Source organism: Trematomus bernacchii, unplaced genomic scaffold (assembly GCF_902827165.1).
Source record: "Trematomus bernacchii unplaced genomic scaffold, fTreBer1.1, whole genome shotgun sequence".
Lineage (NCBI taxonomy): Eukaryota > Metazoa > Chordata > Actinopteri > Perciformes > Nototheniidae > Trematomus > Trematomus bernacchii.
The window spans coordinates 4,371,578-4,515,756 of record NW_022987616.1 but is presented as its reverse complement, the minus strand read 5'-3'; the positions used below and the strand labels follow the sequence as shown (position 1 = coordinate 4,515,756).

Here is a 144,179-nt window from a genome sequence, read left to right as displayed (position 1 = left end):
CTGTCTCCTTTTCCTTTATCCTCTCCTCCTAGCCATCATGTGTTTTTAGCCACCGAGGCGGAGGAGGAGAGGAGAAAGGGAGAACGGCTTGCGCAAATCCTTGATTGGCGAAAATCTATCCTCCATCTAGGATTACGAATAGAAATGGAACATTTGAGGACAAAATAAGGAGGGGTGAGATGGGAAGAGACCGAAAAGAAGAAAGAGAGATTGAGAGTGAGAGTGAGAGATGTGAGTTGCAGAGTTATGGGCACACAGAGAGAGAGAGAAGGTGGCTAATATAATTGAATTAAAAAGATGGAGCGGGGCCATTTCTAAGCAGGTGGGAGTGTGGAGTGAGAAAGAGCAGGCGAGATATTAACTTCTAATAAAAGAGAGATTAGAAAGTGGCTAGGAGGACTGCTCTGTCTTTACCTGTGGGAGTGGCGGCCCCCACATAACCTTTCACAGCAATATGCACACTGATATTGGGCGCAATATTCCGAGCATACCACACACAGACAGACAAAAGCATATACACAACTTCCATGGTGTCTGCATCCGCACCTAAGAGTATATATAGACATATATAGGTGACGGTGACATTCTCACACACACACACACACACACACACACACACACACACACACACACACACACACACACACACACACACACACACACACACACACACACACACACACACACACACACACACACACACACACACACACACACCACACACACACACACACACACACACACACACACACACACACACCACACACACACACACACACACACACACACACACACACACACACACACACACACACACACACACACACACACACACCACACACACACACACACACACACACACACACACACACACACACCGTGTGACAGCAATGCATTATCAGCTCTCATTCAATGATCCAACAGGCGCCTGGCATCAGATAATGAAGACGCAGCTCTTTTGGAAGCCTCTGCTATACAGACAATTAATTAACTAATTGGTCTAACGAGCTCGTTAAGGGCGTGCTTTTTTGGCAGCCGGTGTGAATACATTAACGAGGCTAATTCAATGAAACAGGTGCAGATTTCACAGCTGCCTCTCTCAGGCGCACACACACACACACACACAAATCCTACAGGTGTTGTGTACATGCACGCTCCATTTGACTCTGATGTCTTTCTCAGCGAAACTTTGGCATTCGATCAAAAGCGTAATGATATGCATATCATGCGGCCGTGTGTACTTGTGTGTGTTTCACTCGGTGCTTGTGCCTCAATGGGCCGCTGTGCCTTTGAATCCAAAGTACAGCTCAATAAGCTTGAGCTGCTTTGGTAATCTGTATAATTGAAAGGGCATAAAACAAGTGGGTGGAAAACGTATTGAAGCGCTATGATAGGATACTTAAAACAGAATCCCAGGGGTCAACCAGTAATGTTAGCCAAAGCTACACACGCAATACAATTCTTAATTTGTTCCAAAGCTTTTTGAAAATATACAGTGTGGGTGTTTTCACAATATATTATTGGGTAGGTAGAAATAATGATTTTGCCAGTCAGGATAGATGTATTAACATGTGGAAAAGAACCCTGTCTTTTAGCTAAATATAAAAACACAAGTAGTTTGGGTACACTTCTTAGCTTTAGTCTTGCTGTATTCAGCTCTTCAGTTAGGTGGTTATTTCTTTCCTCTTTCTCCTCCATCCTTCTCTCAAATAAAGTGCCGAGCCCCCCCCCTTAAAGACTCCATTTTGGCCTCGGCCTGTAACACAGTCATGGGTTAATATTCATTCACCGTCATCAACTGTAGACAAAGCAATGACATGTGTATTGTAGTCACTCAAGCTCCTTGGGAAAAATGACAATGAATCAAATTCTGATTGACAATGCGTGGAATTATCCTCATAAGAAGACAAAATTGCAATAAAATGGCAAGAAATTAGACACTGATTGTCTAGAATGCTGCCATGACTTGAAATTCTACACACACACACACACAATATAGACAATACAGGTATTACCTGTACATATATAGTGTGGGTGGGCACACATAGATCACACACAATCATAGAGTGGGACTTCTGATGTCACAGGGCGTGATGTTTATGTGTGTTTGTAAATGTATATGCATGGCAATTTGGTGTTTGGTTTGTTATGGCAGCAGCTCCATTAGAAGCTCCCCCATTGGCTGACTAAAGCGCTGAGGTCGCTGGTTAGCTAAACTCCCATGGAGATGATACCACTGATTAATTTCCTCCTTCTTCACCCCCCTCCCCCATCTCCATCCATAAGTCCACCTTCCTTCCCTTCCCCCAGCCCCTTCAGCCACTGCTGAATATTAAATCAGTCCCTTTTTTAATTTCCAGATAACCACGGTTCATTTTTCTCCGAGTGTCATATAGCCATGACATGGTGTAGCAGCCTATATATTAGGGATGGCTGATGTGATTTATTGTTATTGTTATCTTTCTTCCATTTACTGCCGGTGTGTCCTACTGTACGCTATGCATGGCTAAATCATTACATCCACGTGTGGTACAAATATCGAATAACCACATTAGTAATTTGCAGTGTAATTTCCTATCTCCACAGTGCTATGTTGCCGCCTTCAGAGCCTACAAGTCTTTGTTTCACCAGAACATGAATATTGCCCTGTGGTGTTTTGTATGGCGTTTGTTTCCTGCTGGTTTATAATTAAGTCTGTGTTTGACAGTACATATGTTTGTGTGTACACGTTGGTCAGGGAGAAGGAGAAGAGAGGTAAATCTATACTCCTGTAGTGTGTTTTATAGCGATTTTGATTTTTGCCACTAACACTTAGAGGCTAATGTTAAAGAGGGAACTGACACACACATAACAAATACACAAGCAATCCTGACAGCAGTCCTGCAGCTTGAACTATATATATTTTAGGGCTATCCATTCGCAATATGGCATACTGCAATTCTCAAAACGCAGGAGGTGTAATCGTTTTAAAATGCGTAATGTGTGTCCAAACACTAACTTTAACCTTGACCATCAGAGTAATGAAGTAAAAAACATAACTGCATCTCAGAGAAAATAAATGTTTTTTTTTTACAATTTGTTCAACTCTTGTATATATATATAAATATATTTATATACGTACATGTGTGTGTTTTAGTATTCTATACACATATGCACACACAGACAGACACACACCACAGACGTCATCACTCAATGTCCCAGCAGCAAATTCAATCTAACAATCTGAGTGGCCCCCTCTGAAAAATCTCTATGCCTCCTGCAACCCCCCCCCCCCCCCCTTCTAATTCTGGGTCTTCACTAAATCACATGATGTTTTTATTTACCAACCTGCACACCTGCCTTTACTTCATCCTAATTCAAAACACTTGCTGACTAGACGCAACCACAAACAACCTGTGTGTGCTCATTTGTGTTATTGTCAGTGTGATCAAATATTTATTTACCCCTATATTTGCGCACAAGTTAACACTTCGCTATCCTATCATTATGCTTTGTCCTACATCCAGACTTTTAACAACAACAGCTGCTCTCAGGTTTTTTTCTTCCCTTGCATTGTTGTGCCTTCCCATCATCATATTACTCCACATCACCTGCTTGCATAGCCTGGAACCTCGCCCAGGAAACTGGGGAAGTGGGAAGTGATTTGGAAAAATGAGGGCAATAAAAAAAACACAGGGATGAATGGAGAGATGTGATATAGGGTAATATGCTAACCCAATCAGCGGGCTGCTGTTGCCGACAGTATAATCAACATATCGGCCTAATGTCATTACAGCTATATGAGAAATAATATTGCGTGAAATGATATTGCCCGGCGCGTGCACGGCCATGTGGTGCACACATGGACGAGCTCACACGTCCAGATGTATGCATCACCTACCACTTCCTGGCTGAGTCCTGCACACACACACATGGGGACACAAAGACATACAATTCTGCATGCACCCACTGCAGACAAAACGACTACCTATTTCTGTGTAACAACCATCAGTTGTGATTTTCTCATAATTTTAAAGAAGGAGAGAAATTGCCATTGAAATGAAAAGATTCCACTTGTTCAAGACAATTAATTACTTTATGATTGAAATTGATTAGATACATTTAAAAAGGTGGTATTATTTGACCACACTGACAATTTCTTCCATGTATTTTAGGATACGACTTTAAAGACTACAACTAGGGTTATGGGCACACAACTAGGGTTTTTCACTACGCGCGCACACCTACATCTGCATTTTTCTTGCATACACAGACTGCCCGATAGCTCTGACACAAGAGGATAATAGTTAGTGTGTGGCTTCCATATCCTGAATGCATGAGGCCGCTGATGGCCTCTATTGATGGACACTGGCGTGAAGCCATCACTCAAGTTATGGAGCTTTAATTGGAGACAGCATAAAAACGATAAACCAAGAAACATGCATGGCTGAACAGCCCAATGTAAACCATTAATCATAGCGCAGGCAAAGACAAGTGGCCGCCACATACACACACACACACACACACACACACACACACACACACACACACACACACACACACACACACACAGGCAGGAGGGTACACACAGGCAGGAGGGTGCACACAGCTGCAGAGGCACACACCAGCTGCCCTGCACCACACACCTTTCATTTGTGTGCATATTTGCGCTCACACACACACACACACACACACACTCAGATCGTGGCAGAGACAAGTGTCCCAGTCACATATTCTCATGATAGATGACCCATTTAACTTTGATTTCTGAGAGGAATGAGCTCGCCAGCGATACTGGGTTACCACACACACATACTTACTCATTCATAATACCCAAACATAGATACTATACATTGGGTACATACTGTATATGAACTCACAGTTTTTCATTTATTTTATATGTAAATAACAGCTTGCATTATTTTGTTTACACATGTATTCATCGTCTCTCTCTCTCTCTCTCTCTCTCTATGCCGTGCTCGGGCACATACGCAGTGCCTACTTATTTGCATGAGAAGGGTTATAATATGGGGATGATTTGTGATGCGAGCAATCAGAAGTGAAGTAATTCATCAGCGGTGGTGTCTAACACACATCTCCACAGGTCATAAATACAAATCTACACACACCTGCTTGTAAAATCTGCACAATCCCACAGAGGAGAGAATAAATCAGTAAAAAGTTGGCATGAAGACCGTTAATAACACAGAACGACACAAATGTGCTCTCACACACATCACACGCTCCACAAATACTTGGATTAAAAAAAACCTGACACATGTTTGGATTTCATGTAGGCCTCATTACATCTGTAAAGTCTGGGATAAAGGCACATGTGTTTGCAATATGAGTTTGTTTTAAAATGTTTGTTATGTGCAAAGCTGCTTATGTGCCTAAAATAAATGAAAAATGGTTTTACAGTGTGTTGACATGTCATTGTTTAATATCATATCATGACTAGGTGAGCTGATACTAGAAAGGGGAGACAAATCATCATCTGAGGATCCTGGGGTACTATCCTCAGCGGAAATGGAAATAGATATGGGATGGCTAACGTGCTAAAGTCTCTCAGGAAATGGGACGGAAAAGGGTTAACGTAGGCAGCACGTGACCTAATGTGAGTATAGAGGTTATTCGTCCAATGGAAAGCGAGTAAAAGCACTGAAGTAATTCAAGGTCTCAAGGCCGATGGGTTAAACAACTCAGGCTGACGTGAAACCTGAGCAAGGGGACACACAAATTAAAAGCATTCTCTGTCTGTACCTCAGCCTTATGTTATTGTACAGAAGTGTGGCTGCTGTCAAAATATAAAATCATTGTTCCAGCTTGAGTCCCAGGAGCAATTCATTTTGCAAACTGATATTGCTGTAATCCAGTTCTTTTCTTATTTGGGTCTTGATTGCAAATGTTCACACCCCAAAACAAATTGCACCCCCACCGAAGCCACTGTCCAGTGACATATTAGACAGTGTTGATATTTAGACAGATGGATGGTGCATTAGAAGGATTCCAAATACACACAAACAGGAACAACACACGCACACACACACACACACACACACACGTTCCATACAGCGGTTGCAGCCCCTCAGCGCTCCTCTGTCCTCACATGCTTGGTTTCCCCATCTAATTGCTGCCATTCGTCAGTGTGTGTGTGTGTGTGTGTGTGTGTGTGTGTGTGTGTGTGTGTGTGTGTGTGTGTGTGTGACTGACGCCAAGTCCTCATGTACTTTGTGTTATTGTGCTTCTTTTGTGATTCTGTCACTGTGCATTTACAAACAACTGTGGTGAAAAGAGAGAAAGTAACAGGGAAGGAAGAGAAAGAAGATAGAAAGACAGAAATATGTGGAGACTGAGAAACACACAAACAGACACACACAAACAGACACACACACACTCACACACAGAGCTGTCACAGTGCCATAGGGCATACTAAACCTGTCAGCATTTAAACCTGCTGGCTTGTTCTGTGGTTTGCCAAGCGGAATTAGTCTCACATAATATGCCAGCCTCTTTATCGAAATCCAGAAACACCTACCTAAGTTATACGATATCAATATATTCACACAAACAGAATCACACACAGTAATTAATTTGTTTGTGTTGTTCTGTCTGAAGAGTTTTAACCACTCTACTCTAGAAAAGCAGTTAAATATCAGGTAAGTAATAAAAACGTCCACATACTTATCAAGGTACAAAATCCTCAGTATTGTTTGATCTTACTTAATTTAACTTTTTATATAATTATATTTATTACATATTTTTGTTTTATTATTGGACATTTTACTTTATTTTTTTATGTTTATTTGAATATCTTTATCGCACATTCTTACTTTAACTTTGTATGTTAATTAAAATATTATTATTATTATATTTATTTTTCTTTTATTATACATTTGACTTCTTATGTTTAAGAAATATTTATATAATTTTTTATTATCTTTCATTGGACATTTTACTTATAATTCTTATGTTTTTATAAATATATTTATTTCTTTTATCTCTTAATTGGATATTATTACTTTAACTTCTTATGTTGTTTAAAATATATGGTTTTCTTTTATCTTCATTCATTCATGCAACACAACTCAATTTCCCTGGGGATGAATAAAGTATTTTGATTATGATCCTGATTATGAAGCAAATCAAAACTCTAAGTGCGTTAAACAAGTTAATTGCAACTTAACTTGACCTATATACTCATACTCATACATATTCTCATACTGACATGTAAACAAATCAGACTGACTCATTGCAATCATGAAGATATGACTGTGCTGATGAATAACCCCGCCTATGTTCTGTATGGCCAGAGTGTGTGTGTGATATGACGGTGTTTGGGTGGGTTTAATAAGGAGGTCCACGTTATTACGTTTTTTTTCGCATGTGCTTGTGTGTCTATGTGTGCATGTGTGTGTGTGTGTGTTCAACATGATAATTTGTCAGTTTATGTTGTGAGGGGGCTAAACAGATAAGCAATCCACGGCTCAATCCTTCATCCTGCTCTGATTATAAATCAGCTGGAGCTCTCAGAAGCAATCAGCAAGAGCAATCTGCAGCCTGCACAGACACCTTATCAATCAGAGGGGACCATCACACTGTCACACACACACATGCACATAAACTGGAGAAATACACACTCCCATATTGGTACCTTCCCGCATGCACACAGCCGTAGACACAAAGGCAGGTACGCTGCGATTGTAATTCTACATCCCCAGCCTGCAGCGTCTTTCCTCCTTTTAAAAACTTCCGTCTCTTTTTTTTTTGTTTTGTGAAAGGGGATCACAGAGTCGCAGCGAGAGTTTCATCCAGCGCGCTGCCTGGCGGCCACGAAACGGCACGGAGCGAGACACATCACTCCTAATTACAGTCTGATATTAATAACAGAGAAATATATTAATCTTGGAGGTAAACACTAAGCCGCTTAAAGGAAAATTGCAAATAAATCAGATTATCTTATAGGAATATCCTCCGAATGGGCCGGGGGGGTAATGAGAAACCAGGGCCCAGCTTCTCCCTCTCCTTCTCCCTCCTCTCATTCCCCACTCTCCTGCAGGATTGAAAAAGGTGTGTGTGTACGTTTGTGAGCACATCTGTGTATTTATAAATCTGTAGTACGACCCCCCCCCCCCCTTCCTCCTCCTTCACCACCACCAGCATCCCCTCCCTCTCTCTGCTGCTGTATTCATTTTTCACCTCCAATTTTATTTTTTCATCAGTCGGGGGGGGGCGCCGCCGAGCAGATTCAATTAGGTTCAGTGATTGGGCCGCTGGCATTCAGCGGGGTCATGAAAAGGTTAAAGAATTCAGTGGCACAAACATGATTATGGCTCTGTAGCATTTGATCAAAAGTAAGGTTTGTCATGGCAAAGTGGAGCCCCTCTGTTTCTCGGACCGGGACCACCGGTTTGTCCAGAGTGTGAGAGCTGCTCCACGTGTTGGTACAGATGATTCATACACTGCATGGCAATTATGTGCTGAAGATGCAGACCGGGAGAGATACACAGACATATGCACAAGCGCATATAAAGGTGTGGCATGAAAAAAACACACACACAGAAACGTTCATTCCCTCTCTGACACACACACACACACACACACACACACACACACACACACACACACACACACACACACACACACACACACACACACACACACACACACACACAACACACCACACAACACACACACACACACACACACCACACACACACACACACACCACACACACACACACACACACACACCACACACACACACACACACACACACACACAACACACACACACACACACACACACACACCACACACACACACACACACACACCACACACACACACACACACACACACACACACACACAACACACACACACCCACACCATCACACACACACACACACACACACACACACACACCACACACACACACACACACACACACACACACACACACACACTACACACACACACACACAACACACACACACACACACACACACACACAACACACACACACACACACACACTTCCGGAGAGTAGCAGAGTAATAAAGTCCACCCTTGCAGTGAAATTAAAGCTAGTCAATGACACTGCGTGCTGAGTACACACTAAATCATTTTTATATCCAGATGAAACAGCCAACATAATACTACCTCTGCACATGTAGCCAATATCACCTGGAGACTGTAAAAAAAACAACAACAAAGAAACAACTAATCAAATATCATATTGGATGTGTCAGATCCGTGTCAGAACAAGAGATTGATACTAAGTATAGGAAATATGGTACAATAACAGTGTGAGATCTTTTTATATTCAAAATGACCAAGCAGAGAGCACATTATGAGATATTGGATTGATAAACAGGCCGGGGTGCTGTTGTTCGGAGAGTATAATAGAACAATAACGTTGCTCCTGGGTTAGCAAAGATTGCATTATGATTTTAATGTGTTTTACAGACACAAGCCCTTCACTGAGAGGAAATTACGTCGATAAATAAGCAGCCTCGCATTTTAAAACAAAGGGAATCGGAGTCAATGAAAAAAATATGGGGTTTGGTTAGTTTTAAATATCCTACACACATGCACACACATTCATACCATCATGTGGAGTCAGAAATATACGATTCTGCATGACTTATTTAAACTTTATGGACAAATTCAGAATCTGTAATCTTGATGTATGCTTGTGTTTTTATAGGTTAATCTCAGAAAGGTTAATACTGAAACCTGGATCAATACTACAAAAGTTTAGAGTAAATTACATTTTAAGCATTTGATATGTGTAATCTTTGATGGTCAACATCTAGCAAGGACTAGGCATATATCGAGATATATCACATTGAGAATTCTGATAGAAAATCAAGATAAATGTTGATATATTAACTAAGCGGGTAAAGGTCAATTAAGGAAAAACTAAGAGAGTCTGGTGAATTTTGAAATTAACCACAATAATGTAATGCAACCTTTAAAACCAAGACAAAACGATATTTATGGCATTTAAAATCTAGGACAATAACTAGTCTCATATCACAATATTGATATAGTATCAATACATAGCCCTGCCTTACTCAGAGCTACACACTACTATAATGTCCCGATACCCATGCGTATTTACACACACTCACACACTTTTCTTTCCACTCACACCTGAAGTTGCCCATAAGTAGATTCATAGTGACAGTGCACGTCAATCATCTCATTTTGGGAGTGCCTGTCAATCATCTTCCCTCAAATCACCAGAAGTAGCAGCCATAAGGGAGCCTTCCCGCCTCCCACTCGCTGCCACTTCAGGTGTGGAACGGCAGACGCTGCCTGTCAATAGAGCTGTTTGGTCCTCCGGTCCCTCGCTGCGGCCCTAATTGCCGGTGCCACACTCAAATGTGTCCTACACTTCCCAATTCTTGTGAACCCCCAGCTCCCGCTAAGCAATCCCCCATTCCATACTCAGGATGGGTATTTACATGCCCCACACCGCGGAGAGCAAACAAGCTCATTTAAAAGTTCACATGCTAATGTGTGACATTTAATCCAAACTTTACACGGGGAAAAGGACACGCAACAATAGATTTTGATTCCTTTCTTGTCCGTGAATCTCATCATCTTTTGCCTTCCATATTTATGAGGAGGAAAAAGGCGGGACACTTACGAGGGGAGTGAGGGGAAGGGACAGGGAGTTTGAAAATTGGACTTGACAGAGATATATTGTTATAATGTATTATTTATATTATAACATTCACTGACAAATTACTCATTGTCTAAGTTGACATGCACAAAATATAGTTATTTTCCCTCATTCCAAAAAAAGACAAAAGTCATACTAAGCTGTTACTGTAATGAAAAGGAATATTCCACTAATACTCCTGTTTGCAGCGTTGTAAGGAGTTTTGTGTTTACAAGACCCATCAAATTCAGAATAGTCATATTTTGAATAAATGTATTTTTTGTATAGCCAGGAGGCAAAAACTCATAAAAAACCTACTCCAAACGTTTGTGGTATGAAATAATACCACAAATAATAAGAAAAGTTCATCGATTTATTGTCAACTTTAAATGGCTTCAGGCTGATTTGTCTTATTAATGCAGATGATTCCATGAGTTAAAACACAATGAAACTCTTTGCTGTTTCCTTGTAAGTATATTCTAAAAGGCAGTATTTGAACGCTGGGCAAATGACAATTGAATTTCCCAGACATACACCACTCTGTATCATTTGCTATTTCAGAAGAGTGGAAAGAATGAAAAGTGGAAAAAGTCAGCCAGAGTTGTTGGGAGGGTTAGTTGGTGTGTGTTTGCATATCATTTTTGGTTTCACTGCCGCACGACATCTTATATTCCCATGCAAATGTATGTTCAATCTAGACTTGAATGGGGTAATGTGGGTAATTTTTCTTTCAATCCATGATCACTAGGTATTTCGGTTGTGTTTGTTTAGTAATTTATTCTCCCCTTGGATGTGTTCTAAGCAAAAAAGATAAGATCAAACTACACTGATCCCCCTGGGGAAACTGAGCCTTTTGAGGCCAGATGATGAATTTTCATTGCATTTATAATTCCTTTCAGGCGGAGGAGTCAAGCTAAGGGTGAGAGGGGAAACCACAGCTAAATGAGGATGACAGGGACACACATGAATGCAAGGAATGTTTTTTTGTTGTGTTTTCCATACCTTAGAGAGAAGCGCCTCCTCCTTCTGACGGGACCCTGACAGCTCCTTCTGCTGCCGCTCCACCTGCTTCCTGCTGACCGCCGACTACACAGACAAGGGTGGGAAATGGCTCAATAAGAATAATGATAAGAATAACTCTGCTACACCAATGTGGAACACATACAAGTTAATAACTGAACAGCAATGGGGCATATCAAAAGGGAAAGAAATAAAGACACAGGTGGACTTATGCTGTGTTTTTTTTGTAAGTACCAAAGAAAAAGGATTCTTTCTTCCTGTCTGTCTCTCTCTCTCTTTCACACACACACACACACACTCCCCACGCAGATCGACCAGGACAGGCCAGGGATGAGCACACCCCATCTGATCTGTGGCCCGTTCATTCATTAGACCCGTGCTCTCCCCTATTGATTTCAGCTTAAATAATGAGAAAGCTTATCCAAAAATCTTTAGCATTTGGGCTCCAACTTAAGGGAATCGATGGGGCCATTTCCCATTCTGAACAGCACATACGCAGGGGTTTTATGTACGGTGAACGGGACAAATCCAGATGCTGATAAATCAATAGGCCTTTTTGTCGATGGACAGGCATGCTTGCACACACACATACATGCAAACATGGACACACATGGCTGATAAATGGTATTTTTGAGGCAATTAAAGTGAGCTGTAAACATATGAAGGCCAATCAATTGGCCAGTGAGGTCTATTATCAAGGCTTTAACACTGATTTAGAAGGGGCTTAAAGGAGCCAGCAGCTTTAAGTGTGCCACAGTCACTTATGCAGATCGGCAGCAGCTAGAGACCCGAACAGATCAGTGCTGCACTCCACTAAGCTGCTCACACAACAACAGGGTCACACTACACAAACTCAAAACTGCTGCACACAGGGAAAGGTGAGTGAATGAAAATGTGCTTCTACCTTAAAAAGCACATTTTTGTTTATTTGCTTATGTGAACTTCTATTATTTAACCCACCCTGATATAGAAAAAAAACCCACCTTTAACCAATATTGTAGCAAAACATTTATAAATGCTGCTTATGAAATCTTGGCAAACAAACAACGTGGTCAGACAATATTAACTTCCTCTTAGCCATAGGCATTGTCGAAGAATTGTATCATTTATTCTCTCCATAATTCATTTTCTTTATACGCAGTTTGCATCTAGGTGAAATAAGGAGAGGGGAGGGGTGGACAATTCTATTTTAGAAGGGGTAGACAAGCTTGTTAGGAGGAAAACGAATACATCAGCGCTGTCCAGCCTCCAGGCCCCCCCCCCCCCCCACTGCTTCCACTTTGCTAAAGGTGAGACACGTGTGTTAGCCAAGCTAACCTACAGACAACATTTCCCTGAGGTAATTGGTTCCGCATTAATATTCATTTGATTCTGTATTCAGCTGCTATGACAAGCCTCCCTGCTTTGATGCTCTGTGCCTATGTCCACCACACAAGGTTTAACTATGAGTTTAGATACTCACATATTTAGGGCTATTTTTTCTGAAGAGAGATATAAGTGAAGCTTTCTCCCCTCTGAGTGTTACATTTGTCTCTGGTTTCTCTCATGTTGTCTTGTTTCAGTCTGGTTGATCTGGTGTGTGTGCATGTGTGTTTCTGAGACATGACATTTCAATTGTGCGTCCAATCAAATGAGAGGACAGGCAGCGAGGAAGGTTGGGGAGTGACGAGGGGTGCGGGGAAGTTCGACCGACCGTTACCATGGTGAACCACTTCTGTCAAAACCACCAAGGTCACAACTGCTGACCTGCAGTGTTGTGGGACTTCTGAATAGAAAACTGTACATGGACATGAGGATTTATCTTTCTTTCTTTACAAACCTTTTCTTTCTCTTTGTAGGTCATCGTTCTTTCTTTCTATCTAGTGTGTTCATCTCCTTCTCTTTTCTGTCAATGTTTTGGTGCATTTCCATCTTTTATATTTATCATATTTAGTTTTAAGACGGAATGATTGAACCATTGTGAGGCTCATGGTGCCAGGAGACCAAACCGTCATTTTCTTCTTTTGCAATAACAATCATTATGTTGTACTATTAAGGTGAATAAGGTCAACGATTGCACTAAAACGTATCCAAATAGAACAAAATGAATAAAAACGTTGGCAGGTTTCAAGCTTGTGAGTTAATTACGAGGATTTGTCTTCCTTTTACGTCTTCTCTTCACAATATTTTAAAAACTATCCCCTTTTCTTCTGTGTTTCTTTCATCTTCTTTGTTTATCCCCCTCTTCTTCTTATGTCTATGTATCTCCACATTTCCTCCATTTGGCCTTTCTTTCTTATTTAAGATTGACTAATTGAACCATTATGAAGCCTGTGGTGTTGCTGAATACATTATGTATGGCCTGTGCTGGTAGTGAGTCTGTACACGGCCTGTTTTCAGTCATTATAATTCCGTTTTCCAACACACAGCCATTGTGCTAGTCTGGGGTTAGGGGAGATGGTATGATAAAATATTGAGGGCGAGCAAGGCAGCTGCAGATGCTAGCTGTCATGTGTGAGCGAATGAATGTTATGACAAGCATGTTTAAACATTCATGCGGGGAGGAGAGTTTAGGAGGGCTTTTCATTAACACCAATATGTCTTCGTCTCCCTGGTGCAGACACTGCTGGTGTTAGCATGACAACAACGGGGAGGAGAGGAATTAACATCTTGAGAGGAGACTGTCACAGACACACGCATAAAGAGAGGTGGAAGCAAACAGTCTTGAGCATGAGCACACAGGAACGTACACATTTTTACAGTGGCTGAGTACTTCCTTACATCCAACATGAAAAGTCTCAAGTAAAATTGGCACTCCGCTTTCAAACTCTATAAGACAGCGAGACAACGTCCTCTTGTTTACCACAACTATCTAAAAGTGTAACGCCGCGTTCTGAGCTGATCAAATGGCTCAAAGTAGAACGGAGCAACACATTCAAACAGAAAGAAACAGGAGTGCACAACAATGACATAATAGAAAATTATTTCTCAAAGGAAGAATAAAGATGTGGGAGGTTTCTAGGCCAAACTTACATCACCCAGCACGCTGTTAGGCTGTCAGGAGATTTGACCCAGTAGCATTCTCTTGACAGTTTCTGGAGACTAGAGAGAAGAAAAGCTATTTGTGGCGTTTGTTGGGAGCAGAGCAACGGCCAATCTGTTTGCATAACCTTGACAAAGCTTGATGAAGGTGGGGGCTGAAGTAACAGCACTGTGCTAAATGGATGAACACTGTGTCCATGTACTGTACCAAACAAACATTTTCTTTTAATCTTTTACCTAAACTCCATTTACATATCTGTGATGAAAAGCACATGCACACACAGTAGTGCAACAGAGCTCAACATCATTATACTGTTACTGCATGTTATTATAGGTAATACACCTTTTGGCTTATAAAACTCCACCAAATGGAGTGCAAAATCAATACCTATGCTGATGATCTCGTGAAGTCAAATCAAGGCAGAGGAGAAAAAAAAGGACCGTCACGTATTCTCAGCATAAGTGGCTTTGACTTGAAAAATGTGTTTGCATAACATGAGCTTTAGATAATGTCATAAATGGCTTTAAATGCTGCAAGGTGCATTAAAAATATGCACAGTCATCGCTTTTCCCCGCACCTTGATGCAAACGTTTTGAATTAATCTAGTTTTCACTGGTCAAGCAATTCCATTTTGATATTTAAATGTGGTGTGTGTGTGTGTGTGTATGCGTGCACGCTCTTGCAAGACTAATCTAATCAGTCTTAAATCAGTTAATAAGCCAAGGACACAGAGAAGATGACTCAGCTAATGTGAGCACGAGCTAATATTAGCATCTCACCCCTGTTGGAGACCTGCGCTGCATCCAGTGTTTGGTCTTCCCATTACAAAAGTGCAGGCTTTGGACGGTAAGCCTCACAGTTTAGCTCACTACTGTGAATTCCATTAGCACATTAGCCAAGGTGCCATGACCTCATGCTAATGTCGGGAGAGCATTTAATACCTCAGTCGTTTTTTAAAACACCATAAGGCAATTTTGAAGGTAGCCATTAAACCAGTGATACCTAATTTACGACCCATCGGCCAAATTTGGTCGGAGGGTGGCATTTTTTAATTTCCAATGTGAATTTATTTGTGTGCTTTTAATGTGAATGAGGTGCTACATTGCAAATACAAATGTCCAAACAGAATAATAGAGCTATGATTAGAAAAAGTGCCAGGTGTTGATTAGTCAATTTAGTTCATATATTAGGTTTAATTAGAAAATTAGGAATTTCCCCCAAAAAAGTGTTTATCTTAAAAAGTATTATAAATATTTGTTTATTAAATGGCCTGTGGCTTCCTGTCATTTTGCAAAAGTGGCCCCGGGTCATAGTCATTTCAGTGTTTCTGCCTTAAACTGTTTAAAATAATTAAAATAATAATAAAAAAAAGGTAATCCAAAAGTATGTATGTATAGGTGACTGTAAGACTTGTTCGACACAGCTTGTTATCTTATTATCATGTCAAAACATTCTGAGGTTATGTTTTAATTGAAGAATATGCAAACACTGCTGCACCTATGCAAACACAGGTGCAGAGAACCATGCCAGAGAGCCAAACAGATACACCCATGAACATGAATACCCAGTAAATACAAGTGTGTACGCATGAACTTAGGCTGACTGTTGATTAAAAGCCAGAGCATGGAGTTGACTCGGGTAGGCGGTTGTGCGACACCACAAATCTGGGAGACTTCCTGTAAGACATAAATCTGTTGTGTTCTCTCTCTCTCTCTCTGTACATCTATCTGTGTCTGACTCTCTCTCTCGCACAGGCACAACAAAGACAGTCTTGTCTGGGTGTCTCCCTCCCTTAGCTTCCCAGCATTCATTAGAAGCACAAGAAGCTGTGGTCAGGTTCAAAGAAAATCTACATTCTTTCTCTTTCAGTCACTCATTCATTCCCTCTATCTTTGGGCTTTGAGCTGGCGTTTTCTCATTTTCCCCCTCCCTCTCTCTCTCCCCCTCTCCTCTCTAAACACTGTCTCTTCCACATGGCCCGGATAATGAGTGGTGAAGCTAAACGAGAGGAAACACAGCTCACTATTAGGATGGGAACGCTGACTGAAGGTTTTAAATAAACGGAGAGAACTTGAGGCCAAATTGTATTTCCAAGGACATAAACTAATGGAACAGGCAGACATTCCCTGAAAAAATACACACTCTGTTTAAACTACCATAATAATTGTAAAAATATACATGTCCATGTGGATCTAACTGGCAGAAGGCAAACAGAAATGTGTATAAAGGCATTTATCCTCTCATATGTGGAAAACACCGTTAACATGAATTAAATCCCATGTATTCCTTTGGTGTGGAAAGCCTATTATCTGGCATTCAAAAGTAAAACAATAAAGTCATGGAAAAAAACATAAATGCTTGATTATGACATTGAGAATTAATTAGGCAAATGTGTTTTCTTAAGTGTCTCTGATATGCTCTCAGGCAGAGAAATCCACACCCACACATAAACACACACTCTATGAGGTTAATTGGGTTATCTAGGCTGATTAGCATAACTAATTAGGCTGCTTGTTAACGGATACAAATTATTTATTCAATTAGCGCTCAGTGTGTATGGATGAAGCTGTGCCTGTGTATAGATCATCATTGGCACAAGTTCAAAATGAAAATGAAGCGAGGCTAAGTAGGCATGAAGAGAGACCTGTGGGTGTGTGTGTGTGTGTGTGCGCTTCATTTATTTATTCTACCCACAGATGCTCACCATCAGGTGCCAGACACCCCACCCTTTCACACGCAACATGCCATGCCGTGGCTCTTAAACCCCTTAATCATCATCATTAGCGCGTGTTTAGCATAATTAGCATTGTTAAACAGAGCCAGTCTGTGCCAGTCACAGCGACAGACATATGTCACCCTCCTGGCACCTTTCCAGGCTGCTGAAGAGCCTCTTGTCCCCATCAGGAGGGGTTTATACAACATTTGCATGCTCTCACTGATTGCCGATGGATACCGTAGCAGCCGATGTTCGCAGGGCATTCTGACGCAACGTGTGCAGAGATGTCCAAAGGGTTGGTTTCTTCTTCTGATGGCAAACAGCTTGTAACAGTTATATGAGTTAATGGAACAATGCTGCGCTCATTCCACCAATTTATTCATTCACAAATGCAGATGCCGCCTTTTGTTTGTGATGCTTAACATGCACTTCGAGCCGACAGTAAACACGAAAGGAGCAAATCAACAACACTCCTCTAGTGTTCGGCTCGCGAGTGAAAACTCACAAACACACTCCAACACTCACAAATAACCAGAGAGGGAAAATGAAAGAGAGAGGGAGCGCTACATTTACTGAAATTAAACATTTTCTCATCAGCCTGAGGGTGCAGCAGACCCACTAATGTATTATTCATCCCCACTTCACAAAGGAACATTAATCAATTATGAAGATATGAGGATCTTAAAGTATAGAGGAGAGACGAAGAGCGGCCCGTTCGTATTAATATGCGGCCGCAATCGTGCACCCCCACCACCCCCACCCCCTTGCTCCTCAAATCAATATTTTGCAGATTAATTTGGAGCGGTTGTGGCGAGATGGCAGGATGGAAGGAAGGAGGGGGGTGGAGGGGAGGAGAGTGTCTGAGGTCTGAATTAAGGTGAAGTGTTTTGCTGCGTAAGTGCGTGTACATGCGTGCGTGTAAATATGCTGTCTTGTGTCGAGCTGGAAGTAAACAAACTGCTCAATTAGGAAAACTGTATCGTAAAAAAATAAGACTTAAAGTTGTCTGTGTAAGTCAGAGCCTCGAGAATAAAAAGTAAAAAATTAAAATATTCTGAGTTCAAACAAGGAGAAACTTTTCTAAACATTAACTCAATTAAAATTGCAATTTAATGATTCTAGTCATCTTTTAATTGTGGATGAAGGGGGGATATGTTGAGTTCACGGGGGAAAGAGAATAATTTCATACACAACAATTCAAACAAAAGAAGCAAGTAAATAATATCACATGCAGCCAAGTGTACTCATGACCCATTGTGGAGTTTGGTTAAAACAATAGATCACATGTCAACTCACCTCAGATTTCAGGACATCTGCTTTTTTGGCCCACTGCCCAACAGCCTGAGCATGGGTCTTCCTTTCTTCATCCCCCTTCCTCACCCTCTCCTGTTGCTCCCGCCTCCCCCTCTCCTCTGCTTCTTCATGCTCCTTTTCATATTTCAGCTTCTGCTCGTTTTCTCTTTGCCTCCATTCCTCCTCTTTCCTCCTAAGTTCCTCCTGAAGCTCCCTCGCTCTTTCATTCAGCTTGGAGAGCTAGTCAGAAAAAAGGTGAAGGCAGTCACATGTTGTATTATGTAAAAACAAATGAGGTACAAGTCACTTCATCTCAAATGAAGACATCAAGAGGCCCATTGCTAGGCAACATCCCTTGAAAAACGCTCAAAGTATTTATATTGCATGCTGCTTTAGATTGCTAATACAACACATGTTAGATTTACAAATTAGCTTATTTGCAGTTCATGATTGTTCAAAAAAAAAAATGTCATAAAATATAATAAAATACAGTCATTAAGGGTACATTTGACTCCTGAGGGGCTCTGTGAGGAAGTCTGAAGGAAGGGGCAGATTTTTTCCGGATGTGTACTTTCAAATTCGAGCTGGTTTCTCCATTCTTACCTACCCTACTTTTAATACAATTCTAATGCAGTATTTTTCTGTTAGTGTTATTAATTGCTTTGTTTCGGGTCAAGATTTTTCATATACTGTATCTATATATAATGAATATAATATAATAAAATATTAGTCAGGGTACATTTTGTTCCCCAATAGGTCCTTTTAACTTCTGTTGTCGTTTTAAATTAATTTAGCTTAAGTGATCTTGCTTGAGAGCAGTGAGAGGCTGGCGCATCTGATAACAATTCAGTGTTCAAAGACAACACTTCCAATGGAGTGTAAAAGTAAAAGATCTGAATCATTGTTCCACACTGTGCCCACCTGAGTGCGTGTGTCGTTGCCCTCTTGTCGTCGCAGCAGCTCAGAGGCCGCCTGCAGTTTGGTGATGCAGACGCCTCTCTCTGTGATCTCCTTCATGTTGTCTTTGTGGATCCTCTGCAGACATGAGAGCTCGCTCTGCAGGAGCTCCAGCCTCTCACGGCTCTCCAGTGTCTGGGCTGCAGTCTGGGCCCGGAGGGAGTTCAACAGTTAAACATTATCTCAGAGGAAGACACTTACTTACAGTAAATGTGTCTCACTATCTATCTATATTCAGTAATCATTTATTCAACTCATTTATTAAACAACTTTTACTAGTTATTGTAGATTGTCATATAGCATGACATAAATGTTTATAGCTAGTCCGGCTAAAGTAAAACAGCATTCTTTACTTGAATTCTACAGTTGTTGTTATTTACGAGACAGGTCAGGGTCAGACTGTAAAGAGGAGCCACCGGGTCACAGAGAGGATAATGGCATGGGTTATGTAAAGGAAACACTTTAACCATGTTAGTCATTCCCATATCATTAAAGATGAAAACCTTCTACACTGACAGACTCAAAGGGATAACATTGTATACATGCCTTTATTTCCATTGCTACGGATATCATTTGTTTTAATTGGGCCTCATAGATGTCACATTCTGGGAATGTTTTGCGTTATACACAAACTGGCTTACTGCTAACGAGCAGAGATGAGATTCTGTGGCAATCATCTTTATTAAGTGTGTGTGTACACGAGTCTGTGCCAAAAGATCTATCCGTGCATCTGCATTGCAGATGTACCAGTTAAACAGAAACACAGGCAGAATGAAAAGATATATCAACATTTGTTGAAAATATAATTAACAGAACAAGCTCCAGTTACTCCGCTTGTTTCTCTTAGGCTGTGTAATCACACAAACCACTAATTAGCTGCAGTGCAAATGAGACAACTCACAAGCAGCATAAACACACAGTAACCATCCAACACACACATAAACAACCAACAAGCCGGGTTCACCACAAGCACAAATGCATGCGTGCGCATGTGTGTGTGCATTTCTGCAAGCCTGTGTGTATTTACGCGCTTCTTAACCGTAAGCCACAGAAGACAGTAAAACAGCGGTGGGTATAATTTAGTGACACCCTGTAAGGAGGTGTGGGAAGGCCGTAAAAAAACTCTCCCTTTTAATCCCGGCCGGCGACGCCATGTTTGTTACCCCCGGCTCTGAGATATGCCGGTAATTCATCACACACGCCTCGGCTTCCTGTTAAACCTGGCTGCACATGGAGCGCTTCCAGCACAGCTGCCAAACCAATATCGTAAAAAGAAAAAAAAACTCCACTCCTCAGACAGCCTTCTAAACAATAACAAGCACTCTGCAGAGAAATCACCTTAACAAGTCATTTAATTGTGTGGGCAGTCTTAAAACTGCTATGAAAAGAATAGGCTAAAATGATAGGAATTAGTTTCTTTGTTCATGTCTGTCTTATGTACGGAAAAACACTTGATTGAACCAAATAGCATGTAGGTGTATGCAATGAACTGTATTCAATTACATTTGAGAAATAGGAAATATTAAGAAAGCTAAATGATCTTAAGAATAAGGCAGATGTCAAAAGATTGGGCAATATCTTGATGACATTTTGTGTGGCGAGTGATCCTGTAGTTTGAAATACCTTTGGTTGATTACCTTTTGCTTCTGCTGGGAATTCTCTCTGAGCGTCCTCTCCAGATCACAGATGACCATGTCCTTGGTTTGCAACTGGATTTTCAAGTCTTCTAACTCCGATGTGATCTGAACCAAGGAGACAGAGCTGGAGCAGAACAACAGAGAGAAAAAGAAAAGAGACGAAAATAAATGACAAATAACAGGAAAAAACGGTGAATTCAAAACAGGTTGTACTGGTGGGTCACTTCCTGTAATTATATGCAATGTAAGCTGCCAGTATATTCCCTGGTACCATTTCCAGTATGTGTATTGAATATGTTAAATATCTTTATATGATCTCAATACAGTAATTATTTTCAAGGCCACTCTTGATACTGGTTTACTGCATTTCAAATGACACAAAACTAAGTCAACCTTGACAGTTACTGTAATTAAGATGCTTTATTAATTCATGTAATGCTCTCTGACCTAAAGTAATATATAAATAAGCAATCCGCTATATGAACAGCATGCCGTGTGTACAAAATGTAATATGTGCTTTATGAGAAAAATCTAATTCAAGAGAAGCAAAGAGATGCTGAGCCTGGTGAAATTTGTGCTAGGTGACAGCAACTGGAGCGCGTGTGTGTGTGTGTGTGTGTGTGTGTGTGTGTGTGTGTGTGTGTGTGTGTGTGTGTGTGTGTGTGTGTGTGTGTGTGTGTATTCCGGCAGTGAAAATATGTTAACTCTGCCCAGACACCTTTCTGAGTCACCAGTGACAGCTGTCACACACCCAAGATGGAAGGAGAAAGAAAAAAAGGAAACAGATCACACAATTCTGCAGTACTCTTCACACACACACACACACACACAGACACACACACACACATTCATATTTACCAGCCTCCTGAGATGAGTTATTCTGATGAAACTTTGCGCAGATTAAAAATGTTAAACTCACATTTGATCAAGCGTGTCTACACGTTCGCAGCAAGCAGGGAAGGAAAGGCAAGATTTGACAAAAGTGACATGTGAGTGGATAGAGAGCGCTGAGAGTTAAATCTTTCACTTCAGGAAAAAAACAACTTTTCAGTCAAATGGAGTAAAAGCCACAGAGGAGAGTGTGAACAAACTGACTTTAGATTACAGTCTGTTTCTGTGTCTAGAAGGGAATGGAGTGTGTGCTGCCGCGCTATCTATTCCCCTTTTTTTTTTATTCCACTCTAACTACAGTGTTCCTTTGTTATGAATTATCACTTTGCCGAGCATTTCACTAAGAAAATCTGTTTAAAAAAAGAATGTTAAAAACTGAGTGTACTCCTAAGCATGCAGAGAAGCCTTTATTATGTATATAAATGTGTGGACAAAGACAATCTTTCCCCAAAGATATGCACAAATAGCAATCCTTAACTTTTACACAGGATAAAACCTTCTACAGTTGCATCAAAACATGATTATTTTAGGGCCTTTTTAAGGGAGGGAAAAGCTTGGTCGATTCATTAGCATTTGCAAAACTTATTTTCCTGTCAGTTCTTTGAAAAAATACTTAAATCAGCCCAAATTTAGTCGAGATTATTAAATGACGAATGGTTTGAAATGGGAACTAGTTGTAAATGGAAAGAGGGTTTTTGAATGAAAAGTAACTGCAGCCAATTTCATCCTTATTTTCACCTTCACAGCGGGATGGTTAGAGTGCTGTGTGTACGACGGAAAACACTCACTGGCTGAGATAAGGAACATCACTTTGTCTTGGCCCAGTATTCTTATTAAACACACATATGCACACACACCCAGCTTTGTAGTCAACAAAGATTGAAAAATCGAAGAAAATAAGCACAGTTTGTATTACTTAATGGTACGTAAGGTTCTATTTTCTGCACCATTAATGGAAGAAACTGAATTTAATATGGCAGGTAGAGGCTGTATTATATATTTTTTCCACTAGTTTTTTGGGAAATTAATACAAAAAAAATGTGACCTGCAACAAGTCACAATGCAAATGTATTCATGTGATTTAATGTGTGAATATGCGTGCATGTGTGGGTGCATATCAGGTCATGATTATGCATGTAACAAATGAGGTTATATGATTTACCATATTGTTATATACAATAAAGCAGTTGTGCTAAACAAATGACACAATGTCAAACCAACAGATGAACAGGGAATTCCGATTTAGAGCCCTAAGTGTTGTTATGATTACTGTGCGGACAGAGAGCAGGGTGTGTGTCTGTATGTGTGTGTGTGTCACCGTGAGTGTGTGTGATATTAAAGTCGACTCTCGATATCTCAAGCTGTCACTCAGGCCTATTAGGCAAGGCTAACAAAATTAGTCATGAATATGCAGTAATAACATGCAAATTGCCACCCCTTCCCCCTGCCGTGTGTGTGTGTGTGTGTGTGTGTGTGTGTGTATGCATGTATGTGTTTGCCCTCAGGGCTATAGACATTGGCTGTGTAAACCCAATTCTTTCTACATCATTACAGCAACAAGACATAATTCATAAGAATAATATAAACATGCATGTACTGTAGCCTGGCTTACTTGCACAACAAGCGCACACACACTTACACACACATGCATGCATGCACACCACACAGGACACAGGTGGGTCCCCTCCGCTGCCCTCTTCATATGCCACGGCTAATTTACTGCAGGCTGCTGTTTAACACTTTTACGTAGAGAAAAGCGCTTTTAGATTCCCAGTGCCGCGTTTAATGCTTAAACACACACTCATTTGTGCGTGTGCGTACACAAACATGTAGATCGTCTGTTGCCTCCGTGTCCCCAGGGTGATGTTTGACACAGCCTGGGTGCTGCCACAGCAATTAACCCCCCTGTTAATGAGAAGAGCTCTGTCAAGCAGCCAGATGGCACCGCCTGGCACGCTGCCATTTACACACACACATGTGCATGGGCACACACACACCATCCTGTCTCCCCCTGCTGTACACCTAACTGTTGCTGGTTGACAGTGCCCTGCACCCCTCCCTCTTCTTCCCTTCTCTCCTGCATTGTCTTCCACGGCACTCCCCCCCCCTCCCCCCCTCCATCTCTGGCAGCTGCTTATCCATGCAGCACTGCAGATGTCACAACTCACCAGCTGAGAAAACAGCAGGGGAGGAGAGGAGAGGAGTTGCATCTTCACATTTGACAGGGAAGCAACCAAGTGCATGACGATTTATAGTTTTATACATGATTGATTGATTGATTGATTCTGGCATTAGTTGTGTTCAGATGTGTGAGTTTTTTTATTACAGATTGTAGAAATGTAAGAGTTGCATTTCACTTTCTGTTCATTTTGATTCTATGTATATAGTTGCTTATTCCTGCATTTAACTTGCACCATTGTTCGACTTGCACTTCTTATGTCTTAAGTATAATGTGTGTTGCACTGTTGGAGGAGTCTTAATATTTTTGTTTGCCTAACTATTGTGCATATGACAAAAACAACCTTTGAATCTTGAATTGTTTCTAGAATCAGCTGTATTATTATAAATTGTATAAATAAATCCATTTATGAGAGAGTGTGATTGGTATGTATACCGTATATTTCCTGCTGTGTGTGTGTTAATGAGCGTGGCACTTGGCCGGGGCACGGCCCGCTGTGTCTGCCTGTCTGCATGTCCACACAGCAGCCCACCAGGCCGGCGTATTGATCAGTTAGCTTGGCCTAATAGGAGAAGAGGAGCCTGACCTGGGAAAGTCAATATGGAGAAAAAGAGACATATCCTCCTCCCGTCCTGAGAGAGAAGTGGGAGAGAGGGAGAGAAAGAGAGGGGAGAAATAGAGTCAGAGATAGAAAGTAATGTGCATCTACTGGAGACCTTGAACGATACAAAATAAATGGGGAGAGAAGAATCGGGAGACTGTCGGATAAACAGCTGGACAATAGAAAAACAAGCAGGAAAATTATAATGTAGCAATAATGAAGCACCAGTCTCCTAAGCCTAAATATCTTATCACTTCAGAACAAAGAAAAGTTTTCAGTTGAATTAGAACAGTTACACTGAGGGATACTGCCGGAGTGGAAATAAAGTAAGTTCCCACCGTTCCCAAATGAGAATCAGGATATTCTGTCAAAGCTTTTTCTTTTTACCTAACTAACTTTCAGCATTTGACTGCTTTTGGCAAAGGAAAACAGCACTAACTCAAGTGTGAAAAACTCTGCAGGATATCATACTAGGGGAAATAATTAAACAATGGGAAGGAAGTGGGAAAATAAAATACTGACACCCACTCACACATCAATACATCGATAGATCAATCTGTGTGTGAGAGTGTGTTCTGCACAGCTTTAATATATAAATAAATCTGTAGATAAACAAAAAACCAGAGGAAAAAGAAAAGTAGATAAAAGACTTAGGTTTCACCATGCTCACATTTACACACACACACACACACACCTGGCTGAGTGATGCTACCCTGGAGGGTGGCTTCAATCTGATGTGTTTAATGTTGACGCTGGTGGCAAGAAACACACACACTCACCCACTGTTTCAACCTGCCTGTCATGAGTCCTGATTTACTCATTTCATTTTTTTTATTATTATAATATGTGCAGCCATTTAAAACGCTCAAGGTGTGATGCAAATCCCCGCGCCTCTGACAGCCGGCACGCTGACGGAGGATCCATCACGCCCTTCGGTGCCTTTCGCAGGAACGGCAAAGAAACCGCAGCCGCAAACTCAATTGTGCCAAATTGTGCCAGACCACCAATTCCTGCTCAAGTTTAATTGGCAGCACTGCAAGCTGTCAAACTACTGACTGGTTACGTCTAACCGTATTCGCCTGTGTTCCTATTTTTCATATTACAGCTTCTGAATAAAACAATATTGAATGGAATTTTATGTTTGCAAGGCATTTGATTTATTTCATGTAATCACACTAAACATTACAATGCCAACTTCTAGAATGTAGTCTAGGACAGAAATGTATTATTATCCATGTTGTTACTTACTGATGCACAGTAACAAAGTATATTTACTCAAATACTTTGGTGAGGTACTTCATCAAAGTATTTCCATTTACTACAAATATTGTTTTTACCCCACTACATTTACCGTATTCAGGTTTATAATACAATATATTATCAATGCTGTCAGTGCAAGACATCAATGGCAATGTGTTAATGTGTATGGTTGCAAAATAAGGTAAATTGAATTCAATATTTTTTCTGCAGGATACTTTTAATGACAAAATCAGAGTTTGCTCGGCTGCTAAAGGCAGTTACTTTCCAGCCAAAGCTCAACATATATAAAAGTTGACTCAGTTGGTGAGTCCAGGCGTCTAGCTAAGGATGTAAACATCTGGAATAGGCACATATGTATGAGGATGACCATTTAGATTCAGAAAATGCTTCTTTCATTGTCAAAATGTGCCAAACCTAGAATGAAAATCTGCCTTTCCAGAAAGTAGAAACATAACAAGTCTTCAGGGGCCTTGGAGCTCTGCATGGTGGGAAATATCATATAGGGATTTGCATATTGCCAAGGGGGGACAGTGATGTTCCAGCGACTCCCCGAGGAGCTCAACCCCCCCCGAGGAGAGGCAGAGTCCCCGAGGCCGACGCTGTTACCTCTATCTACACTGGGACCTGCATGTGTGTGTGGGCGATTCATAAAGTTATTCTTAAGAAGTTATAAGTCATTTTAGTCAAGGGTAAACTTTTACCTGGGGAAAAAAGCCTTGTTGATGAGGGGGAATCTGAGTGTGGCTATAACTACACATACCTGTGTGGGATGTTAGCCGCAGGTCCAACAAGCTCATCCAGAAACAAAGTCCTCAGATCAGCCTCAGACACCTGGGGGAGATATGAAATTACATCCACATTATTGAGTCACATGGGGCATGTACAGCAATTATTATTCATTAGTCACAGACATGAGGAGATTATGAAATGTTCAACTTGAAGCATCTTAAAGACCATGGCAGCAAAAGACAAGGTCTTCATTTCAGTTTGAGAATGTAAAAACTATTAATTCAAGGGAAAAGTCTGCTTTCCTCTTTTTCAAAACGGAACACAAATCACAAAAATCTAATTAAAAAAAGATGACAAAATCAAATAAAGAGGACAATAATCTCAAATCTAATTTAAATTATGATTACTCTAATGACTTAATATAGCTGTCCTGTTTGGGGATAAAAGCATTTGACGCAATAGTGGCACAGGAAGTCACTCGCTCTGAAAGAAGGCCATTGAATTGAAGAGAAAGTTGAGTTAATAGATAAAAGAGTACATGAGCATACTTAAACACACAGAGACTACTGTTCATTTTGTGATACTGAATAACTCTGTGTTTCTTTGTGACTGAACGTTGGTTAGTGGAGGAGATGTGAAAAATATAGGTCACCATTTTTGTTTTGTAAGGTCAATTCATACTGTTACTGTACAAAAGATAATGTTACAAAATGAATTAAGCCTTACAATTACAGTCCCCCAGCTTTTTGAATACTATCAGGACTATTATTGGAGAACACATTAGGAGATGTGAGGAGGGAGTTAGTGGGAAGTACAGAGTCAGACATACAGAAAGAAAGAGGGGGGGCTTGAGAAAGAGACCCAGCAGTTCTGGTGAAATATCGGCCACTCTATTGCTGTGGTGACAGGGGTCACTCTGGGAAAAGGAAATCAATGCCGAGAGCAATGACTCACAGGTCAACACAGTCCTGTGTGTGTGTGCTTTAAATATAAGCGTGTGTTTCAATTATGCATACGCTAGTGTTAAGTAATGGTATGTGTGCAAATTCGAGTTTACGTGAATGCAGAATATGGGGTAGTGGACCACTAACCGAAATACAACCACAAAGAGGTGCATCTAAAGGGAGCTGGTGCAGATGGAAAGTTGAAATTCATCTTATGTATGTTGTGCGAAGTTAACATGTAATGCATGCTGAAGAAAGACAGACTACCTTTATATCTGCTGTGTGAATAACTTGCTATTTTTAGGCACTTGTTATATGTTAAGCAAAGATAACATATTTTAGATGACGCTAATTAATGCTTTCTGACAACACCAGCACTGTACTCTCCAATTATCGCTCACGTTACCCATCGTTTTCAAGCAACAAAACCCAAATTAAGCGCATCAACCTAACAAAAGATTTTATCCGGGAAAAAAATGTTTAAGCACTAAAATCGTGTTTCTTTTTAAAGGATTTTATGGTGTACCGTTGCTTATTAAAATAAGGTGGGCATAAATACATGTGTACTAAACAACATACAAAAAAAAATGTCAAACAAACACACAAAAGACACACCAGATTTTCTCCTCCAATCAGAAAACATTCATATTCTAATGCAGCTGCAATGTGACAGCGAGAAGACCTGGCATAAGCAGAGGTCAGCGGCTAATTCAGGTAGGCTGTTTGGGTGTGCAAATGTGTGTGTGTGTGTGTGTGTGTGTGTGTGTATGTGTGCCTTATATACCCTTGGGTTAGCAGGAGTTACGACCTGCTTACATTATTAAGGTGAGTAGTAGGCTGTGTTGTGTATGCCTAAACAGCCAGTCCATTCATTACAGATGCAATCCCCTAAGTACATGAATAAGCACACGGCCTACGCTGCCTCTCTGAACTGTAAAGGAGACAAAATATTGGTGTGATGCAGAGCGCTTTAGATAAATCAGAAACAGGAGCAAATTAATAATAAAGGAATAAAAAAACATTAGCTGATTAAGTATGTATGGCAGAGTGGCGGCTGTAATTTACAGGCAGCTGGGTGGGGTGTCCGGAATAAGGTCTCATTACGGATCACTGTGTGTGTGTGTGTGTGTGTGTGTGTGTGTGTGTGTGTGTGTGTGTGTGTGTGTGTGTATATATGTATGTGTGTATGACCATCCCGCTAGTAATCAGTCACCAGTGGTCTCCGCTTTATGAAAAGGCCTGCAATCTATGATAATGAGCTCTGTGAAGGTTATGACCACGGTAAACTCATTTGTTAGAGGGAGGGCTTATGGGGGTGTGTGTGTGTGTGTGTGTGTGTGTGTGTGTGTGTGTGTGTGTGTGTGTGTGTGTGTGTGTGTGTGTGTGTGTGTGTGTGTGTGTGTGTGTGTGTGTGTTGTGCAATGCAACTATCCCATTTAACAGTGGTGAGGAAATATACTATTAAAAGCTTAATCTGTCATTTTCCACAAGGGGTGTCTCAATCAAAACGACAAAAGCTTTTTACAGGAAGCCAAATTATCCACAGAGGTCTCCTCCTATCTATAGAAAACAGACGTGGTGACTTAAACCAGTACAAAACTATAAGTAAAGCAGTATCACCAGAAAAATCTGTGTTTCTCCAATGGAATTCAACTCCTGCTTTAGTTTACTCAGCTTGTGTTCTGATAACTTGACATCTGATCACTATAACCCTTCATCCAATTAAAATCGACAAATATCTACGTAAAAATATGACTTAAAATTGTGTAAAAACCTATTTCTGACATAAAACCACAACTCTTACACATCACAAAGACTAAATATGTCCATCAAAGGATGCATTGCATATACAAAATTGTGGGGGGATTTCTCTATGTTTAAAAATGTTTTGAAACACTTGGGATAAAATATGTGCATAACTTTATACACATCTCGTTGTTTTTAGAAATGTTACTACATATGTTATGCTTAAAGTAATGGTCAAATCAGAGAAAAACAGAGAACATTACATGGATGTTGCATCACATCACTTAGCTTTCTCACTCAGTTTTAAGACAAACAGAGCAGGCGTATGCAATTCATTCTTATTAAAGGAACTATAACACGTCCGAATCATATGTTAATCTTAAGGGTAAGGATGTGGAATAAAGTCAAACAAATCCTCTCACTATGGATCCGTTTCAGAAAATGAAGGAAAGACAGCAGAAGTGGCAGAGCAATACGAGAAAGAGTACTTGAAGACTGGTAATATTAAAAGTAGAAATGCAAGCAGTGCTTCTACTGTATGAAAGAAAAAGGGAAACAAATTCATTACAGCAATATCCTTCACAGAATCGCTGTGAATTACTTTTGTTTGCCTTTTGTTTCCAGCCTCCAACCTCGTCAAATTCTCTTGTCTCCTCCTGTCTCATCGACTTGCCCCTCACCCACGCCTCTTCTTTTCCCTGCTCTTTTTTCCCCCCCTTCCCCACCTCACTTTTGCATTTCTTGTTTCTTTTCTATCTGAAAATAGCCCTCCATTTACGCAATCATTCCATTTCTCTGCTCCCCTCCATTCCTTTTGTCTGGAGCTAGGTCAACTGAAAGCAACAGAGGAGAAAAAACAAAAGCAGGAACATGTGTGCGTGAGTCACCAGATCACAACAGAAAAGCGAGGAATATAAAGAAAAAAAAGATAATGCGACTCGTGGTGATGGTGACTAGAAGCCAGCGTCTTGTTCTACTATGTCAAGAGATGCATGTTTATAGTGAGTGTGTACTAAAAATGTGGACTTTCATTTTGTCCAGAGTGAGCTTGATGCAAGTGTAAAGTGATGCAACTATGATGATAGCCTACAGGAAAAACATACTCACATCTAATGCCTTATATACAGCATTTGTTTCATATTGAAAATATACTGTAAAGGCACGGAACATATACAGCAATGTACAATCCATACACAGACCATTTTATTCAGTTTTGAATTCTACATTCTCGTTTCTTGTGAAATCTTCGTAAAAAATACAATGTCCTATCTTGAAATATGCTTGAGTGTAATAGTGTTTACAACAGCAATGCAAGACTTGATTGTAAAAGGGTTCAAGGAGACACAAAGTCCATATAATACACCTTTCTTATAACCTAATGAGGGAATATACCTAAGCCACTATGGCAGATGTCTGCCTTGTGTAGAGAATATGCAAAACATTTGCATGATAACCTTTTTTTATGAACTTAACCTCTGTCTATTGGAAGAAGCTAATGGTTTGCAAGTTAATTCTGCAAGATATCGCCCCAAATGCTAAGAATTAGCATGGACTGTAGCGAGCGGCAAATAATGATTATTTTTATCAGCACAAAATGCTAAGCGTTAGCATAACCTGTATCAGTGGGGGCAAATAACTATTATTTTTATTAGCAAAGATTAATGTTGAGAGCCGAGCAGAGGCAATCCTGGCCAAGACTCTGAATCATCATCCGAGTCATCAATCGTATATAAATATTTTATTAAGATATCAAATCATGGGAATTTATACTATTTTCTGGCAAAAGCAAATCGTTACCACCAAACACAGTAGGTGCGTTTGATTTTTGTGTCCAACTATAAAAGTTCTGTCTATTAAACTTTGGTCTCAAAATGAAAGTGAATTAGCATGCCGGTTAGGGAGTCGCAGTCATCCGGGTGTATCAGATGGACTAGTTACAGTCCCATCCTGTGGCTGATATATTAACAAAGGTTTACAAGGGCAGAGCACTACATATGTAAGTTTGGCCTTATGGCTGACCTTACAATGCACTTAGTATCCTGTACAGGGAGTAATGCTGCAGCCACTCCTACAAGCCATTTATTCCAGCTAACGACCGTCAAGCACTCATAAATCAGCATTAGGAACCTCTCTCCCTCTCTCTCTCTCTCTCTCGTTTAGTTCCCCCTCTCTGTGGCTCCCTCCTTTCCTCGGATATTTTCTGTCTCTTTCTTTCATGCTTTCTTGTCTTCGCCCTTGTCTACTAATTTGTACATTTAACCATCATAGAAATTGCAACTCCATCATCCCATTTACGCCTTCTTTGTGTTTGTACCCACCTCACATTTTCTTTTTTATCTCATTCTATTTCCTAATAACATGTTCTTCTTTTTCAGTGTGTCCTTTCTTGTGCCCCTCTATTCCCCTTTCCCACTGGACAAAAAAACATTAGCACTAAAATCTGTCTTTTGTCTTCAGTGGGACAGGTTTCAATCCACATTAATGTCCGGGTCAAATGAGTCTGCAGCAGTTACAGGTATTTATAGCTCCAGCTCATTATCAAAGCTCATCATTAAAAGGGATTTGGACCATTACTATAATTTATTAACTTTCAATTAAAATAATCTTCTAAAAGCCACAAGACAAGTTATTTTAAAACTCATCCACACCATCAACTCTGCTTTCTGATATTTACTAACCCTGGGTTCCTACGCGTTTACGATACACCAGAAAAAAAACGGAATGTCAAAATGGTTTACTGGCAAAAAAAAGGGTCTGTGTTTGAAAAACCTGCATTTTTGCTTAAAAATGTGTATTAGTCTCACTTTTCTCCCTTCAGCTCCTCGCCTTCTTTTCCCACCATTCCTGATGTGTATGTATTGCTCCTTTTACTTCCTGACATCCATCCTTCCTCACCCACTCCTTCAGAAATTCCTCCCCTTGCAGATAGAGACGGCATCCCTGAGATGTCTAACCCGGTATTGGCACCTCTATTGATTTTAATTAAGCTAATTAGTTCATTATTTGAAGGATCAAACGGGGGCATCCATTACTGCATGGGGAGAGACTGGGGAATGGGGGGTTCTGGGAAGGGTGGGGGCAGAGAAGTTAATATGGTAATGAAGGCGATCAATTATCACTCACAGCAAAGTCATTAACAACAGCATTAGCATAGTCAACCATCGCAACCCCCTGACCTCCCCCACTCTCTCATTCTCACCCTCACACCAGCTCTGCCCCAAGCAATGCTATATATGTGTGCATGCGTTTTTCAGTGTGTGAGGAAGGGGGGGGGAAGAGACCGGTTAAGGTCACAGAGTTCAGGGACTGTTTTTAATGCAGACTTGAATTGAGTTTCCACCTTCTCTCATTGACTTGATCCGGGCCCTCACGTCTACACAGGGTCAGCCACGTTTGGAGCAACTGCCTTTTTGCATTACGCCCAAAACATGAAGAGCTTACAAGGTAGCCAGCTTTATTCTAATATAAATCACTTGTAGCTAATCAAATATACCAATAATGCCATTAGAACTTAAAGGTCCCATGTCATGGCCATTTCTACTGATCATATTTCCATAGTTGAGGTCTACTAGAATAGAGTTAAATTGTGCAATTTTCCAAAATCACATTGGTTTCTCATACAGCATCTCTGTATAGTATGTGTATTCACCAGGTATTCACTCTCTGTCCTAAACGGCTTGTTGGAGCTCCTGTCCCCCCCCCCCCTCCCTGTGAGCCCAGTGTGCTCTGATTGGTCGGGACGTTGCGAGGCTCGTTGCTGCTGCGAGGAGCGGACAGGTTTCCGGGTTGGCGATACAGCGAGAACAAGCGAAACTCATCCTGAGCACACACAAACACTCACAGGCGAAGTAAAAACAATAAGTGTGGCTTGATATCGAGTAAGAAAAAGGTTTGTAACGCTGTGAGAATGGGTCTGCGGAGAGCATTTCTCCGCCATCCCAACTCGTCTATTACCAGCGTTCAGGGAGCTCTATGCAAGTCAATGGGGACTCCCTGTTAGTTAGCCAAGGGATCCTGGTGTGTGAGGTGCTCCGCGGATTGGTCCATTTGGGCCAATCCGGTCATTTGTTGTTGATTTGGGTGTTCACACGTCACAGAACCCAGGAAGCAAACAATGGAAAATGAGAATTCTCCGACGAGGCGTTCTGGGGCAGCATAGACAGGTCTTTTCTGTGTTAGAGTTTTACTCGCTACAGGGTGTACTTTGAGGGTTTGTGACATGCAGACCGTTTACATGCCGAAAAACCTTCATAACACACAAGGGGAACCCAAAAAGCATGACATTTAACTTGCTGATAAAATGCTACATATTTTCCTCCGCTTCAAGACACTTGTACTGGCCTGCGAGGCTGTGAAGGAATCAGGCCTTTCCTACTCCCAGAAAATAACTAAACCATACACTCCAGCATGTGCACCAATCGGCTCCCAAATACCTCTCTGCGAGTGAGACTATAGTTCCCCTAAACAAAATCACGACTTTTAACTATGCTAAAACCCATCTGGATCCACCGCACCTTGGTAAACAAAAAGGATCTCTTTTGTACTTAGCATTTAGAAAGGTGTGGCTTATTTTGAAGCCGATGCAGTAGCACCTACAAAGGTTCATCTCTCTGTACCTGCAAGATTCTCTTCATGGTTAAACGCACTTATTCCAAGTTGCTGAATGAAATGTAGTTATTCTCAATGCATCCGGATGATGTGTGGTTGAGAACTGTATCAATTCTAAAAGCTGTGGTCATCCTTAGAAGAAGGCTGTTTTTGTTATTTCCATTAAAGTTTTCCTCCAAAAGCCACAAGTTACTTATTTTGTTATGTACTGCGTAGTTGAAAATGGCTCTTTAGAGAGCTTCAATGGAGGGTTTCTCCCCATGACAGGAAAAATGATGTCCTCATTAGCATGGATTAAGTCATGAGGCCAATTTTCTCATTTGGTTCCAGAGCATTTTTATAGCCCCTGTTCTGTGGTTTATAGGCAATGTCATAAATAGTCACTTTGTGAATCGCACCAAAAATTGGAGACTCTCATCACAGCTGGAGACTTTCCCGACTTTCAGTTGGCAAATTTATTGTCGACACTTGTTATAAGCCATTTGCTTCTCCTCGGATACAAATAAGACAAAATAAATTAGGTTTAAGTTGTTAGCCCTGTTTTTTATAAAGAAGAAGAGCTAACAAGCATAGAAAATGGGACGCTTTCAATGTAATTTGCAAGAAGCACACGTCTCCAGTCTGAAAAATGTGTTTACTAACATGTTTGTATATTTCTGGTATGGTAATCATTTGAGAATTGTGTGGGAATGGTGAGATGACAGGATGAGTGGATCAAAGACAAGGCCAGTGATCCCAAATGATCCCTACTGATCTGTTCTGATCTACACTGATCCCCCTCAGGCCTCCACAGTCCCCCACACTGCCCCGCAGGCCAGAGGCTAAACTCTGGGAATTAAGAAATCTACCCAATAGACACACAGACTGCACATAATGTGCACACACACAAACAAAATGTGAAAAAAAGCCAGGATACTATAACGGATGTAAAAAACATACCTTATCAAAGACTTAAAAGGACCAAATGATAACAGAAAGCTCTGGACTAAAGAGTTAAACCTACAACTACCGACTGAGCCATGTTATTAACATTTCCCTATTTTATATGTCTCAAAACGAGGGTGCTTTATTCATCTTCCCACTCATTGAAACCCACAATCTGGCCAACAAAAGTGTCCTCAAGCACGATACTGAATCCTTGCCACTAAGTTGTTCTGTAGCTGCTTTTGTGACTTTGACCTCTCTGGAAGAACGCAAGTGGAAAAAACATCACTATAGAGTTCAATGGAAGTGCCAATTTTATTGTATTATATTATTACTAATCCTTAAGATGCCAAAATGACCAACAAGAGTATAAACCAGAGGACTAAAGGACATTTCTTTGAAGAACTCCTCAGCACTCATAATAATGCTTTTTATTGTAACCGAATGAGACAAAGAAAGTTTTTCCATCATTTTTCATTGGCTGGAAAATCTGCCAGCTATGGAAAGTGATACTGGAAAGAGCACCGCAAGGACTGGGAGTCTACTTCCTAACACGAGTACAGATACTCTGAGTGCTGTTTTAGAGTCTATCTGCAACTGGAACAACTTTCTATGATTTTTAATAATCCTTAAATACCTGCGTCAATGAAACATGACAGGATGAATTGAAGTTCACTGCAATGACTGTGGCATAGAATGACTAAAGAAAGTTTAGACCAGGGAGAAGCTGGTGGGGTTCATCAGGTAAGGACAGTCGAGTCAAAACTTTTGTTCTTATGACTTCAATATTGAACTGAACTTATGCGTACTGAAAGCATTTCCTGTAACCACAGGTTAACATAGACATTCGGTATAATTCTCAAAGTACTATTTAATTCAGGGTTATAAAGTATGCAGGGAACATGATGATGCTACATCTGTCCTTGGATGGATGACATATAGTCAACAGGCTAATTGCAGCAGTCTAGAACAGAGAACACAAGCCTTGGATTTCATGATATTATGACCACAAAACAAACTCTGTTTAGTGTCCATTACAGTTCAAGCCTATTGTGCATCAACAAGACCATACACTACGATTCAATCAGACGTTAGCAAAGCTCCTATTACAGAGCTCATTGCATCGTTTACATGGTGGAACGGTCCATAAGTAGCTCTAAATGCTCTTCATTTGATTGGATTTCACATTATGGACATCAGAGCAGAAACACACTGTTGTCCCCTGGCTATCCTAATAGACTGTTGAGTGAAGGAGTCCATTTATTTGTATTTGTTTACCAATCTAGACCCTGAAAACATACAAAGTAACCGAAACAGACAGTGAGAGCATCGTTTAAGACGGGTGAAAATGGAGATTCAAAAGCCGAACCAGGGTCGATAGCACGGCAACACTTCCCTCACACTGTGTCTTTTGGCGGCTAAACGAACTTGTGCAACTGAATGAACAAAAGGAGTCAGCTGAGAGAATTTCATTTTATCACTTTCCACATTTTTCTCACCCATTACTCTTTAGCTGCATGTTCTTCTGCCAAAGAGCTAAATAAATAAAAGTGCCTACAATTCAATTACAGTGAACACATGTGAAAACTCTTAAAGGTCTTGGTTATTCTTACCATTCGTTACGCATGTATTGTGATATAGTTTGCAAGAAAATATTGTACACACTATTAAGTAAAGGCATCTAAGAAAACACTATGGAAGAGAAACCAAGGATTTATTTTCTGTTTTGATTAAGCAATTTGTCATTGAGGAAAATACAATTTCAGAACGCTAAAAAGGACAGCTTTGAGTTGAGAAGTGCAAAGCATTATATTACCTGAGCCTTTGAGACCGGCGCAGAGAGCACACAAAGCAAGCCCTCTGACCTTCTCCATAAAAGCAGATAAGTACTTTGATGGATAAAAGACCATAATTATTTTTCTGTGTGCAAAATTCACTCCGAAGGGGGAATCTTGAATGAAGCCTGGGCCTAACTATAACAATACCTTACGGCCACTACATCAAGTGGTGATGTCCATACATTCCTACCTTGTGTTGATGCAATCTTGGACAAAAGAATACATTTGGTAAAGCATTTCTGCACTCAGCTTCCCACCTCCACTCTTCTTAGAATGACTAATAATGTATGTTTTCCTCCAGAAAATGGCCACAAACTTAAGAAATAATAAGAGAGGACTTTTTTCAGCTTACATGCAGTCATATACCACAACTGCACGAGGCATTAAAAACAGAAACTGTTGCGCGGCTCCAGGCTCGTCCATAATGCTTTTCTGCAATGCCAATATTCTGCACACTGATATTGTTCTGTGTAAACAGTGAGGGATTCTCATGGTCTTAACTGTTAACCACAGTCAGGGTCTGATCTCCGCTGATTGAATTCTCTAAAGTCAAAGATGCCTTGGCCTCGAGAAGTGCACACAAAGAAATGTTCTTGGAGGCAGATACGGCAGCATAGCAAAGAAAGCCGTGAGCTGTTATTCCGTTTTAAACTTGCTTTGTTATTTTCTCTCTTTTGTGTTAATTCTGCCGTGCTTATGCATTTTGGTATTTGTATTTAGATGGCGTTTACGATTAGGAATGTCCTCCTTTTGACATACGCTGCTTCACTTATTACCAAATACCTGACCTTTATTTGTATAAAATCCCAAGGATAAAAGTTGGGTTTGCAAATGAATTCCTTTGTGTGCTCTTTATTCATAATGGCACACTCAAGGAGTCTCAGTATTATCAGGGTGTAGAGATTGGATTAGATTTAACATTTTTAAGGTTGTAGTCTTTTTATGGTTATATTTCATTGATGAATATTTGTCTTCAGGAGATATATTTGGTCCCAATACATGAAGATGTTACTATATTGCACTCTGAATCTCGTTATACTCTGTGTATAATGACAATAAAAGGCTTTAACTTAACTTAACTTATATTCTTAGAGAAACGCATACCCAAAAAGTAAAAGAATGGTAATATGTACAGTATACTTTGAAGCACTTTTTACCCAAGTTACCCTGCGTGTAATTCATTCAGATAGATCTCTTAAAGACAAAGGAAATGAATAGCATAAAAAGACTGTAAAACAGAAATATCAAAGAAAATAAAAATACTCTTTCTTGGTGAACTACTTAATTGAACCAAATTGCTATAAAAACATTTATAACACCTTACGTTCAGGATGGGATCTGAGGCGTGGAGCTTCATTCCCCGACAGGAAACCTTGTCGTCAGCTTCCTTCTGCAGATCCTCAACGGTCTCAACCAGCACCTGGTTCTGCTCTACGAGGTCATTCACATAAGACCACAGGAAATTCACTTTCTTCTGCAAGAATAACAGCACAGAGGGATCAAACGTTGGTTCATCTGCTGGGTTTAAACATGCTGACAGTAGTTTTTATTGAGTCATACCCCTGACAAGCTAAAACTCCTGTTTAAAGAGCATAAAACTTAATTTGGACATCAACAATTATTACAGCATGGGTAACTGTCAGAAACAAAAGCCCACTGTTCTCCCTAAGACTCACTTTAATATACTTTTATTTTGTTTTAGCTTTCAGTGCATTCTTCTAGGTCAGTCTTTTATATCAGTAAAAACATAAATACGCATAGAAAATAAAAGGGAATGCTTCTTAAATTCAGAATGATTTTGCCTTAGAGGAGCCCCCGTACATCTGTGTTCATAAACGTCTGTCCCCTAAAGCCAAAGAAGTCAACAAGCATCTTTGTACCGTCCCCTGACGCGTTATATAACACTGATGTTTAGCTTCAGGGAGAGTAACACACCTTAGTTTGTCTTTAGATAAGTTTGCCTTAAGACATTCTATTTTTCTATTTCTTAAAGTTACCAGTGCTGAGGTTGCTGGTGCTGGAAAAAAACAGTTTATACAAAAACAGTATATACTGAGAAACATACTCTTCTGTTCTATGTTATTTGTAGTTTAGCTGGTAGTGTTTGCCTTTAAGTTAACACTTTGTTTAAAAAAATGTTAGGCCAATTTAGTCTTTTCAGTTGTATTTAGTCAAAGTTTAGTGAGCATAGCCTGGGTTAAGTTCTGTTTGGCTTAACCTTTTCTGTGGGCTAAAAATATTGTTACAAACGTTATACATGTCTTTCTTAAGACTCCTTAAGCCTGCCAGCTTCGACCCTTATAGCGTAAGAAAAAATACTTTGTATGAATTGTTTAATTTGCAGGTTGTTCGAATATACTAGGAAACATCATAAACCTACAATGGGTTCATGGATGAATGGGCTTTGTGTTTTCAATGGACAAGCTTTGTGATGAATTGTCCATATCAACCTTTAGGACTTGGAAGCTCCTGGGTTCTAAACATGTAACCTTGTTAAGACTGGGGCCGGCTGACCGAAACCCATCTCCCAAACCTTGTTACACTTCCTTTGATGCACAGCCCAGCTCACACAGGCTACATTCTGTCGCTAAATGATGTCACATGACAATCCTGATGATTAGAAACCTCTCTTTTTTAAATATGAGTGTGGATCTGTGTTCCTGATCTCTGCCGCTCAGATGGAAACATAATGCAATTTGCCACCTGTTACAAGTGCTGCGGCTTTATGAAAGCACCCCTGCGCTTCCTCCTGTCATTTGTCTGACGGGACAGAGGTCATCTTCTGATGGCCAAGTCACGGTGGACAGGATGTGCTTTGATTTGTATTGGATGGATGATAACCTAATGACAATAGATGTAGGCAGAAAATACACTTCCTGTAGATACTTTGAGTCGGAATGGGGTCCTCAATTATTTGAAATGTATGCTGTTGACTTAAACAAATTAAATCTGGGGTCCAAAACCCTGGAAAGTTACCTTAGGACACAGCTGAGGTTGCCTTGTAAATAATTTGACTTAACTGTCACTTCAAGACAGAATATCACTATGGGGTCAATATTTGTTCATTTCTTATGAGACATTTAAAATATAGTGTCTTCATCTAGATGGAAACAGACACGTACAATAACTAGTTGTCGATAAGGATACCTTGTTTTGATGTCGTACAGTAAGCATATCAGTCATCACGAGAAACTTAAATGATAATAATGGCAGTGGTGGGATTCGAACCCACGCCTCCTGAGAGACTGGAGCCTAAATCCAGCGCCTTAGACCGCTCGGCCACACTACCAATGAAACATAAATTACACGCTCTATCTGTGACGTATTTACTCACCTGCTGCCGTTCCTCTTTGTTTAAACAAGTGGTGTCCAGCTCGAGACATGTCAATCTCTGCACGTGGAGTCCCTTGAACTCGTTTACAAGCTGTTTAATGTTGTTTGAGTCGTGGATATAAACTTCCAGCTTCTCTTCTGGGGGAGGTGGCAGGTTCCAATTATCACTTTCATGTCCCAAAAGCTTTACGTTTTCGCCTGACTCCGGTGAAGTTGTCTTTTTGCTCATGGTAGTGAACGTTTTCAGCGTGGCTCAAATACAGTACACGCACTTTTTAAGCTAACTAGCTAACACTCTTAATGACTGCTTGCCACGCTTGCTTCAAACTTTTCACATATTTATAGTTTACATTTTCTGACAACTGTGACGCCAACTGAAACAAGTATGTGCCTTGCATAACGAGTGCATGTAAGACATTATATGTGTGGTTTTATGTTAATTACCGTGGCTTCACCAACAACTTGGTCGCTATCTGCCGTTACTACAACGGAGGACTTTAACAGACGTATTTCCCACTCACACTGACACTCCCTCCCACAGTTTGCCGCTGCCGTACCGCTGCGCGATCTGATTGGCTGATTTTTACCCTTTGGCTTCATAGTCGTGACGTTTCTCCACACTATTGGTGGTTTCCCTTTAAGGGGCGGGTTTTACATCCACAACCCGGAAATACACATTGTTTTCGTGTAATCAGTGAGGACTGAGTTGAGTTCGCCAAAAAGAAATGGGTAAATACAGATCTGTTGTTTTGCTTAGCGATCATTAAAGTCTGGATGATATTCCTGAATACCGTGTTAGTTCTACGGAAAGCTCAAATGCAGAACATCTGCTTTTATAAACGATGTAAAGACTCGTCGTTTAATATTATCCCCTGCGTGTTGCTTTCTGCTGTCAGTGTTGTATGTTTGACGCGTTATGAGTATCATTTGCCTGCATGTTTTCATTAAAAATCAAATCGATTGTCAATGTCTGTCAATGTGTATAGTGCATACGTTTCAAACGAGGAAATGATAATTAGTATTCATCGCGAGCCACATCCAGGTTTATTTACACAACTGCAACTTTAGATGGTAACCTTGTGAGTGTGTTTCCCTTCAAGAGTATGTTCTACTGCTCTGCACATAATTCCATTATTCCTCTAAATAATCAGTGCTAGAGATCCAAACCTTCCACATTAAGATTCAAGGCAAAGTTGATCTTATTGATTTTCAAGAGACTGCTCTTCATTTCTCTCATCCCAATCATCACTCCTCTACCCTTATCTGTCTCTTGGCTATATCTCTCCTTTCCACTGGCTTTGACTGCACTGCTCTTGCACTCTCTGCCAAAACCTAATCCCTACTGTGATTATCACATAATGCTTTTGCCTTATTATCAAAATGGAGCAGATTTGGGTTTTGTTGTTGTTAAAGACTGATGGGCATGGGCTTAAAAAATTAAGAGACAATGTCCTGATGAGGGGGAATGTGGAGCTGCTGATTGCATGAGGTTGGAGTATAGACGTGTGTCTCTGGGGCTAAACACTTAGTGTAATGAGTGTGTTTTTAAGAGAGTCACTGAAGTTAAATTAGGCTGTGATCTCACTCTGGGGTCATAAGGTCATTTTATGGGCTACAGTTTCCAGATGAAGTCAAGTGATAAAGGCAAGGGGGTTATCTGTGCGCTTGACGGATTAGCTTTATAGTTTTAGTACAAATTATATTGCACATACATTGTTACAAACATTTTTTCTGACCAACAGTGCACACAGTTGTATTTCTGCTAATTCATACAGATGTTACAGATGTTCTCTGAACCTCCCGCGTGCTCAATTAATCCTGCTAAATTATATACATCATATTCAGTTTCTGTTAGTATCACAGTATGTTTTTATCATAGTTGTGTACATTGCCAGAAGGCACATCTTTAAAGTGAAATAAACGTAACAGTATAACATATTGGCATGTCATTTCGGGGTAACATTTTCAACGGCAGCAATCCAATTCCTAAAAGTGATTGAAACATACATATACATGAGGGATTCCTTAAAGTAGCATCTCCACAGTGTGTTATGACTGCATGGTGTGGTGCCTCTATTAGCATTTTGAGCCTGCAGTGGCTTTCCCATTCTCATTGATTTAACAGGACGGTAAATGTAGAATTTTCTACTCTCACTCGCTTTTTAATTGTTGCACAGATTAAAAAACAGAAAAATGCGTTCATGCATAAAGCACAAGCTAAGAGATGTGCTGATCAAATATTCCTCAGTACCACACATTTTATTTGCATGAGGTGAGGCCACAGTGCTCTCTCAGTAAGAAAGACACAACTTCAGTTCTCTCATTTATTAGCTGTTCCCCTTTTTCTACCACGTTCATTGTGCCTCTCTGCCCTCTAAATGTTTCATTACTTTTTAAGTTGTTTTTCGCAAACCCCTGTACTTATTACTCATACAGCCCTAGCATACTCAACCTTCCTACTCATGAAATCAATTAATTCTCTTAAATAATTTACCTCTGGAGCAAACCAGATTAAGCAGAGAACATTTTTTTTCCTACGTCAGACGTGCTATTCTAACTGATGTGTATTTTTTTTTGCATGCAGGCATTAACTTGGCCCTCACCCCGTGGCTCGGAGTAGTCTTGGGTGATTACAAAAAGGGGAGAGCCTTGATAAAGCATTAGTGTGTAACGCACACACATACACACAGCCTGAAGACCCCTCTGTGCATTTGCACACATTCATTTTTCATGAAACAGACTCATAACAATTAGTCTGGTTACCGCCTGGGTAATCTTAGCGTCCCTGTAATGCCTGTGGTCTGCAGTATGACATCACTCTCTTAAAAGTTCTTAATCTGACATTCTCATCCGTTTTCATAGTGAGGACATTAGAAGGCCGTGGCTAATAGGCCTGCTCTCGTTCCTGGCGAAAGAAGGGCAATAAAGTGAGGGCGCGGGAGCGAGGGGGAAAAAATGACACAGGGTGCTCAGAGAAATAGGTTTTATTCACTAGAGCTTTTACACAAATTAATTTACATGAGCGAGAGAAGAAAATGTAAAGTTGTAATTCAGCATGCTTTGCCAATGCATAGCCTATTTCTCGCTACAAGCATCATAGAAGGCCAAGAGAACGTTTATGCATTATTTCAGCAAATATATTATGCTAACAACCATTGCTAAGTGCTCAGGAATTTGAGCCCTGCCCCACGCCAGAAGCTAAATTGAGACTTTTGGACGCATAGTTTCCGAAAGGCATGTACTGATAGCCTCGTTAGCAGCTTCAGAGCCCTTGTCCCCTGCAGTAAAATACCCTAGAGATACGCCACCTTCCCAGCATCCCTCAGTCTTTAGTCCCCTGCCCTAAACAGCCTCATCCCCTCCCTAGACACCAAAGCCAAGGTCAAGAAGAAAGTGCATCCTTCCTCTTTCTATAGGCTATTCCCTGGATGCACCTCAGCGTGGCTGTGCTTTAGGAAGGTTCCCTCCTCCTTTATTGTGACCGTCAGTCTCAAGGTCAGCTCAGGGGGAGAGGTCTGTGCTTATCTGTTTTCCCCTCTCTCATTTTGTCTCCTTAGCTATCATTTCCCCCAGTTCCCCTTCAATGTATCAGTGGACAGTAGCTTAGAGGTTTCCTGAAGCATATTTTTTTGTCTTTATCTATCCATCTTTTTGTTAGCTGTCATTACTGCTCGCTGTCTAATTTCCAGAGCACTCGGTGCAGCTTCCGTCTGATGCTCCGTACGCTTTTGTTTCCTCTCCTTCCTTCCTCACACTGGTCCCTTTCGCCTTGAGGCGGTGTTGCTGTGTGTTCCCTGTTAGATTGGATATTGTTGTTGTTGTTGGCTGTAAGTTACGGCAGTCAGCCTTGAGTCAGTGTACTATCTTTGTCGGAACAAGATGCACGGGCTAAGGGAACAAGGGGAGACAAAACCCTCTTATCTGACCTGAATCAAAAATACCTTTTAATATTCCCAGGAAGATGTTTTTCTTAAAGTGTTTTATACAGCTTTGACAGAAAAGCTAGTTCCAATAATGAAGACCCTAGATGTTTTGTCCATTTTTGTGAACTCCTTTCAAAAAGAGGGCATTTTGTCTCTGGTTGGCTGACCCACGCGAAAAGTATCAATTCTATGTATCACTTCAGGTGTGTGTCTGAGTGAATTCATCAGAGAAAGAGTCAGTCCGCTTGTATCTGTGTGTACATTTTGCGTGCAAATGTCTGTCCTCTATCGCACACCGTGCTCTGTAAACACTGGCATTGACTTTGACTTTTGACTATTACATAAGGAACATGGATTTCCAGCTGTCCACGGTAAAAGTGCTGTAAATTCAAATGCTTAATTTTTATAGGCAGCCCGGCATTGACTGAAGTGTCTGCTTGTTATATATTTGGCAAGTGCTGCAAGTCTGAAGGGAAGCTGTCAATAGCAATCCCAGCTATTGATATGGCAGTGGGCAGGAGATGTTACTTGGCCCCCGACTCCGGCATCCCTCTGATCCCTCTACATCATAATTACATTAATATTGACAGACCCTTGACAATAGTCACATTACTATTGATAGGTGGCTGTCAATACCGTGTTTCCCCAAATAAAACATATTCATTCATAACTTGTAAACTGCTCGATAAAAGGCTTTCAAAAGGATATTGGACCCGGCCGGGTTTGCTCTCCAGAGAGGGCTGCTGCTGTGACGGGGATTTCCACCACCTGCCTGTGTGTGTGTGGGTGTGTTTGTGTGTGTGTGTGTGTGTGTGTGTGTGTGTAACCGTGGACTGATAGATTAATTTGGCTATGTATTAGAGCTCTGCATAGATCAAGGCTACCCATGACATACAAACACAGTCACACACACACACACACCGGCACATAATCTGCACATTTTCTCCCATCAAGGAAAAACTTTCAGATTAAACTAAACAAATAGAGTGTGTTTATTGAGCATCCACATTCAGACTACCTCCACTTTTTTTTTTTAAACCCAAACTCCACTTCCGTCACAGGCGAGGTTCTAGTCACTAAACATGGCAGCATTTCAAATGCAGCTCAATGAATTTGTCACACCTGCTTACTTCAGCGTGAATTCACTATTTTTTCATTCATTTGCTAATTCTAACTTAGTTGGACGGTGTATCCTGGCTCTATTGAAACATCATGAATACACAGATGGTCCTGCGCGCCACAATAAACCCGAGCATTGCCACCGTATATAAGAATGTTTTTTTTTACCTCCTCAAGAAACGTCTAAAGTGACCATCATCTCCCTCTCTTTCTGTCAAAACTGCCATATTTACCCGGCTGAAATCTCTTTTAAAGCCTCGTGACAAATCCTGTTCAGTGAGACACAAAAGCCACTGTCAGAAAAGGCCTCTCGGTCTCCCTCTCTCTCTCTCTGGGCCTTTTGCTCTGTCTCTCCCTGCGTTAGTTAGTCTCCCACTTCTTAAGCGTTTCATTTGAGGAAAGGGCAGATAAAACTGGGGGAACTGTGAGCACTTTTCTAAACGTATGCAGCGCAAAATAGCCCAGACGTCACAATGGTGGGATCCCATATGGAGTCGACTAGGGGGAGGAAAATTGTTCCACATTTGGCAGATGTTTACGGTGTACCAGAGACTGTGCCGTTAGCCTAATCCCTAGTGATGTGATTTGTACACACACCCCTATCTCCAGAGGGAGCAGGCACCAAGAGCCCCTGGGCTTCGCCTCCTGCGTGTGTGTTTCTATGTGTGTGTGCGTGCTTGGGATTGTGTGTTTATACACTGGAGAGAGCCGTCTAAGACCCCCTGCTCTTCTGCATTGCACAGCTCAAAGGTTGCATTAAGGACGGGTTTTACATGTGAAAAGTGATTTCCGTTCCTATGTATAAAGAAAAAATAACCCTCCTAACAGGATGGGCCTCACCTCCGGGGCCCCATTCCTCCAACAACCCAGTTGTCCTTTTAATAGTTTTGCCTCTGTATATATTTTGCTCATGACCCTGACTTTAATATATCCAGTAATACAGTATTAAAGTATTTAAATATGTTAAGTCATGAGACATTTATGTACTTGAACTTATTTGCAGTTTTAGGGGAATTTCAAGGTTGTAGTTTTTTTATATATTTGTTATAAGTTTTGTTGTCATTGGGGATAGCTTTTGTACTCCTTTGTTACATCTGTTGCCTGAAAAACATAATTAACATTTATATTTTTTCCCGCAGGTTTGGAAAGCGAGGACGACCAAAAAAGGACAGCTAAAAGCTCTAGTCCAGGAAGTGATGTCGACCCGCAGACCCCAGTGCTGCGCATCAGCCAGCTGGATGCCCTTGAACTAGACACAGCCTTAGAGCAGCTGGTATGGACCCAGTTCTCCCAGTGCTTCCACTACTGCCGGCCGGGCCTGCTCACCCCACTGGAGCCAGAACTGAGGGCTCTGCTCCAATTGCTCCTGTGGAGGTTCACACTTTATTCTAACAGTGCCACTGTGGGCCAGTCTCTACTGAGCCTGCGGTACCACAACACCCTCTCTACGTCTCCCCGTTACAGACCTCTGTCTCGCAGGCAGAAGTTGGGCCTGGCGCTGCTCACTGCGGGTCCACGCTGGCTGCAGGAACGCTCCTACAGCCTGCTTCAGAGTCTGAGTTCAGCAGCGTCTGCAGTAGACAGTGGCTTACTCCAAAAGGGTCTCCGCAACAGCTTGACCCTTGTTTCTAGCATCACACAGATCGCAAGTCTCATCAACTTCCTCGTGTTCCTAAGGAAAGGTCGCCATCCTGTCCTGGCTGAAAGGATTGTGGGAGCTCAGGCAGCCTTCAGCAAGCCCAACGTGGTCCGGGACGTAACGTACCAGTACATGAACCGCGAGCTGCTGTGGCACGGCTTCGCAGAGTTCCTAATCTTCCTGTTACCTCTGATCAATACGAGGAAACTGAAAGCAAAGGTGTTCTCGATGGTTTCAGGGGGAGACAGCACAGAAAGGAAGGGAAGCACGGAAGAGCAAGGGGTGTGGAAAGAGTGCGGATTGTGTGGAGAGTGGCCGACCATGCCCCATACGGTGGGCTGCCGACATGTCTTCTGCTACTACTGCATCAAAACACACAGTATTGCAGACCCCGACCTCACCTGCCCCAAATGTGGTGCAGAAGCAGGGCAGCCTGAGCCGTTGAAGATGGAGGTGGAGATGGTTGCCATGTGAATAAGCAGTCATGACTGATTTTGTAATTATTTGGATTTGTAATAATTAAAATGCTGATTGAAAGAAAATTACTTATGACTAACTGTACGATAATGTTGATATCTTAAAGTGCCACATTTTTATGAAAATGCATTGAATAATTATAATATGAGAATGTCTAGTAAAGTATATTAAAACATGAAAAAAGAGGTCCTTGGGAAAATCACGAGGTGTACATGAATGAGTTTATGACTGGAATTCAGTCTTTATGATGTCAGTGTCTTTCCTGAACACACATAGACCTGCTATGTTTAATGTATGTGTGCATATATTGACAATCCTCTGGCCCTAACGTTTCTCCAGCTGGACTTGGGACAGAACTATTTGTCTTTGGTGCACTGGACAGACTGCAGAGAACCACACAGAGCATATATTTGATGAGGGAACGTGTTGATTTATGCTCCAAATTGGCTGTGTGTTAGCACGTGTGTGTGTGTGTGTATTTGTTGAAATGGGAATATTTGTTCTGATGAAAAATGCAGAAAGTCAGCTGAATAAATAATGGGAGGAATTTCTGATGCCTCTCATCATGGCCAAATTAGCATTTGTTGTGTATTTTGTGCCTAAATTGTATTTCAACATCATTAAAATTGATAGAGTGCTACCTCTTGGGTGTTTGTTTAGTTAAGTGGAGGGGAGAGAGATGAGGGAAAGTTATAACAATCAGCACACTTCTCTCTAGACAGGCCCGGTCGTTCTAACTCCCATTATCCGTTTTCACAGCACCCCAACATGCTCAAGATCAAGGGGGCAGCCGGGGGCTTGGATTGACTCACTCACACACACACACACACACACACACACACACACACACACACACACACACACACACACACACACACACACACACACACACACACACACACACACACACACACACACACACACACACACACACACACACACACACACACACACACACACACACACACACACACACACTTGACAGCCAGCCTCTCTTTTCCCTTGGCCTTTCTCTCTTTTGCTGCCTTTCCATCTCTCTCCCTCTGTAATCTCCAGGGCCCTCGCCCCTATAAGACTGTAGTAAACTGTACCAAAACCCTGGCAGTCGTCTCCTTCCTCGCAGGCGAATTACTCTCTAATCCCTGTAATGAGTCCAAAGATGCTTATTTATGCTGGAGTTAACCTCCACCAGTGAGCCCAGCCCCGGGCCAAACGCACCCCAGCTGAGTGAAGCCTTTCCTGGGCTGACAAGAGAGGAGCCGGGTGGGGTAGGGGGCTACCTCCCACCTCCTCTTCCCTCCCCCTTCCTCCCCTCTCCCGCTCTGATCACTAGGGCTTAATTGCTGATTGCCGAGACGATCAATCGGAACTGCAGGCGTGATAGAAAGCCTATTGCGCAGAGCTGGTCTCAGATCTGCCGGCTCAGACAGACGTACACACATTTGCACTCAGATGAGGTTAATGTTTCTGTTGAGTGGAGAGGAGAGGATAGCATTAAATATTGGTCCTCATGAGGTGCATGAATGCCTTGAAGAATATTGGGAAGGTGTACTGCCAGAGCTGATGTTGAAATATTTATGAAACTGACCGATGTGATCTTTATTTCTCCCAGAACTTCAGCAGGTTTTTAGAGCAAATGTGCTATATTATATGTCCTTGGTGGAAATGCAAGGCCAAAATTAATGAATCGTACGGTTTAGAGCGCATAGAAGTATTGAAAAAGCCCCTTGTTTGATTAAAAGAAAATGTACACCTTAAGGGGGGGGGGTTACAATCCTAGATGATGATTGGTTTGACATTATGTAAAGAACATCGTATGGATACTCGGAGGTCCTGTCACATCAAGGACATTCTGACTAATGAATCTTACAGCAATGCATACAGAGCCAGAGACGGGGAAGACTATTTGTCAATATTTTATGCCCTGCATTACATTAATGTACGGCGAGTCCCAGAAAGCGAGATTAAGGAGATGTTTGAGATTAAGGATGCATATATGATCGACGTAATGCCACTGGGAAATGTCCTTGTCTTAACATTCAGGCAGATTTACAATCCAAACCTTTTTGCAGATATTAGTCCAACTGAAGTCCCCAATCCCCAGGAAAGGGAAAAGATAAAGAAGAAACAGTGCATTAAAGTCTATTAATTGAGTAGGGCCATGGATTGAATTAGTTGGAACTTGGAACAGGGCTCTGGACTTAAGGAAGGTAGCTAGGGCTCCGTTAAGCCTATCTGTCTTTGGATCTTTTCTAATTCACAGGCTCCGTGTGGAGAAGAAAAAGAGGAAGAAGCCCTGATTCCCAGCGGCTATGCAAAGCAATCTGCCCATTCACACGCAGCCATTTAGGGAGCAAATTGGCCCTGTGCCCCCTCTGACGAAAGTTTTAAGAGAAAGGGAATTAGGGCGTTGAATCCCTAACTAGATCTCCTTCTTTGATGAGCCTCTTTATCCGTCTGTCCCTCATCTCCATTTCTTTGATGTGAGGCGTTGATTTTCCTGATTAAATAGTTTTAAAGTAAAAAGCTCTTCTCTTGGCTCGGTAATACCAGGTACTTTACTATACCTATTGTAGGTTAGTTTGTGTGCATGCTTGCCGAATGGTCCATCTGTGGTATTCTTTAATTGGAACAGAGCCCCTGGCCCCGCAGATAATAATAAGGATAGTACAATAGCTTTGATTCGTACATGCATATTTTTCTCTGAGAAAGAATGTTATCATTTAAGCTTATGCCTAGCTTTTACCTCTTCATTTGAAATGATTTGAAGGACTATGAAAGCCCTATGCATCACTAATGAAATTAAAGAGTAAAAACACCTATGCTTCAACAAAATTCTATTTCTGATCCTTCTGCTCACGGTGAAAGCTTTCACCTACTTTTCAACAGGTAAGGGAATTCAACCCCTCTTGTAATGGGGAGATTTTTCTAACAACTGACATCCCTTTCAAAGAGCAAATGACATTATTTTCATGCCAAGAAAAGATGAAACAAAACATTTATTTGTTGACACCTCAGAGGATTTTTGACACCTGTATGTGTTTTTCTTGTGGCATGTCCAATATGTCAATAGGTTCTGCAAGCATCTCTCATATTTCATCTATTCAATAAAAGACATGCCAAACATAAAACGCCAAAATTCCTCCAAGGTAGTGAAATCCTAGGTGTGCTCGAGTTCAGGGCTGCAGCCGCTCCAGGTACCTGTTATGAGAGCTCTCAACACCTGCCGGGCATTGGATACCACCGGGCCCAATTATCTAAGTCTGCCTCCTCTTCTTAACCACCTCTTCAGTCTAACAGGTCAGGGGGACAATCAATCACTCCTAAAATAAGGAAGTAATTTCCTGAGCTTTTATCGTGGTGTTGAGGTTTTGTCTGGTTGCATTTCACACCTTCAGAGAAGATGGAGCAGCGCTGGTTTGGGAATATACAGAAGTTGGCCTTTTGTTCTTTGTTCTCAAGACCCAGGATAATTTGGGATCTATATAGGTTCTATATGTTCACCTCAATATGTGCAGTTAGAAAGAACAAATACAAAGATCAAGGAATAAGTCCTGCATCTTATGATACACGTCAATAAAGGTTATGTTGCTAAAAAAGTTGAGATGTAGGCTGTATCCTCCTCCACATCAGAAACAAAGGTATCCTGTAAGCATGCAAACAGACAGAGATGTGGAGGGGAGACTCATATAAACTTAGTATTATATATCCTGCTTTACTGCATCTATATATTTTCTCATGTATCCTAAATTATAAAAACATATATATCTGGTGGAAGACTTAATCAACCACTGTAATTAGAAATTATATTGGTAGCAATAATACATTACATTTATATAGCGCTTTTCCTGGTGCTCAAAGCGCTTAACAATACAGTGTTTGAAACGTACTTGCGAGTCACGTTCATCAACATCATAGCCTACACGAATCGTGGCTGGTAAGAGGTCATATGGTCAAATATGCACCAGAACATTGTAAAATGATTGTCCATTATGTCAACTTTTCTGCATCATACAGAGGGCAAAATGATCGTAGAAAATGTATTGTTATCATACAACTGGCAACGCTGTTCTAAAACAACCGAACAAGTGAGGTTATTTAAAACAAATATCTCACATCAAATAAAAATAAGACCAAACACAAACCAGCGGAGCGTTTACATTTCACATCCTCTTACACTAACACAGGGCTAAAGAGATGGAAGCAAACTTTACCCGACCTGTCCTCTGATTGGAGGAGCTTAGGACAGGAGCAAAGCGAGGGGATTGGACAAACGACCAGAGGGCATCATGGGGGATTATACACAGGTGTGTTGTGGTGTGCCTGGGGTTAGATCTGCCAAAGCCTAGCCTGTGTGTGTGTGTGTGTGTGTGTGTGCATCCTCTCGTCTGTATGTGTGTTTAGCCATCTCAGTCCTCTCCCTACTGATGTCTAGAACAGACTAAATGAGCAATAATCTGCACACATCCCTCCAGATGTCCCAGTGAATTTCCTGTGGCTTAAGGCGCCAGCTGAGCTCTTTGAAAGTTTTGATAACTTCTGCAAATGTGATTGAACCTCTGCTTGTTCAGGAATGTGGTGCAGGACACAATGAGCTTAGTCCTATTTCCCCTCAAAGAGATGAAAAAAGGAGGCATGCGTGTGTACCGGTACACCTTTTAGTACATCTAGTCTTACGCAGTTATATGAGGATGGAACAGAAAGATGTTTGATGTGCGGTCTACAATCTGAGAAATGCATTTGAAAATATTTTTCAATAACTGTTTTCAAAATCAGTATTAGATGCATACATAACAGTGTTTTGTTATGCAAGGATGAGAAGCCACATGCAGTTTGCAATATTCTTCCATTTCTTTTCGTAGCTACAATCTGGTGCACGTATGTCCAGTTTTACATTGTAAAGGCTCAGGCTTTAAACCAATTTACATAAATATATATTGTTATTGAGGGGGAATGCCTCTGATCATCGTGCAATCAACCAGAAGTTGTCAGCGAGAGCAGAGGAAGAGTAGCTTTATTCCCCATCACCTGTCAATCAATGACACCACAAGGCCCTAAATCTTCACAAGCTACAAAATAAGAGCACAAGCACATGTAAAGTGACATGAATATCTGATAATGTCCTAACAATCCGATTCAAATTCATCGAGAAAACCTAATATTTCAAATCTTACAACCAAGTCACGGACAAAAGTATGTTAGGATGTAAAACAGAAGCACAATAATGGCCATGGATGGAAAAACATTTCAATAAAGCATCCCCGCGTGGGCATAGAGAGAAGCCTCAACCCTGCATGTAAGAATAATATGGAGGTAAAGGTGACAAGAGGAATTCTAAATAACATGTGTAGGCAACACACCGAACAATGAGAACAGCAGGCAGTAAAAGCCTAACCCTATTAAGTATGAGGCTGCTGGGTAATGACAATGTATTTGTGCATTTCAGCATCTTGGAATCTCCGGCTTTCCGGGGAAAGAAGAAATATAATTTTTGTGGTTGCCATGGATACCTGTGCGTGAAGGTTTTTCTGCGAGTCTCGACTCCTCTAGGAGATCAGTGAACCGCATGTGTCAACCGGCATTAACCTGCTCAGTCCAACAAATGCACGGAGACACACATGCACAAGAAAGAATAATAAACATGAGCGTTAACCTTCTCATCTCGCAGTACAAGCTGAGCTGCAGCCTCTAAACACACAAACACACAGTTGTTCACGTTGTCAGAGCTGATATGCACATGAGTGAACACTGAGCTGTACCCCGAAGAAAAAAACTTTAATTATAATGTTGTTCTGTTGTACTGCATGAGGTCTAAACCTCCACTGTAGAGTTGGCGCTTTCCAAACAGACAAAGTGCTAAAAACTATGGAGTGGTGCAGGAATGAGTCCTAAAACCTATTGTTGGTTAGATGCCTGAAATAAGGTCATTGGTTTACAAGAAAAGTTTACAAGATTTTGGTTATGATAATGAATATGTAAAACCCCACTAGTAATTTTCCGAAGCTTGTATGTATCGTGACTAAATAAGAACTTTAGCTTAGCTATTTACTTCTGCCAATTGCATTTATGCTTCAAAATTAATAAAGTGTTGTTAATATGTGGAAATTAACCTGCTGAACAAAACGTGTAAGTATCATAAACCTGTGTTTGCCAAAGATCTTATTTTCTGCAATAACCACCATCCAGGGGAAAGATCCCCATCGCAATGCTGACTTCCGGGTTGGCCTTCAATATTACGCCACAGACTGCACCACTATACGTTCTGTAGGATCTATTTTCTCTCATAGCACTTTAAGTTATTATCAGATTTATTTAAAATAAGTGAAGTAAGAATTTCAGAGGCGTTCTGTCCGAATCTCATGTGTGTTGCATTAGCTTAACATGTAGAGCATGAAGCCAGGGTTGGAAGACTGTTCCAACTGGGACCATGTCACCTAAATGATTAATTGATATTCCTGTAGCACCTGCCAAATTAATATATATGCATACTATGACTGACCCTGTTAGAGAAATGTCAAGTATGGTGTGGCATAGTGTACAAAATACAGCCTGTGCCTGCTGGTGTATTTTTTTCCCTTACATTATGTCAGCTAAATCCTTGAAATAAACTAATTCGCATCAGTTCCTCAAGATTTTCTTGGTTTGGCAAAAGTGCAATGCTCTCCTCTGGAAAGTAATGCCAGATTTGTTTTAAAGCTAGACATTTATATATATATATATTATATATATATGTATAAAAAACCACATAAATTGAAGCCCCACATTTTCTGAAATTCTACCCAAGAATCAGCTCTCTGGCATTTTCATAGTCTCTGTTTTCATCCTCTTCACAAACATGCCAGACTTTTCTCTGTAGGGCCCCTAACTGACACTCTGGGCTCGTTGTCAAGTATTATGTTCTCAAGTGTTTGTGCTTGTCTTCTGCGCCAAGCTGCTGGAGTCCTCTCTGCCCCATCCACAAAGGCCGACACAACGAGAGCGTATCTGCAATTCAGAACACATTTTTCTATCAGACAGGAGATATATTGCCGACTAAGTATTGTCAGATGTTGGCAAATTCCACATATTTTTCATATCCGGCCTCCTGAAACTTGGGGCCGCTTCAAGACTCAAGGCACATCATCGACAGAGACTATGTTTGACCTTAGGAGCACGGACAGAAATGAACCAAATATCCATTCTGTTTTCTACGAAAATATTTTCTCTGATATAAATGCAATATAAGCGACCATAAATCATTTAGGAATTCATTTGGGAATCATTTGAAAAACACATTTATTTGTGTGGTGTTCATCAATAAGCGTGGCTCCTGTGGAAGTTTTATTTATATATTCATGCATTCAATAGATTCAGTTATTCATGTATTCACTCATTCACAAGGCCTAGACGGTGGCTATGCGTCAGGCCCCTGTGTGTGCGCGTTTATGAGTGTGTGTGTGTGTGACCTGCGGCGTAGTCCTGCTACGCTGCGGGCTAGTGCTGTTCCCCAGGGGGCTCTCATCTTTTACTGAGCCCTGACAGAAGATGGAGGTTGGGAGAGGGGTCCGCTGCATTAAAAAGCCTTTACCTAGCTCTGATTTATCACCCCTGCCTCACACACACAGTCACACACACACACACACTCACACACAATCACACACGCACACCCACCGCCTGCCAACCCCACGCCATCTCACTATTCCTCGCCGCAGCTCGACTCTACACTCTATCAAACACACAGACACATGGATGCATGCACGCACACACAGACTCAAACGGACACACATTCACACACCATCAAACACAGACTCGTTCCATCATAAGATGGCTGCCTCAGAGAAAGAGTGAGGGAGCGGGGCGCCGCACTGCACCGCAGTGGTGATTTTGCATTTTAATGGTACCCCTCCTCTCATCCCTTCACCTCTCTCCCCCCCCCAGTTGGTGATTCTGGTGTGTCGCAGGCAGGCAGGCGGCAAGCCACAGGCTACCTCACCACAGGAAGACAGAGCGACACAATTACAGGACAGCACTTCCTGGGTACGTCACCTGCAAACGGCTGCATTTGAATGTGACAGTCACTGAGGAGAGGGAGAAACCAGGGGAAGATGGGGATTTGTGTGTGTTTACTGTGGGAGGAAGTAGATAGTCACGTTACTAAACCACACAACATGGACCTTAATTGCAAATGAAGGCCCCACCTACACACAGGCAAGGACAAGAGAGAAAATAAACGCTCAAAATTCTAAAGCAAAGCTGCATGCATACCGTAACTGGACAAAGATGAACATTGGTTTAAAAAATGCATCACAGTAAACACTAAGATACACACACACACAAACACACACCCAAGGCTGTCAACAGCACATGCGGGAAAACACAGGACTTTGTCCTTGAGAGGGGCCAAGGCTTGGTAATCATATTCATTCATTCATTCATACATATGGGTGGAATACATTTGCTCAATCTCCACTCGAGTTATTGCATGAGCGCTGATAAAAAAACTGGTAACAAAAAGAAAAAGAAAGAAAGGGGGAATGAATTTAATCTCTGAGTTAAAAACATTATTTCCGACATTCATTAATACAAGTTGACTACGCAGGAAGTTATGTGTTCAGCATCACTAATTTGTGTCATTGAAGTCATTTATTCAATTCAAATGTAAATGTTAAAAATATAAAGCAAATTAATGTGTTCATTAATTATTGAGAGTTTTCTCACACCTAAAAAGTCATGGGTATTTTCAGCAGTTGCTCAGAACCACAATATTTAGTTTCAGAAAATTAAATATAAATGACAAACTGCTTTCCTTCAAATGTACCCAAATTGGATTTAACAGTTAATTGTACCTTGTAATTCATTTGTGTGTATTGTGTCTATGTATATCACCAATAAATAAATGAATGTGACATTTATAAGAAATCAATAATTTTAAGACAAGTTTACAAGATTGTAGCTTTGAGTGTGTGTGTGTGTGTGTGTGTGTGTGTGTGTGTGTGTGTGTGTGTGTGTGTGTGTGTGTGTGTGTGTGTGTGTGTGTTTGTGTTAAAGAAAAGATGATAATAAACACAGACTACAAATTTGAATAATTTCTTTGGTTGATTTTCTATGATGTCTGTGTGTGTGTGTGTGTGTGTGTGTGTGTGTGTGTGTGTGTGTTTGTGTTTATGGATGTGCACGAGTTGCTGGGCATATTAAGTCATTTGTTTTTAAAAGCAGTACAAAATTTCCACTAATCTGTGTGTTTGAGTGTTTGTTTTTGTGTGTGAGAGCTTATGTGAGTTTGTGTGTGTGTGTGTGTGTGTGTGTGTGTGTGTGTGTGTGTGTGTGTGTGTGTGTGTGTGTGTGTGTGAAATGCAGGGTGAGAGGAATGCTGTTGCAGCTGTTGCCTCCAAAACCATAATTCATTGTTGGGAATGCTACAATCTAGATTACATCTCTTGCAGCTTAAAAGTGTATTTCCCCATAAACAGCAATCTACAGCTCATAAAAATTAATTCTGCTTCAGCATAAACAACCCCCCCCCCCCTTGTCCTCTCACCCCCGCACATGTGTGTAAGCATGTGTGTATACATGTATTTGTCCGCACGGCATAAACAATCCCATACTCCTGTCAGGAACACAGAGTGATCCATCAGTTTCTCCACAGAAAACCAATTTCACTGGAGATGTTCAGTTTTCTTTTCACAGACACACACACCACCTATCCACGCAGAGAGAGAGAGAGAGAAAAGAGAGAAAGACACACACATACACAGAAGAGCGGAAGATAAAGAAATAGTCAAACGAATGGCGAGGAAATTGAACAGAGAAGAGAAGGAAACACGGGCAAAATTGAAATGGAAGGATGGGGCGAATAAGAGAAAATAAGAACGAACCATCTTGCTGTATTTAATAGGACACACTGTTATTTGCTGTCTCATCACTTCAATACAATCAGCTGTTGCCCATGCACTTGGCTTTGACACACATTTTATGTGACTGCTTCTACACAAAGCCTCTACACAGTGTTGTTTGTAATACAAAAAAAGAGGAATAAAGATAAAAGACTTGAAGAAAAAAAAGATGTTTTCTCGCTTTTGACCGTTAAAGCTTGAAGTGTGGAATTATGAGCATGCGGTGGCGGCCCAGTTTTGCCATGTTGAAGCGGGCAGATGACAACATAATTACAGAGTCATCTCATAACACGTGATTAAACAAACAATGCATGTCGTCTCCTCCTAACATCCCTGTATCTGCCGTCTTTTGTTGTCATGCATGTGTTTGCTGAATAGCGTGTTGCATGTGTTCATGCTCATGGGCAGGAAGAGGGAGTTGAATCCATGCATGTATGTTAACGTATGTGGGCACACAGACATGGCAAGACGGGGATATGGTGTGCAGACAAACAGGCAATGGACAACGGGCTAATGTATCTTTGTAGTAATGAGCTTAAGTTTAAACAAGATGAGAAAGGCCTTCATTTTAGAAGAGCTGCATTGCTACTAATGACTAGAGGGTCTCCAACTGCCATCTCAGCCTATTATAACTTAGAGAAGGCTCTTCTGTGTTTTTAAGATGAATGCAAATTAAAAAGCATTAGGCTACATTCATTTGCGGTCTTTGGCATATAGGCCACTTTTGGTCCGAGGGCCACTTAAGCCTGCCTTATTTCTTCAAATGACCTTGAAATCAAAGACAGAGGAAGTTTTAATGATTTAGAGGGCTCTTAAAGACTCGAAAGGAAAAGCAATACAGGGCCTCATTAAAATGTTCATTCAAACATTAAAAAAGCTTTTTGTTACAAATGTTCCTGCCAGAAAGCTGAGTTGATACACAAAGAGGGCCGTAAGAGTATCCCGCATCTGAGCCAATTTCATGTCAATGCATCTCCTCATCCCTTCATCAGTGATTCTATAAATTACAAGGCTTATTTGGCTGCTTTATAATTTTCTTTGCGAGACTCTGGGCTTGTGTGTGTGATAAACGACGGGCTGTGGAGCGTTGCGATTTTGGTGCAGGGCCTGTGAATGACCTGGGGAATGCTGTGTGTCACTTTATATTTAGCTTCTATTTCCTCACCGCCTGCTCTTCCGCTGCACATGGTATGATTTCAGTTTGAGTGTATGTGTGCGTATGTGAACAAAGACTGAGACATATCCCATCACCCCCTAAAATTCCTTCATTCCCTCCTCCATTGCTCCCTTATTTCCCCAACGACTCGGCGCGCCTTGTAAAAACCTTAGCCTGGCTGCTCAGCGCCCTTTAAAATGTAAAGCAATATTACCAAGCCTGACACTTTGATCTCTGTTACTATTGTATTGTTTCAGAGGTCCAGTGAATGTAAGGAAAGCTGTCCAGAGTTAAGCGTGCCAGGATTAAGACATAGTTTCCACACTGAAGGAAAATATGTAACTGATGAGAGCACTGTAATACTGTTTGTTTGTTACAGGTGTTCAAACATAAATGACAAAAAAGGTGTCTGGCATACGCATCGGGAACCTGCGTAACTTCACCTCTCGTGTGTTTAGTTATTTACAGCTCTGACAACAAAAAGCCTTGAACTGTTCTGCAAACTACACAGCACCCTTTGTGTCACAGGCAAAACAGGAAATCAGGCTTTTGTCCGCTCGAGATGGCATCAAAAAACACCTTGTTTCATCTGTCTTAAGCAATCCCATCTTGACGCCTTCACACGTCCCCATGTGGGGCTGTGTGCTCCTCAGAACAGATTGGGAAACAGCACAAACGATCTGCCGGGGAAGTCCCAGCGGGCTGCCATAACATGCTCGTTTGCCGACGTACCTCTGCTGCACAGAGCCCATGTTTGATTTCTCTCAGGTCGCCCCTCCTTTTCTTTCTCTCCTGCTCACTTCTATCACACGCTCATTTTGCTGTCTATGTCACCTTCTTTTTTTCCTTGTCCCTGACACTCTGTCAGCTTGTTGGCCTGTCTGTCTGTGTCTCTTTCTCTTCCTCCTTCACACCTCCTCCTCTTCCTCTTTAGCTTTCAAATACCTGTTAGTTGGCTGTGTCTTGTAGAAATGCCAGCAGTGATTGTCTCCTTCATCCACAATGCAATGATAAGGCAGGTGTTCTGCTGCTCCCTCCATTGGCCTTCTTTCCTTTTATACGTCGTTCAGGTATTGCAACGCCAAACACTCAAAGCAGGCCAGAAGAAAGATATATATAAAAAAGCTTAGATTGCTTTTTTCATGTTACTTTGTGTGCAGCCTTTGTGGACGCCTGGGCTAATCCAGAGAAAGTGTTCTTAATGTTTACTTCACATCTTAAAGAATGCATCAGCGTTGTGCCTCTTGTTGCTGTATCTTCTCACCCTTTACTGATGCCATGCTGCAAACTGCACAAACAATATTTATCTCTTCATTTACTAAAAAAAACATGCTTTACTCATGGGGATGAAAAAGTTTTACAGATTCAGCTGTTGGAAGTTGCATTACACCTGTTTGCAGAAAAACAACAGGTTCTGCTTTGGTGCATACCCCGAAATACAGGAAGCAATAAATAATAAGATTTCATGTTGAGTATTTGTGCACGGGGGACAATGGTTTCCTGATATCTCAGGTGTAAAGCTTTGGTGGATGGAACACAGGTGCCGGAGTTATTTCCGGTCTGTGCCGTTAATCACTAACCCTGAAGCTGAAATATGGCTTGCAGTTTAGTGGTTTTAAAATAGAGTTCCCTTGACGGCATGGAAATAATAATAATAAGGGCAAGATAAAGTCAAGAGACTGAGAATGTTTCATATAAATATGTGCTGCAAAATATGTTCTGATTTATCAGCGAATGTAGGCTCAAAGTGTGTAAGATAATAGAAACTAAAAAGGATCTGATGCTGTCGGCCTGATAACAATAATTTGACAGTTTCAATTCCTATGCAGTAATCAGGACTTTGATGTAAGGAGCTGATTAATAACTAACTTTAAAAACGGCTGTTAAAGGATTTAATGTGCAAATGCAGCCTTCTAAGTAAGAAGAACAAATGAGCGAGGACAAGCGAAGTCCTAAAACAGGAAAACTTTTTTTGTTGGGCCAAAAACTTGTGTGTATTTATGCACATGCAATATAGATTTTAAATCAATAGATTACCTTACACATTAGCATACTGCAAACAAACAGAAACACAAGACTAAGGGCGTGTTTATCTAAAATATGCTCTGTCTGACTTCCTGTTAATTTATGATGGACCCATAAAGGAGTCAGAAAGTGTCAAAGGTTTCCATCAGAAACAGACTGTGTAAATATCTGATTATAAGCCGTTTATCCTCGTTAAACGATGACAACATCGTAACGCCAATACGCAAGTGGCCTCAGATGTGATGTTGGTCAATATCTATTGACAGACAAATCATTGTTGTTGTTCTTTCGTTTCGTCATTGTCCAGGCCCAATGCATGAGGGGCTAAACTGGGAGCGAATGTGATTGGATTTTCAGTCTCCGTCATTAAATTCCCATGCGGGGAATACTAATTCCAGTATTTAGTGCGGTGATGCTAGGGCTTGCTTTCATCTTAAACTGATTCCAGTCTAATTAGATTGGGCATGTGGGGGGTGGTGGATGTATCCGTCTGGACTAATCCCTGCCTCTCTGTCCCAAACATTGTATTATCCAGAGAAAATCCATTGGCTGCAGGCTATTCAAAGGCAGATCTGCCTGAACTGCAGCCTCTGTACTGTATCATCTGGAAAGCTGTGGCTGGAAGGGTGCTCTGTGCAGAGAGGGTGGAACCTAATGGTCATGAGTGATGTATGGGTTGCAGAAAACGCCATTTAGAATTTACAGTAAACCTTTTATCGTGTATACAGGGCAAGACCGCTCACTGCTGAGGTGTCTTTAGCAAAGCTGTGTCTAAACTACTCTGAACTATTCTCTTCAGAGGGCCTTTGTCGGAGGCGAATGGCACCCAAAATATGCTCACAACAATTTCAGTCTGGGTGAAAAGAAAACATTGGTGAATACCCTTGTGTACACATACACTGTGCATAGATCACCCTGTCATCTTGCTTGTGAATTACTAGCAAACCCCAGTGAAAACACAGTGTAAAGAGGTCCTTCTTCTGAGAAGGCCAGAAAAATGAAAGGCCTTCAGCCATTGTTCTCCACAAAGGTCAAACGCAATTCAATCCCATAATATGGCGGGGGGAGCACTACGCTACCTCGGCAACTGTTTTCGCTTTAAGGGTGAGCAACAGGAAAGGGCCATTCAGCAGAACAGTTGCACCCTGTGCACCGAGCACATTCGTCAAGGACGAGGGGTGAAGTCAGGAGGGGGGAGAAAAAAGGTGTTTTTGTGGCTTTTACATGTCGCGGCCGTTTCACTGCACACTGAAGTGTGTTAAGCGAAACAATAAAGGCTACAAGCGATTCTGCCGGAGTGAAAAGATCCTCATCTTCCCCTTCATTTTTGCTGCCCTTGTGAAATTTCATTAGGTGGATTTAACGACTTGTGAATGTCGGCTTTCTCCGTGACCCTGACACCGGTGGCGGACACGTCCCGCTGGCAGGGTGTGATGTATTGTGTTGAGGTTTTCCTGAGGTGCAATTTTTAACGTGACAGCATCTGTTGACCTCAGATCTAGAATGTCCCCCTCCTGTCTGACACTGACACGCATTTCGCTTAATAATACAATTTTAAAAGCAGTAGTCGGCAGCACAAAACCCAATTTCACAATCATTTCATCCATCTATGTGTCGCTCTATCTACCTACCAACGTATCTATCTATCTATCTATATATCTAACTTGAAATTGAGACTAAATATTATGTGATTCCTCCTTTCCTTGTCCTTACATACATACAGGATCACCATTCTTAGGTAATAACAAATAACCCATATGTATGTTTATCCGTGTTTGTGATTTATCATTGTGGGCATTTTTTTCTTTTTATGGGAGGGGTCTAGAGCTGCACCTGATCAGATCCAGATTAGAACACACTTCCAAACATAATCCCCAGCATCTGCTTAGAGTCAGATTACCACAAATAGCATAATGACGGGAAATACCCATTATATGATTTGGAAATTCAGTCTGTCAGGGACTGGAGTAACAATCATTAGAGGGATGTTGACACAATACATACTTTGTTAGCAGTCAACTTGAACATTTTTGTATGATGCAATTGACAAGATCTAACCAGAATAAAAAAAAAAGACAGTTGTATTGTGGGAAATAAACTTGGACGTATTATATATTCTGAAATACTGTCAATTACAAACTAATCAGATGCATTCAAAACAAGCTAATATAACTTCATGATAAGATGAGAACATTGAATGGTGAAAATGGAATAAAGAACATGTGATTAGACAAGATTGGTTTGCAGATACAGTTTTTAATGTATCACAACAATGAGCAACAAACATACTTGATGAACTATTTCCAGAAGTTGTTCAAATACCATCTACAATAAACGTCATTTCAACTATGACAACAGGTCTGTGACAAAATAAAAAAAAGGTTTCAAAACCATGTTATTACCGTGATACGGTACAGTTGAGACCTCAAACAGTACAGTAACAAAAACTAATGCGACTACTCTCTATATATAAAACATCAATAACATTTTTGGTTTAGTTTATTTAAAGTTTTAGCCATAGGGGCTTCTTCTTATTAAAACCTCAGGGTGCATTTCCTATGTAACCCAGATGTTGAAGAGTACATATTGTGTAGGATATGATTGCGCCATGAAAATCCCTTTGACATCCAGAAGAACAATTCCAATTTCAGCCTTTTGAAGGCTGTCCTCATAAACATGACACAATCCATCCATTTTTTTTAAAAAGTTCTTTTTTTTTTCTTTTTGGCTGCTGTGCAGTTGCAATATCTATGTACAGTTATATTGTTGGACCATCCTCTTTGTTGGTTTGTTAGCTTTTACCAGTCCTTGGTGTGGAAAGCGTCCTGTCTGATGCTAACATCTTAGCACATGATGCTAGCTGACAGTTCAGTCTTATAATGCTGAGCCACAGAGTGGGGAGAGGCAAAAAGCCAGAGTTGTGAAGCCTTTGGAATCAGGACAGTCGCTCATGTTTGTACAATGGCAGAATTGCACCTTGGGAGGCCAGGATGTCTCTTATGAAACACAATCGAAAAGTGTCTTCAGGATTAAAGTAAATGTTAAAATACTAAAAATCCAAATAATGACAATTAAAAAGCTCACGCAGAAAATGAAAACTGACATTTTGCTTTAAAACTTTGAAGGAAAAAAAACAAAACACCTTTACAATAATAAAACAGAAGAGGAAATGTTACTGGATTTCATTGTTTGAAACAATAACTAAGCATGATTTGATTTAACCTGTCAAACAGTTGCATTACATGCTACTTGCTCATCTCAGAATAGGAAATACCAAAAGCAATACATTTTTGCATTTCTTCATATTAATAAATTTGTACCATGCACAGCCAACTACGAATATGTACAACAGCTTAGCTTTCTTTGTTCACAAGTCTTCGTCTTTCATACAAATAGCCTTCTGTTACTTTGGAATGAATCACATTGGTTTCAATTACCAAACTAGAAAGTGATTCGTAAAAAATTGAACACCCTTTGACAGCTTTCACATTCTTAGTTCCACAGCAAAATAACAAAATAATATCAAATAAAAAATAGCAAAGCAAAGCAATTAATGGATCAGTATTTTGTCTGGTAGAAAGTTGAGAGAATTTATGGCAAGCAAAATAACATTACACAGTAGCAGCAAAACTTTGTAAGGTAATACTTTGCAATGTTGAAATCACTTAAAAATTAAAATGTCGACTTAATCTGTAGATCATCAGAAGTGCCCGGAGAATTGATGGGAGGACGTCAACCTATGCAGTAAATGGCTGCGCTTAGGTGTAACACTGTTTTTAGTCCTACAAGTACATGAAAAATGTTTTTTAATATACAACAAAAATGCTGTTGTCCCCCTTTTAAAGCAGCATAATTGCAAACGTAAATAATCATACCTTTTTTTAACATTGTGACCAACTTGTACCTTAACAGTTTCAAGTATACAGTACTGCTTTCATGGATGCACCAATTGTTAAATAGGTCTATAGATTGTTAGGCATCAATCCTGTAACAAATATGGACCAATATGCTGCTGCAATAAACACAAATAATAATTAAACACAAACATACATACAAACAGAAAAAAATCTATTAAATTAACAAATGGCCTACTCAAAAAAAAGAAAAAGAAAGACAAATAAAAAAAAAATAAGTGCACTATAGTCCAGACACAAGCAGGTACCGTAACAGTACAGCAATTCACAAATGAAAAATGTTATATTCACATAATCCGAGAGAGTCTATCAAAACTAGAGTTATTACCTCTTCAGAAAAGGGTGTAAGCAGAGGTAAAAGTGAGAAGGTAAGAGTTGGCACAGATTAGTATATACTACAAGAAAAAAAGGGGGCGGGAAATAGATACAGCTTGTTGTAATACAAACTGGCAAACACAGGGGCATCATACACATTTACTTCACCATTCTAAATTCCCTCAGTGGCAAAACCATACTGTCTTTATAGGGCAAAACTAAAAGGATATGCACATCGTCCACTGTAACAGTAATATTGTCTCTTGGTACTCTATACACATCAAGGAAATGCGTCCGATAAAGCTTGACATGTTTTGGTTATAAGCCAAGTGTACCCAGGCTTGTTGCTGCTTTAACAAATGAGAAATGTTATGTTCTGACCTGAGAATTTAAAGCTACTGAATTACACCTATCTAAACTAAGAGAGATTCTCTTTGAGGGTTCTGGATCGTCATCCCATACAGTACATGCTAGCATTTGGAAAACAATCCAGCTGAGGTGCAATTTGCTATCGTGAGAGTTTTTGGCTTGAAACAAGCCCCCCCAAGGGAGCCTGTGGGATTTTTTCCTACTCCATGTTTTTGTATACAATATAAGCTCAGTCAAGCATCTGCAACAGTTCTGTCCATAACAAAAATCAATCAATATCTTGCCAGCATATCAATATGGGAAAAACAATCCTGAGTCAATCATTTGGTACTGTAATTTTTTGGGTTAAGAGAAACTTTGGAACTGCAGTTTAAAAAGTCTTATTTTTTTTTTTTTTTTCTTTTAGCAAGGGATCCTTTTGTCACTCCTACACACTGAACATATCCATTCTGATACTACTGAAGCTCGCGTCTAGGCCAGAGGCCGACTTAGCCTTGACTTCCAACGCGTTATCTAAGTCTTCCAGCTTCTGGCTTAGCTCATTGTCAGACTCATCTGAACAACTCTCGGTGGGTAGTGAGGTTGGAACCCCTGAGGTGCTGCAGGAAGTTGAGGTAACCGTTGAAGGTGAGGAGAGGGGGGGAGGAGGAGAGGCAGACGGGGAGGAGGAAGCAGCTTTCCGGGCTGTGGTGGCCTGGAACAGGACATTTGGCCAGGACTTCATGGACAAGTGAGAGAGATGAGGAAAGGTGTTATTAGAAGAAGCTGCAGACTGCGAGGTAGATGTGGTGTTAGGAGTAGGGGAGCAGACAGAGTGAGGTAATAATCTAGTATGCTCTTTGGCATTTCTCATTGCTTGTTTGATTGTTTTCTCTTTGTGCAAGCTCGACTGAAGGTGTTGGCCAAGTGCTTCATTCCCGTTAACAACCACATTGCAGGCAACACAAGTGTAGTTGCTCACTGCCTTTCGAAGCACTGTCTCTTGCGGGTCAGTAACAGGATGTCCTAAGTAACAGAAGGACTTCTGATGACGCACCACAGAATCTTCGTCAGCAAAAATCATCTGGCACTTCCTGCATATAAACTCATGCTTGACGGACGGTACAATAAAAGCGTCTGGAAAATCTATGGTACTTTTGGTATCTGTTTTCGGTTCTTCTTTTGTGCTTTCTTTTGAAGAGCCTTTATTGGTGTTATCCTTAGCTTTTATAGCTTCTTTTGGTTTGAGGGAGTTGGTGGTGCTCTGTATGCTCTGGGGTGTCTTCACAGAATGTAGTTTATGTAGCTTCAGTTGTTGTTTCTGATGCTGCTCAATCTGTTTCTGCTGCTGCTGCTGTTGCTTCTGCAGGGAATCCTGGAGGGACTGCTGATACTGCTGGTACTGCTGCAGGAGAGCGGTCGTGGAGAGGCCAGCGGCCATGGCAGCTTGTGGGACTGCTCCTGGGCCATATGGAAACAGGTTCTCCATTCCGCACATAGGTGGGAAGTAGCCACCAGCTTGGACCCCTGTAGGAAGCTGGGGAGAAAAGCAGTTCTGAAATCCAGGTAGAAAGTAGGGCAGGAACTGGCCACCCAAGAAAGAGCTGGGATCACTTGTGGCAAGAGCATTCTGAAGTGCCTGAAGCTGTGCGACGTCTAGTTGAGTCTCACTTGCTGCTTTCCCTTGAGCTGGACCATGTTTCTCCCTTTTCTTGGCCATGCTGGGGGTCGCAGGGCGTAGGCCGCTCTCGTTCTCTCTGTCCTTCGCCTTCATCTGCGCTGGCCTGTCTCCAGATTTCTTGCTGCTGTCTCTCTCTGTGTCTTTACCTTGCTGCTCTGTATGATTTACTGCTGCCAAAGGTGTGGAGGGAACAGGAGGAGGAAGAGGAGGTGGAGGAGGAGGAGGAGTCTGCAGAAGAGTCTTGGTTGGGGTAGTGCTGAGAGACATGGCAGGAGAGGGGGTGGCTGGTGTAGGGAACCCAAGCATGCCAGCACCGGGAGACGCTAAAGCTGAAATACAGTGGTATATAAATATGGAAATATTTAATATTTAGATAGTCAAACCCAAATCACTATGGAAATTTGTTTATATGAAAAGATATAGGTGCTTAATTTGTCACTGGCTGAGTCTTAAACACTCTTGATAAGATTTTGTTATGGATCAAAACTGTCACATGCGCTTTATGATTATTTCAATCTGCCAATATATTATAATATAAATATACCAAACCTATAATAAGGGAACAACAAACAACACAAACAAAAGCCATGATATAGACACATTTGTTGTAAAAAAATCTCTGAATTATCAATTAGCAGTTCAACTCTGATGATGACATTATGCATGCACTCCCACCATTTTGAATTTAAAATAGTTTTAAAAAATAAGACTTTTTGACAAACACCACTGTGATACAGAACAAACAGTAGTATAGTAGAAGAAAATAGTGCATGATAAAGTTCAGTTCATAAAGCTTCTAGTCTATTAAACTTTTTTTTCACTGTCATACTAACTCACCGGGTGTGTTGGGTGGGAAAACAGGAAGTGATGATGGCCCATTGACCCCGGGAAGTAGCACTGGCGGAAGGCCAGATAACCCTGGGTAGCCTGAGGGTAGGCTGAGGCCATGAAGTGCATTATTGTTGTCCACTGCAGTCCTGTGCTGCTGGCCAGGCAGGATGAGTCCCTCACCAACTTTCATCATGCGGTCGAGCTCTTGCTGGGCCATCAGTTGACGGACAGTGGTTGGTGCTAGGTAGTCCTTTTCTCTATCGACCTGGTTTACCAGGATTTCTTGCACTTTGGCGATATGCTGTTTGGAAAAGATGTGGTCTCGGACGGACATCCGGGCTGTGTACTTTATACAACACAGAGTACACTCAGGCCGGGGCCCTTCTGGTGAGCCTTGACTTATCATAAATGGCTTTCCAATGTTAATCTTGAATTTCTTTTCTTTAGCACGGGCATTCTGGAACCAGACCTGGACCACACGCTTGGGGAGTCCAATCTCATTGCCGAGCATCTCACACTCTTGCATTGTTGGAGTGCGGTAGTCACTAAAACAGGCTTTGAGGACTTTCAGTTGCAGGTTACTCATCTGCGTCCTGAATCGTTTGTGGCCTGGCCTATCCCCAGAATTGCTGCCTTTCCCCGACTTGAAGGGGTTGTTTGCCCCAAAGGGACTAGGAGAACTGGGATCAGCAAGGCTTGAAGATTCACTTCTGTCATTGAAGTCATCCATTTCCTCGTCTCTGTAGCTGTAGTAAGAGTCACAGTCCCTTCCGGGGAAGCTGAGGGCAGGGCTCACCATGCTGTATTGGTATCTGTCGTTGCCGCCATCAGAACTTGATGCAATGCCACTCTTGTTGTCACTCAGCTTGTCTCCTCCATTGGTTGTGAGGCTCTCAACCTCATTGTTATTACCCTCATCTCCAGTTGTAGCATCGCTAATGGCTGTATTAATAGATGATGTCTCGTCAAAGTCCATCCTACTAAAATCATAAGATGAGGCTTCGGCTGAATTATTATTAGGCCCTTCAATTTCATCACAGTTTTCAGCTTTTAAGGATGAAGGGCTCAAGAAGTTTTTTAACTGTGCCTCAGATGGTTTGACTGGAGTTGAGGATGCAGCAGGCAGCTCATACTCATTTGGCTCAGTCTTGGTAGGCAGCTGTGGGTAGTCAAAGAAGTTATACTTATTTGGGCTTTCACCTCTTTCATTGTCTTGATTCATCATAGGGCTCGCTGGCAAGCTAAAGCCTGCTTGCTTAGCGTCATGCCAGTGTCTAGATCTTATGTGGCTATCTAGAGCAGATTTGGCCTTGAACAGTGCTCTGCAAAAAGGACATTTCTTGTGGGACTGGGAGGGACCTATAGCCCTGAACTGCCCTTTTCTCTCCCTTGCACGGGTGTTCTGGAACCAAACTTGCACTACTCTCTTCTTCAAGCCAACCTCACGTGCAATGTGGTCCAACATCTTCCTTGTTGGGTTAGAGTCAAGTAGGTATTTTTCATAGAGAACCTCCAGTTGTTCAGGTGTGATGGTGGTTCTCAAACGTTTATCTCTATGTTGTTCTTCACTACTGTTTCCACCATCTTTATCGATAGCACTTTCGTCCTTGTCATCAAGTTTTCTCTTCATGGACCCAGAGCCTGCAGCAGAGCCCAAACCAGAGCTTCCCTGAGATGGGATTTGAGGGAGGCCTCCGGATAACAGCTGGCTAGCCATTAGAGGGTTGTTTGGGTCAAATATCATATAGGGCATGTCCATAGGTCTTTCAAGAAACTGAGAGTGAAGGAATTGGTTTTGGGCAGCCAAGAAATGCATGTGCTGATGCTCCTGCCAGAGCTCCATAGTGGGGAATGCAATCTTACACTGGTCACACTGGTACTGAAGCATCTGGTGGGGCAGGCTGTTTGTAAGAGAGGAAAGGGCCAGTGAGAGTGGACTTGAGGGCACAGCAGCTGGCTGTGGCTGGGAATGGGGTCTTGACATTTGTTGCTGGGGAGCTTTCTGTGGAGGTGGCTGAGGTGTGCTAGCCTTTGATGGTCGGGGTTCTGGTAGTGACTTCACCACAGGGGAGGGGGCAGTCTCAGTTGGTTTAGTTTCAGTTTCAGGGGCAATTTCTGGCTTTGGGGAAGTTTTCCCCATACTGGCATGAGGAGAGGCCATCACAGGGGAGCTTGAACCAGAACTGCTGGCAGTACCGTGAGACTGTTTGGGAGGCTCAAAGGGTGTTTGGGCCCTAGCTGGAACTGGGTCAATACTGTAATATTCCTCACACGTGCTTTCCTCATTCCCCTCCTCATCCTCATCCTTGTAACATAGCTTTTTCTGATGAGTAATAAGGTCAAAAATGCGTGGGAACACAATGTTGCATTTTTTACACTGGTACTGCATGTTAGTGGTTCTGATGTATCGCTCATTTGTCAGCTCTTTTTTCTCATTATCTTTAGAATCTGCCTGATTTTCATAGCTCTTGCGGGCTTTCTGACGGGCATTTTGGAACCACACCACAATGACCCGGGATGGTAGATTGAGCACAGTGGAAAGTTGCTCAATCTCATCGTCCTTTGGATAGGCATTAGTGTCAAAGAAATCTTGAAGTACCCTCAGCTGGAAATCAGTGAATCTGGTTCTAGAGGACCTCTTGTTGAAGGCGGATTCAGTTCTGTAGTATTCATGCGCACTGAGCGCTGGTTCAATTCGAATATCTTCCAATGTAGTAATTGGAGGAATACTAAAATTGTAGGGAGAGTCCTTACTCCGCTGTCTCTCTTTGAAGAGAGTGTTACGGAACCAGTGCTTTATGACTTTTTGTGGCAAGCCAGACTTCTCTGACATCTCCAGAATTTGATCTTCATTGGGAGAATTGTTAATGTCAAAGTTGGCACGGAGGATCTTCAGCTGGTCATCTGTGATACGGGTGCGTGGTCTTTTAAACTGGGACTGGCGGAGAAAGTTTGGATCAAGACCTAATTGTTGCTGGCAGAGCTGTGTAAGGTCTGAGGAGGAAAGGGACTCCATACCAGGCAGCTGGAGGGCAAGTTGATGTGACAGGCCTGGGTGCTGCATAGACTGCATCATCATAGGTGAAAATAGAGGCATATCCATGGGAACAGGGAGCTGCACTTGAGAAGGTGGTGGAGGGGCAGTAGGTTGTTGAGGAGGGGGCTGTGGCTGGGCTGGTGGTGCCTGGTGAGATGGTTGGTTTTGGGCTGTATTGGGGGCAGAAACTGGTGAAGGTACTCGGGTTTGGGGCTTGGTCATTGATGTAGAGGGAGGTTGAGGAGCAGTCACTGGGGCTGGAGTAGTAGGTGGGGGAGGAGGAGGGGGTGGTAGTGCTGGTGGTGGAGTTTCAGGTGAAGCAGGGTGTATTGGATAGAGTTTGTCATAAGCCTCTCTGTACTGCTGGGCAAACTTCTCTAGCTCCACATATGGGAAGAATTGACTGTGCACATGTTCCTGATGGCTTTTGAGAATAAGCATATTGGAGAAGAGTTTCCCGCACATTCCACACTCAAGCTTATCCGTGTTCATTTGCACTTGTTCAACTCCCTCTTTGTTCTTCTTTTGATTTTTTTGTCTGTTTTCATTGTACTGGATGACCAGTTCAAATCCAAAGTTCTCCAGTAGTGCTTTGGCTGCATTGCCCCTTGCTCCTGACACAATGCGTGGAGGAGGAATCGATGGCTCAGAGAATTTGGATTTTCGAGGGTCTTTGCCGTCTTTTCCTCCATCACCGAATGCCTCACCTGCATTTTCCATCTTTGCTCGATTTTCTTTCTTTCCGAGTTGGTCCTCTGCATCTCTTGACATCTGAATTTCGGACAAACAGCTGGACTCCATTTTGGATTTGTGGTTCTGCAATTGCTGGATTTTCTGTTGCTGCATTTGCATTTGGTTCTGAGAGGCTTGCTGCTGCTGCTGTTGCTGCTGCTGCTGCTGAGCCTGCTGCTGAGCCTGAGCATGCTGCAGCTGGTGTTGCTGCTGCATCTGCTGCTTCAAGTCTTCTAGGAATGATCCAGTAAGGCCAGGCATTCCAAAAGCTGCTGCTGAGTGCATCGCAAGTTCTGGGCTTAGGTTGAACTCTGCTCCTGGGATGTAGAAGGGAAAGAGGAACTGTGGCTGTTGAAATTGCAGAAGTGCTTCTGGGGTCATTGGGAAATGGGGGAAGAAAGCTGGATTCAGGAACTGAGGCTGGAAGAAGGCAGCCTGTTGCTGGAGCTCATGTTGAAGCTGCATTTGCAATTGGGCTGCGGACTGCGCTGACTGGTGGCTGGCTGCCTGTGCTGAAAGATGGTCAGTAGTCGTGAGTTGCTTTGAGTTGTTGCTGCTGTTAGTTTCTTTGGGTTCCACAGTGTTTTCTTTGTTAGCAGACGGTGTTCCACTTCTAGCAGTGTCTGCGTGGCTGCTGTTCGCTTGCACGCTTGGGGATGGGCTTTTTGCAGTCACTGGGCCACTGGTGCCAGTGATACTGCTACTGCTGCTCATTTCGGTTTTGGCTGTTCTGGCTTTGGTCTGGTGGAGCACTGACCTCATATGAATTTCAAGAGTTGAGCTTTGGCTGTAGGCAACATTGCATATATTGCATTTGAATGGTTTGTTGTCAATGCTGTTGCTTGTCTCTTGTGGGACTGGGCTTGACGCCTCTTGAAGAACCTTCTTCAACTTATGCAGGTGGGACACTGAATTATAGTGGACAAGTAGGATGTTCTTTTGGGTGAAGGACTCCTTACATACTGTGCACTTGTAAGGCCGTGAAGGGTCCAAGAATTTCTCCATCGTAAAGTTGGGCCCTTTCCTAAATGGTAGGGTCCTTTTTGGTTCTGATCCCATCTCATCAAGCAGAGATCCACTGTCACTTTCAGTAGGACTAGGCTTTTCTTCCTGATCCATTTCATCATCTTTGTCTAAGTCATGCTCAAAGGCCTGAGCTTCCTCCAAGGCCCTGGCTTCGCTCTCAGTGATATCTCCGTTCAGTGGCAGATTTCCTATGAGCTGCTGCACCTCAGCTTCACTTAGTTCAGGGTGCCCGGTCTCCAAATGCTTCTTGAGCGCCAGGAATGTCCTGAAGCTGCGCTGGCAAAGGCTGCACATAGTGGCTGCTCTGATGGCATGGTATTGGGAATGTATCTGAAGCTTCTGCATTGTCTTAAAGGCTAGGCTGCAGTGGTTGCAACGATATTTGTAGACATGACGATCAGATACTGAGAGCTGCTGTTGTTGCTGCTGGAGCCTCTGGAGCTCACTGAGATGGTCCTGTAGGGTATCAGGGGACTTGCTATCATGTCCTAATCCGCTAGCTCTCTTCCAGCCTGGGGCCTCTGAGGCTTCCTTTGGGGGCTTAAGTTCCTCAGTCTGCAGATCCAATTCATTTTTGTCTTGGTTGTTCAGCTCATCCTTTGAGATGTTTCCTACAAGTAGAAAATACAATTTGAAGTACAATAATACACATCATAATTTATTTTGCAATCATATTTGCCTGATATTTCTTTTTCGAAAAACGGAATGAACCCAATTATTAAACATGTACATATTTATATAATAAAGTCAACAATAAATGACACTAATGAGATATTCAATGCTGCTCACCTTGAGACTTCCCTGACCCATCAGTAAGAGAGGTAGAGGAATCCATTGAAGACAGAACTTTGTCTTGTCCAGTTTGGGGATGCATTGTATTATTTGGTGTTGCTGTGTCAGGTCCAACAACCTATCAACACAAAAGAACATTTATTATGATATGCATTTGTTAATGATGATACAACACTTTCTATATGTCTAGAAAACAATCATTTCAAGGGACATGTGAATACTCTTTTCCATTTTACCGGAATTTGCAAAAACATTTTTGCTGACACACATAAGCAAACAAACACACACATCTTCATAATCATTACTTCAACCTACATTCATAATCAGCTTTTCCACGCAGTCAGGGGCCACACTGTGGAGGTGGGTGAGATGCAGCTGCAGGTGAATCTTGTTGCTCAGGACATCCTGGCACAGTGGGCAGCGAATCACTGGCTGCATGGAATGCTGGGACATCACATGGAGCTGCATACGGTTGGCATCTTTACTGCTGTAGTTGCAATATGGACACTGCTGAACCTTAAAAAAAGAAGATGGAAAAATAAGTATCTGATTGGGACTAGAAAAAAATAACAGCATGTGCAATTTTAAATAAAGTCCAACAGCAGAAATAACTTTTAGCATAACGTGTCCTATTAAGTGCCATACTTTTTTACAAAATAGAGCCTATAGCATGTTTACTAAAGAAGCCAGAGATCACCTCCCAAAACAATGATTTTAAAACTGATGTCTTCTGCACTGTTAGCGGTAAAATCTGCTCATCTATAAAATCATCCTTTCCTGTTCTGCACTGCCCACCTACCGCATCCCACCAACCCCCATACCCACCTTAACACAGAAAATGTAGATCAACCATGTTTCATGTAATTCACTTAAGTCTCTCAACTCATGCAATTTTATTAGCAGAAAACACGATTGGCTAGAATTTCTAATCAGTATTACAGATGACAAAGGTGTGTACTCTACCAAGCTGCGCCATGCCCTCATTACAGGGAGTACTCTGAACATAGCTGCCTCCCCACCACCTGTCTTAATAGAATCCATTTCTGAAATGACTAAGTCCTCCCTCCTTGCAGGGCCCAGAACCAGACAAGCTAATACTTCATAATCTAATTTAAAAACACATATAATTTAAAGAGATGCAAAAAGGGGGAAAGAAGCAGGGAGGGAGGCCTAAGGCTAGTGCAGGTATTCCACTTAAGAGCACAAAGACTGGGATACTGCGCTTGATGCTAAAAAGCTCTGTCAGGGAGGGAATGGCGGGCAGCGTTTAACCCTTTGATAGAAAGCTGGCGCCAGCAATTGCTAAATGCTTAGCTTAGCATTTCTACTACTTACAGTTCATAAGTATCTTCCCATTAGCTCGTCCCACAGTGACAGTGAAGGTTAGATTTCATTAGTGCTTATGAAGGAGAACCTGCTTCATTAACTATTGCCTTTTTGTAACAAACATGTATCAATCTATTTTTGAATTGCCAGATATCCACTTTAATTAGATGCACACTCAAGCTCAATAACTTTCAGATGTATTTTCATTAGAAAAATAAAAACTCCACCAGTAAATGAAAAATCTGTACCTGCTCATTGGCAGAGGTCTTTCCCTCAGCAGACTTTGGCCTTTTGGGCGGGCTTTCGTTTTGCCGATCTGGCAGGAGGGAATGTTTCACCATAGCATTCGGTCCGGTAACCTCTTTGGATGTGGCATTCATTCCTGGCAGACGGTGGAGGGAGGGAGAGAAGGCGAGACAGAGTCAGAATGTTAAGCATTGAAAATGAAAACAACAGTTTTTTTTTTAAAAACACAAAGCTGCAAAATTACAAAATGATTGATGGCTAAACAGTAGATTTATGTTTTAAATTGAGCTTTTTGGAATTACTTCTGGAGCAAAATGACATATTAAACATAAGAGCCATGTCACTTTGATATATAGCGTCCCATAAATCACACATACATACTGTATGAGAAATATTATTTTAGAACATATCAAGTGCATAAAACTGACAAAATTGAGCGAATAAATTGAGATGTCTGACATTTTGTGGCTTCTAGTCCACAAAGTCAAAGGACTATTAACAAACATACTACATAGTTAATAAGATAAACACATTTACATCATTAATATTCAATGAGACATAGGTGATGATTAAAATAATGATTTGGCACCAAGACAACACAAGCTTGGATACAACTGCATAATTCACATTCATATACACTGACGTGTTTCCGCCCTGAGGACATGTGAAATGGAGAAAAACTCGAGCAGGCTCATTATCACAGCACGACATACATTAAATGTTATGGTAATATTATACACTTCATTAGTTCATATACATTTCCCCAGCTGCCTCGACAACTTCTCTGTCTGAACAAGATGCTACATTTCGGGGCTTGGTCACGCCTGGTGGTACAGTAGCGGCGCTGCTTGTGTGTATCTGTTTGTGTGTGTGCGTGTAAGCGTGTGTGACGTTAACAGCGGGGCTCAATGTGGAGAGATCAGCCTCTGGTTGTATTTAGTAAATGCTGCAGCCACTGATAAATCTTTCATTAGCCTCATCCTGAGATACAAGGCATGCAGGCTCTGCTATACTCTGCCACTGCAATTTACCCACTCGGCACAACACAAAGACACAGCAACTCTCTCTCCTTCCTTCCTTCCCTCCCCCCTCTCCCTTGCACTCTTCCTCCCTCTCTCCCTAAGCCATCACCCCCCTCCTTTTAACTCCCCTCCCTCGTCTGGTCACTCAAGGCAATATGTGAGCCTCACTCTTGCGAATCAACGCTTCACGCTAGATGCACAAATGGAAAAAAAAGGGAAATCAAAGCACTGATACATGGAGAGGGGGGTTTGAAAAAAAACATTTTGTATTTCATATTATTCTGTGGCTCGTGTTTGTATTGGGCGCATATCAATTCCTCTGGCCCGTTCATGCATTTTAATTCTGTTGCATTAAGTAGGCGTTCCACTTATTTTATTTGTAATCCCCTATATCTGGAGCCTGAAATATTGGCCTGTCAAGGAAAGTGACAAGAGAGAGAGGGAGGGAGGAAGAAAGGAAGAAAGAGAAGGAGAGCGGAGAATTAAAAAAAAAACACAAGGGCACAATGTGAATTTCCAAGAACATCCGAGAATTGCTCCGCAGCTCAGAATAGTGAGGTAATCTCGTCTTCCACTGCTTGTGATGGCCCCTGCAGGGCTTGTGTGTGTGTGTTTCTGTGTCCATGCATGTGTGTGTGCTTCATGACAGGCCTGTGACACTTCATTGGTCAGATGGGTGCAGCCTAGAAGCACCCGTCCCATCACCTGACCTTTTCCAAAGCCTCCGCCCCACCTGCTATATTCATTATGACCATTTCTAATTTCAACTTTCAATTTTTGCCCCACGTCTTGCAGTCAATTTGCAACTAAATGACATCCCTGCAAAAGGAGATGAGGCGATTGTCAGACAAGGGGGCTGAAAACACATTTACAATGCGGCGGGGGAAAGAGCCCACAGATCACCTTTGATTACTGTCATATCCAATGTAAATGTATAGTATGTTTGTGTATCATGTGTGTGTGCCTGCGACACGTAGATCTGTCCTTCTGGTTTAGATTTCCCTACGACCTCGCGCTTTCATCAACACTTGTGACACCCGTGTGGAGTAGAAAAAAAAACGTTGGTTAACCTTGAATGTTGAGAGAGCATTTGTCTCTATGGCCACTTAGGAGCTTGAAATGGCAAGGCCTACAAATGTGAATAATATCGTTGTTTTGTGACATAGAACGGCATGCAAAATTGTAGAATATCCTCCAGATACGATCACCTGTATCACAAATACATTTGACGGCTTGCACAACCCAAACTCTATCCATTTATACGAGAAAACCACATATCCTTGTGCTTATAGTTTGTAAGCAGTTTCACATCCTCTTATTTTCCTTTGTCTCTGCGCCACACATTTAATGTCCCTTTTCCCTTCTCCTGCCTATTCTTTCCCCTCCTTTCCCTCCATCCCTTCATCTTTAGGTGGGCTCCACCAGCTGCAGCCCAGTGAAGCGGAGGGGCAGAATAAACCTGACACCGTTTCCCCCCCCCACCAATGACAAATGTCTGCATGCAGCAGGACCTTGCTTGATTAGATAAATCAAAAGGTGATTTATGACACTCAACCCCTTTTGCATTGCAGGGGGAGAGAGCGGCACACTCACCACCCATCTTTATTTGCAACTGTCAATGGTGTTTAGGGAGCTGGATATACACACACTTCTGTACACGCAAGTGGGCGCTCCAATGGAGTACCGAGGTAGAGAAACAGAAATGATAGAAAGGGAGAGAGAAGCTCTAAACACCTCAGGATATTTCTGTCTCAAATTGTTCCTCAAAAGGCAGGAGCACCATCACGGCTAATGGTTTTTCACAATTTGTTTTAGAATTTGCCCTTTGTGTCGAAAGGGTGAGACTTTTTGAACTGAACCAAGCCAATGAGATTTTCACACAAATAAACGTATCATAAACAGAGCAGAAGAGCATAGTGTGGGGAGGGGGGGGGGGCTGTCAATTAAGAAGGAGCAGGCTGGGTGGCGGCAGCTTGGATTTAGTATTCAATTTAGCTGTCCTGAGCCCTGGCAGACTGGCTAAGGTTACGGAGTAGTAAATCTAGGAGGGAGAGCTGGCCAAAACAGGCGAGGGAGGGCCGGCCAGCATGATTTACTGGCCTACTGCTCCGAGGTTACGCATTAGGCTGACCCCCGGTCACCTGATAACATTACAGCAACACACTCTGAACCCCAAACTCCCACTGAAGCACTCAGCAGGCCCGGATCTAGCCGGAGGGAGGCAGACAGAAAGAGTGGGAAGGAGTGAGATGTAGAGAAATAGTCAGATGTTGAGGGAGAGAAAAGGCAGTTAAACAGCAGCTGTCTTGTAGTTTGTGTTTTTTTAATGACTAGCCCTCCTTTTCTCTGCCATCTCCAGCTCGTCTTCTAATGAGAGATAAATATGAGCATGGCCTTGTCACATTTGACAAATCGTCTGAGACGTTCAACAAGCTGTCATTACTCAGAAAAGCACACATACATGCACAAAGAAATAGCTGCAGGCCTGTAATTAAACATGCTAATAACTTTAATATATTTTAATCTCATCTTGGGGAGACAGGAAAAGGAGCACAGCTCTCAACTCGAAGTGGAATCATTTGCAAGATGCATGCAAATAATAAAGAAAAGACTGAAAATATTCTAAATGTACATGATGATGAACAAGCTAATATGGAATATCCAACATCTGATTTGCATGCGATTCCACTTGGTCTCCCACCCATAGCTGCCCAATGCAAAATTGTATTGGAAATTAATACATAATTTGCCTGTAAGAACAATGAGTAATTTCTTTGCTAATTTGAAGCAGGTAGAGATCTCCTAAGTGTGCCTGACAGGCTCATTTCCACGGGAGGGCCGTTGTTTAGTTGGTTATTTATAAGAAGTGGGCCCCTGAGCCATGGTGGCGACATGCACCATCTACACACAGCACAAAGCTATCTGGAAGTAATCCACATCGGGGACATTTGCATGGAGAATGTAACATGGATTATAATTAATCTAAAGTGACATGGAGTATAAAAGACAACGTAAATGAAGCAAAGGGGGAAAAGCTCTCTGTGTCTTTCCTTGCCTCCATCCCCCCCATCTGGTATTTCTCTTGCCTCTCTTTCCCCCTCTCTATCTATCTGCCCCTCTTTGTTTTAAAGGATCTCGGTCTTGGAGATGAAGTGCGCAAACACACTGCTCACGTTGGGTCACACTTTAATCCCATCCCTGGAGATCTCCATATGGACACACACACACACACACCACACACACACACACACACACACACACACACACCCACCACACAACACACACACACACCACAACACACACACACACACACAGCACCACACACACACACACACCCACACACACACACACACACACCACACACACACACACACACACACACACACACACACACATCACACACACACACACACACACACACCACACACACACACACAACACACACACACACACACACACACACACACCACACACACCAACACACACACACACACACACACCACACACACACACACACACACCACACACACACACACACACACACACACACACACAGCTTGCCAGAGCTTTGGGTCTGAGGATAGAGATGCTAAATCTTACTACTTTAAGCTGGAAACAGAGAAAAACAAGGCCCTGTCTCTGATGATAACCCTAGCATAACAATGCGCTGACACTCCACGCTCCCTTTTGCGTTTCCTGGCATTTTGACTTTCTGAAACCTCATGTAATCCAAATGCAAAAATAAATCACCACTAGCGATAATACATCTGGCTTTCTAGCCACATTTGCAGCCGACCCCGATGCAATTTCTCGAACAAATTATTCAAAAAGGTTCTGCTTTATTAAATACATTCCTGACATCTGATAAACCACACTAGGGGACACGCACATACATAAGCGTGATTTAAAGAAGGAGGAACCTGGACACTTTTTTTGTGTGCGGTGGTGTTAAATGACGCCGGCAGTAATATGCGGCGGTAAATGCATGGATGGTGGTTCCCCGCCAGTCCGTCAGACAGGCCTGTCAGAGAGATAGAGCTGAAAGATAGATGACTAGCTAAACTAATAGGCCCCAGCCTCACTCAGCTCTCCTTCTGCCTCATTGAGCCTCACATTATGGAGCTAGGTATGGCATGCTAGGAAGAGGAGGTGGGGAGGGAGTTTGAGATGGATAGAGGAAGGTGTGTGAGTTGGGAGGGGGGATTGAGTGGGGCAGGAGACATTAGTAGAGGGAGAAAGAATGAGAAAGAGAACCCCATGCAATGACAGAGAGAAAAAAAAAAAGCACCCCATGCAATATTCATCCCCAGCCATGGATTTCCATCTCATACATAAAAAGACCATATGAATTCTTATTTGGGTAAATCAAATCTAACAAAGCCAGGGCTATCCCAACCACAGCCTTGCAGCGGAGGCATTATGTGCTCCCTACCTCGCCCCAAAATAACAAAAAACACCAAGCCGTCTTGTAGGGATTGTGGCCCCTCCCCGCTTACAGTATTGCCATTCTTACAAATAGATAAACCGTGCTTTCTATCGTGTGCTCTTTTGCTATCTGAGGTAATGCCCGGTGATAGGGTCACAGATTGGACAACAATTAAGGGATGGATTGAGACGGGGGAAAAACAGGAGAGAAAGAAAAATGAAGGGAGGGGGAAAAAACTAATTTAAGGGTTGCAAGGATGCGGTGCAATATTAGAAAAACATATACACAGCCCCCCCCCCCCCCCCCATCTAATCCTGCGCTTATGAAAAATTAATATGTCATCGGAGAGGGCACAAGAACGAGAAAAGATTAATGCAAGGCGCTTATAAATTACAAGCACGCAAACTGATTTGATTAAAAAATAATCTGGGGCCTGGACATTGCCTGGTAATATCCACAACACTCAACTTATCCCTTTTTTTCTCTCTCTCCTTCTTACCCACTCTCCCTGTCTTTCTCTTTTTCTCTTTCTGTCAGATGGAAACGATTAAAGCAGGTCACATGGAGGCTAGTCAGCAGCGTTCACATGTTACACACACATGTTAGAAACCTTATCTAAAGGCGAGAGAGAGATGGACGATAACTTATAAAAGAAGGGAAGCTTGCGTTTCATATGCGTTTTGTATGCGTGTTTGTGTGTGTACAGTGTGTGTGAGTGTGTGTACTTACGGTCAGTTCTCCTGCTGTCAGTCGAGTCTCGGTCAGTGAGGTTGAGTCCAGGCCTGGAGGAAGAGCGAGGGGGTCTCTCACCATCCTCAGCAGTGTCTTCTGAAAATGAACAGAAGAAAGGTCTACATTACCCATAATGCTCCTGAAAAAACGACGAACTGCCAGAAAACAGGGAAGTTGTGGACAGTCATTTTGGTTTCCTTGCTACAGAAGGAATTTTAAAAACCATGTATATAAATGTACTTTAAGAAAAAACCTAATAATATTTACTGGTTTATACATTTGCTCAAAAAATGTAAAATATTCCCCCTTTCCTTCCATATATTCTCATACATTAATTCTTATTATTTCAGGTTAGAGAGCTGTTAATTATACATAAAAACATTTTACTCTTTCAATATAAAAAAATGATTGAATGAAAATGCTATCCATTCTACTTTATTAGAGACCAGTAATAACAGTATCCTATAGCCCAGGCCTGCTCAACTCTATAAAGCCAAAGTGAAAATTAAAAATCCATGCAGAGAGTGTGTAGATGTTCACTACCGTACTGCATATAGATATTGTATTACCTCTGTTAAAAATATGCGTGCATGCACACACACACATGCAAACCAACACACACACGTGCAGCTCTGTACTATTAGCAGATTAGCCTGCCCATCTCTGAGAGTTCAGCCCCTTGTTTGATAATTCTGTGTATCTGCAGTGTTCTGCCAGTGGATTAAACTGTGTGTGTGCGTGTGTGAGAGAGAGAGAGAGAGAGAGAGAGAGAGAGAGAGAGAGAGAGAGAGAGAGAGAGAGAGAGAGAGAGAGAGAGAGAGAGAGAATATAGAGAGATAGAGCTATATCCGATAGAGCTATAGAGAGAGAGAGAGAGATTGTGTGTACAGTTTTGTATGTGTGTATATGTGTCGCCAGCGCAAGCTAACACTAATCCTAGCCGAGCCCCAGCGCTCCCTTTCATCCAGCCATCATTTGTCTCCGGCTGGGCTGATGTCACTTTGTAATGAATTTTGAGCAGTCTGAGAGAGGCCAGATAACCAGGCATGCACGCACACACACACACACACACACATACAACATACATACACATATATACACACACACACACACACACATACACATACTACCCTCCTCCATCTCAGAGTAGCACACACAAATGCAAAATCAAACAGAAACACTTGCACACAGGCGTCAAATCATACACACACGGTATCATATTCACACACACACAGAGCAAAACCGTTAAAAATTGCATGTCTTCTAAACGGGGGGAAGGGGGGGGTCTCTCACCACAAACCCCTCACTCTGCCAGGGAAGGGAACTGGTGAATGTGTGTGTTTGTGTGTAAAATAGCTGCGCTCATCAATCCTGCTCTGCCTTAATAACCATATTTTACAACACACACACACACACACACTCATATTCATAGAAATCAGGCAAAGGGTGCATTGAGGTCAGCCTGCATTTGCATACAATCACTTTGGCCATTGTATGACGAGAACAGGGGTCTGTGAAACCCCCCTCGGAAACATGATATGATTAACCCTTTCACATACAGCGGGGTGCACACACACGCACACGCACACGCACACACAGACAGACACATAGACTAAGTGCTGGCGCCGTTTCTCTAAGCGCCAACACATTAAGTGGACATTATATACAGCATGAAATTTTCATGGCAGATGCTGGCATGTGATTGAGGAGAAAAATCGTGGCTGTGTGTGTGTTTGTGTCCATGTTGTATTTGTTGCACATGCGTGTGAGTGCTGTACACATTTTGTACACACAGTCTATTTCAAGGTGTATGTGTGTGTCCTTGTGCATGTGTGTGTTTGTGTGTGTGAGAGAGACTGGGACTGCACTCTGCTCCTGATGTTTTATTAATACGTTGGTGACAACGGGGATGAAATATCTCCTGTCAGCCAAGAGAGCCCGGGCTGCAGAAATTGCCATTTTCACTGCCGGTGCTGCAGCGTCCATCTTTGTATTTTAATTCACCCCACCTTCGTACGGAGGGAAGGGGGAAGGCAAGTATGTGCGTGTGCTTTTGTGTAAATGTTGTGGTGTGAAGTGGGTTTGAAAGTCTTTCATCACTGGTTTATCTTTTCTCTATAGTTGACTTTTGTTCGATGCCAAGGAGAAGCAAATGGCACAAATCGAACAGCATTTTTCACAGAAGAGTGAGAAGAGAAGGGGAGGAAAGGGGGGGGGGACAAACAGAAATTCAGAGAGAGAAAAATAAACTCTTGAAGATCTCACATATATACTGCAAGGTCAGGACAATGTCTCAAAGGAAAGAATTTATAAAAACTCCAAACGCAGAAGAAAGAAAAAACATATTTGTATCTCTTTGTCATGGACTGCTTTCATTCCTTTCCTGCACTGCATGTTTGTAAAACACAATCGCTCTGATCGAAAGCTACCTGCTTTTACAAATGACTTGTAAACTGTTATTATAATCTTTTTATAATATCACTATAATAATAAACTGTAGCTTTTATTTCATACCATAAATATATTTATTTTCATAACTCCTGTGGCTTTATCATGAGCACATTCTCGACAACATACTCAGAGTAATTAGTTTATGTAATTAAAATAAAAACTATTTTGATACTGCTTGATATGATGTTTGCAAGAGATGACTGCATATTTGATATTATAATTTTAAAGCAATTAAACTAAGTTCTTCTTAAATGACAACAAGGAGCAGAGGACGAGTGTGGGGTGGTAGATGATCATGACGTCCACCATCTTAACAAACCTCTAGGGGGCAGTCTACCTGTAGCTAGATAGGACACAAGAGAGAAGAGACAATGAACAGAGAGAGGGAACAGAGGGAGGAATGAGGGTGAAGAGTGGGTGAAGAAAGAGGAAAAGACAGAGAAAAGGAGGGGTGATCATCTGGGCCTCATCAGTGTTTTTTTTTGGTTCACTCCTTTCCCCCTGTAGTCGGTTAGATCTATGGTGTGTGTGTGTGTGTGTGTGTGTGTGTGTGTGTGTGTGTGTGTGTGTGTGTGTGTGCGGGGGAAATGTGTTTCCACGCTGAGGACATTCCCAGACGAGTTCTCCCGATACATCAGTGCAGCGTCTGCCCTCTGACTGACCCTGACAGTCACACACAGCACGAGTGTGTGCGTGCGTGCGTGCGTGTGTGTGTTTATGTGGATGTGCGCAATTGATCAAGTGAGTGAGACAGTGACTGCATGTGTTTGCATGTGAGTTGTCATGTGCAAGTGTGTGTGTGAGAGAAACGGAGAGACAGAGGAGAGGGTTCTGCGGCAGGGACTCTTAACCATCAACTTAATCGCTACCAGAGGACGCGCAGAGCAAAACTTTCGCAGTCACCTTCCACTGCCTGACACACACACACACACACACACACACACACACACACACACACACACACACACACACACACACACACACACACACACACACACACACACACACACACACACACCACACACACACACACACACACACACCACACACACACAACACACACACACACACACACACACACACACACACCACACACACACACACACACACACACACACACACACACACACACACACACACACACACACACACACACACACACACACACACACACACACACACACACACACACACACACACACACACACACACACACAGGGAGTGGGTCAGACTGTGGAGGGTGTGTGATTTTGGCAGCCTGGTGGGACTCTCTTTGATGTGGGTCGGTCGGAACATTAAAGCCGGCCGGTGAGCTCGAGCTAACCACAGACCCTGGGTCCGATTACCCTGCAACCAACACCGGCCTATATTTAACCGTTAAGAGAGGAAGAGTAATTAAGTGAGTCTTGATCAGGGACGAAAGCCAAATCAGTCTGCTTTAACTTTTTTAACTATTAATTGGATGCCAGTGTAACCAATTAGGCTGCTGGATGAAAAACTCTCCTGTTCTTCCAATACAAAAAATCAACCAAACATGATGACTAATTCTTAGGAGACAATATGTTCTGAATTATTGCTGATTTTAGTACAAATATCTAGTCGAAAACATCACAGTCAGAAACAGTTTCGGACAGAAGGAAAGGAAGATATATAGAAAGAGATGTTTGGAAAGAAAAAATAGACATGGGAGATGGAGGCAATGGAGGATGTATTGAAAGTGTCAGTGTGTGTGTGTGTGTGTGCCCTCGAGCTGTATAATGACCTGCTCTGAGACCACTCGCTCCCCTTCCCCTCTCCCCCTGAGGGCCCATAACCGCCATGCCGGGTCATTATGTGCCCGGTGGAGGACTCAGCCGTACGGCACACAACCGTAGAGCAGTGCCACGCGGAGCAACTGGACACAGAGGCTCCAAAAACGGCTGAATTCATTAGCCGGGGCCGAGCTGCCTCTAATTTGCTTCCTTAAGGCTAGGATGGTGCTCATTAAAGGGGGTAAAAATAAATCCTTTTTACATTATTGTTTATCTTAAATCATATGAAAGCATCAAGATAAAGGGTAATTGCTGCCAAAGAAAATATCATGAGGAGAAATAAGAGAAATGCTATAAGACTAAGAAGAAGCTGTAAGGACCAGTGGTGGAAGAAGTACTCAAGTAGCAATACTACATTCATGGCCCTATGTTACAGTACAAAAGTATCGGCATCAAGTTATACTTAAGTATTAGTAGTAAAGTACTGAGTATATTGAGTTACTATTATGATTATAATCTGTAAAGTAGCATTAATGTTTTTTGCGTAACACCCATGACTGCCATGTCTCCACCACTTAACGTTGATGTTGACGCTGATTCCTTCCTACAACTCTGGTCATGTCCCCTGTGAGACCACGTGTGTGTGTGTGTGTGTGTGTGTGTGTGTGTGTGTGTGTGTGTGTGTGTGTGTGTGTGTGTGTGTGTGTGTGTGTGTGTGTGTGTGTGTGTGGAGGAATAGGGGCCCTGTGATGTCACATTCCTGCGCCGCGCGTGGCTCTAGTTTGGCCTCTAGGTTTTAAAGGGGAAAGCTTTGAAACATTACACCATCCCACAGTCGCACACACACACACACACACAGTCAAGGGCCAGTGGTAATACTGCCAGGGTAATAACCTTACAGACTTACTGATCTCCCTCCCTCCCGTTCTCTCACCCTCAAATCTTTATTTACCCTACTCTCCCTCTTTATCCCCCCCCGCTCCCCTCGCTCTCCCTGTACCTTTCCCCCCCGAATTTCAGCGCGTTTAACAAGCATTTAGATCTTAACCAGATGTTGTTAATGTAGCATGTCTAAAATACTAAACATCAACCCAGCGGAGAGGGCCTACAGCTCCTGCACAGGGCCTGGGAATAACCGACACACACACACACACACACACACACACACACACACACACACACACACACACACACACACACACACACACACACACACACACACACACACACACACACACACACCACACACACACACACACACACAACACACACACACACACACCACACACACACACACACACACACACACACACACACACACACACACACACACACACACACACACACACACACACACACACACCTCAACGTATTCCATGCACAGAGGTCCACAGCCCACATGCTAACATGTAAACACACACACACCAGCACAAGCAAACACACGTGTTTCCATACACACACTCCGATCCACCCACACACACCCTCCCTCCCACTTACTGCTTAAAACACATGAGAACTTATTAAACAAGAAAAAAATAAAATCTATTGTTTCAGGTCGACTGTGAAAGCCAGACAATGGGATTGTCACATTTAATACACTCCCGGTGTGAATGTCAATAAGTTGAACTGACAGAATAAGCTGAAAAAATGACTTTTGTGTAAAAAAACGCTTGTATCAGCAGCTCCAAATTTGCTTTGTTGTTGTCAATTACGACTTCCTGAGACACCTCATTGTATTTTATTTCGCTCAAATTGCCCGCTCCGCTGTCTTGCAGGCGACTAACAAAACACCTATTACTCTTTTGAAAAAAAAGAAGAAGAAATAAGAAAAGAAAATCATATGAATAAACATAGCCGAGATTAAAGGCTTGCGTGTCTTGCTTGCTGCGCAGACAGAAACTGTTGTTTCGTGTTAAGAGGGGTTTCAATTTCAGTGCTGTGAGCATTGGGGGGGATGATGTTAATGATTCTTTAATAGCAAATACAAAAGGTTTTCACAGGACAAAAATATGGGCTTCAAAAGGTTCAAAAAAAAAGATTGCCGCAACACCTGGCCTTATACAATGGGCTAACACACCTACTGTACACCTCCACACACTCACGCGCACACACACACACACCTGCATCTTACACAACAGCCATATTGCATTTCGGCTGTTTGAATCACCTTAGGCTGAGTAGGTGAATTGAGGAGGCGGCACGGCAAGCTTACTGAGGGATTTAGGAATAATTTGAAAAGAAGATTCCTCTCCTCTGTTTCATCTCCCCCACATCCCTTTCTCTGTTTTCTGTTTTCCCTGCTCTTTTATGATTCCTCGGTCCAATATTTATCCAGCCCCTGATTATAAACATCTGGCCGACGGGGCAGTCTGCACAGCGGCAGCCGCAAAACACACACACACACACACACACACACACACACTCTCCCAGAGTCGCACACATAGTGGAAATATCACACACGCTCGCAAACGTGACCCTGTCAGGTCCAGACCGGAGGACGGAGGGGGAAACAGACAGAGCCGGAGACAGAGAGAGAGAAGTAGAAGCTGAGGGTTAATGGCCTTCCCATCTCTGTGATAAGAATTCATTCTGTTCTATTACCAGCACTTATCTACAGAGGCTGCTGTCTTTCCCTCTCTCTCCCTCAAAAAAAAAAACCACACACACACACAGGGACGCACAGCGAGGGTCCGAGATCGATAGATGAACCTAATGAAGAAAGCAGCTGTTTCTCGGCATACCTGCTCAACTCTATCAGCCCAACGAGATCTCCCTGCCGCATTCATCCGTCCATCTATCCATCCATTTATCTATCCAGCCATCTATCCATCTGTTTTTATATCTCTTCACACAGCTATCCATCCATATACCTATCCGTTCCTCCCTCTATCTGTGCATCCATCACTACACTGGTAAACAAAGATACCAGCAGGATAGATATAGTTTCGAATTGACCAGACTGGTCCTTGTCATGTATTCAAGGTTTATTTATTTTCCGAGAACTAATACCAGGCAGGGAATCAGGGAATCTAATAAAATGGCTGCCGTGGTTTAAGAGAATGGATGTGTGTATGTGTGTGTGTGTGTTAGTGTCTATGCTTAAAATAGGCCTGTGACGGGCAGTGGCCAAATGGATAATGCTTAAACAGATCTTTATCCTATTGGGCTACTGTCCCGTTTTTAGCTGCATAAAAAAAACATCTGCTTTCAGAGCCACTAAAAAAACAGGACTGTAATCCTGGTTAAAATCAAAGAAAAGTCTTTAGTAGATAGAAAGGAAAGATAAAAATACAATTATATGAGCAGGAAAAGTTGCTTTGTTTCATGCTGTAAAAATAAGAACAATAACACGTTTAAAATAATTTAAAAAATACAAGTCATATTGTGTTGATGCTTGTTTCAATATATAAATATTGTTGGTGTCAATTACAAATACAAAATTATAACAAAAAATAATTTCAGGTTTCCTTTTATTCTATTCAATTGCAATGCCTTTCTGTGACTACATTCCTTTTTGATGGAGCAAAGCTGCCATTAGCGCATAACCATTTCATATGCTGACAATAAGTCCATGTTACATGTCTTTTGCCACGGAAGAGTGTGCAAAATAAAAAATGTGTGCATCATCAGGGCCTTATTATGTGTTGAGGTCAGGCAGGAAACAGGACTCTTCAACATAAGAAGAATAGAGTCACGGGAAGAAAAGTAAAAATATCTTCAAGCCTAAATATTCATTAGGGTTGCTCGGAATCATCTCCAAAAGGAGCACATGGAAGCTGTAATACACGGGCACATATGTCCACATGCAACACACACACACACAGACCTGGGGCAACTGCCCGAGAGATGGTATTCCAGACGCTTACAAATAAGGAGTGTTGGCTTTCCTCTGACTTTCTCAAAAACATGCAAAAAATGTCCATTTCATTACTGGCTAAACAATGTCATATGGGCCCCCACTGGCCCTAATAGAAGCAGACAAAGACAGAGCAGCACACATATGCTTCGAATAAATCAGATTACCGAGGGAGAGGGGGGAGAGAAAGAGTGAGAGAAAGAGGGAAAGAAAGAGAGACACCGCCAGACACTTAGAGGATTGACAATATTCCCTTTTCTTGCTACCTCCACCCCTCCCTTTCTCCTTTTCCTTCACTTTCTTAACTCCCCCAACCCCCCAAGCGGGATCTGTTTTAGATTTGAGCCAGTGCTAGAGCCATATCTCTACCTTATCTCTGCTAGCCGTCAGAAAACAGAAAGCACCATGTTTCCATGCATTAGACTCCCGGCCCCTGACACGCCACTTGAACATCTCACAGCCCCTCAAAATGGTTGAGCGGGAAAATAAAACAGCAAAGATATCATTTAATCAAATGAAACGCAGGTTACCGGGTTGCATTGATATCACTTTTTGAAGTGCGTTCAGATACTGTGTCATATCAAAGAAAATGTCAGCCGTGAAAATTATGGAAATGCATTTTGGCATTGTGACAACAAATGTCAACCAATATCCCCCAAAATGAGATGACTGTTTGACAAGCACAAAGCGTCATTAACTGTATTTGAATAGCCATCAGATTTGAGGGGCTGTGACATTTTCTACCGCCTGACCGTCTCTGGGTATCGAACCCCACGAAGATATCCCGTTGTGTTTTTGCTCCAATTATGTCAAAGCACTTCTCCGATGACTGTAAAAGGAAGTATTGATTCTCCTTAAAGTTGTAACAAAAAAGACAGGGTGCTGAATATGTTAACAATTTGAAGAAAAAAGGAAAATCAATATTCAAATGACTCCTTTTATTGATTTATAATTAAGTCTTAATTGCGGCTAGGCTTGGACGTTCAAACTGCCGTGTGACGTTAGTCGGGGAAAAGATAGGGGAACGTTATTGATACAGTTTAACAGTGGTGGTCGCCCAGACATTGATTCAGCCGTTTTGCGGTGCCTTTGGCATGCTCTGACGATCTAAATGCACATGCATTCTAGGAAGCACACACACACAAAAGATGCACTTACACCTGCATGCACAAACAAATGCACACACATCCTAACTGAACTAACACAGCATAATTAACCTTCATCCGGGAAAAGTCAGGGCTGCCTTATCTGCAAACTTGACTGCGCATATGTGTGTGTGCGCTTGTGTGTACGTGTTGTAATTACACCATTAGGTGTGGAACTGATTGTCTTCAGATGGGGTTGGTGGAGGTATTATTCTGGACAAAATAAGTGAGTGAAAGGAATGTGTGTGTGTGTGTGAAATGTATGCTTGTTTAAGCTTACGTGCAGATTTTTTTTATCCCGCTGCATTTATTTGAGATCCAAGTGTTTATGTTTGTCTCTTCATGTGTTTCAACCCATGTGGCAATGTGTGTGTTTTCATGCTCAAATCTGTGTGTGTATTTTTCCCCACGGGCCTAATCAGGTATCAGATACCTTTTGTTTTGGGAGCTCATTGATGGATGAAATCTTTATCTGTGCTATTGATCAGGAGGGCGCAGGTCCTAAACTGTCTGTCTAGCTGCCTGCCTGCTCCGGCTCTAACAAGATTGCCAGGGCCGAGTATATCAGTTAACATTTAATCAATGGCAGCTTAAGACACTGGGGCTAAGGGAAAGAAGCCCACCGCTTCAGCCCCCTGCCCCAAACCATTTCCCAGGATTGAATGGGAACTTTATGTGTGTGTGTGTGTGTGTGTGTGTATGCGAGGGGTTCCAGATGATTACAAGGGATTGGGTCTGGTTGATCACATGTCTTCAGGGGACAGAGGTGTGAGTGTGTGTGCGTCAGTGTTTACAGGCATGCGAATGTGGGCTTGTCGATACATGTTAATACGTCAAAAACGCCGGAGGGGGTGGTGTGCGCTGCCCAGGCCCCGCTATAGAAAATAGGAAAACTGAAGACTGATGTGCTGGAAAAAAAGAAATTGCCATTCAAATCAAGTGAAGGCTTCAAATTGAACACGCCTGTGTAAAAAAAAACACACACACTGCAGTGGAAAGATATGACATATCAGGCAATGCGTGATTTTTTTTTTGCCTTGCTTGCAAAAAGCCCCGTGATGGTAAAATGTAAAACAGGAGAGTCAGCAAAAAGAAATATGATCAGACTTTTTTTCATGCTTCTTTTTATTTTACCATCCGCTCATCTTACTGTAAATGAAACCCCATCAGATCTAAGAGGCACATCCATCCCCGATCTCTTTTTGTTATCTTATTCATGCTATCGCTGGATCTGATCATCAACATCTATCATTTTGAGATAATTAAGAAATGCATACGGTATTTGCCTGTGCGCATTGTGTGTGTGAGTGTGTGTGTGTGTTTGTCAGGGGGTTACTCTGACAGGGGAAGCCCCTTTCACGTCCGTGCCTTTCGTCCAAAGCCTGGGAGATTCCCACCACCAAAAATCAATGTGTGTGAGAGCATATGTGCGCCAGTGTGTGTGTCAAGGTTTTGTAAGACAAATCTCTCCAGCGTGCGCCGCTTTAGTGCTATTGAACCAAGCTTCGATCACTCGGCCACTGTGAATAATGCAAGGGAGGCTACTGCTCACTTACAGCACAGGATGCTTGCGCGCGCGTGTGTGTGTGTGTGTGTGTGTGACAGGATGGTCCGTTTTTCCTTCTTGCAAATGCAACAGGGCAGTTCTTCGACGTTCCTCCACTTGGCCCTCTTAATCTCGTGTCAGATACAGGAACTCCCACATTGATACTGTCTCTTTGAGTGTGTGCTCCACATGTGTGTGTGTGTGTGTGTGTACGCTGGAGGCTTCTACAGTAGACGGGAAGAGCTTAACTCAAGCAGACAGCTCCGGCCTGCACTTTGACACACCCTGACTCATTACATACAGCCGGCACAGAGTGGAATATTGTCATTAAAAAAGACAATTAGATATGAAGTCAAGGGAGCATCACTTACACACACATGGACACACACGCCTGCAAACACACAGCGCAGGAAATATAGGTGAACTCATCTTCATATCCCCAGGTATATGAAGCGGAGATATTAATAATCAGGGAGATAGAGAGTAATTAAAATGATTCCAAATGACGAGTGTGTGTTTGTGTGTGCGTTTCTGTTAATTAAACTGAAGGATTTGATATGACACAAACCGTACTGCTTTAATGGTGTCCTATACTTGATGTGGCTGGAGGGGACAACAGTTGATGGGGTTATAGGGAGAGACAGGGCGGCACACGCACACAAACAGATCCAGCTGCTCATCGGCGCTGCCTTAGAGGAGCATCTCCTTTTTCGACGTAATTATCTGTGTCATCACTTATGAGGCAATTAAACAAACATCAGTTCCTATTTCCTCTCCTCTCCTCTTACTCCATCTTCTTTTCTCCTGCCATCTGTGCACCCATCGCCTCTCCTCTGCTCTTTTTTTTTATATTTAATCTACTCCTTGCTCCTCTTTTCTCCCCCCCTCTCCTCCTCTTCCTCCCCTCCTGTGTGACTCCAGACAAGGTTTCAATTTCAGCATGCTGATTGTCTCATTGCCGACTCTATGCATGTCTAACACTTACTGGCACTCTGGGGACCGGCAATACACACCATAGAATGCCTATTACACTCCCACACGTTTCTGGTGTGTGTGTGTGTGTGTGTGTGTGTGTGTGTGTGTGTGTGTGTGTGTGTGTGTGTGTGTGTGTGTGTGTGTGTGTGTGAGTGTGTGTGTGAGAGAGGTGATGAGGGTGTAAAATGCCTATTACGCTGAGAGTCTGGTCTCTCTTACACTGGAGAGAATTCTCCGGCGCCTAAAGAGCAGAAAATTGCAACGCTCCTCTTCCTCACTCCCCATTAACCTGCTTTTGAAACAAAGGCCTGACCAAGGTGTGTGTGTGTGTGTGTATGTGTGTATGTGTGTGTGTGTGCGTGTGTGCATCCTTGCCCATTAGCCCTGTGTGCCATCATAAGTAAAGCACCTTGAGGGCCCAACCAAGCAGAAACCCAAGAGTCTTTTCTGCATATAGCTTTCATCTCCTGTTTTTTATTGTATTCGATAGTATTGTAAAGGCTACTTTATGCAACCATATTGCTCTATTGAGTCACAAGAAATGTGTAAAATGTATGTTTTATGCCCATAAATGTACTTTCCAGTCATTGTTTTCCATCTTTTCTACCATCCTTAAAATAGCAAAGGAAGACGGCATCTTGGAAAAAGTGAAATGACTAAAGGAGATGACTAGCAGCGGGCATATTTGTCTAATTTGCACAAAGACATCCACATCAAAGCACAAATCAGCAGCAAGGCTCATTCAATGGATTTTGATCAGTCCATCCATTTCTTGTTCTTTTTTCCCTCTGCACCCTTTTTTCCTCTTTCTGTCACATTCCTCTTTCTCTCTACATTCTCAGAGTGTTATTAGGACTTGATAAAAGCGAAAGGGATGTCATGACATGAGACCCCCTGTTAGCATTAGGAGGTGGAAGTGCGGGAACGAGGGGAGAAGAAAAGGGAGAGCAGAAGATGAAAGAGATTTGTCTGGAAATTATTGCTCACAAGGCATTGATTCTCTGCTTTAATCTCACACAGTGTGCTCAAATTTCCTATTAGGGAGATAAAGAAAGGCAGGGAGATGGGTCTTATTCACAAAGGTGGGGAGGTGAGACTTGCCATGCCTCTTAGTGTTTCTGAGGACGACACGCATTACATATTATTTCCCTTATTATGAAAAGGAGAATCAAAGTCCAGCATCTTTCTTTTGCTGTCTTGCTTTAAGGCCATTAGTGCTCTGTAAGTAAACATGGGAGAGGGAAAGCTATTGCTACAGAACCGCTGGAGGGTCATATAGACACGCACACACATACGACAAGCCACTGACAGCTGCTATAGCTGCAAAGCTTCCTCCGGTTAGCGACGATTAGCCTTTGCTATAGGTAATCAATAGCTGCTATCAATTCCATACCTCCCACTGATGGATGAGGTAAAGAAAACAGAGAGGAGAGTGAGGATAAGGGAGCAATAGAAGGAAATACATTGTAGCTGCTACAAGGAATGGTAGAAATTCTACCTGATAATACTAGCTGCTGAAGTAAAGTTCCTGCTCTGCTCTTTGTGTGTGTGTAAAGTCTGCTTTAAATGTCCATCTGTGAATTGTATCATCGCGTGAGATGAGATTAGTGGCTGCTTGGACCGAGCGAGTGCATTGCCTGGTTACCGCGGCTCCGGCTCCACACAACCCTCCTCCCATCAGCAGATTGTTTGTCTTAATGCTGTGTGACATGGCCCATTGTTTTGTCCATCTGTGGTTAAGAGTCAATGGACAGAGGGTGTATGAGGGGATCGGGGAGTGAAAAGAATGGAGGTGAGGGAGACGAAAATAAAGAAGAGCAGGGGTGAAAAGGGAGGGGGAGGAAAGATGAAGGCAAGACAAAAAAGGAAAGATGGGAACAAGAGCTGAGAGGTGAAAAAAATATTGAAATAGAAAGGTCAGAAAGAGAATGAGAGTAAGGGAAAACATGCAATAACCCTCCAATATGGTCCTTGGACTTTACATTCACCACTTCCTTTCCAGGACCTTCCAGCTCCATATGGAGCGCGGCCCTAAGCTCTTTGTGATATCACTGACGTGAACGACTCCTGGCCCTGTGACGCCAGTCCCCTCTTCAAAGGGTTAAGTCATATTTAGTATGCGTCCTCATAGCCCCATGGCTTTGTATTGTAAATAAGACTAATGTGGCATTGGTCAGGTATGCTAATTCAGATAATCAGCGCAATTTCTGCAAATTATAACTGTCAGTGTGGTGGGCACAGAACCTTGGCGGAAAACATGAGGGAACAATTTAGCCTGGGTAATACCCCTCCACCAAAGAGCTGCTCAACTCAAAGAAAAACAATCGGCCTGAGCCCATACCGCCCCGACACACCATTTCAAAAATAGTTTATGGTGAACGAAGCTCATTTTTCTGAAGCACAAGTCAGCTTGCTGCCCTTTTTTCCCTATGTGCACACACAGACCGCAGAGTAATTATAATTTGCTTGGATGGAATTATTCAAAAAATGACCACATCTTTTACTCCCTCAGCCATAGAGAATATGGTTTTGGGAAATTTGGGGTAAATTGCTACTTGTCGAAAATATAATAATATACATATATGAATGTGTCTTATTTTGATTTGACAAATGATTTAAAATGCTGTGTATTGTCTCCAGCTAATTGTACAGCAATAAAAAAACGGCATAGTTCACAGAAATCCTCCTGGGTAACATCACATCACTCATCAGAATAGATCTCCCCAGAAAGTGCATTTTATTCATTTTGGGCACATAAAATAACATTCCAAGGTTTTATTACGCGAGGAATGGATCCCGCCTGACTGGGATCTGTGGACTTCACCATTTATGTAAGTAACTTTCTGATTCGCATTAAATGAGAGAGAAAAGGTCACGAATAATTTATTAACTGTAGGCAATCAGCTTTTTGTAAGCAAATCAATATGCGATATAATTGGCTGTCCTAACCTATTAAACTTCTAATCTAAACACAGATATCTAAAGGATTAAAGGTATTAAAAGATGGCATTTGCAAAGCAAGAACAAACAGTAACTACAAATTGACAAAATGTCCTTTAATGAGTCAGACAGAGGCTCTTACCTACTCTATCTGACTTAAAAAAGAAAATGGCCACCGCTGCGCTAACTCCCAGCGGTTAGCTAGATCTGGGTGTGTGTGTTGCATCCTTTCTCTCACTCCTCCGGCCATCCGTGAATGTTTATGTAATGGCCACAAATTACTGAGACAAACCCTGGAAATAGACTTCTGTCTGAGGAGAGACCTTCTTTTAAAAAAAAAGGAAGACAACCGCTGGAATGGCGAAACCACCCCCACTACCCAGAGGAAAAAAGTATAAGATGAAGGATTGAAAGTGAGGGAGGAGGGAAAACTTAATACCTCAAAATATGCCTCGGTGTCATCACATCATAATGTTCTTTGGGAAACAGCCCTTTCCCACATTGGAAATTGAATGATTGTTTTCGGTGCTTTTGCTCAGTTTTGGGTGGGTTACATTTCGGGAACAAGGATTGTCAGCGCACTTAGACACAGACAAGATGGCACTTTTTCTCTCTGCCCATGCTCCATCACTTCCTGCTGGAAGCACAGGCACATATAAGGATAATAAGTGTCCATTAGCTTCGTTTTTAGCCTACAGCTGCTTTCTAAATGGTTACCACAGCTACACTAATTTAACTAGGACCAAAATGACCCAGAGCCTTATCACTCAGAGAAAACAAAAGGCTCTGGATACACACACACACATGCACACACTCGCATATACACACATGATAAAAGTGTTGTCGGTCTCTTTAAGTCAGAAGAGGTCTTTTGTTTAAAAGGGGGACTTAGACAAAGAGGGTCCTCTCCCTCCCTCTTTAATGCATGTTGGGTGGTGGCGCTGGTTGGGGGGTTAGGGTTAGAGGGATGGAGACTTGTGGGTGGTGGTGGAGGGATGGAGGGGTGGAGGGAGGGATGGTTGACAAACTGGGCTCTCAGAAATAATTACCTCCATAAGATCCCATCTCCCTTTTCCTTTTTGTAAAGGACAGAGGGAACTAAATGGGGAAATGACAGAAAGTACAGTATGCAGAGAGGCCTGGGTGTTTCTGCTTGGTCTGGCTTATGAGGAGCGTTACACATGATGGAACACAAGGCTAATGGGCAAGGATACACAGAAAAAACACACTAATGCGCACACACACACACACACACACACACCTCCTCCCAGTGTTCGTTATGGCTAAACAAATGGTCAGATGATTGAGACTTAGGCGGCAGCAGTCAAAGGGAGAAAACAACTTAACTTCAGAGACTGTTAATGTCTCCAAAAATACAGCTAAACAAATTGTTCAAATTATAAAATCGATGATGGAATACCCATGACTCGCGATCTGTCATATTTTTCTTCACTAAAGAGATCTATTCAGGGCATAACTTCATTACAGAGAAGGGCACACACAAATCTAATTTCTCTAACAACTTTTGGACAACCCTCAAAGCAAAATGGCTTCCAAGTCCTCCATGTTGAGAGGCAATTCATTTATGCATCTGATGCAAACTGGCATTTTTTATAAACTCAATTTTGTTTAACACTTCTAATTGTACACACTGACAAACGATTTATCTCAGCAATGCACAAGGCACAGTGGGTTTATTGTCCCCGAAGGACACCGCTAAAAGACCATGGTAAAAAGTTTTTGCTGTACAGTCAGTGAGTTACTGTTTGCACATGTAACAGTAGATAAAGACACACACACACACACACACACACACACACACCGAGCTTTCACAATGCTGTTTACCTAGTGTAAAGGATGAGATGTCTGGGCCCAGGTTTGGGGAATTACAGACTCAAAAGGATAACAAAGAGTGAAAGGTTCACAAATAAACATGCGCCAGCAAACACATGTATTGACACGCACACAATGCAGTCCAGCAGAAATGTTCACTGTACACTCCTGTCTTTGTTCAAAACACCTATACCCTTATGCTGCGCCTCTGCAGTCCTGTATCCTTAATTAGGCCATAAAATCAGCATCAAAATTGTTTAATGAAAGCCATTCACATGTACATAAAGTCCAGAGCATTAGAACTCTTATTCCCAAATGGGCCTATAATTATCTGGCTCAGTGCCAGGTCCCAGGCTTTAAGAGAAAGATACCGGTCAGCACTTAAATTAATCTTTTTCATACCAGTCTCTAATGAACAGAAAGTGCTCGAGTCAGGAGTTGCAGCCCCAGAAAACTAACAGCACGCATACACATGCACGTACACACAAATTGATGGTCCTTAAACCAAACACTGGCTCGAAATGTTGCCTACTATAGAGCCTTTTCCATCTGTGAGAATATTCACATCATCTATCACTTTAGGAGCCCAACGCTGCTATAGCATACCCTTTCTTCCATAGAACATATCCTACTGTAGCATGTAGTGTTTGCAAAAGCTCAAAGGGTTCATCTACTAAAAAAGAAAAAAGCTAAAAATATACTAAATCTGACAGAACTTTAGAACATGAATGTGAGCCCGATTTATTACATTAACTCTCAGTGTTTGATCTCTGGCTGAAACACTCTTACCCCTCCCTTTGCCTACACCTGCCAAATGTGTACGGTCTACAAGGAAATACTTTTGAAACATTTACCACGTACCCTGTGAAAGAATACAGTTGTTCTAAAAATTATATAGAGTGGGCAAAAGGAGGGCATCCAAAAAAAGGGGCTTAGCATTTTGGACCCCGTCAGCGTCCGCTTAAGCTTTGCACTAGCTTCCTCATGGAAATTCACCATGTGGCATCAAAGCCAAGGTATAAAACAGGGGGCCCGAGCAACAAATATGATGTGTTTTAAGAGTGGAACATTTGAAATAGGTGAAGCAGGCGAATATTGCTTATGACAGGTTTAAAACCTGGTTGTGCTCACGGGTTTGAGAGGTAAAAAGAAAAAAAGGCTTGAAGCTGGGCTTGTGTTCTTTATTTAAATAAAACCCGGACAGAGAGAGAGATGGAATAACCAGGACAAAGAAGGAGAGAAAGGGGGATGCGAAAGGAGAGCAGGAGAACGAGAGAGGTGGAGGGGGGGGGTATGTAAAATGCACGGTAATGATTTATCTAAGCATGCTTTTCTGCTGCACCCCAAAGTCTCACCGAAACTTTGATCCATGTGTAATTAAAACCAAACGTACGCCGGCTACAGTCTCCATTTCAGGATTGGGAGCTCTTCTTCTGTTCGTGTGTGTGCGTGTGCGTGTGCGTGTGCGTGTGCGTGTGTGTGTGTGTGTGTGTGTGTGTGTGTGTGTGTTGGGATTCACATATGTTTCTAAGCGCTGGGCCCCCATCTGTTTTGGGAGTACATGTACAGTATAAACAGGACACTTTGGGGAGCACACACACACACACAGATGGATGTATGGACTAATGCTATTCTGGAATGCTATTCAAAACGTGTTAGCCCCCCCCTTAAAACCCCATCCCACCCGCTCCTTCAGGTCAAGCAAAGCAAAAACAAGTTAAGCGCTCATTTTCTCCCGGCAGCATTAACATAGGGATGACTAAATAATGGACCCTGACTCTTGGTCTTCTGGTTTAAATTACAGCGCAGCCCCCTCCCCTTACACCCTGCAACCCCTCACCAACCATCCAACCCCCACTCAAAGAAAAACGATTAATCTTTTTTTTTTTTTGTCTCTCTGAATGTTTTACAGTTCTGTTACACTTATTAGCTGCTGGCAGGACGGAGAGTCTTAAATGAAAGCCAAATTGCTTTGGTCATGAGAAAGGAAATGAAAGCTCACTCCAGGGAGAGACTGTGTAGCTGTAGCATACGTGTGTGTGCATGTGTGTGTGTGAGTGTGACTAACGTATGTGTGTGTGAGTAACGTATGTGTGTACAGGCCTTTTCACTATGAGATACTCCCAAGGTGAAATGTCATAAGCTGACTGCTTGCCTGCCTGGGATGTCCCTGTGCACGGGACAGTGTGTGTGTGTGTGTGTGTGTGTGTGTGTGTGTGTGTGTGTGTGTGTGTGTGTGTGTGTGTGTTGCACATATAAGCACGGCAGCCTAATAGGAACAGTATGCTCATTTTGGAGAGATTAGGAGGAATGGACGGGTCTGTATCGAGAGACGTGATCTGGATATGAAGGCCAAAGGAGGGAGGCAGCAAGGGAGGGAGGTTTGACAGAATAAAGAGGGAGTGGTGCAGAAAAAAAAGAGAAAAAAGAGTAAAGAAAGATTGATCTGACTTCAAACCAAGAAAACGGACCGCGACAACTGGAATCAGCATTTAACTTGAATCAAAAAGACTTTAAAACACAGGGAAAATGGCATGGTGTGTGTCAGAAAGAAGGAAGTTGATCAAATGAGAAAACTATCAGAAAATAGCCTCAGAAATCAGAACAATCGACATCCTAAGCTGACAGACAGAGCAGGTTAAGAAGCACTGACCTTGGCTGGAGGGGCTCTCCTTGACGTGGAACAGCTCGTGGAAGCTCAGTCCCTCCTCGTCCCCTCCCAGGCCCTGCTGGTGCAGCTGCAGCTTCCTCAGCCCCTCGTTCTGCTGGTGGCGAGCGGAGCGGGCGTGCTGCACCAGGTTGAGGCGGGCCTTGGTGGAGTAGTCGCACAGCGTGCAGTAGTAGACACACGACTCCAGGCTGTACGCGCTGTCCTGCTTCTGCAAGTGCTGTGGAACACAAGAGAGGAGGGTGCAGATGTGAGATGGAGTTCATGTTTTACGGCGTCCTGTGGTAAAATTCAAGGGAGTTATTGTTCTCGCAGCTGCATTTGTTTCCTCTTTTAAAAGTTTGGTTGCAAAATTCCAAAGCAAAAAAAACCCAGAAATACCTGTTTTCAAAACAAGAACATAGTCAATGGGTAGATTGACGGTTATTGGACAATAATTGAATATTTTTTTAAGTTTAGGATATAAATCTTTGGTCGTATATAATGTTCTGCAGTTTATTTAAACAATTTAGTGGGCAGTGCTTAAAATAAGCTACCATCTAGAGCAATAAATCCTCTGGAAATCCTTATTATTATCACAGTAACAAAAGGAGTTTGGAGTTTATGTTCACACACTATACCGTCTAAATGAACTGGACATGTTTTAGGTGACATAAAGATTACCAACACACAGGAAGTCAGATAAGGGTTGAGTTCAGAGCAGTGTTTTTGTCTTTAACATGCACATTGTCCGGCTCTGCTCATTGTGGGCAGCTGCAGGGGTTTCTCATTCAACGTGTGCTGTCAGTTGCAAGCCCTTAATTTCCAGTTGCCTCCTTAATGGCATTGCAGCCATGCAAAGCTACCCCCTACCTCGATGTGTGCATGCGCACAAACACACACACGCGCACACACACTCATGCACGCACACACAGCCCCCATCCCACCTTGCCCTACTCCCATACACCCAGTCAAGCCAAGCATATCAAGTGTGCCTCTGTTGTTGCTGCCGGGCTAATGAACAATGCACAAAAACAAAAGACCAGGCCAAGCTTTTATTATCTGATCCTCTGTGGAGGGAGGGGGGGGGGGGGGAGAGAGCAAGGCAAAGAGACACAGAGGTGGCACATGATGGTTAGTTTCTGCTTTGTTAAGATTTATTCATACAGCCATGTGAGAAACAGGTGCAGGCTTCTATGCATGAATTAATACACATAATGGAGTGTGTGCGTGTGTGTGTGTGTGTGTGTGTGTGTGTGTGTGTGTGTGTGTGTGTGTGTGTGTGTGTGTGTGCTAACTATGTCTCTCTAGCAGGAAGATGTTTCATTTTTGAACCATGTAAAAAGTTGATACTTTGTCATGTTGCCTCATTTAATATGGAGCAGGAAAAGAGACTCAAAAATGTGTGTGTGGGAGGTGTGTGTTGTGGGAGGAGGGGGGGCACAGTTAGCTGCAGGTGTGTGAGTTTTAACCCCCCCACCCCCCTTCCTCCTTTGACAAACAGGGATTAGCAACATAGCTACAGCCGCTAACACATCTTTTCTCTCTGTCTCTCCCTCTTTCTTTCTTTTGTAGGAAATCTTACGAGGTTTTTCTCACGAGACGGTGGGACGTCCCCTCGCAGTCAGAGGCCCTTTCAGAAGTCTTAAGTTTTAATTAAGTCGGAGTTGTCAGAAGAAAGCTCCCCTAGTCCAGAGCTCAGGGCCATTAATTACAGCTATCTTTGTTTCTCTGTGAAAGGAGGCCTCCCTTGCTCCTTCTCTCTTTACCTCTTTTCCTTTTTTTACCCTCCCTCCAGGAGAACTGGGCTTACTGAGCCTTTTCTGTGGAAACCACACACATGTATATATATATATATATTAAACATGCATGCACAACAAGGATATATATACACTTTAGAAAATGTTGCCAATCATGGTTCTGTGCTACAAAACTGTGAATTTCTCCCTAAAAGTTGCTGCCCCTGGTCAAAATGGATATGACCAATCATCTTATTCTGACCCTTCATAATGGCCATATGCTAGACCCCACTCACCACCCCTATACTTGCGTACATCCCCCATGTCATCAATCATTACTTCTAAAAAAACAGGGACGCTTCACTGCTGCGTGATATTTGTTCTTTCTCGATTCAATCGTGTCTGGACTTCACTGTAATATACTTTTATTACATGAGCACTTGGCTCGAAATGGGGGGGGGGGCTACTTAGAATCGAATGAAAAAGCTAGTAATCAAACAAGGCTTTTCTTTCCTCCAGTGACAACCTTCAGCCTTATATTAACGACTGCCTCAGGAGGAAAGTTCATTGGAAATATGCGATGAGACATGCTCATGTTGTTAGCAGAGGAGAAAGGGACGGTGTTGAGTCTTTTCAGGACATAGACAGATTCATAAGGGCATGGTCATTAAGGTAGTCACACTGGATCCAGATTAAAAGTAAAACAGAAGTGGATTGAAATGCCTTCCATGTCCAAACCTATATACTATTTGTTTTGAGGCTGCGTCGGCGGAGAGTAGCTGGATGATATACTTGGGGTTGAACCGGGCTGCCAGATAGGTTTAGGCCTAATATTAATTCTCTCCCCATCAGCACATTCCAGAGGGTTTGTTTAAGACCTAAACTAGAGGGCTGTCTGTCGCTCTCTGGCACTCTGCAGGCCTGTAATGCAGGCGGTCTGGTGATCACAGGCCAGAACATCCATGATTTATGAACTTTTAAAGGAGCACTTTGACTCCTGCCAGGCGTGGGCTGTGTAATGCATATTCAAACACACAAACACACTGTTCCTGCTCCTGGGTTTGCGCCCGTGTGTGTCTGCTTGAAATGTGTATGTAATTTATGCCGCGGCTGATTTGTGTGTGCTGTACATGCATTTTGTGTCATATAATTGTCCGTGTATGTGTGTTGTGTGTACGGAACAGCAAAAAGGCCCATCCCTGTCAATATGGCACCTCTCCAGAGTGCATGGTGGTTAATTGTTGGGAATTAGTGTTTGGCAAACAACCAAATAAGCTAACACTCCCTGTGGGCCAATCAAAATCAGCTAAACAGCATTCCCTGGGTGAACCTAAACAGGCACAGACACCTCCCGATGGTAGAGGAGGTGGGCGTACACACCCCCATACACACAGAATGCAAATTATGACACTCGGGACTTCCTGTTTACCTGTCAAAAACACAACATTGTGAGCCGTGTATATGACACTCACACACACACTGGGACTTGTATGAGGAGAGGGGAGGAGAGTCAATTTGACAGGTAAAGGAAGCTCCCTTGTGCAGTGGTTTTCTGCTGCAGTGTGTGTGTGTGTGTGTGTGTGAGGGTGTGTGTGTGTGTGTGTGTGTGTGTGTGAGGGTGAGAATGACAGAGGACTACATTCATTATGCAGAATGAGATGTTTACAAAACACCTTTCTCACACACACATAAACAGACACACACACACACCTCCCCTGCGCTCTCTCCCTGGGATTGGGGGGAGGAAAGCAGCACTGCCGTCTCATATTCATTTGTTCTATCTGTGGTGACAAAGCTGCCTCATTAACTGAATCCTTAATAAGCCAAGGCAACGACATCTTCTCACAACTTCTTTTATCTCTCTGTGCGTGGACGGGAAAGTGTGTGTGTGTGTGGGTTGCGGGGGTTGGTTCAATTTCAATGCTTATTTCCTTATTACTGTATCTGTGTGTGTGCCTGGTTTTTATGCATCAATAATTTCAACTCTACTTTTTTTTTATTTTACCTCTGAAGTGCGTCTCTTTGTCTTTGCCTGTGATTGTGCGTGTGCACCGGTAATACGACAAAAATATTTGGAAAGCAGTGCATAGCGGTGAAGCTGTGTTTTCGTCCATAAAACAAATGACAAATTAGGGTATTCAGTACAAACATGACTCTTTCCTGTCATTAAGTGTAGAAGCAGGCAGCTAATGAACACTCCACTACCACAGCTATGTTTAAATAACCACTGTGAGTGTGTCAGAGCGTGTGTGTACGAGTTTTATATGTAAAGATTCCGTACATACTTCCTGTTTTCCTATTTGTGTCCGTAAAGAGTGTGTGCATGCATGCAAATGTGCACCCTAGACATTGTGAAAATAAAATCCTCTTATCTCCTTTCATCAGTTTATTTTAGGGGAAGCTTGTTATTGAGTATACCTTCTTTCTGGAACGTCACCAGCTTCCGGTGCTATCCCCTGGGCCCCCAGGGGCCATCGGAGACAAAAACAGCCCCACTTGGCCCGGCAAACAACAAAAGCGTGTTTTGTTCCTTGAAAGTATTTTAAACACATACCAGTGCTGCCTGGAAGGCTGCCAAGTGTAGAATTCCATCAGTGCTACCACCTCCCTAACACATGTTACTGCTAACCGCCGCTCAGCCCCCCAGACATAGATGTAACGCAAGATCACTACCAATGGATCCGCTGGCAGACTGCACGGCTGTAAGGAGATGCTGAAGGCCCAGGTATGTGCCACCTTGCTTCCGCAGATAAAGAGAGCGGCAAATATAGTGTATGGAGAGACGGATCGTGTGCTGCACACGCACAAAAACAAATATGCAAATAAGAGCCACATAGAAAAAGTGCTGAGTGCAAGTTGCACACAAATACAGACACAATGCACATCTCCTGGTTTCCTCCTCACTCCTACAAGGCCACTGTGTGTGATCTAAAGATACCGGAGAAGCAAAACAACTCCAGAAAAAAATCCCCTTACCCGACCTTAATTTTTTTTTCTCCTGTAGGCCGTCTTTTCTTTCTCTTACTTTCATAAATGCAAAGAAAAAGATTTCCTTCAGCTAAATAGTGTCTCCTGTTTCTCTCAGCTGTCTGCTTGCTGGCAGTCACATGTGATCCGAGCTCTGGGACTTGTCCATGAGGTGCAGGGCCTGTAGGCGAGCTTAGCTGAGGTCATCCAAAAATAATAAGCTTCCAACGCGTAATGGCCGGCAAGCCAAATAAATGAATTATCACAATCATATGTACTAGCTGTCTGCCGCTCTTCCCAACTCCAGCGCTGTCTGCCTTCATTCAGCTTGTTTCACTCTGCCTTCTTTATTTTCTGTAGTGATCGCATGGGAAAAAACTCACTTTAAAGTACGGTCTTGTCTTCCATTTTTCTGACTCCCACACATGGACACGCCGACACACACACACACTTGTAGCAGTGACGTAAGTGTGTCTGACGGATGGAGCAAAGGTCACTCTGAAGTTCACAGCTTCCCGACCTCTGGCCCCCTCACTCGGAAAAGAATCCCTTCTGACTCTCTATCTCTTACTCTCTCTTTTTTCCAGGCACAAACACACAAAAGTGATGCAGACCAGAGCGAAAAAAAGGAAAGAAATCGTGTTGATTTACGATCTGATCCACTTCTTCTGGTCGTAATCAGTGAGTGTGTTTTAAATATCTTTTTTGAGTCTCTAAGCACTGTCGCCAGATGTTTTAAAATATACTGACCCAGCAGATAGGAATATTCTAGCAGACAGAAACACCAGAACAAATCTTCATCGGTGCATGTCTGTGTGACTTGAAAGCCAGCTCACCTCCATCCCCCATGAAAATGGATCAGTATTTACATTAGCATTAGATTTAGACAGCATGGTTCAGCCACTTACTCCCTATTAGCCATCCTGACCTTAGCCCATTAGGGTCTAAAAGCCCCCGCTTGTCTCCAACGCAGCCAGGTGAGACTGACCAGACCTCACTGTTTCCCTAAATCATATTGCAGCTGTGATTATCTTTTCCATCGACTCACAATGGGACAGACATCATAAAATGCTGAGATCAAGATCATTGAAATGCTAACATGCTTGTGGGATTATCTTTTTCCAGTGCTGCACGAGGGGGAGGGATATTGCTGAAATGCTAACATGCTTTTGGGTAGGGTTCATCATTTTCCATTTTTCCCAAGATGCTTTTGGGAAATCAAGCTAAGGCCTAATTGACAGGATCTAAGAAAAACAAAAATAAAGCGGTCGAAAAGCTGGGGCTTCAGCTTATTGGCTGGTACCATCAAAGAGATTTGAATTACACTGATGTTGTTATATTTAACTAAAACTGAAAGGGAAGAGAAGGGAAAATAAATTTGGTGCCGAAAGGAGCAGCAATTTTTTTGCCAAGTTTGTTTTTCTTTGCTCGGTTCGTAATGGAGACTTGCTGAAAGAGAGACAAAAGGAAGGACAGAAGCATACAGTGAGAGAAACTATATAGATTGAGAGGCGAAGGCGGTGAGAATCCATAACAGAAAGAACAAAAGAACAAGAGACAGAGAGGGAGAGAATGATAGGGAAGAATCTAGTCGAGTGTAGTCGGGTTCAAATCACTAATTACACATTCCTGAGCCTGTGAAGGGGAGTATTGTTTTCCAGTTAGCCCCTACCCTGTCGCATGGTTTCACTTAGCACAAAACAAAAGGTACAGGGAACAAAACACAAGCCTAATACCAGGCCCTGCTAATGACAGAGAAATGGGAGAAATTATCTCTGGGGTGGATCCTCGTGAGAACATGGCTAGTGATTTCTGGACAAAGGGAGTTCATTTTGAAACTGTCACAAAATGGCAGACTGTCTGCTACTTTCTTTAAAGAGCCAAATGAATGTAATATCAAGCTACTTTTATCCTTAACATTTACATAGAACATAATATCTCATGTTACCGAATCCTTTTCCTAAAATGTACTTCCCAACACACATCAAAAGGTTCGGTCCTTATTCTCAGGAAACAATGTGACTTGTGTGTACAAGCTGTGTATAAGTGTGTGTGTGTGTGTGTGTGTGCATGTTGGAGTGGTACCTCTGCCAGGAAGAGCACAATGAAAGCACCTCTTCAGCGGCGCCGTTTTGCATATTGCCACAGGAAATCAAATGCCTCGCAGTTGACCTACAAGATGGCACACTTGATCCCTCCCTGCTTCCTTTTACAGAAGGCGGTCGATTCAAGCCTGCGCCTCTCTCTTTTTGTCTGCAGCAAACATTTATATAGCGACTGTGTCTCCGAAAAGATAACAGTTTCCTCAACAATTTCTGACACGTCACATAAAAGTCAAGGGACAACCTGGGATGTTCTGTCTACCCCCGTAAACCTATAATGATGAGTTCTGTGCTGTTCCGGCAACAAAGAGGACCCTACCATTTTCTCCGCAAAGCAGGGGGGGGGGGGGGGTGGTAAGCTGATAGCAGTGGCAGCGCTGGGCAGAGTCGCCTGGCTGGTAGTGTTTGCCCAGGCCCAAGCCCCGGTCTAAAGGAAGGATATTGTTTTCCCTGAAAAAGCCTCAGCCGCAGTCCGCATACCAGCGTCCACTCAACATACCAATGGGCTCTTTGAAGATTACTCAAATGTTTGCCTTTGTTCCCCCCCTCCGCCAACTCCCCCCCACCCCATCCGCCCCTACCCCTAGTCCTAACCTACACTCCTGCCAGAACAGGGAAAAAAGAGGAGAAAGGACAGACTTATATCTTCGGAAAACAGTGGGAAAGCAATACCACCCTCAGCTCAGATTCAAAATGGCCTCTGTAGGGGATGTGCAACCACTGAAAGGAATAATATCGGCACGGCCACCAGCATAGTAAACATAAACAATAGAGAGGGGTATTAATGCATGCAGCAGATACTGTGTATGGATGCAAGTGACCCATCTGTATGCCGGTACATGCTTTTAAAGACTCCTGATCCCTCTGCATGTATGACCACAATTAGTTAAATTTGATCAATCCAATGGGTTAATTTAACTTAATGTGCCGAAATACTCAGGACCCCCCCCCAACCCCCCATCCAACCCATATTAATCCCGAACAAGTAAGTGGGCTTTCTATCAGGTCTATTTCAAAGCATTAGGGATTACCTCGCAGAAACTAAGCTGCTTGAACTCGCAGGAGGTCAGCAGTATTGTGCATGCTGCAGGGATGGAGGAGCGGCGTGGAGACGGATAGACAGCAGGACAGGTCAGTTCCTCTTTCTCCAGCTCTCCAACAACATCCCTCAATCCGTCTCCCTCCCTCCGTCTCTCCCTCTTTTCATCCTTGTCTCTCTCTTTCACCGTATAATCGAATATCTCCCACTACTTATCTATTCACTGAGCACCTAATGGTTAAAATCAATTACAGCTGGAATGCTGAAATGCCGAATACTGGGCCACATGCTGATAATGACAGAGAGAGTGTGAGAAGGAGAGAGGAAGCGACAGAGAGGGAGACTTGGGACCGTTCCAAGGGAGGCACAATTACCTCCAATCGATTGATTATTGATTTGGAAGGGCGTTGAGGAGTATTTCAGTTCAACTTTGTCCATATCAATATCCTGATAGCTTCATGAGAGGGGAAAAGTGGGGTTCTTCTGTCTAAATGCCATTAAAAGGCTGATTATTTCAAGAATAAAACACCTACTTGCCTCTAATTGACATGTAAGGAGATAACTTTCAGACAAATTGAGGCACGTATTTTAATGTCAGGATATTTCAAAGGTAGCGCTAATGAACTTACACAAAAATATGTATCTGATCTTGCTGCCATGGGATCTGTCTGTGATCAAATCAACATATCAAAAGTGAAGCAGCGTGCACCGAGAGATCATGTTTGAGATCATGCGCCCTCTTTGATTAGTTCCTTTTTTTGTATTAAAAAAAACACTCTTGTTATCTTTGTCCCAATAGGAAGATCAAGAGCAAGGAGGAGTTTGAAAAAAGGATAGGAGGAGGAAGAAGAAAAAGTGTGTGAGGAGGGGCGGTAAGGATAGGAGGAGGAGGGAAGTGTGTATTTGGGGAAGGGTAGGAGGGGTTCAGATGAGCCAAGGGGGGGTGGAAGAAAAAGACAAACTCCTGTGAGCTCCTTTGTTCCAGCATCCCTGCGATGTTCCCTTCCTTCTGGAGGTCTGGAAGACACTGACCCCCCCTTCCTCTGTACACACTCCATAACCCTCTCTGCTATCGTTCCCATACCTGTCAGCCCCGATCTGCTTCACAGTCCCCTGCACATGGACAAATGGCTTGGCCCCGGCCCTGGACCCGGCCCAAGTGACCCACGGCTCAGAGAGGAGTGGGGATGATTATGAAGAGGATCACATCTGGCTATTAATACCACAAAACTGGCCTTGTCTTTGTCTTACACCCAGGGAAAAACACCTAAAGAAAGAATGAAAAGGCACTGCACAGGAGGGGGAAGCTGGCTAGGGTAATTAAACATTACGTATGAGTGTCAATCAGGAGCTGGACCAAAGCTGGACACACACACACACACACACACACACTAATGCCTTGCCGACCATCTGGTTAAGGCGTTGTGGAGGGAGAATGGGCGAAACTCTTATTAATATCTATGAGGATTATTAGGAAGGCAGGGGGAGGGTGGGGAAGTCCATCTATTCAAACCTTTCTGTCAAACACACAAAGCAACAGCCTACACACACACAAACACACACATGCACACACCTGCTTTTATGCTTTAATTAGCCACCACCCCCCACTTCACCACCCCCACCCCCGGACCTCTGAAAGATTTCCATTGTAATCTCCACGCAGGTGAAAGAGGAGACGATTTGAATAATCTACAAACTGGCGTCTCTTTGCCTCGCAGAGAGGGAGAGACAAATAACTTGTAGGAGTGAGTAAAGAAAAGACACTGAAGTTAATTCATTCATGCTGCTCAGGTTTATAGCCCTGAACTCTGGTTGGCAGGCTGCATCATCAGTCTCCATGAAAATCTATATATTGCAGTCAAGTAGCATCTAGTGTGAAGTGTCCGCAAACATTCATTTTTTCTCTGCAATAGTGAGACAAGTGATCAAGAGCCCAGTGCCCGGAACAGAGGCTCAAGTGGAAAATAGTAACATGATAACCAATTGTATGTGAGTGCAGTTACTGTATGTCTCCATGAAAGTACGTAATACCACACCTCTGTATTCACATATGCATTTATGTGAGTGTGTGTCATAAATGGTGACGTGCATTTGAAATAGATCTCTGCTCTTGTCTATTCCGGGGACAGGGTACAATGGCTTTTTATGCAAATCTATGGGAGTCAATCTCCTGTCCATTTCCCCAGCACACAAGTCCACATGACAGTCCAATAATTTGGGCTGCATATATATAGGGCCATTTGATTTTCAAATGAGAGTGGGCAGGGTTGACCCTTGCTAATAGCTGAGGCACAGAGGTAGACTTAATATCACAGATGCATAAGCACAGCCAACTCCACAGAGGGGAGATGGAGGAGAGTAACATGTGAGGGGTGGGAGGGGGGAATTGAAAGAATAAAAAATCCAATGGTTGATGGAAAAAAAAGGCAATAAAAAAGATAAATAAATGAGAAAAGTACAAAAAGATAATAAAAAAGGGAGAATCTTTCTTTTGATGCATCAACAATCCAGCCCTTTTTTCTCTCCTTCTTTTTCTTACATCCCTCCCTCTTCTCATCACTCCCCCGTTTAATTCCCCCCACCCCTCATTTCCCGGCTATGGTGTTGCCAAGAGGATCATGGGTAATGAGATGGTCTATCTGCGGCTCCCCAGGGGAGAGATAGAAAAAGAGGGAGGGAGAAAATGGGAAAAAGAGAGAGTCCGGGACAAAACAAAGAGAGAGGGTGAGACGGAGGCAGTGGGAGACAAAAAGAGACACCTTTTAAAAAAAGAGACAAAAGTGCAAAATGTCCCTGTCTATTTCTGTCCTGAAGTATTTTAGAAGGATGCATTCAAAAGACGATTGTATGGGAAGAGAAGAAACATAATAATAAAAACAGAGATATGGAAATGTGCAGTGGACCCCGGATGTCCATTTCCGCTTGAATTATGACGGAAAGCTGGTCGGACAGACAGGGTGGGGTGCTGGTGGGCTGAGGACAGTTTTAGATTTATTCGGACAGCCATCTGAGAAACAGGTGCCATGGCCTACCAGACAAAGTGCGTTGGTGTAACCGTGTGTGTGTGTGTGTGGTCCTTGACCATGCCACATTGACCATGAACATTCTCAACTCCTAATGACCCAGGGGCAAGCACGGCCCAGATCTAAACCTCAAAGCTCTGCGGGGACACACACACACAAACACACATGCTCGCTACAAACTGAACCCCCTACTTAGCCCTGCAGCACTTGTGAATGGCACTGACAGATTTACTCCTGTCTCCATGTGTATTAAGGCCAGTGTTTGTTATTAAAAATCATAACGAAACCATACATCATCATATTCAACGCGAAGGCAAACACGGGCCCGGCCAGCTATCGACACGCCATGCTACGGCAGCATTAAATGCAGAGCTTACCTCACATGCTGCTAGCATAAAAACGCTACGTTAAAACACCTTCCATTTAGTCATTTACAATGCTTCTAGGGGTTAAGGAATTGCACTTGACAGCTGTGATAACACTGAAGTGAGGTTCCCTAGACACTTTTAATTTCCAACTAAATTCTGTATCACTAGAGATACTCTGGAAAACACCCAACGCGGTATCATTCTCATTAAAACAAAGAGAAACCAATCGGATTTCCTACACTTCCTCTCCAGTATGCAGCGAGGCTTCGACCTCCGCTTTCCCCATATAAGGCGTGGGACTTCCTGCGCCACCTGCTGTGCCCTGGACACCAGATGACTTGGTGTCCGTGTGCTGCTAATGTCATTTCCCTCTTGCAGTTTCAAAGTCTGGAAAAAAAACGTTCAAACTCTCAATTCCCCTTAGAAGTACTCCTTCGCTGCTACAAAGGAGCCATAAAAAATCCTGAATATGCTTTTTGTTTGTATCTTCAAATGGTTTCCCATGCCATAAAGATATTCTATGTTTCCAAAAAACCAGATGGTGAAGTCGTCAACACTCGGATCTTTTATGCGCCCGGCCAAGCTACCTCCATCCCCATGTGCTTTTCACCTCTGCCAATACATAAAAGGAGAGGTGTTTTTCTGGTCAAATAAAGAAATTATTTTTTTCCCTCTGCCTTTGCTCTGCTGCTCTTATGCTTTCTCTCCCCCTCTCTCTGCTTTACTACCACATGTCCAAGGGTAAAATAGTGGGATTTCTGCCAGAGGCATTAAAAGCGTCATCTGTGGAACAGATTTGTTGAGGCCTGTAGGGTAGGTGGGTGGGTATATGAGGTACACGGGTGCATGGGTGCACAGAGGGGGCATTGGGATGACCCTCACTTGCCTTGGTTAAACTGCTGCTTGTGTGTGCCTGAAAGCGCCTGCTTTTTAAGTTTAATGGGAAATATTTCTCTGCTGATTGTACTTCTTACAATTTAACACAAATTATATAAATAGATGTTTTAGCTGCTAGTGTTCAGTGTATCTGGCTAACCCTCCCTTTCAATCCATTAAAACTGCTGCCAAATGTTGCTAAAAGTTCAATCATCAATGTTCAAGCAGCACTTTTCGTAAAAAAATATTAAAAAACTGTACATTTCCCCTCTGTGGAACAAATAAAGGATTTCTGATTTTGATTAGTTTAATGAAGTTAGTCAAAATTTCCTGAGGATCTCCAACTTATCCCCGTAACAAGTTCAGCCTGTCGACTGTCATCCAATCATGTGTCATCCCACGACTGTTTGAAATAACCTTAAGGATGCCAATGTGCTTAATCCACTCAGGCCTTTGAACTGTAGGCAAGAATTGGACACAGATTTCTGAATGAGTGCAATTCCTACAAGATTACTGTGTTAAAACATATGATATACAAAATGTTTAAAGGAGTGACTTAAGCCTGAGGCAGTGGACTTCTTGTAATTCAGATTTATATTTTGTTTACATATTTCTCGTATGTCATTCTGTCTCCTCTGGTTTTCCAATGTGTTGCCAAAGAGAGCTGAAATTGTACAGCTGTTTGATTTAATCTTTTGTATCGCTAAGTAAATCATTGTGACCATGTCTTCTTATTATAACACAAAACTAGTATTACTGTTGTCTCTTCATTTAAGACACACCCACACCCCCACACACACACACACACACACACACACACACACACACACACACACACGTTATACAGTAGTAAAGAAATCCTCATTAATGTAATGCACTTGATCCTGTCCTGTAGGTCAAGGCCTCTGAAATGTAACAGCATCCTATTAAGCTGAAGGAGATGTCTGACCATCTAAATCACCTCAGATATATTGGAGAGGAGAAATATGCCAAATACTGGCTGCGTGAGAAATCGTTTATTGCTTAGAGAGTGAAGGGTATCATTAGTTTTGTTTTATGTTATTTAATACACCCAGAGTAACATATGATCTCCTTTGATTGTGTCATTGTTCAAAATATATGGCTCATTACTCTTATCAAGAAAAACAAATTATTCCAGTTTTATTTGTGGCTGGGAGAAAAAACCAAGACAGCTGAAGATAATCAGAACTTTGAAATATGTGGAACTTGCTGATATGATGTGACTTGTGTGTAATTAACAGTAACAGTAATGCCAGCCGGTCATAAGCAGGATGTATACCCATATCGGATGGAAATCTTCCTGCATGCTCTAACAGTGACCTTTTTCATCTCGGCCATTCCATTCTCATGGGAACTTTATATCCATGTGACATTGCAGTGAAGAGGATGGGGCAAATTCTTTATAAACAAAACCATGTGTGCTTTTTCTAAATCTGACCTTAAAATAAATGGTCTTCCCCTCAGATGTATTTCAGTCGGAATGAGGCTGCATTGTGCTGTGTTTTGTAGAATATAATGTCAAAAATGTTTACCTTGTAGAGGCGGACGGCACCCTCATGCCTCTGGTTGGTGGCGTGCAGTCTCAGTTTATCCACGCTGTTGCTGTAGTAGTCACAGGCGTTGCACTTGAGGTGCACGGGGTTGCCGATGGCGACACACTTTAATCTCCACTGGTTGGCCTTGCCTCCCTCCTTGATGTGGGCCACCAGCTGGTGCTTCTGCATGTGCTTGTCCGTCTTGCAGTGCAGCTGGAAGTTGGCCTTCAGCTGGGTGTTGTAGCTGCACAGTTTGCACTGGTAGACGTCGCCGACCACGCAGCGCCACTCCTCTTCAGGCAGGGCGCGCTCGGCGTTGACGTGGGCGTTCAGAGCCTCCAGGCTGTCCGAGGAGTAGCAGTTGCACACGGCACACTGGTAGAGGCGCAGGGAGGGGTCGTTGATGGGTGGGGACAGAGAGGAGAGGGAGGGGTCTGATGAGGACATGCCCCCCATTCCACCTGAGGACACCAGGGATAGGTCGTCTGCCATCAGCTGACCACTGGCCAGACGCAACTCCGCTGATAGGTCACTGCTCACTGTGGAGAAAAAGAACGCAGGTCAGACAGAAAAACTGAAATGTGTTTAAAATAGGGTTACACAGAGTACATGGAAGCATCGAATAAGACCATGTCAGATAGAAGGCATGCAGCATAAAAACAGACGGCATGGCAGAAAGACAGGGCTCGTTTGAAAATGAAAGGCTGGCATGCACAGGGAGGGATAAAGGATAGAGAGAAAGAGAAAAGGCTCTTTTAATGAAATTAAGTGTGGAGAGAAAAGTGAGTCCTCCATGCAAGCCCCTCTCACACAAAAGGATTTGATAAAATAAAGCCTCACAGAGGACTAGGGCTCCTTACAAAGTCTTGTCTATAAAAAACCCTAATAGGATTGAATCAGGATCAATTACAATCATCCTTTTCAACTTGCTAACTCGCTCATCAGGTAGCTTTAATTACTGCTCTCAGCAACGGTTTTAGGGCTCCGAGCGTTCCTCATCCACGCAGAGATTTGAAAAGCTGATCAATGCATTATACCAGATTCTTCTTTCTTCTGCCTGCCCACGTAGGGAGAAGAAGAAAAAAAAGATCTGCCATTCATAGAAATGTAATTAACTCGTTCATTTGATCCCCTCATTGTCTCTCTATGCATGCTTCCAAAGCTCATCATGTCTTTTTTTAGATAATATCTCAACATGGTGTTTGGAGCACAGAGAACTGAACAATTACACATCATCTTAATCGAGTTTCTTTTTACAGTTTAAGTATAATTCCCCCAATTAGTGGATGCCTAGATGTGTGTCGGTGTGTGCCGCTTTTTAAAAATATTTCCTGCTCACACCATCTAAACCTAGGTACAGCTGCGCTCACTATGGGGAGCTGTGTGTTATCAGTGTAATTCACTGAGAGTACATCTGCTAGCTGGGCTGTGACCTCCACGCTAGAGGAGGGAGTGGGTGTGTAACACTGCAGGGTCATTGTTAAATCTCGCTCACTCCTACGGGAATCCGCTTCCTGCTGTGTGAGAGTGTGTGTATGTGTGCGTGTATGCACATGTGTGTGGGTCCTCTCCAGGGTGAGTGAAGGTGGGGCGGGGTGTGTATGGGGGGGATTAAACTGACTTAAGAAAATTACAAATGAAAGATTAAGAATAATTCTCATGTGGCGTCTCATAATCATTTTTTAATCAGTGAGAGGGGTCAAAGAAGGGAGACAATGACAGAGGGACAATATGAGAGAGGAGATAAGAGGGGAAAGAGAAAGAGTGGTGGGTGAGGCGAGGGGGGCGAGGTAAAGAGGATGGGAGCAGAAAAGAGAAGGTGAGAGGGCAGGACAAAAATGAAGAGCAACAAAAGGAAAGGCACAGAGATAAAAACAATGCCCAGATGGAATCAGATATATGAGACAATCGCATAAAACTGACCAAGAGAAAGATGAGTGGAAGAAAAAAACCAAGCTCAAAGGCAAACATATTAACAAGGATTTATTAGAAAGGAGACCTTTCTGGCTTTTAGATTAATGGGTTAAACTCATGTTTCATTTTAATTTTAAAATCCCTCACCTAGACCAGATCCAAGAGCAGCCGCGGTTGCAGGATCTAGCTGGAACGGGTTAATCATCATCTGGGCTTCTGGGCCGCTGCTGCCAGCTGGGCACTCCAGTTTCACACCTGCCAGGCCCATGTTTTGAGCCAGGTAGTACTGGTAAAGCTCTGCCTCAGCCGGGGCCAGGCCCATATGCAGGCTGTGTTGGATCTGCTTCATGTTCTGCTGCAGCAGCATCATGTTGTGCATGTGTTTCTCGCTGGTCATATGGATGCGCAAGTTCCGCGCTACGTTCGTCTCATAGTCACACACCTGTTGGGGTAAATAAAATACAATTACACATCAAATTAAACTATACCTTATTTGCATTCAAACATTGTCAAGCTATTATTTGCATTCATATACTGTTAATAGGCATTTACAACAACTTAAGCAACACCAACAAATCATTAGTACCTAAACCACACAACACTATAAAATGCAAGCATTTCAATAATGCAGTCATGATTCATTTGTTCTGGTTTCTGCTTGGAGATAATCCTAGAATGTATGAGAAATTCTGTTTTATAATGACCCTCAGATAATGTGGCAGAAAAATAATAGACATAGTGACGCAGAGGGAAATAACTAGCTGATTGTTTCGACATTTGCCACCAAAGCGCTACAATGACACTGTTGTTTCATTACCTCACAGCGCCAAGTTGGCTTCTGTTTGGGCTTGGATGGCGAGGGTGCCCCGCAGCTTCCACCAAGGCTGGCACTGGGCACAGGGTTGACATGGTTGTGGGTATGGTTGTGGGTATGGTTGTGGTTGTATTGAACCTCAGTGCCACCGTTCTGGAGTGTTTGTACGTTGTTCAGATGCTTGTCCGACTGCATGTGGATGCTTAGGTTGCCTTTGGTGGTGGTTGAGTAGTTGCATACCTAAAAAAGAACAACAACAACTGATATCAGATGATTGATTAAGTATTACATTGTCTTTAGTCAGTTGTGTGAAATCTGTGAAAGGTGTTCAATTAGAATATGTCCACCAAACCCTGAGCATATTTTTGGTTAGTTCATAAATACAAGTTGGCTAATAAAACCGCACCCCATTTAAAGAACATCATGATTATTAGGATTTTTCAGAAAGATAAAAAAAGACAGAGTTAAATAGAGGTCCATTAAGATAAAAAATGTTATGGACAGACCTCGCAGCGGAACGGCTTGTATCCACAGGTATAGCTTTCGCCTCTGGCTAAACGAGGGTGAGGCTGTCCTGTGCGGCAGTACGAACATGATCCACCGGACTCCGGATGTTTCTCCTTCATGTGGGCGTCCAGTGTCTGCTGGTACTTGTAGTGCCAGTTACACTTGGGACACTTCAGCGTCTTGCAGGAGTTACGTGAATGCATCATCGTCATATGCCCTCCCAAAGACCGTGAAGATCCCAAGACTGTGTCACACTTGGGGCACTCCACCCCACTACCTGGTGACCCTTCACCTGGACCAGGGGTACCAGGTGTCCCAGGAGTTCCAGGCGTACTGGGATTTCCTGTGTGTTGATGCAGGGGTCCAGGACTCTCATCATCTCGGCGCAACATCATCATGTCAAGGGGGTGGGAGGACGGCGACGACTCATCCCGTCCTGCCAAGACTTCACTAGAGTCATTGCTGCTCTCCCTCTCTCTGGCAGCTGCCAGGGCAGTAGACAGGCGGCCCTTTTCCAGCTCCATCTTCTCACAGGCAGTCAGGGAGTACGAGGAGGTGGATGCAGGGCCTTTACTGTCAATGTTAAACTTTAGCACACTGTTGGAAAGGGGGGAAATACTTTGGTTTAAGAGAGGGAAATCTTTGCTACTGGTGCTATCAGCCAGCTGGCCTGTCATGGCCATGGTCATGGCCTGTTCCTCCTCCTCGTCTACCTCCATTTCTACTCCACCATTGGAGTAAGAATCTTCATCCTGCTCGGGACTTTCTCCTCCAACTGCACCGGGCTCCCGCTTGACGAGCGGGTACTGGCTCAGGTCCGGCCCATTAGGTTGCAAAGTGCATGTGTCCCTAACGTGGCCCTTGCAGTCACTATCAGAGTTCTGACCCTCCAGGTTGCTACCAGTGGCAGCAGAATAACTCCCACTGGGAATTCTGTGGGCACCAGCTCCTCCCCCGAGGTTTGGGTTGATCTCGGCCTTTGGCATGATTTGGGTTCTGGGGGTTTGGTCATTGGAGGAGCTGCTGGCACTGCCCTTCAGGAAGGCAAAACCTGCCTGAAGGGAATCGGTATTTTCCCCACTGCTGTGGAAAGCGTTCCACAAGCCGCGGAGCCCGGTGTCTGGCCCTAAGAAGTTGGCAGGTGTGGGAAAGTGGGGTAGCACAGAGTTATGGGGGTTTTTTGGTTCCAGAAAGCTTATAAGAGGTTCTTTGTCCTTGCCGATGCCCTGGATGATGGCAGAAACGTGCTTGTTGCCCAGCAGTTTCTGCTCCTGATCATTCAGGGTCATACGGTGGTCATGGACAGCATGCGTCACGAAGGAACGGCTGTAGCCGAAGGACAGCTTGCAAAGGAAACACATCAGCACAGGTTTCCGCCGCCCATCGGCCACACAGCCCTCAAACTTGGACAAGTCCACATTGTTGGGGACATCTTTGGACACACAGGAGTTTTTGGCTGCACCATCCGCCTTAAGATAGTCTTTGTCATTCTTATGGCGGAGGTCATAGACACGGAAACTGTGCAACACGGGACCAGCGCCCGCCAGCCCTCCAGCTGAGGTATTTGGGAAGGAGGGGTGGTCGGCCACTAGGGGTTTATTTCCCAGGGATGAGGCGATGTGGAAGGTGTTGATGATCTGGGGGTAGAAGGACATGGGTGCAGTGGACTGCTCCAACCGTTCCCCGCCTGGGCTGAGGCCACGCTGGCCACTACTGACCTGAGCGTTGGGGAAGGGCTGGGGGGGCAGTAGGCCCCTGTATTGGAGAGGCACAGGGAGCCCCCCTTGGTTGCCACACTGCTCTTTGGTGTCCTCCAGAATGAAAGCAGAACCATCGGGCTGGTAGATGATCTCACTGCTCAGGTTCTCCACATCACTATCCTCTTCCATCTCCATCTCACTGTTCATGTCCCTCATTTCTGCAACACCCATCCCACACTCTCCTTCATCTTCACTCTCCTCCCCTACCATACCGTCAAGCTCCTCACCCTCCTCTTGACCTCCAATGGTAGGCAGACGGGCATTGGGGCAGTGGTGCTCCATGTATTTTTGTAAACTGGAGAAGGAACTAGAACATTCGTTGCAGGGGATCTCCTTTGCCGGTGCCACGGGAGATGTGGCAGGGGCAGAACAGTCCGAACCCAAAGCTGCTCCTCCTCCTCCTCCTACTGGTAAAGTCCCGGTAACACTCCCTTTGTTACCGGTAGTAAAGCTTTCTCTCCGACTCTGTTCAGCTACAAAGTCGTTGGTTGTACTGACATTGGTGGGGGTGGCAGAGGACCTCAGCGGGCTCACAGCGGGCTCTCCAAGGCCATTCTCTGGCTCTCCAATGGCAGCAAGCGACATTTGGTTGTTAGTATTGGCGTTGTTGCTGTTGGCGACACTGGTCTCCATGGGGATGACGGGGTTGTCCTCAGCAGCAGCGTCCAGCCTCTGGCCACCATGTTCCTGCTGCCGTGACGACACCATAAGGGGAGAGTCACAAGTTGCCATGACGACCACTACATAGGGATCTCATCTCATCCAGCCTAACAGGGACCTGAGTTTGGGAAAGACAGAAAAAAAGGAAAACAGACATTTAATAAATGTGTGGAAATTTGCTCAAAATTCAACATAGTAAGTTAGTAATATGTACTCAACCAAAGTTGTATTTTAGAACATCAAAACAAGATGACGGTTATCTACATCTGTATAGCACATCACCTACACGAAATAAGAACAGATTTAGCTAAGTAGCTAGCACCATGACAACTTTTGAAAATTGGAGAAATCAGATATTAACTGCTCCCCCTTGTATCGTTGTCTTATAACTGGCTGACTGAGATTGCTTGCCAAAACAACAGAAACAAAATCTCCTTGAACAAAAGTTTAGTCCCCAGGGATCAGGGCTGGGAAACGGGGGAATTAGGTATAAATGAATGAAGCAGCTCCCACGACAGCCAGCAGTGGGGAAGTTTATAGGAATAACCCAATTGTCGAGTAAATAGAATCTTTGATCGACATACCACTGTGCAACACAGGAAGCAGGAGCAGTTTCCCTTTTATCGTATCCTTTGTGCTAATGCAATGCTAAAAGAGAATGATGTCAGGCTTGTACCAGCTAGCTTTGCTAACCCTCAAGATGTTGGCAAATTCACTAATAAGACAAGGACAATCAAGTTTATGAAATAAGTCATATGCAGAACTGTTAGTGTCTTCCTTTAAGAGGAAGAGTGGATTAGAGTAAGAGGAAGAGTGGATTAGAGTTAGAGGAGACGTCATTCATTGGCTAAATCAGTCTTGGCATGTTCTTACTAGTCAGGAGTTGCTAATTAGGCAGCACCTATTAAACTATTAATGCCATGAAGGTATGACGGAGCGGACAATTGAAAGTATGAAACTGTATATTGTCTTGCAGCTAAGCAAAGGTAGAACATCGCATGTTGTCAAATTGTGTAGGGTGCTGAAGCAGGAATAAATAAGGAAAGTATAGAATTTTTACATTCATAATATTTCCAAATGTCTTTTCATATAGGAGTGAATGGGAGAACAAGAAAGAGAGAAAGAGAGAGAGAGAGAATGAGCTTTCAGGAGGAATGATGTTTGGAATACCAGTGAGATGTTATCAATCCTGGGCGGCTGCCCATCTCTCAACCCCTCACTACTTAAATCTCTGGGCTTTTCACAACAAGCCACAAATGCGAACGCAAAAGCTCACACAACTGTGCGCACACAATGTACAAAACGGCCTCCTAAGCCCACAAACACACACAGTACCCCACAGTCATTTCATTTGTAATCATAGGCATTATTTCCCATCACCTAAAAAGAACAAGGAGAAACAACTGAGAAAAAGCCATAAGGGGAGGAAAGAGAAAAAACAAACTAAAAGCTTGAGAAATGAAGCTTCACTGCTACTTAGAAGAAACTGCTTTCTTGCTCAGCTAAATGCAACAAATGAACTCCTTGTGCATGCCAGTGTTTTTTCACTTGATACAATACCAGCGCCTTTCGGAGGCTCGCGTGTAAATGAGCTGGCATTAAAAGAAAGCTTTAAAGAGCCACGTTAACCTTTAACCCAATCCACCTGCTGCTTAATTCTCCCTCTCTTTTCCTACACTCCCTCTCTCTCTCACAACAAAGCTACAAAGCAATTAGAGGATTAATCTGCAACAATCCAGGGCTAAACAAAGCCAGTGGGAGGGACAGTAAAAGCGTGAGGAATGAAATCAAACATGTGTGTGAGTATGTTTGTGGGTGCATGCGTGTGCACGCGCTATAATCAGATCTAATCTGACATATCCCAGCGATGATTCCATGGGGACTAGTGATAGATTAAAAAAGGGAGAAATTATGTTTTCACTCTCTGGGTCTCACTCAGCTTCTGTATATCTATTCGAGAGATTAAAGAAACTTAATTTCAGTGCTTCTGTGTTCAGCATGGATTTGGAAAAAGGCGAGATTTAGACACAGATGCAAATACCTATCTTTACTCTCCAGTAAACTCCAGCCAACTGCTACATCGAGAAAACATCATTTTCTTAACCCAAGTGATGTTTAGCCCAAGGCACAGATCCTGAACATAACAACTATGGTTTTCTACCCCCACAAACAACACAAACACACCTGTCTTCATGTTAACTCACACTTGTAATTGCAAAGAAATTAGCAGCAATTACTTCGGCATTCTAAAATGCAAGGAGTTGAAACAGGCCAAAGATGTGTCATCCCAGGAGAATGCATGTTATTGACACACAGACACACACACACACACACACACACACACACTGAATGTCTGTATTTTAGATATAGCTGTGCTGACTATATGAAAATAAAATGAATTTGGCAGCAGGGAAAGAATATAGTAAATAAAGAATAGTTCAATTACAGCTCAGTCAGCTTTTTACTATAAATCTTCCACTATGCTCACCTAGCACCAAAACAACATACTGGGCTTCTTCCTGCAGTCAAACATATACATATTTCATTTTTTCCACCAGTGTCCTTCTTACCAAGGGTTGCCTTTAATGTGATTGAGGGTAAAGCTGTTCAGAAGCAGTGGGTTTGAGAGCTAATGCGACACACAGGACAGGATTTACTACTTGTCAGTGGTGTCATTTCACTGCTTATTTCATTGGGGAGCAGCCCCTTTGAATTGTAGCTCGGACATAAAACACTGCGACTTATGAATTATGCATCTCCTAACACTTTAAGTATGGAATTATGTCTTATGGGTAAGTCAATGTGTTAAGCATTTGGCACTGACACATCACCCCTAATGCTAACAGGTTAGCGGCTGTTTATACGTGTGCTGCCTGCCAAAAATAAGAGAAGTTGTCTATTATTGTGTCCTCTATGGTTATAATTAAACCCATTTAGTTAAACACCAACAAAGAACTAACCAGAAAATAAGCAGAATGTGACTTAAGTTGAATATCTCTATTAAGTTAAATGCTAAAGTCTTAGCTCTTAGCTTGGCCTATCGTTTCTCGTGAAAGAGCAATGTGGTGCAATGCGGCCTAGTGTAGGCGTTTGAAGCCATTCTGATCTATTCAGCAGGAACTTATTTAGCATAGTTGGAGAGAGAAGATGTCTGGTTCTACTATCAAGTGAATATTATATTTTCCTCTTACACCTAAGTAACATTCTGCAGGCTGAAATCTTTAGACTTGCACAGATCAATATAATAAGTTGTAATCAGCTCTATAAAAGCTGAATACCTGACATATTGTCTCAAGAGGAAACAGATGGAAAAGTTATCTGCCTTGCTTCTTTTTGTTTTGCTCCTTTCCCCAGGCTTCGCACCTTTCACAGCAGTAATGCCCACTGCTGCTTCTTTTAAGGCAGATCATGTTACTGCTAGCTAAGAAACCTTCCTCTCTTTCCCCCACTGGCTTCCTTCGCTCTGCTAACCAACCAGATTAGAAAGAGAGCGATAGATAGGACAGATACAGAGAGAGAGAGACTCACAATGAAGCTCAGGCACACTGCAAAAACAGTTCCCTTATTTTAACAGAAGAACAAAAGAGATGGCCTGAGCCTCTCCTACCTCTGTTTTTTAATCAAGCATGTCCTCTTGCTTTCACACACATGCACACGGACAGAGGCACACACACACACTCACACCCACACACACATAGACTAAGGTAATTAAAGTGGCAGATCAGATCCTGTGAGAGGCAAATAATAGCCCAGGAATGCCTGGTTTGGACACTGCTAGTTTTCTGGTGGGAGAAAGGGGCTAAGACACTCTTTGGCCTATTGTTTTTCTCCCCCCTTCCCTCCTCTATCCCTCCATCTGCTTTGCAGTAGCTCACAGAGAAGCAGGGGATTTCTCTCTCCCTCTTCTTCTTTTAATTTGTCCAACTTTTCTCCTCTCCCTCTGGCTCTGTGTTTAGTTGAAAGTTGGGTTATGTTGTGTCGCATGTCAATTATATGGATGTTTAGTTGTAATATATGTGCTGGAAATGCATGAAGTTTAACAACAACATGTCCTCAGAGCAGGTCTGAGATACTGAGCTCCGGGTTCCCTCCTGCTTTTGTCCTCCTGTCAGACTCTCGAGCATTAGCCAGAGATGCAGCCTGTTAAATGCCAAACCTGTAATTGCAGTGTCGCCACACTGCCGTCTTTGTTTACACAGGGATCTGCAAGGTTCAAATTCTTCATCACTAACTGTCCAATTTCTTAATGCAAGGGCAGAAAGTGCTGGTAATACGGCTGTGAATATTTATAAGATGTGTAAACACAGGAATTAGGCAGATCTTTGCTTTGGGATGATGTCGAAAATGTTTTTTTTTTTCTCCCTCGGCTTGTCAGAATGTTTGGACACATATGTGATCACAGCCAATAAGTGTTGAAATTAAATCCAGACTGAGTCTTAAAAGGTGACCCATGAAAGCTTGTAAAGTCAAACAACAAAGTCAGAAGACAGCGTGAGACTACGGCTATGTGTCCATTCCTTGAGGTCTCCTAGAAGGTCATCCCTCTCTCGGCATGTGGCCCCTCAGTCTAACACCAAATCTTCTATCAAAATGTCACCAAGCGTTAGCCAAAGACAAAGGCGAAGGGCACTGTGAAAGCCCCTGCATCCATCTCCCACTGTCAGTGCAATGAATAGGCCTACTCTGGTCTAATTAGACCTGTTTATTTGTTGCCATGCAGAAACGGAGGGATGAAAAACGAAGTGGATGAAGGAGGAGGGGAATTATCTTCTTCCTCACAATGCGAGCAGAGCTTCGGATACCATCAAAGAGCGCTGATGCATGCGTGCACAAACACATATGCACACATGCACACAATCACAGAAGAAGGCCTAATGCTCTCTGTTTAAAGTCTTAAAAGGAGGGACAGGGGGAGAAAATTGCAAAAGGATGAGAGGGGGAGGGCTTCTGCGTGACCAAGTGTTTTTTGTCTTCTTTACTTCTTAATCTCACAAAGGGTTTGCATGCAGCCCTTGTTTGTTGCCTGGAGGTGTAATATTAGACCCTAGATGCAGATCTCCCCGATGCCTCCCCCTCCACCCTTTTCTGTCTGCCTGTCCTTCTTCCCCATGTCTCCCTTGTGAGCAAAAGCCTTCATTATCAAAAGACACCTTATCATTATTGCAAGGCGCGGCCCAGACACCTAAAGCAAGCGTCACTCTATTTAGCACAGGAATCTTGTTCGACAAATTACCTAGTCCGCAAAAAATGCCTTTTAGCAAATCAAAATCAAGATTACGCATACATGAGCAATGATCTTGGATTGTAGAAAAGGAGGTAAAAGAAAGGGGGGGAAAGGGTTGGAGGAGGTGGGGGGGACCGAGATAATGAGGAGAAATGTAGAGGACGGAAGTGGAGAGGTTTTTTTTTTCTTCTTAGAGCAGGTATGCAGGTTCTATCCCTCAGGTTGATGACAAGTAAATTGGTCTCATTGGTTGCTCAGGTAACATACACCCGTCTGCCCTCAGGTCCTAAACTGATATTTCATTGTTAGAGAAAAATAATAATATCTGGGTGACCTTGGAAATAATCAGCAACATGTGAGATGAGAGCGGCTTGGGACAGAAAAATAAAGAATGCCAAAAAAAAAGAATTGTTGACAAGGAGAGAACAAATAGTGAACCCAGGGGCCATGTTTGTCTTCTCTTTTCTCTCAGAGCAACAAGAGAATCATATCACTCAGGCCACAGATGGGTCCCAAAATCTGATTTGGGATCAGATTACAGCAGCCCCTATCCTACCTTTAAGCAGGACGAGGTGAAAACATCTATCATGTCCTCTACCAGTGACTGCTCAGAAGCAACCGACTGGAGGACATCCAATCGAGTTACATTTGTTTATTTTAAGCAGAATGACATTATAATACCTTGCTCTGTATCCTAGTTTAATGTCAGTGTTTATTTGCTGCCTGTACGGTGTCATAAAGACAACGTTTAATGGATTTAAGACAACTTCGACTGGCTTTAACAATTTGAACATGGACTTCGGGCTTACACAGTCCAGTCTAAATATATGCACATGTCTCACGCCTTTGAAAAGGAAATATTTCAAACTAAACTCAAAGTGAAACATGAAAATAAACAGTCAGACACTGCCGGGCCCAGTCACCACTTACTGCCCTGCTAAAGATTTTTCCAGCATCAAAGGCAAAGCCAATCTACATAGCTAATGCCTCCATTTTTTCTTCTTACTCCCCTTCCTCGAACTCAAAACAGCAAAGAGCGAAGGGAGTGAAAAAAAAAGTGGGGATTTTTCTTTCGCTGGCAATCTGGAAACACTCTCTACTTAATTAGGGTTGATTGGAAATGAACCGCACAAACAAAGGGCAGCCTATGCCCTGACTATTATGACCGTGCACGCGTGCGTACACGTGCACAGGGGAGTACTATAACCACCTTAGAAGTGCGTGCTGGATGAAACTTCCCACTCTTTCCCCCCCCCTCGCCCTCTCTGCCCCCCTCCAACCCCCCCCAGATTAAGGGAATGCACCGCCAAAGAATGTGTGACGACCTCCACTGCCACAGAGCAAAACTTCCAGCCCCTGACGCCACAAAAGGCAAGAAGGTAATTAAGTTTGAAAGAATAGAAGCACTGCCACAAACAAAGCACCAGTGTCCATGGGGAGGGATTGGATGGGGGGGGTGTAGATGTGTGTGTATATGTGTGTGCTGGGGGGGGGGGGGGGGTGTGAGGCAGAAAAGCCATTAACATTCAGTGGCCGGGGTGAGAGAGAGGAAGGAGGGCAAAGGGGAACTGAGGATGCCATTCTCCCTCTGTGAGCTTCTCCCTGTCTTTCTCTATCGCAGCACGACTTGTCTGTCCATTCTTTTTATTTATCTCTCTGCTTTTTATTTTCTCTCAATCACCCTCACATCTGGTTTGGACCCCCCCCCCCCCTTTCCTCCCAAATCACCCCTCACCACCCTGCAACAGCGCTCCAATGCTCTTTTTGGCCCCTTTGCTGTTCCTTGTTGTAGCTCCCCATGTGAGAGGTGCCCCCCCACAGACGACAACACACACACACACACACACACACGCTACCTTTTAATTCCAACACCAAATGTTCCGTTTTGCGAGGTTTGACACTTTGCATGTGCTGAAGCTCGTGGAACGAAGTAGCAAACACACACACACATCCCGTTGGTAACCACCTGAGAGTGCTAATAGCTAACTAGATTACACACTCAAATGTACACATGACATGGACCCGCAACATGCAAACACAAAACATACACAGGGAGCTTTCATCTTTTTTTTTGCCACATCTCCAGCAAAGCAGTTTAACTCAATTAGTGAAGAATGTAATTTTATTTACAGACTCCAAAGTAACACACACACACACACACCAGGAGACTCACACAGTATAAGCAAACTGTCCCTCTCCCACGTGGTTGGCGCTAAGAAAGAAGTATTCATTGCTCTCGCATGTGTGTCAGTGTGTGTGTGTGTGTGTACGGACAGTGGAAAGATCATGAGACACATTTACGTCAGATGAGTGAATCAGACAAACCCGCACTAATTTTGATGAGGGAGGATGAGAAAGAGAAGTTAAAAATCAGGGAGAGGCGAACAGGGACAACAACAGGTAAGTCACGTTGTGTGTGTGTCCGTGTCTCTTTCTGCACATGAGGAAAGCACCTCACAAACTAATTGTGGTGTTGTGGCGCTATGTGTTCAGTAATCTGCCTCTCTTTGTCTCTGCATCTCATCAGAGACATGGATTAGTGCTAAAATGATGACTGCTTAATCCTTGATTTCCCTGCGCTAAATAAATATTAATCTAGCCTGCTCATCATGCTCTTGTAAGGTACAACATACACAATATGAAAGAGCTTAGCTGTTACATAAATCACAGCCTTATCCGTTGGATGAGGCAAAAGCATGAGACCATGAACACACTGACACACACCTCCTCTGTGCAATAACATAGCAAATCCAAGGGTGGGATTATTTGCCAAGAGAAATTAATAATCCTGCTAAATACAAAGCCTGAAAAAATGTCTAAAAAAGCCTTCTATCGGGTTGTGTAGATGCACACAATAATATATCACCCTAAGAAAAGAAATAACACGTATCACTCATTTGTGTTGATTCAGACCCCGCTCTTCTACCCACTCTGCTTCTCAGCAGGTTTGTTTAGAGAAAATACTGCTGGGAACATGAAAAATGAAAGCAACCATTGCTGGACTCTCTCCCTCTCCCACATACACACACACACTTAAATTGACAAGGCCGTGGTGGTGCAGCGCAGAAGAGGTTAAGCAAACATTGTCCACGTCAGTCAAGGATAGCACACACTCTCAGACAGACACAGAGAGCAGTCTCTGACGCAGGCATTTCACATCCACCTTGCAAATATAAACGGCTGGTTATACTGTATCGACTATGAGCCTCCGATTCTCTGTTTATATTAAAGTATGATAACTGCGGCACTTGTACAAACAACTTAAAGATGCAATTTATTAGAAGCCTCAAAAATAAAAAGGCCTATTCTCAAAATGCTTGCCTCATCACAGCCGCAGCGGTCGGGAATTAAAAGCATGGGGTACTTTTCCAGCACTAAAACAATTTTGCAAGTCCTGCTGATATATTGGAATCTATTATTAAGCATTACAAACTAATGCAGCAAGTCAGACTTTGTTGCCTAACATTCAGTCCTTTTTAGGAAAGGGAAAACAATGTCATAAATGTTGCCCTATTTGGTGAAATATGTTTGTCTGTATCGAGTGACCGAGAAACACGCCAGCATAGGATAGCACATATTAGTCAATGCATTGTACCACAGCTGTCTCAAATGCTAGTCATTACTCTATTATGGTCTGAACAGGCAGGGACATCATGTCTCTGCATTGTGTTAAAGTCAGCTGATTTATGTTTGCTTAACCTGTGCTTATCTGTGCAATTACACTGTCAAGTACAAGAGAGGTGGACAGTAGAAAAAAAGAACATCTGCTTTTACATTTAACAGTTAGCACACAGAGACACCTTGCTAATTGTACAGCCATATCTCCAGCATGGCGACCGAACCTTCCTGCTCTTTTCCAGGGGTAACAATAAAGTTTAAAGTTCAAACCCCCACTGTTTTCTAAAGACGGTACGCGGCGGGACCTTAGCCCTGTTATTATCTTCATAAACATAATCATAGGGCAGGTATCCTGACTGACGCCACAAGCTATGTGCCTCTCACTTAAATATCTCCGTAGCACTTCTCTGACACGCCACAAAAAGACTATTAATGTCCTGAGCGTTTCTACAGGCAAAATGTGCGGGCTTTTGCAAAAGAAGAAGCACGGATAACACAAACATACCTTTCGGCTTTCCAGCGCTCGAATACTCGTGACAGGTCTCATTTCTGGACCCAGGGAATTACTAATTAACTTAAGCTTTTGGCTCTCTATTTAATTAGAGAGGTCTCCAAATGAACTTTAGACCAAAGCCATTTGCTTTTTAAACAAACCCCCTTTTTCTGACAGCTGTTGTGAGTTTGCCCTCTTCTCACAAAAACCACAAGCAGAGCACAGTTGTTATTTATGCCATCATGGGCTCTTTTACTGGTTACCGTGGGAGGGAAGGCAAAGAATAGGAAGGGAGGGAAGGGGTGAGCAATTGAGTTGAAAAGTGTACATTTTAATTGGATTTCACTACAAACAAACAACTGTCAGATGTAATTAGTGTGGTTTCAGATTAGCACCATAATATTCCTTTATCAAATAAACACCATGTCACGCAAATCCAGGGCCAGCACGCTGAGAGGGAGCCGAGATGAAATGGACCCATTACCTTGCCGTTTTCTGTAGGAAATAACTGCAATTGGATAGGAATTACACGTAAAATCTAACATGCATGATTACAACTATCCAATTATCAATATGAAATGATGGTCTTTTACTGTGCCATCTTTCTCTTTTTTCTGCGCTTTATGCGTGTTGCATTGCCCTTAATGTGACAACCATGAGACCGTGGAGGTCAATGACAAGGCAGCTGAAGACCAGAGTCAGCAATATCTCCCTTTCCTTTTTTATATGCTCTCCTTGCGACGAAGCAAAGGCACATTCAAACAGATTATATTTTAAATTATACATAAAATACATCCTGAAAAGGGCAAGAAATGACTGTAAGCTCTAGTCTTTTAATAAAAATCTCTGAAGCTTTTACAATATGACACAAAAGGTATAAGGAGGAAGGTCTCCAAGAAGCCAAAAAGAACAGCGGCCCATCCATCACCACATCTTGACACTTGTTTAGGGTATTGTGTTAAGAAGGAGGTCCACTCCTCGGCCATACTTTGCTTTTTTAACAATTCTTCCAAAGCCTTCCTATATCTGCTCATCTAAACTGGGATGAAACACAGCGAAACTCCCCTCTTTATTTAGTCTAGGGGCAGGGAGCTGATACATCAGTGAAACCGCTGACAAAACCGGCCCTGTTAATACCTACAATTTCATATACAAGAACATTCCTGCGCTGCTCTGCTCTTCTTCTTCACTGTCACAGAAAAAAAAAAGGAGACTTATTTTCTTTTTAAAAGCAAATAATTAAGGATTATTCCGAGGCTGGTGCCAGGCCAGAAAAAAAAGCCGGGGTTTTTAGAGGGATAGTGTTGGCTGGAGTCTCCTCGGGGGAGTTGTGGAGACACATGCTCGCTTGCCTGTATTAGATCAGACTGAGACCTACACTGGAAAAGAAAATATTCAGTTTTTTGTAATACTTTTAATATATCCCTGTAGCTACAAAACAGTCTGGACTAATTCTTAAAATACTATCAACGTTTCCAAGAACTGTGATTATTTATTATTATTATTATTACTATTATTATTATTATTATTTTTAATAGAATAACCGAGAAGGTCTCCATGCAACAAGGGCTAAATCCTTTGGTAAATTAGTCTCACCTCTCATTACACTGTTTGTTTAAGCCCACAAGTCATGCATAATTAAATAGCCACTTATTCCCTGACGAGCCCTGCCAATGGCCTTGATATCCACATGTTATTGCCTCCAGGAATACCATATGCCAATCATGTCGCATATAAGAAACACATGCATACACAGGCACATGCTCAAAGGAATGATACACCTGAACCGTGGAAAAAGTGAGCGCTATTTGCATATCCTATCATTATCTTGCTTTTTTTTTGTTTCCCACGGATACATATTAACACTCTCTCTGTGTTTTCTTAAGGTCTATTAATGTGCATTTGTCCTGTGACTGGGCTCTGTGCCTCTTCAATCCCCGCCTTTGTCTTTGGCCAACGAGGAGGGAGAATGCATCATTTGTCATGAGATGTCTTGTGCTATTGTGGTGTATCTTTTCTCAAACCTGTGGGAAACTTAGTCATTCATCCTCTTTCCCCCCCCCCCCCCCCCAGTCTTTTTAACTTCTCTTTGGACGAGGCGGTTGTGCATATTTATTTTTACCCCCGCTTTTGTTTCTACGTTGCCAGCTTTTAAAGCAATGAAAATACTTTGAAGAGCAATCGATAAAATGTGGCATATAACCTTTTGTACTGTGCATTATTTTGCTGGTAAGTACAAGGGGGACAAATCTTTCTAAAACAAAAGCCCGCTACATGTGCTTTGTTGAATATTTTAGATTTGAGGCGCTCACTTGGACCTGAAGGGCTGAGCGAGTGTCCTTCACAGTGACTGCATCAAGGAGTACAGAGGACAAGCAATGTCACCGACTGCAGCCTAAAGTCTACACCAGATGTACGGAAATAAATTGAGTATAAAAACACATGTCAAATAGAGTTAAAGTTTTGAAATATGAGTGAGAAGGGAGTTTCTCTGTGCATTTGAATAGCCCAATCACTGTTTGCGATTAACTCCCCTCCCTACCTGACTGCCATGCCACAGAAAAAAAAAAGGAACATCCAGAGATGCAAATGAAAGACGAGACCTGAGAAACAGACACCAACAGAGATATACAGAGAAAGCAAAAGACAATACCACAGAAAGAGAGGCCTCATTTTTTTCAACAGCCTGTTTTATTTGACCTGAACCTGAGAATCTCAGCCACCCCCAGGGCCCGCCGGACCTCAGATCAAACAGAACCACTCTTCCAACACACGGCCCGGATTGTTCTTTCCCCACCCTGCGAAAAACCCTCCCTATTTCCACTTTGAAATGAAAAGAATAAACATATTATTCTAAATTAAATACCCTGACCCGTGTTTTTCCACGGCTAATATCCTGTATGAGATGGCTGATGCAAAATAGGCAGGAGAGCCTGAGAACGGGACAGAGCACAGAGGGAAGAGAAAAATCCCCTCTTTCTATTTTCCCTTAAGAGACTGATGTAGGCCTGACGAGATGAGAGGGGGAGACAGACATAGAGAGAGAGAGAGAGAGGGAGAGGGTAACGCAATCCTGACTGGCGAAGGACCAACAGCAACAAAAACATTTAGATAACTGCGCTCAATAATGAACGATTTCAATGAGGACAAAAATTACATTTCCTACAGATAACATGCCCCCTTCCCATAACAGAGCCAGAAGAGCCCCGAACCACGTCATGCTCAACAGTGGAGTATTATGTTAGGGGAGGGTTATAGTAACTATATTAGTATCCTTTTACCCCGCCAGAGACACTACTTTAGTGGTTGTAAGAACATACAGCTGGCGGAGCTGAGGGAGAAATATAGACCCGGTATGACAACTCCAGCAGCTTCACTCGAAAAGCAACAAATCACTCCTCAACCGACTGAGCTATAGCACTACCGGTGACACGGCTCAAACGATTACCGATCTGCAATACGCACTACAAGGGCCACTCAAAATAACACTCCACATACACATAACCGAGGATCTCTGCACTTGATCCTCACAGGTGGCGCAGGTCACGGCGAGAACGCCATCCCCACCTTTCCCATCCGCTAAGCACTCACTTCCTTTCATGCCAAAGTCTGTCAAGTTGTTGAGAGGGGAAGAGGCAAGAAAAGAGGAGATATGGCGTGGAAAGGAGGCAGAGAAAGAGAGAGGGAGTCTTTGTCCTCCTCCACTCAGCTCCAGCACGTTTCCTCCTCGGGTCTGGCCAGCATTAACATATGAAAGGCGAGGGAAGGCGTGCAAAAGGTCAAAGAAAGAGGATCCTGTCCAATGAGAGACAACAAAAACAGGCCACACCGGCCTTTGTGGCGTTCATGTTCTCCACTACCCGACCTCGCTCCCCTCCCTCCACCTTGGATCATTTCCATACGCCAGATGCAATGGCAATGATGACGGTTGATCATAAATTACTCACAAAGTCGAGCCGGGTCATATGGGAGTCACGGTGGCAATTTTAGGCTGCGTCACCACCCTTGTTGTGCCCCCACCTACGACTACCAGCAGACACACACTCACTCAGGCATTCACATAAAACACACCTGCCTTGCTATTGCAAAGTTCCCTCTACCCAGACGATATCCGACCAAATCCTCAGTAAACATCTCAATAAAGGCAAATGTAAGAACAGTGTAGTTTGATTTGATCCACGAAAGCCGCTCCCTTCCTTCCATGTAAATGCTACCTGAGCCACATCCATCCACTACATAATTGCACACTCCAGTGCTTTAGGGATGCAGTTTAGTACATGAGGGCTTAGGAAGCCAGGAGTTTACCAGTTACTCTATTATCATACATATTGCCACACATGACAGCTTCCATCTGCTGGCATCCGATACAAACAGCCAAAAACACCAGTGTGGCATTTCCGGGGGTCCTCTCCTGCAAACACACTCCTCTACCGGCAACAGTGGCCAGAGACAGAGGGACTGTAGGGGAGAGGGGAGGGAGCGAGGAGAGGGGTAGAGCATTTCATCTCTCTTTCATCTCTGTCACCCAGTCAAGCGTTCAATGCCCCATTCAGCGCCTGCCCAGCATTATGCAAAATAATGCTAATCCCCTTTCCCGTGCTTTCACACTTGTATAAACCGCCGTTCCTGCCTCTGAAAAGCAATTATATCAGTTTACATTCCTGTCAAAAAACAGGATTAGCATGCAAGTACTAGTAGCACCAACTAGGCCCAATCTCTATCCACCTTTGGCTAGCGGGAAGCACAGAAAATTAAATGTTTGTCCACCCTCCCCCTAAAAAAAGAAAGTCCTGCTGCTCGGTTGGGGGCCGCTATAAAAATGTGTTGTAATTAGATATTTGGATGGAATGAAAAGAGGGGCTGAAAGTTTCAAAGGCATAAAACTCTGTGCCTGTTATTTAGGCCCGAGCCTTTCTTTGCCAGAATCTCAGTCTCGTACAGTAATCAAAAACAAATTCAGCTGTGTCGCTACACAAGGCCATCGCAGTCACAGAGTCCAAGTCTCGCTTCACAGACAGCAGTGTGTTACACATGTGACGCACACAGAGCGACACACACACACGACTCGCAGCTGAACTGTTGTCGTCCCGTCGGACACATTGCTGCCACATGCGCACAACCTTGCCAATGCACGGGTGCACATGCAAACACACACTGAGCTGACAAGGGAAGATGGCAGAGCATTTTTGAATATGCAAATGCTGGTACAAGCGGAACGTGTGTAAATAGGAGTCATTGTGTGCTGCTTTAATCTGGACACTCGGGCCTCTTTCTGCCCTTCTCATTTTTTTTGGGGGGTGACACACACACCCATCCTGGCTGACGACAGATCAGGGGACATTAGTCAGCACAATTAGCCAGGTCGTCATGGCGACTAATGAAATTTGGCAAAGCGGCCAGCCAGGGACTTAAAGAGCTAGCTGGTTATGTGCTAGCACGGGGGGCTGGCTGCCTGGCTGCTGGCTGGTTGCCTTACACACACCCATTATTCTTTTTTTTCTGCCGTGGTGGTACAATAGAGTCACTTGTATCCCAGCCGATACCCACCGGCGGTACAAGCTCTCCGCCTGACAATTTGCATATGTTAATATAATTAAGTGCTAATTACACTAAAACTCGAATATTCACAAGTACCCTCCCTGGGAGCTACGGAGGGGCTTGATCTCGTTCCAAGTCTTTAACCCTCCTCCGCCTCTCGCTCAGTGTGTGTGATGGAGAGAAAGTGTGTGTTAGCGGTGGTGCCCCAGGGCTGACAAAGGAAGCCCCCCTCTTTGAGACATAATGCTGAGCTGCTGCGGACTTCTTAGCTTCTCCCCCTACAGGCCTCGCTGAGACAGGAGACCTTGACACTATGACTGCAGACCGTACACACACACACACACACACACACACACACACACACACACACACACACACACACACACACACACACACACACACACACACACACACACACACACACACACACACACACACACACACACACACACACACACACACACACACACACACACACACACACACACACACACACACACACACACACACACACACACACACACACACACACACACACACACACACACACACACACACACACACACACACACACACACACACACACACACACACACACACACAACCAAGAGAATACTACACCTTGATCTATCTAAAATATTCAGCTGTGAGATAGCTCTTTGCTTCCAAAACTACATGCTTTGAACAGTTGCATAATACATGTTGCATAAAACACTGTCTATTAGAAAGCTTAGGAAGAAGCGTGCAAGAGAGAATCTGAAACTCGGCCCATCACAGTCAAGTACAATGTCCAAACTAAAAATAAAGACCTACTTTTTTACTAAATGAAAGCAGCCATCATTTGAGTGAGGTGCGGCTCAATATTGAATCTCCTCAAAGATGGTGACCATGATGGTCGCAGTCATTTGAGTTATAGATAACAGACACAAATCTACATGATTCCCCCCAGTGAGTATGTGTGTATGGATGTGAGAGTGTGTGTAGGCCTGCCGTTTTGATAATGGAGGACAGGCGCTTGTGCTTTTCACATCGTAATGGCCGTGAATCAGGGAGGAAGCCAAGCGGTCGTGCTACAATTAGAGCTCTTTTGTGCCTCTTCCTCTGTCTCTTTCTCCCTCTCTTTTCGTGTTTTCACTCGCTGACACTCTCCCTATCAAGAGTATGTTAAAACAGTCTACTCTGCCCTGCTGCAAAAGGCTGAATGAAGGGGGGGGGGGGGGGGGGGGGGGGGGGGGCTGAGTGAGGGGGGAAATTCACACTGTGCTGCTGCTGGACATGCACGTCTACATGCATGCACACACACACCAGATGGTACAGGAAGGAGGATTAAATAAACACACATGCACAGACACACACACCTATGGGCAGACAGACGCCTCTGTGTGCACTGTCCCTTAATGAATGTCTATGGGGAGTCAAGGGGTCCAAGCTCATTTGGTTGACTCTCAATGAGATGCAGCATTATGACTATGGTAATACACTCCTCCCTTTCCCCAATAATCATACACAGGTCATTGTGTCAGGGTGATTCATTTCTGTCGCGCACATATGCCAGATGTTATTACGCAGGAGAGTAAATCTCCCCAGTGGATGTCGATGGGCTTCCATGCAAAAAAGGCGAAAAGTGGAGGAGAAAGAGAAGAAGAAAAAAATATATTGTTATAGCAGTCCAGCGTGTAGTAAGCTATACTGTTCGCTGAAGCATGACGGCTGGTAATGCAGGTTTGGATGTCGCTCTGTCTGTGTCTGTGTGTGTGTGTGTGTGTGTGTGTGTGTGTGTGTGTGTGTGTGTGTGTGTGTGTGTGTGTGTGTGTGTGTGTGTGTGTGTGTGTGTGTGTATGTGTGAGTGTGTGTGTGTGTGTCTGACAGGGGGGGAGCTCCCCTTCACTAATACCTGCTACTCGGATTACCACAGCGTCTTAAGTATTCAACCGGACTCATATTTTCCCTTTCTGCCCTTTTAGCCAAATTGGCTGTCTTTACACTGCAAAGCAGCGATATAGCCTCCTTACTGAGGGCCTATGGGGGATCCACGAAGAAGAACATTAAAATGCAGCGATAGCCTTGTTGCAAAGCTGCTCTCTATTTCTTTCTCTCTCCCTCTCTCTTTCTGCAGCAAAGGCTTCTAAATCATCCAGCCTCCTCTATTAGACGGGAGACTTATTGAGGTAGAAACCATAAAAAATGAAGAAGGGAAATTTAATCCCTGAAATATTGATTTGCACATTAATATCAGATAGGCAGAGGGCAATCTAGCCGGGTGGAAATGACACATTGTCGACCCCTAGGAGAGGCCCGAGCCAATCTTCTAGCTGCATGTGTCTTGGGCCCAGGAGTTATAGGACAGACTCAGCCCCTGTCTCCCTCTCTCTCCCATCCTCTCCTCCTCCCTGTACCCTCTCATCCCTCTCGTCCCCCCTCCATCCGCACCCTTAATGAAGGCTGCAATGCTGAAAATGCATTAGCTTTTAATAATCAAGAAGCATTTTCAAGCCAACAGCTATTGTCCTCCCAGGGCTGTCAGCCCATCTCTTATATGTGTTTGTATCCCTCCCCTCCACTGCTACGGGTGAAATGAACGTTACAAGCTGCTTAACTAACATGCAAAGATATACACACCCAGCCTTTGATAGTGCTAAGACACCACACACTGAAAAACAAAAACAAGGGGCCTGGGCTTCTGCAAACATAAACCTCCAAAAATCTCTCATTTGCAAGACAAGAAAAATAACAAAGATATTCTGTTATTATAGAGTGAGACAATACCGTCATTAACTGATGAAATTCACTGCAATTAGACAGGACCATCTCCACTCATAATTTCACATTTGATTTTCTTTTTATTATAAGGCCTAGGCTGCATTTTTGTAATGAAATAAAGGATTGTATGCAGATGCTATTAAATAATCTAAAATGTACTAAAAGGAGGATCCATTCTGTGAAAAAAACATTAGTGCTTATAATTTAGCAATCTATAAAATGTATCTGATTTATGTTCAAATGTAATTGATCCAAAAAATTGAATTAAAAAAAGATTTAGTTTTAAAAATTAAATATAAGCTAACGTAATACTACGCTAAAAATAATAATCATAATTATAATAATGAAACAATTGATTAATTCCGATAATTAAAGCAATGATAGCTGTCCGTATTTACTGTGTTAGTACAACAGAAAACCCGTATTTTGATTAAAAAGTGAGCATTCACGCAATATACGCTTTGATAAATCCGAACAAAACAAAAAAGAATAACACAGTTAGAAATACTGCTTTAAAATCCTTTAACTTCGGGAATAAATAGCTTTCGAAATCCACATAAAAGAGCCAGAAAAGCCGTGTGTAAATAGAGACAGTCCTGTAAAAAGCTTATTCTGTACACCGTTCATTTGGAGCGTATCTCTGCTCGCACACACACTCACTACACCGTTACATACCCGGGTTGGAGACTGACTGGCCCCTTGGCCCTGATGTTTTTTTTTTTTTTTCCTCCCGTGCGATCGATGTCCCCCCTGTCACTGTCGCGTCCCAATCCGAGCCAAGTCTACCTACTTCAAAAAACAGCCATCAGGGCGCAAAAATACCTGAGAACGCCTTCCTGTGCGCCCTGTCGCCTCGAAATTGATACAAAACAACCGCAATCTACAATTAAAAGAAGATGTTCCAACCCGCATATCTCGGGATTAAAACAGGGACCATTTATATGAGGAAATGATAAACCCACCGCCGCAGATGGGGACCGAGAAATGGAACTTGTAGACTATGGATGAAATTAAAATGTCTTAATGTCAATTAATACAGATGAGTTTTGGATACATTGTCCTGCTTTTAAATGCCGGTGTTAAAGAAAACAGGAGACCTGGGGTTGGCTGGCTCTGAAGGGACGCCGTACTATCAGCAGCCCAGCGATCGCTCTCCCTGCTGGGCGACGCAGCCACCCACGCCTCGCTGAAGTGAGACTACTTTCTGAGCGCAGCAGGTACGGGATGTACGGACTGTGATCGCAAACACTCTTCGCCTTTGTACCGATGGTTCAATAAAGCTGTTACTTCAACTATTAAAAAAGATACACTTGTGCACACGGAAGGGGATCGTGTATGGAGACTGATCGCCACTCCGGCAGTGAATGCCTGGAAGGTGCATGAAAGCCGATGTTCAAAACTGGCTTTGAGCGCTGTGGTGCATCCGAGTTACCTTTTCATATGAAATATCTGACTGTTAGGGAGTGAAATGAGGAGTGGGTTGAAGGGGGGAAACATGAAGTCGGAGCCCTCGACTGAAACAAGCTGAAAGCGGACATGTCCGAGAGATCGGACTCCTGGAAAGGCAACACCACATCCGCAATGCAAAGCCACAAAAGGGGGAGAAACGCTTGTCTCGTCTCGTGTTATCTAACGTGGAGTGTTCAGTGTGTCTGTCCAGCCAACAATCTCCGTGACAATAGTATAAACTTTGCAAAAGACCGGTGTCGATGTGATATCCGAGTGTAATAGCACGGACACATGCGTAAGAACGCCTCCGTCCCTGTCACTCGCTTGTTTTATTGAAGCCAAAGCGCCGGAGTTGCACTAACATCACGATATCCGCCTTTATTCTGGACTAAAAACAACCAGCACCTGTTATCCAAACAGCCCCGATGTCAAAGATCCACCAGCGAGATAGATAATCGATACCCGACCCCTAAATTTAACACACACACCAAACTACTCAATAAAAGTTAAAGGGAGAGGTGGATAGGAAAAAACTTACTTTCTTCCCCTCCAAAGCCGTCACCTCCGCTTCTCTCTCTGCTGTTGGGTTTATAAAACAGTCACATCCAGCGGCTTGCGTAATTGGACAATCAAAACGTGGAAAAACAGGGAAAATTACAATAATCCTCCAACTTTATATTGGGAAAAGGGGGTAAAACCACAAATGTCAAGCGCTTAGAGAGCTATCCCTTATTTTGGTTCCGGTGGCGGTGAAACGACGTGTCGACGGGCTGCCTCGCAGATTCTCTTGTGGACGGGGGTCGGGAAACGGAGGAAAGGAAATGAAAATCCGATATGTCTTTATTCTGCTAATTATTATCGTTTTAGCCCTGTTTAAAAAAATGGCTGATTAAGTTGAGTGCGCATGTCTTTGTGTGTCTATTTCCCGATATGCACTCTGGGAATGGGTAGAGAGACAGAGAGAGAGAGAGGGCGAATGGGAGAGAGAGAGAAAGAGAGAGAGCGAGAGAGAGCGAGAGAGAGGGAGGGAGCAAAAGAGAGACGGAGAGGGAGGGAGAGGAGAGAAGTGTAATTAGTGAGTTGATCAACAGTCTCCACATTGCAAATGACGCGCACACGGAGCCCTGGCGGCCGCAGAGGTCCATGCGCGCAGAAAAATCCTTTTGTATGGTTTCTCTCTGAGGGCCAAATCACATGTAGAACAATGGACGACCGCTTCCTGCACAGCAAACAGGCTGCACTCAGAATTACTTACAAGTACTTAGAAGTCATCTGTCTCTGTATAAAAACTAGTTTTGCACATGGATATTTCTGTACTGAAGCGCAGGATGCTCCAACACATTTATTATAGATTTCATAAATACAAGAAGAATATGTGTGTTCTCCCCATAATGCTCATTTGTGTACTACAACAGCTTTGTCTTATTGATTATGACACTACAGGTGAATTACTTTTCTTTAAACATGAGCAGAAAGGACAGCCTTTGCGTATTCGGTTGAATGTTCTGAGAATAAAATACGTGTGTGAACTCGTATGGTTTGATATAATTTATGAAAATGAAATAAAGAGGTTTTGTAAATTATTGTTTTTTCTAAATCATAAATAAAAGCAGACAAAATAAACCTGAGTGAGAGGAGTACAATCACACCATCGTGTTGTCTCACGTATCAAAACGGGCCTGCACATATTGTGGAATTCATAGGTAATATAATTTATGCACAAAACGCATTCATATGAGTTATTTACACTACACCTGTGTGCAAAGTTTGGACTTTTTATTATTATATTCTTTTACAATACAGTCATTTGTTTCTCGGAGTGAGGGGATCTGATCTGTTGCATGTTAAGCACACACAGGTCTAAGATTAAAAATCAAAGCATCAGTGCATCACAGTAATCCAGCACATGTTGGAAAGCCATCACTGCCCTTTCGGGACCGCCGAGGCCCCGTGTGGGTTCAATAGAGCCAAACTGCAAAATCCAATACAGGGTCACTGAAAAATCCCCCTCTCTATTCAAAGCTCCATTCACTGGCGTTTACATTTAGTGTCCTTACATCAGTCTGTTGGCCCTATATCCTCTCAATGCAAACCGTTTACTGTGTGTTTCCCCCCCGGTTGCTTAATAGTGGCTTTTGGGCAAAGAGGAAGACTTTACACAGTCTCAATCGGGGAGAAAATCAAGAGATCTTGTTCGCCTTCATGGAAAAAATCGAAGCTGGGGGTGAATTGAACTGCATGAGCCGGGGCTTGGGATGTGATGATAAGGCTGCTGCTGGCAAGTGAACTACTAGGTCTACTTTGCAGCCACATTGACTGGACTGCTCCCATACCAACTGGATCCTTAAGAAGCCAAGAGATTCGAGCCCGACCCGACCCGAGGCTGTTTATTCTGGGTTTAGAGAGGTCTCTGACAAAAGGGGGTGGGTGGGTCGAGGTGAGGAACAGAGGCGTCACTTTTCACCCGGATCCAAGGCTCCTGCTGCTGCCGCTACTGCTGCAGCTGCCTCCCTGTCCTCCAGGGGGGTTTTCTAGCCTGTCAAGCCTTGGGAGGCGTCGCTCAGAGACGGCTTGGAGAGCCCAGTCAGCCCGCTGCTGCTGCGGACGAGCAATAAGTCCACCTGGGCCGTGCGTCGAGCTCTCAAAGCTGCATGGAGTGGACCTTTTTCTCGTTTGCGACTTTACAAACCTAAACGGAGGATTTTTGTAGGCATAAACCAACGTTTTTCGTTTTTTTATACGAGTACCAGGATGTACTTATAACCCACTTTGTATCATTACATTTGTGAGCGGTGGTGATTTTTCCAGCGGAGTTGCGTTTGTCCTTTTATTTGTTTGCAATGAGAGAAAGAGAAAGTACAAAGCGGATTTAGAGAACTGATATAGGCTGCCGCTTATCTTACCCTCCTGCGTTTGGTAAATCCCCCCGGTCTCCACCCTCCCTCTCTCCCTGCAGACGATGCTCTTTCTCCGGAGGACCGCTTGACAATAGACAGCGTTAACTAATATTTCGCCCCATTTCCATATCAGCAGCAATCCTCAATTAATTATAGATTTGTATCTGTAAACTCCGGTCTGGTGTCTGTGTGTGCCTGCCTGTGTGTGTGTGTCTGTGTGCGCACGAGTATTCGCAAATAAATTACCAAACAGTGGCACCGCTGGAAACAAAGGCAAAACTGACTGAAATTAAACTATTTTAATTATAGAGCAATTTTCAAACATTGTGTTTTATTTTCTAATGCATCTATTGACATGTGAAAGGCAGCATTGAACACTCATAGTGATCTTATGCCACTCCAGTGGATCAATAACTTTGAATCGTCCGGAGATATTACCTTAAAGGCTTGACACACTGAGATGCCACGAGATTGAACCATTGTTGATCCATCAATAGGCTATTTTCTTAGAAGTCTAACTGAAAACCTGAATTGCTGTAATGGTACATTATATTTTATTTGTAAATAATAGAGTCAATGCTATATAGCCAGTCTGGTTTACGGTCATCTGGTCAGTGTTTCCTGGACAGACCTCCACCTTGTTTGTCCTATGCGTCGGCGCCCTCGTGGGGCTGCATGGCTGACCCCTCATCCTCCCCAGGACACACACAAAAACACGCAAAAGCCCAAAGCTCTGACCCGCAACCTGCCACAGTGACCCACTGGCCAACTCTCGTGCAGCAAACACGCGCACAAACAAGCTTCACAAAGGCCCACAAAAGAGACAATAAGAAGTTAAGTGTAACTCTTTCAACGCATGATGTTGCCACTCACTTCACAATAATTAAACCAAATACAAATGCATAATTATATCTCTTTAAACACGTACTATAATCATAACTGTATATTTTCAGCACAATCAAATAGAGAATTAGCACACAGAAATCATCGAAAGGTAAAGCCACTTGCAAGTTGTCATTTGTGTTCAAATTAAGACCCAGAGCTGTAAAATCAATTAATTGCAAATCATTCAAAAATATAAAATGATTACTGTAATTCCAGCGAAATTAATGTCAAAGGAAATTTTTCTTCGACTTGTTTGCAGACAAAACACTCAGCAGAGAAGTGAGCAAAAACAATTGTCTCTTTAGCAATAAAAGAGGGAAAGACTGACACAAAATGAACTTTTTTATCCATACATGCTCAACATAAACTCTCTCGACGTTTTCACACTCAGCCCTAAAGCCATCCAACAACGCTCCATAAATATGCAATCGATAAAAAAAACTTTAAATGTTCCTCCTCTTACCTCTTTTAAATCGCCCAAAAAGCATAAAGTACAATAAGCCAGTGAAAGAGAAGATAAATAAAAATGTAGACTCTCGGTACCTTTGGTATAAAACATTCCGTTTTCTTCTTTTCTGTCTTTCTCTTCCTCAGTAGCGATCCGATAATAGCATATGGAAAGTGTTTTCAAAATGCCCAGATTTGGCACATTGTCATTGAAAAGAGAGGAGCGCAGTGATGCGGTGCTACAACAGGGGAAATGAGTTGCGGATTGGACGCAGCCCGCCTCGGTGCGGACTTATCCCACTTTAATTTAATATTCCGCAATCACACACACTAGTGATGGCATATAATTCAAGGAGAAATTCAGAGGGAAGGAAATGCTTTTGTGTGTGTGTGTTTTTACACCACTTTATTTGATTAAGGAGAGGGAGCACAATATTGTGTCTTTTCACCATGTTTCTCATTTTTTTTGCTTTCCCCCCATCCCGAGTCAGTTTTTAGATTTTTTTTTAATGTGAAACAATGCATATTTATTTGTTTGTATTTAGATCATTTATTTAAAAATCAACAACTCCGATTTCTTGGAGCATCGGTGTCACACTGGAATCATCCCTAACATAAAATCGAGACCCATAAACGCTTGTTTGTAAAACACTGAACCCGAAATCAATGTATTGGGACATTTCAATCGATTATATAAACGAAAATCCATACGCAACATGAGACCGGTATCAGCCCACTCTTCCGCTCCCTTTTAAAGAGAGGAGGGGGGTGAGAGAAAAAAGAGAGGGAGAGTGTGAGAGAGGGAGAAAGCAGAAAAAAGAAACAAAGACTGTCAATGCAGCCCTTTGCCTCAGTCACTTAGATCAGGGCTTCTCCAACATTTTCATGTCAAGGACCCCCGAATGGACACACCTTAAGCCAAGGGTCCCCATTTAATTGGATTCTGTCCCTAGGACTCTCAATATGTTTTTTTGTGTTATTGATTTTAAATTGCATTGAGGCTCTACAAGTGAAACCTTTGTGCAGACATATGTTCTTTAATTGGAATAATTTCAGGTTAATGAAATCAGAGTGAAATTAAAATATATATATATCTTTATTCTGCCGGGGGGTGCATGGCCTTCGTGGACCTTTGAGGATTCTTGAGCCCCACTTTGGAGAAGCACTGACTTAGATGTCTAAGTGCTTCCAGATGCACAGTGATAGTGCAAGTCCTGATGACAACAATTAGACAGAAAAATGCCCTAATCAAACGGGGCCACACAGGATTACGTTGCATTTCAAGGGTCAAGGGGAAGCGTTTCAGCACCCCCAACCCAGCCCCCCCTCGCCTACACACCAAATATCACATTTCAGCATCATATAACCCACCACAGCAACAATCAAGCACTTCAGGCACTAGATAATCAGGTA

The 144,179-nt window shown here is 42.8% G+C and overlaps 3 protein-coding genes and 1 non-coding gene across 12 annotated transcripts in view; 1 reads left to right on the top strand and 3 right to left on the bottom strand.

The window, feature by feature from the left end:
• LOC117483896 (trichohyalin-like) overlaps positions 1–40,841 on the bottom strand; it is a 95,900-nt gene extending 55,059 nt beyond the window's left edge. For all 6 annotated transcript variants that reach the window (XM_034132225.1, XM_034132224.1, XM_034132226.1 and 3 more), the window contains exons 1-7: positions 40,349–40,841; positions 38,339–38,488; positions 26,986–27,056; positions 21,295–21,418; positions 19,622–19,804; positions 18,704–18,940; positions 11,652–11,735 (exon numbers count right to left, since the gene is read on the bottom strand). In XM_034132225.1, coding sequence (XP_033988116.1) covers positions 11,652–11,735; positions 18,704–18,940; positions 19,622–19,804; positions 21,295–21,418; positions 26,986–27,056; positions 38,339–38,488; positions 40,349–40,576 — 1,077 coding nt within the window. In that variant the 5' untranslated portion in view covers positions 40,577–40,841. The remainder of the gene's footprint in view (positions 1–11,651; positions 11,736–18,703; positions 18,941–19,621; positions 19,805–21,294; positions 21,419–26,985; positions 27,057–38,338; positions 38,489–40,348) is intronic.
• On the bottom strand, positions 40,222–40,303 carry trnal-uag. Its single transcript has one exon. It is a non-coding gene; the product is annotated as a tRNA-Leu (tRNA).
• A 175-nt stretch (positions 40,842–41,016) lies between the features above and the next one.
• pex2 (peroxisomal biogenesis factor 2) lies at positions 41,017–48,082 on the top strand. The gene is made up of 2 exons (XM_034132246.1): positions 41,017–41,076; positions 46,529–48,082. The coding sequence occupies exons 1-2, from the start codon at positions 41,073–41,075 to the stop codon at positions 47,500–47,502; spliced, it is 978 nt and encodes a 325-aa protein (XP_033988137.1). The 5' UTR covers positions 41,017–41,072; the 3' UTR covers positions 47,503–48,082.
• A 14,712-nt stretch (positions 48,083–62,794) lies between these two features.
• On the bottom strand, positions 62,795–139,451 carry zfhx4 (zinc finger homeobox 4). 4 transcript variants are annotated; one of them, XM_034132371.1, is made up of 12 exons: positions 139,076–139,451; positions 117,035–119,573; positions 116,532–116,768; positions 115,862–116,156; positions 113,798–114,339; positions 100,137–100,371; positions 80,984–81,079; positions 74,809–74,942; positions 73,550–73,750; positions 73,232–73,352; positions 67,654–73,053; positions 62,795–67,145 (listed from the first exon to the last, which is right to left on the bottom strand). In XM_034132371.1, exons 2-12 carry the CDS (start codon positions 119,525–119,527, stop codon positions 65,584–65,586), a joined length of 11,316 nt encoding a protein of 3,771 aa, XP_033988262.1. In that variant the 5' UTR covers positions 119,528–119,573; positions 139,076–139,451; the 3' UTR covers positions 62,795–65,583. The 4 variants fall into 4 exon arrangements, with proteins under 4 accessions (XP_033988262.1, XP_033988261.1, XP_033988259.1 ...); XM_034132368.1 differs by having other exon boundaries at positions 65,584–67,145; positions 80,984–81,082; XM_034132369.1 differs by lacking the exon at positions 139,076–139,451 and adding an exon at positions 137,764–137,869 and having other exon boundaries at positions 65,584–67,145; positions 80,984–81,082.
• Positions 139,452–144,179: the final 4,728 nt, after the last annotated feature.

What these genes read in the sequence shown, in the direction of transcription:
- zfhx4 (XM_034132368.1), bottom strand. Translation starts at nt 119,527, where the DNA reads ATGGCAACTTGTGACTCTCCCCTTATGGTGTCGTCACGGCAGCAGGAA. An exon ending in TGCTCTTGGATCTGGTCTAG is followed by an intron (nt 114,340 to 115,861) that starts GTGAGGGATTTT and finishes TTTTCTCCACAG; the next exon opens with TGAGCAGTGACCTATCAGCG. An exon ending in TGACAGCAGGAGAACTGACC is followed by an intron (nt 74,943 to 80,983) that starts GTAAGTACACAC and finishes ACCGTCTGCCAG; the next exon opens with GAATGAATGCCACATCCAAA.